At 52.0% G+C, this 138292-nt stretch overlaps 5 protein-coding genes, 1 long non-coding RNA gene, 5 other non-coding genes and 1 pseudogene across 41 annotated transcripts in view; 8 read left to right on the forward strand and 4 right to left on the reverse strand.

Annotated features, from left to right (window-relative positions):
* Positions 1-1580: 1580 nt before the first annotated feature.
* Positions 1581-1671, reverse strand: TRNAR-UCU (transfer RNA arginine (anticodon UCU)). The gene is given in 2 exon segments: positions 1581-1616; positions 1635-1671. It is a non-coding gene; the product is annotated as a tRNA-Arg (tRNA).
* Positions 1672-1731: 60 nt separating this feature from the next.
* On the forward strand, positions 1732-16056 carry SLC27A4 (solute carrier family 27 member 4). Of its 2 annotated transcripts, NM_001075667.1 has the most exon segments (14): positions 1732-1808; positions 2291-2340; positions 3642-3808; positions 5373-5767; positions 7511-7669; positions 9070-9139; positions 9245-9336; positions 10389-10498; positions 10750-10959; positions 11135-11261; positions 11784-11921; positions 12065-12229; positions 12327-12473; positions 15237-16049. In NM_001075667.1, coding segments are annotated over 12 exon segments (1932 nt in total). In that variant the 5' UTR covers positions 1732-1808; positions 2291-2340; positions 3642-3647; the 3' UTR covers positions 15395-16049.
* Positions 14067-23412, reverse strand: LOC132346637 (uncharacterized). The gene is made up of 2 exons (XR_009496556.1): positions 22654-23412; positions 14067-21931 (listed from the first exon to the last, which is right to left on the reverse strand). It is a non-coding gene; the product is annotated as an uncharacterized lncRNA (long non-coding RNA).
* Positions 23413-23512: 100 nt separating this feature from the next.
* On the forward strand, positions 23513-40783 carry URM1 (ubiquitin related modifier 1). 2 transcript variants are annotated; one of them, NM_001075729.3, is given in 5 exon segments: positions 23513-23592; positions 27944-28014; positions 36247-36328; positions 37823-37871; positions 38237-40783. In NM_001075729.3, coding segments are annotated over 5 exon segments (306 nt in total). In that variant the 5' UTR covers positions 23513-23557; the 3' UTR covers positions 38306-40783.
* Positions 40784-41413: 630 nt separating this feature from the next.
* MIR219-1 (microRNA mir-219-1) lies at positions 41414-41509 on the reverse strand. Its single transcript, NR_036328.1, has one exon. It is a non-coding gene; the product is annotated as a microRNA mir-219-1 (primary transcript).
* MIR219B (microRNA mir-219b) lies at positions 41416-41503 on the forward strand. Its single transcript, NR_162207.1, has one exon. It is a non-coding gene; the product is annotated as a microRNA mir-219b (primary transcript).
* Positions 41510-50913: 9404 nt separating the features above from the next.
* LOC112448949 (small nucleolar RNA U3) lies at positions 50914-51123 on the forward strand. Its single transcript, XR_003037400.1, has one exon. It is a non-coding gene; the product is annotated as a small nucleolar RNA U3 (small nucleolar RNA).
* A 1443-nt stretch (positions 51124-52566) lies between these two features.
* TRNAW-CCA (transfer RNA tryptophan (anticodon CCA)) lies at positions 52567-52639 on the reverse strand. Its single transcript has one exon. It is a non-coding gene; the product is annotated as a tRNA-Trp (tRNA).
* Positions 52640-60989: 8350 nt separating this feature from the next.
* CERCAM (cerebral endothelial cell adhesion molecule) lies at positions 60990-73797 on the forward strand. Of its 2 annotated transcripts, none has more exons than XM_024998623.2 (13): positions 60990-61078; positions 63854-63964; positions 64114-64231; positions 64921-65055; positions 65193-65397; positions 68669-68788; positions 69106-69182; positions 69271-69377; positions 70450-70582; positions 71870-71997; positions 72181-72384; positions 72764-73016; positions 73290-73797. In XM_024998623.2, exons 2-12 carry the CDS (start codon positions 63891-63893, stop codon positions 73014-73016), a joined length of 1554 nt encoding a protein of 517 aa, XP_024854391.1. In that variant the 5' UTR covers positions 60990-61078; positions 63854-63890; the 3' UTR covers positions 73290-73797. The 2 variants fall into 2 exon arrangements, with proteins under 2 accessions (XP_024854391.1, NP_001095505.1); NM_001102035.1 differs by lacking the exon at positions 60990-61078 and adding an exon at positions 61696-61904.
* On the forward strand, positions 63052-63146 carry LOC112448915 (uncharacterized; annotated as a pseudogene).
* A 16619-nt stretch (positions 73798-90416) lies between the features above and the next one.
* Positions 90417-120422, forward strand: ODF2 (outer dense fiber of sperm tails 2). 28 transcript variants are annotated; one of them, XM_005213316.5, is made up of 22 exons: positions 91279-91382; positions 92514-92746; positions 94095-94185; positions 95036-95152; positions 95364-95489; positions 99810-99980; positions 100859-101019; positions 101746-101875; positions 102418-102549; positions 106188-106259; positions 107307-107378; positions 107512-107628; positions 108248-108433; positions 108950-109059; positions 110432-110567; positions 112852-112962; positions 113122-113226; positions 114176-114334; positions 115665-115765; positions 117407-117569; positions 117992-118117; positions 118523-120422. In XM_005213316.5, exons 2-22 carry the CDS (start codon positions 92715-92717, stop codon positions 118709-118711), a joined length of 2607 nt encoding a protein of 868 aa, XP_005213373.2. In that variant the 5' UTR covers positions 91279-91382; positions 92514-92714; the 3' UTR covers positions 118712-120422.
* A 1481-nt stretch (positions 120423-121903) lies between these two features.
* Positions 121904-138292, forward strand: part of GLE1 (GLE1 RNA export mediator) — a 25620-nt gene continuing 9231 nt past the window's right edge. The window contains exons 1-9 of the mRNA NM_001034718.2: positions 121904-122061; positions 125266-125487; positions 130654-130764; positions 132985-133133; positions 133366-133426; positions 133610-133864; positions 136647-136878; positions 137508-137620; positions 137785-137854. Of these exons, the coding sequence (NP_001029890.1) occupies positions 121963-122061; positions 125266-125487; positions 130654-130764; positions 132985-133133; positions 133366-133426; positions 133610-133864; positions 136647-136878; positions 137508-137620; positions 137785-137854 (1312 nt within the window). The 5' untranslated portion in view covers positions 121904-121962. The remainder of the gene's footprint in view (positions 122062-125265; positions 125488-130653; positions 130765-132984; positions 133134-133365; positions 133427-133609; positions 133865-136646; positions 136879-137507; positions 137621-137784; positions 137855-138292) is intronic.

Consider the following 138292-nt stretch of genomic DNA (forward strand, 5'->3'; position numbering starts at 1 on the left):
AAGAAATCCCAGGGCTGATCTCCTTCAGAATGGACTGGTTGGATCTCCTTGCAGTCCAAGGGACTCTCAAGAGTCTTCTCCAACACCACAGTTCAAAAGCATCAATTCTTTGGCGCTCAGCTTTCTTCACAGTCCAACTGTCACATCCATACGTGACCACTGGAAAAACCATAGCCTTGACTAGGCGGACCTTTGTTGGCAAAGTAATGTCTCTGCTTTTGAATATGCTGTCTAGGTTGGTCATAACTTTTCTTCCAAAGAGTAAGCGTCTTTTAATTTCATGGCTGCAGTCACCATCTGCAGTGATTTTGGAACCCAAAAAAGTAAAGTCTGACACTGTTTCCCCATCTATTTCCCATGAAATGATGGGACCAGATGCCATGATCTTCATTTTCTGAATGTTGAGCTTTAAGACAACTTTTTCACTTTCCTCTTTCATTTTCATCAAGAGGCTTTTGAGTTCCTCTTCACTTTCTGTCATAAGGGTGGTGTCATCTGCATATGTGAGGTTATTGATATTTCTCCCAGCAATCTTGATTCCAGCTTGTGCTTCTTCCAGCCCAGCATTTCTCATGATATACTCTGCATAGAAGTTAAATAAGCAGGGTGACAATATACAGCCTTGACGTACTCCTTTTCCTATTTGGAACCAGTCTGTTGTTCCATATCCAGTTCTAACTGTTGCTTCCTGACCTGGATACAAGTTTCTCAAGAGGCAGGTCAGGTGGTCTGGTATTCCCATCTCTTTCAGAATGTTCCACAGTTTATTGTGATCCACACAGTCAAAGGCTTTGGCATAGTCAATAAAGCAGAAATAGATGTTTTTCTGGAACTCTCTTCCTTTTTCCATGATCCAGCGGATGTTGGCAATTTGATCTCTGGTTCCTCTGCCTTTTCTAAAACCAGCTTGAACATCTGGAAGTTCACGGTACACATTGCTGAAGTCTGGCTTGGAGAATTTTGAGCATTACTTTACTAGCGTGTGAGATGGGTGCAATTGTGCAGTAGTTGAGCATTCTTTGGCATTACCTTTCTTTGGGATTGGAATGAAAACTCCTTTTCCAGTTCTGTGGGCACTGCTGAGTTTTCCAAATTTGCTGGCATATTGAGTGCTTCAGGTAGCAAGGACAGCAAAGGGTTCCTACACAGCACTCCGGGCTCCAAGTTTATTACCGTCCCAGAAGCACTGGCGCTAGCCTGAGGTCTGCAGAAGCGTGGGAGGTTTTCTGAACCTTATGGCACTCAGTTTAGTCCACTTCAATCGCTCAGTCGTGTCCGACTCTTTGCGACCCCATGGACGGCAGCACGCCAGGCCTCCCTGGCCATCACTACCTCTCGGAGTTTACTGAAACTCATGTCCATCGAGTTGGTGATGCCATCCAACAATCTCATCCTCTGTCATCCCCTTCTCCTCCCGCCTTCAATCTTTCCCAGGATCAGGGTCTTTTCAAATGAGTCATTTCTTCGCATCAGATGGCCAAAGTATTGGAGTTTTTCAGCTTCAGCATCAGTCCTTCCTTCTTATGGCACTGGAGGCCACAAAATATCCCAATGGAAGTGAGGAAAGAGCCGTCAAAATTCGACTCTGGTGGGACTCGAACCCACAACCTTTGAATAACCACACCCAGGCCAGCTAGAAGTCCAATGCGCTATCCATTGCGCCACAGAGCCGGTTGCTCGCCCTCCCCCGCGCCGGCATACCTCTGCCTGAAAACCCGCCCTTTTAGCGCCCTGCGAGGTGTGGCGCCGGGCCTTTGCCGAACTCTTTGTCAGTGTCTGGGTGCGGATTCCCGGAATCCCCGCCAGTGGTGCGTTGCGGGGGTGGGGGGGGGGCGTGTTTCCCCCCGCTCGTCCGGGCGCCCACGAGTTGGGGGGAGTTGGGGTCCAGAAGAGCCCTTCTGTCTCCTCCCGGCCTGGCGGGGGCGCGCGGCGCGCGAACTACAATCCCCAGCGTGCGGCGCGGCACCCTGCCCGAGGCCGTCGCGCGCGTAGGGGGCGGGCTGAATCCGGCGGAGCCGGGCTCTCAGAGGCTGCGCGGCACCGGCCGGTTCTGCAGCTCGCTCGCTCGTGGGCAAGGCGCCGGAGGAGGTGTTGCCGGCCGGCACAGCCGGTTTGGATGGCGGGAGGCGGGCGGGGGAGGAGCGCCGCGGGCGGGCGGGGCCGGGCGGCGGGCGGAGCCGGCCGAATGGCCCGGGCCAGCCGAGGCGCAAAGCCGGCAAAGCGCTGCTGAGAACCTGCTCCGCGCACCCAGGAGCGGCTGATGAGCGCCGCGTTCCCTACTCTGCTACAGCCGGCGGGCCGCATCTGGACAGGGTGCCCCGTGGCGGGGGCTGACGCCAGGTAAGCACGGGCCAGAACAATGGGTCTCCGGGCGAGAGAATGCGCCCGGTCGAGTCCGGGGGAGGGGGGTGGCAGTACCGGCTTGGGCTGGGGACGGGGGGGAAGGGGAAACGGGGCGCGCCCTACTGCTCTGTCTCCTTGCCGGGCGCTCTGTTACCCCGGCTTTTTAGGGGCCGGTGCGATCCGTAGTGACCCGGGATCGCGGCCCCGGGCGATCTGGGCATCCCATTCCTTCCTCGTCCACAACCCTCAGCCTTTCGGGACGGGTTCTTGCCTTCTGCCCTGACGGACTCTGGGAGACCACAGTTCTGGGGACCTTGGAAACCTTTGGCATTGGAGTTGGAGGCGCAGGTGCAGTCCTCCTCCTGGTTTTTGCTTTTCGTGTGGAGGAGAGGGGAGATGGTCTAAGGGTCCAGACCATGTCTTCATCCTGGCTTGGAGAATCTCAGGCTACCTCATTGCCGTGACCTTCAGCCCCTCACCAGGATTAGGAGAGCTTGTAGGCAAACAGCCCAGTCTGCTGTCCCTTGAGCAGGTCTGAAAAGTGCTAGGAATAGAGTCCGAGAGCCCTAATCTCAGCCCTGCCAGCTGTTCCTCTTCCCTTAAGCCCCAGGTCCCGAAGAGTCATCAGAGTGGCTTGCTGAGTGTGTTTGTGGGGGTGCCTTCAAGGCCTCCTTTCTCTCAATACCTTTCTCCTCTGGGCGATCCCCTCTCTGGCACCTCCAGGCTCTTACCTGTTTTCTCCATCGCCCCCTGTGGGCCAGCAGAGGCATAGTGCTCCCAGGCCTAAGGGCAGGGACTGAGGAAGGCCCCTTCCCAAGAAGCTGCCTCTCTGGGTGTTGTGGCTTGGCCTTATCATCCACAGAAACTCTCTAGGTCTTCGAGTGGGAAGTCAAGCCAGAGGTACTTAAGTCAATACCAAGCCATTTTGGTTGGGATCCTAGATGTCAGGCTAGTAGACTGTCCTCTGAGACCAATGGTCATTACACCCATTGCACAGAGGGGAAGACTAAGGACTAAAGTGGGAAAGGGACTTGTCCAAGATCATTTAGAGAGTCCTAGGCAGAGGTGGGACTGGGAGGCTAGAACCAGCCTCTGACCCGCAACCCAGCTCCTCACCTCAAGTCCAGGCCTCTAGCCTGACCCTTCCAGACTGTCCTGGGATGGGACCCAGTCCTCAGCTACCCTACTCCATCTGACCTCACTACACGTGACCATCTGAGACGACAGTGGCCTGGCTGCCCAGGCCAGGAGGTAGGGGACCCAGGCACTTGGGTCCACTGACCGCCTTGTGCCCACAGGCCACGATGCTGCTTGGGGCGTCTCTGTTGGGGGTGCTGCTGTTCTCCTGGCTGGTGCTGAAACTGCCCTGGACCCAAGTGGGGCTCTCCCTGTTCTTCCTCTACCTGGGGTCTGGCGGCTGGCGCTTCATCCGAATCTTTATCAAGACTGTCAGGCGTGATATCTTGTGAGTACTTGGAACAGCCCTTCCTGGGTCTCCTACACTCTTCTGGGTTTAATTTCCCCAAACCAGACCACATGGCCTTTACCAGCACAGAGCACCTGGGCCCCAAAGGAGCAGTCTTCGCTCCGCATCCTTCCCCTCGCAATAGTACGTGGTATCTCCATTGCTACGGTCAAAGACTCTTCCCAGGGAATATCCCTAACCTGGTGCCCCTTGGCCTGGAGCAGACTTGGGGTCCTGGTCCATACACTGAACACCAGGCATGTTGAGGAGACCTTGGTAAGGGGTCCCGAGAAGATGCTGTAGCTTGTGAGAGGGTGAAGAGGAATCCTATGGGGAAGTCCCTGTCCTCCAGCTGGCACGGGTTCTGGAGCAGACCCTGAATCATGCCCACAAAGAACCTGCTCCACAAAGAAGGGCAGGTGTGGTCCACAAGGAGGATATTCTGTACCAGAAACCCTGCCTGCCACCTGCTCTGCGCCAGACCTTGGGCTGACTCTGGGTGTGGGGTTGAGTGGACAGGGCAGTCCTGGACCTGGGACAGGCTCAGACTGGTCAGGGAGACTGGCAGGGAACACAGAAAACCCGCAGGCTAGCAGGGCCCTGTGAGCAGAGCCCCTGGCAGTCTTGTCTTGCTCATGGTAGTGTCCCAGCAGTGTGACCCGCACCCAGAACAGGCAGCTCGGTGTTTGTCAATCTGAGCTGATTGCAAAAGGAGGTGTTGAGTGGCCACCGCAGGAAGGATGGTAGCAGCCCAGGGGTGTGGGGGCGTGAAGCAGAGAGACGGCTTCAGGCCTGGGCCCTGGGAAATCAGAGGAGGCCTCCGAGAGGAGAAGCAGGTATGCTTGAGAGTCACATCCAGGAGGTGGAAGCAGGGGATGCCAGTCGGAGGGCATGGCAGCAGCAAAGGCGGAGAGGCTGGGGAGCCAGGAGAGTTCAGGGGTCCGAGGTGGCAGGGCAAGGTAGGGGGATGTTGCCAAAAGCTTGTTGCACAAACATTTGTTGAACATCAATGCCCTGCCTGGCACCGACCGGGGCCCAGGAGCAAGATGGTGAGGCAGGACAGAGCCCCACCCTTGCTGGGCCCACAGGGAGGGAGACCGGACAAATTGCAAGCTTGTCCTTTTTTACCAGAGTGGTGAGGGGAGAGCGATGATCCGGGGGTGTGCCAGGTCCAAGACGAGGAGTTTGGACTTTGGCTTGGTCCCTGGAGTCGTGGAAGGCCATGACAGAGCCGCAGACTCCGAGCAGAGCTTAGAGGGCAATAGGGGTTGAACTCTGGAGTCAGAGGGGACTAAAGTTCAAATGTCAGCACTGCCACGTCGTCCCACCTTGAAGCCCAGGGCAGGTGCTGGGCACTGGTGTCTTCCTCTGTACCGGGTGGGGAGGAAATCATCACCTGGGTGCCCGGTGTTATCATGCATCATCAGTGAGCCACTTCAGGTAACGCTGCCCCGCACACGGGTGCTGGGAAAGGGGTGTCGAAAGCGATCAAAGCAGGGTCTTGGGACCCCCTACTCCTAAGTCCGGCAGTCACGGCTCCCTTGCTCCTCCTCCCCTCCCCCAGCGGCGGCACCGTGCTCCTGAGGGTGAAGGCCAAGGTCCGACGGTACCTACGGGAGCGACGCACAGTGCCCATCCTGTTCGCCGCCACAGTCCAGCGCCACCCGGACAAGACAGCCCTGATCTTCGAGGGCACAGACACGCACTGGACCTTCCGGCAGCTGGACAACTACTCAAACAGCGTGGCCAACTTCCTGCAGGCGCAGGGCCTGGCCTCGGGCGACGTGGTCGCCCTCTTCATGGAGAACCGCAATGAGTTTGTGGGTCTGTGGCTGGGCATGGCCAAGCTGGGCGTGGAGGCGGCGCTCATCAACACCAACCTCCGGCGGGACGCATTGCTCCACTGCCTGACCTCCTCCCAGGCCCGGGCCCTCGTCTTCGGCAGCGAGATGGCCCCAGGTGAGCCCTAAAGTGGCAAGGGACAGGCAGGGAGTCCCACGGGACTGTCACAACCCACCTCCAGCCCCTGGGGGAGGCTGTGTGGCTCAGAGGTTAAGGGCATGAGCCCTAGAGTCAGACGGTGTGGGCTCTTCCCCCACAACGCCCGGGAGCCGGGAAACCCAGGGAGATGGCAGTCCTCTGCCGCAGTCTCCTCACCACAGCACCGTTTTCAGGGAGATGCTTAATAGAGTGAAGCATTAACAAAGCAGCTGATGCTAGGTGAGCCCTCAGACACGATGGTAACCATTCTTGTGACTCACTTGGCTTCATCTCAATCAGTTCAGTCACTCAGTCAGTCTTGTCTGACTCTTTGCGACCCCATGGACTGCAGCATGCCAGGCCTCCCTGTCCATCACCAAGTCCCAGAGCTTACTCAAACTCATGTCCATCGAGTCAGTGATGCCATCCAACCATCTCATCCTCTGTCATCCCCTTCTCCTCCCGCCTTCCATCTTTCTCAGCATCAGGGTCTTTTCCAGTGAGTCAGTTCTTCGCATCAGGTAGCCAAAGTATTGGAGCTTCAGCTTCAGCTTCAGTCCTTCCAATGAATATTCAGTATTGATTTCCTTTAGGATGGACTGGTTGGATCTCCTTGCAGTCCAAGGGACTCTCAAGAATCTTCTCTAACACCACAGTTCAAAAACATCAGTTCTTTGGTGCTCAGCTTTCTTTATAGTCCAGCTCTCACATCCATACATGGTCTCATCTACCTGCCCTGTAAAATGGGAGCAAGAAGCCTCTCCTTGCTGTGCCTCAGAGCTTATGTTTATTGGCCTCCGCACTGGCACTGACCACGTGCTGAGCTCGGTGCTTCACAGAAGCAGCTCTAATCTTCACAAAGCCTGGTGAAAGCAGAGAGTGTCATCTTGGCTTTACAGAGAACGAGACCGAGGTTCAGAGTGGCGCGAAGCACTCACCCAGAGCCACACAGCTGTTAAGTGGGTGACAGAACCGAGATTTGACCTTGGGCTTGACCCCAGTGTGCCTATTCTCTCTCCCCACGCTGTTGTAACTAATGGGCTAATGTTGTGGGCTGATGGGCAGAAGAGGTTACGGAGATGCTGAAACGAGGAGAGGAAGGAGGCAGCAGAGAGAGAGTGAGAGGGTTGGAAGAAGTTAAGAGAAAGTATGGCTGAGTGGGCCAGGATCGGCCTGTGGTCCGGTCGCTGAGTGTCTGGACATCTGTAGTGCACAGGGGAGCCTGAGAGAAGGCCACCACCCTCTGAAGAGGCTGGAGGGCTGCCAGCCTCTGATCGCCCCCCGACTCCTCCCTCCTAACCAGTCCCCCATAGACTAGCATCATACAGTGGATAGAAGCGTAAACCTTGAGGTGAGGTAGAGCTGGCTTTGAGCCCCAGATCTGGCACATTCTAGCTGTGACTCCCTGCTGTGCTTGGGGCCTCAGTGTTCCCATCTGTAAGATGGGCTGTTACTGGTACCTGTTTCCTGAGTTATGTGAGCAGGAGCCTACATGTAAAGAGCCTGCCACATGATCAGCCAGCAGCTTGCGGGAGCCCTTGCTTCTCTCAGCATCCTCCTTATAACAAGTCCCAAGCGCTTCACCCACCTCTCTGCCACACCCAGCCAGCATCCCCTGACACCATGCTCAGCCCCGACACGAGTAGAGGTCCCCGGAACACAGGGCCGGGGGAGGAAGGAGTGCCCTGGCCTGCCTGTAGATCTGTCTTGTTTCCCCTGCAGCTGTCCTTGAGATCCATGCCAACCTGGACCCCTCGCTCAACTTCTTCTGCTCCGGTCCCTGGGAGCCCAGCACGGTGCCCGCCGGCACGAAGCACCTGGACCCGCTCCTGGAAGATGCCCCCAAGCACCAGCCCAGCCGTCCCAACAAGGGCTTTGTAGGTGAGCCCCTCACCCCCACACAAGGGTTCAAAGATGGCCAAGAGACAGAGCGGGGGCCTCGGGGCCTGGATTCTTCTGTAAACTTGCCACGTGACCTGGAATGAGTCATGTCACATCCCTTTTCCATTCGGGGAAAATGAGCCACAGTCCCCAGCTTTTATTGCGAAGACTGGGTGAGCTGGCGTGTGTGAAAGTGGCAGGCACTTCTTGAACATGCAGTTCTTGAACAGCCTTCACTGATGGCCGATGCATGCAGGAGCACATGAAGCCCAGGAGCCTGCCTTGTCCGAGTGTGGGCTGGGCTCAGGCCCTCGGCGAGCCCCTTTCATAGTCACCCAAGCGCCCGTCCAGGGCAGGCCCCTGTTGTGATCCTCCCCCTGCTCTGGGCTACTTGCCCCCTGCCCCCTCCTCCAGGCAGCCTTCTGGACCCTCTCGCCTCTCTTCTTCTCCGCTCCACAAGCCTGCCTTGTGGACCTCACTGCTTGGCGCATGGCCTGGGGCCAGGAGGTTCAGAGCCTGGGCCAAGTTCATGTCCCAGCTCTACTGCTTCCCTTGTGTGACCCTGAACACCTGAGCTGCTCTCTGAGCCTTGGTTCCCAGAGCCGTGAAATTGGGGATGGCAACTGAACCTACGCTTGAAGGCTGGAAAAGGTCCCATGGAGAGCTGGGGCCATTACCATTTGACCTCTGCCATCTGTGGCTCTTGTGTGCTGGGTGTTTTTGTAAGCTCCTTGAGGTCAGGGCCTCTGGCTGGTTGAGTCTGGTGCCCAGCCTTGGGCTGACATGCCGTGGTCACCCTGTAACACGAGTTATTGCATAACACGTGGTGTCACCCTGTGGCATGCCTGACCTCCTGGAACCTCCAGCCTGGTGGGACTGAGCCTCACACAGAGACCATGACGTGACTGTCCCTGGTCCTCAGATCTCGGGGGATAAAGACAGGGTTGCTGGTGCAGAAGCTGCCTCTGAGCCCCGCTGTCTGCAGCTGATACCTCCCACATAGCAGGCATCAGCTCCTCTGAGAAAGCCCTCCCTGGAACTACCTCCCCTTCCTGGAGCCTGGGTCCAGTGCCACCGCCACCTTTGGCAGGCCCTGTGCTTGCAACACGCAGTGCTCGCATTTCCAATAGCCTCATCTTCCTGTCCCACTGGGCGGGCACCTCCCTTCTAGGCAAGGCCTGTGCTCATATTAGTCACTGATGTCACCCTGGCCCTGGCACAGAATGAGGGCTCAGAAGAGTGTGTTGAAGGAGCCAGCGCAAGTATTAGAGCAGGTAGTGATGTCTGGGGAGTAGGTGTGCCGGGAGTGGGTGTTAAGTGATACACACCTACCAATGTCTGACTCTGTGCCCAGCCTTGCACTGGCCCCTCTCACACCCGCTCCTACCTGTTTTCCTCAGATAAGCTCTTCTACATCTACACGTCAGGCACCACCGGGCTGCCCAAAGCTGCCATCGTGGTGCACAGCAGGTAAGGGGACGGTGCCCTGGTGGGGAGACCTGGGGAGGTGGGGCCTGGGGCTCCTCTCCTGCCTTTCCAAGGGCCCACGGAGCCCTCAGCCCTCTGCCTTCCCAGGTATTACCGGATGGCTGCCCTGGTGTACTACGGCTTCCGCATGCGGCCCGACGACATCGTCTATGACTGCCTCCCCCTCTACCACTCTGCAGGTAGCCTGGGCCCGCCCCCTTGGTACCCAGCCACCCCTGAGCCTTCAGAGCCCTACCCTTCCTGGCAGGCTATATGTTGCAGTAGAAACAGAACAAGCTTTGGAGTCAAATCTGGGTTCAAATCCAGATGTGGGCATTGACCTTGATGAGAGTGGGCACACCAGCATAATTGGTGGGTGTGGTGGTGCCCCACAGGGCACCTGGGCTGGTCTGACCATTCAGTCCATTTCCATGGGTGTGGACAGCCTGGCTGCTTGGTCTGGGGGCTTTCTAGAAAGACAGATGGACTAAATATAGTTCCTGCCCTTAAAGGTGCTTAGAGTTTAAGTGTGTTGGGGGCAGGCTGAATGATGAGAACCCTACCCTGAACTCTCAGGCAAGAAAGGGCATTGAGTGTGGAGAGGGGCAGGGAGCAAGGAGTTCAACTCAAGGAAGAGCCCAACTCCAGGAAGGCTTCCTGGAGGAAGCACCCCCCAATACAGGCAGATGTGAAGCCAGGCAGGCTAGCTCAGTTCCAGCTGGCTGAATGGCAGTGTTACAGCTTTAGGAAAAGGAGCTTGGGGCCAGCTCCAGAGGCTTCAGGGGACTGAGTAATGTGCACTTGAACCCATAGGCACTGGGGAGCCATGGAAGGTGTCTGACTGGGGAGAGATGTGACCAGTTAGAGTTGGAGGGCAGGACAGGGGAAAGGGAGAGTCTTTGAGGGGATTGGACTATATAAGAGGAGGCTCTGGAGTATACGATATCTCTCCTTTGTCTGACGTACTTCACTCAGTACTGTATAGCCCCAGGGAACTCTGCTCAGTGTTACGTGGCAGCCTGGATGGGAGGGGAGTCTGGGGGAGAATGGTTACATATATATGTATGGCTGAGTCCCTTCACTCTTCACCTGAAACCATAACATTGTTGGTTAATCAGCTATACCCCAGTGCAAAATAAATAGTTAAAAAAATAAAATGACATCTTTGGTGGCCAAAATAAACAAAAAGACGAAACTCTAGAAAGAAAGGGCTTCTGTCCCCCTGACCCCCGGGTCCCCCCTCTGCCTTCAGGAAACATCGTGGGGATAGGGCAGTGCCTGATCCACGGCATGACTGTGGTGATCCGGAAGAAGTTCTCGGCTTCCCGCTTCTGGGACGACTGTATCAAGTACAATTGCACGGTGAGTGAAAAGGGAAATAGTGGAGCATCCCGTGCCCCCCACCAGCTCTATTCAGGGATGCCCGTCTTTGAGCTGAAGGCAGCCAGCCGTTTACTTGGGGCAGCACTCCCATTGCTCAGATGGGGAGACTGAGGCCCAGAGAGGGAAGGGATCGCGCAGCTGGCCCCAGGGATAGGAGGGGTGGGGGCTTGGGAGGGCATCGAAGGCAGGGCAGCCTCCAGGGCCCAGACTCACGCCAGGCCCACCCCCAGATCGTGCAGTACATCGGCGAACTGTGCCGCTACCTCCTGAACCAGCCACCCCGGGAGGCGGAGGGCCAGCACCGGGTGCGCATGGCACTCGGCAATGGCCTCCGGCAGTGCATCTGGACCGACTTCTGTAGCCGCTTCCACATCCCCCAGGTGGCCGAGTTCTACGGGGCCACGGAGTGCAACTGCAGCCTGGGCAACTTCGACGGCCAGGTGCGGCCCAGGGTGTGGACCCAGCGGGCCCACGGGAGACACGGAGGTGGAGGGGAGGGCGGGCTTCCGGCATGGAGTGCGGTTGCAGGAGCCAGAGCCCCGCTCGCAGCCCCCCAGGCTGTCCAGTTTGAGGCCCGTAGTGGGAGAGCCCGGGCCCAAGGCTTGGCCTTCGCAGGTGGGGGCCTGTGGCTTCAACAGCCGCATCCTGTCCTTCGTGTACCCCATCCGGCTGGTTCGCGTCAACGAGGACACCATGGAGCTGATCCGGGGCCCTGACGGCCTTTGCATTCCCTGCAAGCCAGGTCTGCCCGAGGGTTGCAACTCGGGGTCAGAGTGGGAGGGGCTGGCTTAGGAAGGTGACAGGGCGGGGATGGCTGGGTGAGTGAGGAGCCCCGTCCTGATCAGCGGCCAGATGTCAGCTCTTCTCTTAGGGCTGCATGGCATTTATTTCTTGATCCATCCATCCACTCAGTCACCATCCCATCCACCCATCAGCCCATTCGTGCATATTGGTGCTGTGGACCCTGGGCCCCGCCCGCCACAGCTCCCCAGCTCTGTGCCTGAGTTCCCTCCTTCAGGTTGTCCTGAGGAGGTGGTGTGGTACAGGATGCAGACCTCTGAACAGAGCGGGACCTGGGGAGTGCTGGCTTTAGTTAGGCCGTCCACGTTGAGCTTGACCACCTTTTCATTTGTTCAGTGACCAAGTGTTACTGAGAAGCTCCCAGCCCTCGGGGCTCCTGGGCTGGGGGAGAAAGGGGGCATTGCTGGGGGTATTTTAGTTTGGAGACCCCAGGGGGACCTGACCACGCCTCCCCTGGCTGCAGGTGAGCCGGGCCAGCTGGTGGGCGTCATCATCCAGGAAGACCCCCTGCGGCGCTTCGATGGCTACCTGAACCAGGGCACCAACGACAAGAAGATTGCCGGGGATGTCTTCAAGAAGGGGGACCAGGCCTACCTCAGCGGTGGGTGGGCACCCCTCCGGAGGCCTTTGCGGCCCCTTGGGGAGGGGGGAAGGGATTGCAGGGCCCCACACTCAGACAACACCTCCCCCCAACCAAGCCCCTGGGCCCCCCCACCCCCCGCCTCACACAACTCCTTTCTCTAGGTGATGTGCTAGTGATGGACGAGCTGGGCTACGTGTATTTCCGCGACCGCACGGGGGACACGTTCCGCTGGAAAGGCGAGAACGTGTCCACCACCGAGGTGGAGGGCACGCTCAGCCGCCTGCTGGACATGGCCGACGTGGCCGTGTACGGCGTCGAGGTGCCAGGTATCCCGAGAGGTGGGAGGGGCCGGGCGTGTGTGCGGAGCAGCCAGCAGGGCCGTGGCCAGCCAGCCACTCACTGTCCACTCTGCCGCTTCCCCAGGGACCGAGGGCCGGGCCGGCATGGCCGCTGTGGCCAGCTCCTCCGGCAGCTGTGACCTGGAGCACTTAGCCCAGCTCCTGCAGAAGGAGCTGCCGCTGTACGCTCGCCCCATCTTCCTGCGCTTCCTGCCTGAGCTGCACAAGACAGGTCTGTCCCCCGACCCCCAGCTCCAAATCATGGGTGGGTGCCGGCCGAGGCCCCTTCCCGGGTCCTTCTAGGGAGATCAGCTGGCTGTTGTTCGCCCTTCCCCGCAGCCTCTCTGGGTGGTCGGCAACATGACCTAGCTGTGAGCTGACACTGCCTCCAGAGATGGTGTGTCCATTGCTAGTGGAACCAATACTGACTGAGTGTGGTAGTCTGCTCCAGGCACTGTGCTTGGGCCCTGGGGATAGAGGCGACAAATTCCAGCAGGACCTGTGTGCTTCCTGGGAGTTTCCAGAGCAGGAGGCAGCCACAGGATAAGCAATTGCTAAGATAAAAGAGTGGAATGCAGGTCAAACTGATAGGAAAGGGAACGTGACTTGGGGATGACTGGAAGGCTCCCTTGAGGATGCTCCAGTTCAGCGGGAGACCTAGTGAGAGAGAGAACTCTGTGGGGACGGGAGGCCCCCTGGGCTGTGGGAACAGCCCGTGCTGAGTCCCTGAGGCAGGGAGGTGCTTGAGTGCTAGGGGACTGAAAGGAGGCCCCCGAAGCTGAGGCCAGTGAGGGGTGGGCAGCAACGTGTGGTGGGATGGGAGGGCACGAGGGAGCCACAGGAGGGTTGGAGCAGGGTAGTGACCCAGTCAGACTCATGTCCTGCAAAGCCCGCCAATGTCCGAGGGGCTGCAGATGGCCCCGGGGGACGGGGAGATGAGAGAAGAGCAGCGTAAGCGGTGGGTCCAGACAGACAGCAAGCACCCCAAGGACCAGATGGCCGCTGTGACTTCTGCATCCCGGAGGGACAGGGAGGCTGTCGGACCTTAGGCCTCAGACAGGCTTTGCTGCAGAACAGCCAGCCCCCCAAGCTTACTTAGGGGTCCAGACAGGTGTCTTAGTTGCTCACAATTTGTGGGTCGGCAATTTGGGGTGATGTTCAGCTGAGCGTTCTTCTGTTGGCCCCACCTAGCATCAAATAGTGCCATCGACAGCTTCCCCAGCTATCCAGTGGTTAAGACTCCATCTTGCAGTGCAGGGGATGTGTGGGTTCACATACACAGGATTAGATCCCTGATCAGGGAACTAAGGCCCCACATGCCTTGGGGTGTGGCCAAAAAACTTTTTAAAAGTTTTTAAAGAAATAGTGCCATTGGGTGTGAGGTGGCCTCCCTCATGTGGGGCTCCCAGCTGGTTGGCCCTGCAGTGGTGTCCACATACCTGTCTGCGGTGATGGTGGCATTCTCTGACCACGCTCTCCAACACGGCAGCCATCAGCCCCCAATACCTATTGAGCACTTGAAGTGCAACTAGTGTGATGGGGAAACTGAATGTTAAATTTTGTTTAAATTTACATAGCCACACGTGGCCAGTGCTTACCCACTTCAGTTCAGTTCAGTCGCTCAGTCGTGTCCAATTCTCTATAGCCCCATGGACTGCAGCATGCCAGGCCTCCCTGTGCATCACCAACTCCCAGAGTTTATTCAAACTCATGTCCTTTGAGTCGGTGATGCCATCCAACCGTCTCATCCTCTGTCATCCCCTTCTCCTCCCACGTTCAATCTTTCCCAGCATCAGGGTCTTTTCTAAGGAGTCAGTTCTTCACATCAGGTGGCCAAACTTTTTATTGGAGTTTCAGCTTCAGCATCAGTCCTTCCAATGAATATTCAGGACTGATTTCCTTTAGGATGGACTAGTTCAATCTCCTTTGCAGTCCAAGGGACTCTCAAGAGTCTTCTCCAACATCACAGTTCAAAAGCATTAGTTCTTCGGTGCTCAGCTTTCTGTATAGTCCAACTCTCACATCCATACATGACTACTGGAAAAACCATAGCTTTGACTAGACAGACCTTGTCTAAGTGGCCTTTGCTGGGATGGTTCCCCTTTGTTCCACATGGCTTTCCATCCTTCAGAGGTCAGTCTGGTCTCAGGCGCCCCCAAGCGCGTAAGGATGGAAGCTTCAACACCCCTTGACTCACCCAGACCGCCCACAGTGTGGCTTCTGCCACATTCTCTGAGTCAGAGTAAGTTGTAAAACTAGTCTAAATTCAAGTAGGCGTTGAGAAAGACTCCAGCCCTTGCTGGGAGAATTGGCTGATGGACACGACAGAGGAGAAGCCAGGGCAGGAAGCTGTAGGCATTTCTGGTATCCATCATACCTGAGTTCAAATTCTTACTAGCTGTGTAACGTTGGCCCAGAGCTGTGCTTCTCTGAGCCTCAATCTTCTCGTCTGTCTAGTGGGGCTAATACCGTTGAGTGAAAGATACAGAATTTATTAAGGGGGAAAATGGTAATTGAACTATTTCAGACATGCTGAAATCTTGTGCATCTCAGAATCCATAGGATATGGTTATGCCTGGCCCCTGGGGTTGAGGTGCAGATTACCTGAGATTACTTCTATACCTTGGGGGTGCTCAGGTTAAAACGAGCCTTCAGGGAAGGCCTGTGTCCTGCCCTCAGTCCACTGTCACTCAAGCACGTGGCCCTGGACAAATAGCTTCCCTTCTTTGGGCCTCAGTTTCCTGTTTGCAAAGAGGGGTGGGTAACTCTGCCCCCTCCCCTTTGCCAGGGCTGCTGAGGAGCGGTGCGTACTGTAAAGGATGAAGCCTTTGCAGACTGTAAAGGGCTGTGTCCCTCCTCCCACGATTCCCCTCACCTGTGTTCCCTCCAGCCCTCCTCCCTGCCCCTCCTCAACCCAGGTGGGCGGGTTCCTGGAGCTCGGACCCCTGCCCCACACCCTCTGACCCCTCTCCCACTTGTCTTCTCCCTCCCTCAGGGACATTCAAGCTACAGAAGACAGAACTGCAGAAGGAGGGCTTTGACCCAACAGTTGTAAAAGACCAGCTGTTCTACCTGGATGCCCGGAAGGGCCGCTACGTCCCACTGGACCAAGAGGCCTACACTCGCATCCAGGCGGGCCAGGAGAAGCTGTGACTGGCCCCAAGTCCCTCTGAGGGCCAGTGGATACTGGATCTAGAGCCCCAGCTCCCACCCCGGAGGGGTCCTGGGCAAAGCCAGACCAAAGCAAGCAGAGTCTGGCACCACCCACCCCGAGGTGCCAACCCCCACCCCTCAAAACTGCCAGGGGACTCACTGCCACCTCCCTGCTCTGCCCTGAGGCTTTCTGTGAAAGCTTCAGATCCACTTTATGTCTTCGAGGCCAAGTAGGGGTCTCTGGGCCTCAGGCTGAGACTGAGACTGGGCCCAAGGGGTGATGTCTCAGGTCAGGACAAGGGGAAATAAGAGGGTCTCCAAGCACTTTGCAGAGAACAGGCAGCTTGTAAATGGGACGAGGGCAGAAGCCCCCAGACTCAGGAAGCCAGCACAGTGGGCAGGGAGGGCCGGTGATCAGGCATCTGAAGAGGATCCAGGCCCTGGGCCCACGCGAGTGTCCCTCAGCCCTGCCAGGCAGAACGGGACCATCCTGCAGCAGGCAGCCTAGACAGGGCACCCCTCTCACCCTCTGGGTGGCTGCCTGGCTGTCCCTCAGGCAGCCTGTCTTTGCCAGTCTGTCCACATCTCCTCCTGGCCTGGCTGTGAGGGGAGAAGGGGTGTGGGGCACTCAGGGGCAAATAAACTCCACCTTGCCTCCCCAAGCCTGTGTGCACACTCACCCCAGCCTGCTGGGACCCCAGCTCGTGCCCCATTCATCCTTCCCCTATTCCTTCGTTCATTTAGACCAAGGGATATGGCAGGTAAGATGCCATGGTCCCCACATCTCAGGTGAGGGGCAGTTCCCCCCTGAGCCCTGCAAGGTGTCACTTAGGAGCTTGTGGCCTTGGGCAAGTAACTGTCTCCTCTGTGAATCAGGAGGGTTCAGAGAGCCAAAGGGAGGCAGGCTGAGGAACGGGCCATTCAGAGCCACAGAAGGAGGAAGCCCTAGGCCAGCACAGGGTCCCAGATCCACACTCCTGCTCATGGTGTTTCTTCTGCCAGGGCTGCACTTTCCCAAGGGGTTGGGGGCTCTCAGGGGACAGAGCAGGGTGGCCTGGCCAGCCGGGTGGAGTCTGGGAAGGCTTCCTGGAGCCATCTTCCCAGAGCTGGTGAGTCTGCAGTGCCGCTGGAGGGTCAGCTGTCCCCTGGAGCCCATCCCTGGAGTCACACCCAGGCTAGAAGTGCTCAGCCCAGTGGGAAGTGGGGGTGGGGGGTGGGGAGGGGGAAACCGTTCACCCCAAGCCAGGGCTGCAGACAGGGCACGCACCCCAGGGCTTCATCTTCACTATTTAACCCTTAGCACCATCCGTCACTTGACTGGGGTCACAGAGTGAGTACTGGGGACTGCAATGCCAGCCCCATGCTCTTACCGCTGTCTCCTTGGTGCAGAAAGCAGCTTCCATGCCATGCATGCTTGTAGAGCCAACAGTGAGCCACACCCCAGGCCAGCAGCTGACTGGGTGATAGGTGGCCAAGATAAGTCTGGGGTACCTCCTGGGGTTGGAGGGTGACCTTTGAAAGACAGTGGAGTTCTGGTGCCACTCTTGGGGGAAGTGAGGGGGCGGCAGAGCTGGAGTTGGCCCTTGGGCGGTGATACCTGGTGGCATTTGGGAGTGGCAGGCAAGGGTGCAGTGCCCAAGTAGACCAGCAGAGGGCACGTGGGTGCTGCAGAATCGGATCCAGCCCTTCGCGCTCAGGCAAGGAAAGCGGGAAGGAGGGACAGAGTCCCCACTTGACCCCCAGGCAAGGGACCCAGCCCAGAGGACTCCGTGTTGGGCCTTTGATTGGGCTTCCAAGGGGCTGGATTTGACTGATGGTGAAGCTCTGTGTCTTTGACCTTCACCAATGGGAGGGCTCTCCAATGGGAAGGAGCCCCCAGGGGTGCCTGTTCCTTCCCTTTGGTTGAGCACAGTCACCAAGACCCAATATAGAGGAATGGTGGTCAAAAGCTCCTGCTCAGGCCTGCTCTCAAGTCCATTTGCCAGGCTGAGCCTCAGTGTCCTCCCCTATAAATGATGGTCTAGGTGGGCTTCCCCGGTGGCTCAGTGGTTTAAGAACCCACCTGCCAATGCAGGAGACATGGGTGAGATCCGTGGGTCAGGAAGAGCCCCTGGAAAAAGAAATGGCAACCCACTCCAGTATTCTTGCCTGGGAAATCCCATGGATGGAGGAGCCTGGTGGGCTACAGTCCATGAAGCTGCAAACAGTTGGACAAGACTGAGCGACTAAACACAACAGGAATCCCTGCCCCAGGACAGCTGTGGACATGTAATGAGATTGTGCTTGCAGATCTAGCCCAGGAACTGGTGCTGTTATCTTTGAGGTACACGGTAGTGATAAGGAAAAGAGGATGTGTTTCCCGTGTTAAGATCCCAGCCTAGGCCTAAGTTTCCCACTTCCACACCAGCCCCCTTTCCCGAGCCCCTCCAAGAAGGGGTGGGGCTGGGGGGCCCCTGGGCCTCGCAGCTCCCCCGTCTGCCTCTGCTCACCCCAAACCAAGGCTGTACCACATGGTAGTAGAGTGGTGAGCCCGGCTGCCTTCCAGACCGTGGCTGAGTCATCGCCCGTGCCGGCAGCAGGTGCCTGGATACATGTTTGTGAGGTTAATTCACAAGAGTTATTGTTTACTGGGCATTTCCTGACCTTTACACGGCGCTTTGACTTCCCAGTTGGTGACAGTTGGTAAAGAATCCACTTGCTCCTGCAGGAGACACCCGAGACACAGGCTCAATCCCTGGGTCGGGAAGATCCCCTGGAGAAGGAAATGGCAACCCACTCCAGTCTTCTTTCCTGGAGACTCCCATGGACAGAGGAGCCTGGCGGTCTACACAGTTTACAAAGTACTGTGTCCACACATCTGCGGAGCAGATTCAAAAGGCCTCTGTGCCAGGGGCGGGGTTGGGGGTACACAGTGAGATCTGTCCTCGGGGAGCCCACTGTCTGGGGGCTGGGGAGAGGGGGCAGCCAGTCAAGAAGCCAAGGGCATGTGCTAAGCTGCACCCTAACCCTATGTCTTGGCCGCGGTAGGAGGTGAGGAAGTTGTGTTTCATGGCCACAGGCTTTTCAAGAAAGAGTCATTCAAGAAGAGGAGGGGGAAGAATGGCCCAGGCAGAAGGGGCAGCGAAAGGTCTGGAGGTGAAGGGCGAGCAGCGCAGGTGAAAGAAGGCCTGTGGGGCCGCAGGGGTGGGGCTGGGGAAGATTCCAGGCAGGGTATGCAAAGTGAATCCACTGCAGGCACTCCTTGCACACCTGGAGGACTGCGAGCTCTGCTAGGAAATCCTTCTGTAAGCCCAAACACACTCCTTTGACCTAACAGCCACCAGGAGTGGAGCGCTTCCTATGTGCTGGATGCGACACCAGGCACTTGATCATCATCATTAAATCCGTAACACAAAGCAGCTATTTTATCCCCATTCCACAGATGAGGAATCTGAGGCTCAGAGAAGCTCCATCTCTCCAGACCACAGGGCCTGTGAATAACAGCGCTGGGAGGCATCGCCCTGCCCAGTCTCAGCATTCCCATCTGCAATCTGAGCCCAGGGAGGCTGCCAGAGGCCTGCCTTGAGCATCCCCGGAGGTCCTACCGCCCTTGGACAGGCAAGTGGCTGCCTAGGCCAGTGCTGGCATATCACTTTCAATTCCTGGGAAGGTTAAATACCGCCGAGGGGCCTATTGAGGCGCTGGCGGTAAGGGAAGGAGCGACCAAGCGACTTTCAAAGGAGCCTGAATGCGTGGCCAACCCCTCTGCTGGAGGAGGGGGGCCCTCGCTTCCTCCCAGCCTAATGATATTCTGGGCTCAGCCCTCGTCTTTGGCGGCAGTTTAACCCGAGCCAGGGCGGATTCCTTTCTCACTGATCTCAGCTTGACACCCAATTAGCACAAGAATGGGAGGAGGAAGCCTGTGAGAGGCGCCTCCCAGCCTCCGGGGCGCACGAGGGGAGCAGGCGGGGAGACAAAGGGCAGCGGGCAGGGGGGCGCCCGCGCCCTTGTCTCCCCCGCAGACCCCGCCTTTGTCTCCCTTCGGAGCTTCGGAAGGGATGCAGCCCAATGCCCGGCTGGCTGGCCTGCTGGAGGGACAGGAGTTGGGTCCACGCCCCTCTTCTGCCTGGGTCCCAGAGGAAGGCATTTGGGTGAGCTGAGCCCAACAGGACGCGGTGAGGGTCAGGGGTCCCGAAGGCACGACAGCCTGGGGTTAAGGGCTGACATGTGGGGGTCCATGAACGAGTCACCGGTTCTAAGCCTCAGTTTTTACATTTGAAAATGGAGGCTAACAGCCCCTGCGAGGAATCAAGCAGGTCATGCGTGTGAAGCACCTGGCAGGTGCAGAGTCGGGGGTCATTACTCATTGAAAGAATACGTTAAAAAATGGTTTTTGCTATTGCTTAGGCGGTTGAGAGGGGCTTCCCTGGTACCTCAGCTGGTGCAGAATCCGCCTGCAGTGCAGGAGACCCCGGTTCGATTCCTGGGTCGGGAAGACCCTCTGCAGACGAATTCTCCAGTATTCTTACCTGGAGAATCCCCAGGGACAGAGGAGGAGCCTGGCGGGCTACAATCCATGGGGTTGCAAAGACACGACTGAGCAACTTTCACTTCACTTCTCTTCAGGAGGTTGAGGCTTCCCCAGGAGCTCAGCAGTAAAGAATCACCTGCAAAAAAAAAAAAGAGAATCACCTGCAAAGTGGGAGATGCAGGTTCGAGCCCTGGGTTGGGAAGATCCCCTGAAGAAGGAAATGGCACCCCACTCCAGTAAAATCCCATGGACAGAGGAGCCTAGCAGGCTACTGTCCACAGGGTCAGAAAACATAGGACAGGACTAAGGTCACAGGAGCACAAGAGGCTGAGGGCTTCCCAGGCGGCACAAGAATTCACCTCCAGGTGGTGAAGAATCCCCCCTGCCAATTTAGGACACCCAAGAGATGGGGATTCGATCTCTGGGTTGGGAAGATCCCCTGAAGGAGGAAATGGCAACCCACTCCAGTATTCTTGCCTAGGAAATCCCATGGATAGAGGAGCCTGGCAGGGGTCTATAGGGTCCCAAAGAGTACACACAACAGGAGGTTGAGTTAAGTAGGCTGGAGTCAGAGGAAGCACTTTCTAAGTATGAGAGCCAGGCATTCAGAGTGGGCTGACTTACCTAGAAGTGATATGGGAAGGGTTTCCACTTCTCTGGGAAAAAGGAACACCTCTGGCCTCCCTCCCTGTCCTGTCCTCTCCTGCCACCTCCACCTCCCATAATTTCCTGGGACTCGGGCTTAGATGTGACTTCCTTTGGGAAACCTTGCCTGACCCTGGGGCTGGACTGGATCTTCTTTCATCTCCCACAGGTCCCATGTTCCCCCTTCATAACAACTGATTGCACTGTGTGGTCCATTTTCACATGTGTCTTTTCCAAAATATCAGCCCCAGGAAAGCAGGGACCCCTTGGTTTTTTTAAAAAAGTCCGCTCTTGTGTTCCCAGCACCAGCCCTGGGCCTGGCACTTAATACGTGCTCAATGAATGTTTGTCAAATGAATGAAGCTTTTCAAAAGCTCCTTAGCTCTCCCATGCCAGCTCAGCAGGCAGCAGTCTGCAGAGTTAGAAAATACTCAACTCTACAAGGCCTAACTAAAGGTGGCATCAAATCAGAGGTCTTTACCTTGTTGGGAAAGAGAAGCCAGTGAAAGACTGAGAAGGGAATTGATATGTGTTCTCTTATTCCTTCATTCATTAATTCAGCAAGCACTTACCAAACCCCTACAATGTATAAAGCTCCTTACTATGAGCTAAGGCTCTAAGGTGAATCAGGCAAGGTTTCTAGACCTCAGCCCTTGGAGGAGCCAATGAAATATCTTAGAATATATATGTGTATGTGTGTGTGTGTATGTGTGTGTGAAGTGGCTCAGTGGTAAAGAATCTGCCTGCAATGCAGGAGACCAGGGTTCAATCCCTGAGTAGGGAAGATTCCCTGGAAAAGGGAATGGCAACCCACTCCAGTATTCTTGCCTGGAGAATTCCATGGACAGAGGAGCTTGGTGGGCTACATTCCAGGGGGTCACAACTGAGACACAGCTGAGCTACTAACACTTACTATACATATATATATTTGTATGACCTTAGTTCCCCAACCAGGAATTGAATCCCAGGCCCTTGGCAGCAAAAGTACTGAGTCCTAACCGCTGGATCATCAGTGAATTTCCTAGAACATTTTTACTTAAAGGGCCTTTAAGAGATCGTTTGGTCCCAAAGCCTTCTTTACAGACAGGAAACTTGAGTTTCACACAGCACAGTGAAGGTGGGTTCTTCCCATTGGCCACAGGGTTTTCTTTTTCTGATGCTTTCCTCATTTTGCCAGTGCTTTGGAACAGTGCCTGATACACTGAAGGCACTCGCAGCTGTCTGTGGAGTTGAACTGTGTAAGGAAGTCAGATCAGAAGCAGGGAGGTGGGAGGCAGGCAGGCCAGAGAAGCAGGTGCAGGTGAGAGGTGATGGTGGTGGTAGAAGAACACGTGGCTGCAAACTCAGCTTAGCATGTAGACGAACCCAAACGTGGTAACTGCCTGGATATGGGAGAGAATTAAAAACAATGCCCAAGGTTTCTTGCTTAGCTGTTTCCGTGGATGGCAGTGGTATCCTTGATATGGGGAACACAGGGGAGCCTATTTTAGGAAACGAGGCACTGTGCCAAGAACTCGTTTAGTTCTGACGACAACCCTATGGGGCTGCTACTACCTTAATTTGCACAGACGAGGAAACTGAGGCACAGATGTTAAAGGATTTAACCAAAGACGCACATGGGAAGTGGTGGGACATGGATGTAAAGCTGGCAGTTGAACTCTGAGCCCTTAGCGGTGACCACATCCTTACATCCACTCTTAACCACCAGGGTACACTACCTTAAGCTACCAACTATGAGTTCAATTTTGGAAGTGTGGTTTAGCTGCCCTGGGCTTTTGTAACAGGTTCCAGTAGTCTCCCTATCTCCTTCCCTATTCCTTCCAGTTCTCACTGCAGCCAAGCAGAATGTTTTACTTATTTATTTATTTAGGCTACCCCACGTAGTATGGGGGATCTTTGTTCTCTGAACAAGGATGAAACCTGCGCCCATTCCTGCGCCCCCCTGCAGTGGTAGCACAGAATCTTAACCACTGGACCGCCAGGGAAGTCCCAGGAAGGATATTTTAAAACACAGTTCTAATAATCACACACACACACACACACACACACCCCAAAATCCTTCCAAGGCCTACCACTGCTTAGGATAAGAGACTGAAATTCTTACCTGGCTCACAGTCATGATTTGGCCCCTGACTACATGTCTAGCCTCATGTCCTATCAGGCCCTCTGCTCCCCAATTTCCACCTTCTCTTGGTGCTCCAGCATGTCCTACTACCCAGAGTCTTTGCACTTTCCGTTCTCGCTGGAATGCTCCTAGCAGATTTTCTCTCCGCATATCCACCTACTTAGCTCGACTCAGGCTTTAGAGCTCAGCCCAAGTCCAGTGCAGCCCATTTTCTTTCTGAAGTTCTTATGATGCCGGATTATTGTTCAGTTTGAGATTTTACGCTTATTAGTATGTTTATTTGATTCGTTTCCCCTACGAGACTGTGAGTGCCCTAAAGACAGGAACCTTGCCGATCCTTTTCACCACCGGCATCTTTTAGCACCGACCAAAATGTCAGGTACACGGAGGACGTGCAATAAACATCTGCTGAATGAATGAAATCTAAATCGACGGCGAAAGGGGGGTTGGATAGCGAGTCGATGGCTCAAGAGAGAGCTTATTTGGATGCCACTGATAATTCAAGTCAAGTGGACGGGTTCGTCCAAGCGGTGTGCTGACAGAAGGTAATTTGGTAACTAATGCAAGATAAACCGGAACGTAGCTCACGGTCACAGCGCAAAGATGCCAGGTCTCTCCTCCGCCGAGTTGTGGCTGATGTCAGTCGCTTCCGGCCCTAGCTGTTTGAGCGCCGTCCCGAAAAGAAACAGGATGACCAACCAAAACGCCCCTTAACAGGGCCTACGGCCCTCCGGCCTCAGCTTCCGGCTCCAAATCTTCCTCCAATAGCTGAGAAGGAGAGTTTCCTCGGCCCCGCCTCTTCCGTCCGCGGCAACCGGAAACGGGGGGGGGGCAGTAGAGCCGGAAGTTCAGGGGAGTTTCCTGTGAGCTCGGCTTCCTCAACATGGCAGCGCCCTTGTCAGTGGAGGTGGAATTCGGGTGAGTCACAGAGCTGGGGCGCCGTGGGGATGGATTGAAGTCGTCGGGCCCGGAACTCCCCTCCCTCTGCCTTGGGGCCTGTCACCACCGAATCGCCGAGGCCCCCGGCAACTTCCCTGAGCTACGCCATCCGCCTGGGAGAGCTTGAGGTTCGGTCTCCCTGGGCGACGAGGCCGTATGTCCGGGAATAGATGCGCATACCCGGGAGTTGTAGGTATGCTTCTGGCACTCCTCCATGCCTGCGCCCTACGGGACTCAAAAGGTGTGACTTGTTAGCAGGCCTTCCGGCCTTGTTTGCCAGCTCCATTTTGGAGCAGGCCCTGTGTCTGGCATTTGAGCTCCTAGGACCGAGACAGACCAACCTTTCCGAAGATTTGAGGGTGTTAAACCTGAACCCTTTCCGGTACATTTAGTAAACTTACTGAGTGCCTTCTGCAGGTCTTAAGTCAGGTGGGGATATGGGGCTAGGTAGCACAGTAGTGGAGACTAACCCTGACAGTACAGGGTTAGTGCGTGTACATGTGCGTGTACTTACTCAATCGTGTCCGACCCTTTGGGACCACATAGACTGCAGCCCGCCAGACTCGTCTGTCCATGGGATTTTCCAGGCAAGAATACTGGACTGGGTTGCCACGTCCTTCTCAAGGCCATCTTCCTGACCCAGGGATCGAACCTGACTCTTGGGTCTCCTGCATTGGCAGGTAGATTCTTTACCTCTCTGCCACTACAGAATGCTCCAGATAAAAAGTGCAGGATGGGGGAACACACGCTTAATTACCAAAGAAACACAGACCAAGGAGGAAATCTCAAGGCATTCTCTTCTGCCTCTTACAGAAGTTTTTTCATGTGATTTCAGAGCTGGGGGGAAAAAAAAAAGTGCAAAGCTTAGACAGAAGGCAGAGAAACAGATCTTAAGAGATGGACGGTATAATTTCTAGACTCAGGTGGAAAAGCTGGGACTAGATTTGTCTGTGTGTGTGAAGATAAACAAGCCAAGGCTTATGTGAAAGGGAAAGTCTGGGATGGAAATCAGAAACCTCTGCCTATAAATGCCTTTCCTTCTATTGGATGCCCCCAGTTTCTTTCATGGATTCCCTTCATTGCATAGTCCATTCACCAGTCATTTATTGAGTGCTTACCATGTGCCAGGCATCGAGCCAGGCACAGAGGGTACAAAGATAAATAGAACTTTGTCCATGCCCTCCAGTGTTCAGCGTTGCTGTTCCTTACGAGGGGGTAGTCTCATGAATGTTAACTGCATTTTAATTGATGATATTGTCTGGCACCATGGATCCAATTAGAACTGTGCTAGTCTGGCCACCTGACTATTTTACTTTATTGACCCTTTGCCCAGCTATATCCGCCATAGCCTGCAGGTTCCAGGAGGTCCCTGCTGTTTTGACAGGCCTCAGCAGAACTGAAGACAGAGAAGCTACAGATTACCAGTGTTGAGGCTTATCTACAGTTGGCCTGGGCTTTCCAGGTGGCTCAGTGGTAAAGAATCCGCCTGTGAAGTTTCGATCCCTGGGTCAGGAAGATCCCTTGGAGAAGGAAATGGCAACCCACTCCAGAATTTCTTGCCTGGGAAATCCCGTGGACATAGGAGCCTGGCGGGCTATGGTCTATGGGGTTGGAAAGTGTCAGACACGACTTAGTGACTAAACCACCACCACCACCCACTGCCGATTTACCTTTCATGTTCACTGAGTCAGATGTGGCATTTGTCTTCAGAAATGCCTTCTGTCTGCCAGGTCCTGTGCTGGCAGCAGTGGGGAAGTCATATGACGAAGACATGGTCCTTGCCCTCCAGGGCTTACAGACTTGCTGGAGTTCCTGTTTTCTGGCTCCACCATCTCGGTCTCCCTTACCCCAGGAGCAGTAGTGAACACCAGCAAGGCAAGACGTGTTCCCACCACCCACTGCCACAGGGTCCCATGAGAACTGCAGCTTCTTGGGAAGCAGTAATGCCCAACATATAGACTAAACCCAGAGTCCTTCTCTGTCTCTGTCAGTGCCTGTTTCTCCCCTTGGCCTTTCTTTAACTTTCTGTCTCTTAGCCCACTTCCTTCACCCTTTACCCTGAACTTAAGTAGATTTGCAGAGAAACTGGTTTGCCCATCAGGCTCTCCCTTTTGTCCCTGAGTGCCACCCTGATCCCTGAAGATTCCAAAGGGTTGGGCCTTTGCCTCTTTCCTGTGAGCAGCCGTGGCCCCGCAGCCCCACTGGTTCTCGTAGACACCCTGGAAGGCCGCTTTCCTTTCTCCCGCCTATCACTGACCGGGTCTGCCATCCTCGTCCTGCCAGAGCCATTTCTCAGGTCACAGAGGATGCAGTGTAGGTGGTACAGATGTGTGTGGTGTCACTGCAGCCCACATAGGAGAGTCCCACTTCCTTTTCCCTTTTTCTCCTCCTTGAGTCCAGGAGGTATTGGCAAAGGAAGGGAATGCCATTAGGGTGAGAGAAGAAGTGGGGAAATGGGCATGTTCACTCATTTCAGCAAGTATTTCTTGAGTGTTCGCTGTGTACCAGGCCCTGTTTTAGGCAGAACTTGCATCCCCATAGGTAGAGGAGAAATGAACAAAAGTAAAATATATCAGATAAAAAGATGAAGGTAAACTTCAAAAAGTGAAGACCATTTGAAGAGTGTCTGTACCACTCACTGGTACCAACAGACACCTCCCACCAAGAGCTGGGAAGTGGAGGAAAGATGAGGTATCTTGGGTTGTGATGCCTTAATTGCGTTTGAGTCGCAAATCCTGTAGGACCTACGAGAGTTTGGCTTTGGTTTTCTTCTGGGACCAAATTGGTCCCCTTCTTGCCTCCCTGAGTCACTTCAGAGGCTGGGAGTGCACCTTCCTACCCTCCAAGTGTTCTGACCACAGAAATGCCAGCCCCTCCCTTGGGCTCTGGCAAACCCAGCAGTGACAGGTCAGTCGCTGAGCCAGACTGGTTCTTTATCCTCTTGTGAAGGGAAAACAGCACTGGCCTCTGCGCCTGGCACCACCAGGTTTGGCCAATCTGGGTTGTTTGCTTGGGTGCCAGCGCTTCCAGTTCCCACTCCTCTGACCCCCCAACTCCTGTCTCCCCTTGCTTGTCGCCCTCCCCCACCCCAGCTGCTGCATGTGCCAGCCCCTACCCAAGAGAGAGCGGGGCTCTTGGAAGGGGATAAATGGAGGCTCTGTATGGGCTTGCAGCTGAAATGGCCCTGCGCGCAGCCACAGATGGGCCTCCTCTCCCCCTCCACATTTCTGCATCAACAAAGCGTGACCTTGTTTGGATGACAGTCGCCCCATGTTTCCCCCATGACAATGCGTGCCTTGCCTTTGCCTCCCAGTGGACCGTCTCAGGACACCTCTGTTCTCCGGCACTGGGGAAGGGTGGTGGGGTGGGAGTCATCGCACCCGTCTCAAGTCTGTTAAGGCTTCCCAGTTAAGGTCCACGTGAGGTCTGAGACCAGACGCTGGGGGAGGAGCAGCGTGGCGCTGGGAGAGCCCGAGTGTCCGCACCAGGAGTCTGGCACCTGCACTTGGCGGAGCCTCTCTGCTGGCCCAGGCTTCCCTTAGCCAGGTGTTGGGACCCAGAAGTGAGCCAGATTCTGCCCTCAAGGGGCTTCCTGACCTTCTGGGGAGTCAGTTGTTCCTGCCAAAAACCAGTTAGAATTCAAATCCTAGTTCAGCCACTGCCTGTCTGGCCTTGGACAAGTCACTTAACTTCTCCTGGCCCCAACTTGCTTCTCTGTTGGTGAGAGTTAATAATATCTGCCTCCCTCCTTCCTTCCCCAGGATTCCGTGAAGGTGAAATGAGACGACGAATGTTTTTGTAAAGGGCAAGCTTATTGCTAAGTCCAGTGGGGGTCTCTCACTCTCTAGCACTTTGGTTTGCCCACCAGGCCAGCAGCAGGGGTGGGGACAAGGCACAGGCAGGGGAATTTCAAAGTGTCACCTGGCTGGCCCTAGGAAAATACCCAGGGTCTCCAGTGTGCTGTGAGGTAGCTCCTCAACATGTTTGCAGATGGAAAGATTGAGGCTTGAGAAGATGCCATCCCGTGCCTAGGGTCTCGCCAGTCAGGCCCGGGTGGGGCCTGGTCTCCACCTCAGGGCCTGTGCTCTGCCCCTGTATACTAAGCTACCTCTTGATTCAGAGAAGTCAAAGCAGAGTCTGAAAATTTGGGTACTTAAATGTTAATAAACATTATTTCTGTCCTGCTTTACCACATCAAGAAGCCACATTTGAGAATTGATGGCTGATACCCAAGGTGTTCTGAACGTTGGTCTCTGAATTTCCTGGGCATCTGGTGCCAGCCTCCTCAGTTTTCGGTCTCTGAGGCTCTTTCTCTGGCCCTCCTTTGCAGAGGCGGTGCGGAGCTCCTGTTCGATGGTGTGAAGAAGCATCAAGTCACCTTGCCTGGACAGGAGGAACCCTGTGAGTACGGGTTCTCTGAGCACCATTGAGCAGCAGCTGCTCCACAGGTCACTCAGCCTGGTCAAGTGAGAGTGGGTAGGATTTCCCGGGCCGTGGGGAGGAAGGGAGAGAGATCACTGGTTGTCCTCCATACTTTCCAGAGTCAGCCAGCTTTGTAGGGAAGAGATGGCATCGCTGCGTCCTTCCAAGCACAGGTTCTGTATTCAGGCTTGAGTTTGAATCCCCTTAGCACCTTCGGCTGGTCACCTCACCTTTCTGAGCTTCCGCGTTCTTATCTGTGAAAGGGGGAGATGGTAATCCAGGTAACCCAGTCAGGGTTGCTAAAAGGTGTCAGCCAGCCGTACCAGGCATCTCTGCCATCACTGGATGGCTGCAGAGGGATGTCCTCACAAAGGAGATAACCTTTGCCAAGAATGGAACAATGCAGATGGACTTAAATGAATTTCAATGAGGAGAAAAGTGTCTAGCCAAGGAGGTTGGAGGGGAGAGGTTAACTAAGGGAGACAGAGGGTTTTTTCCATTTGTTCATTCAGATACCTGTTTGTCTTTTCTTTAGCAAACACACCCTGAGCACCTCCCATGCCGCAGACTATGTACCAGGCACTGGCAGACAGACCCTGCCTTCAGACTGGGGAAAGGGGGGAGGAGGATTTCCAGAGGTCCAGCTGGCTAAATAGCAGCATAGCCCAGAGGCAGGGGCTGGACACTGCCACTGTGGAGGGGCTTTGCAGCCCTAGCAATGGATCTTAGCAAGAGCAGAACATTCAGGAGTGGGAGCCCATCTCACCTTGGGCTGAGATACTTCTGGGAAGAAGAGGAAGTCTGTTGTATGGGGAGCGAGGGGAATGAGGTTCCTGGAGGTGGGCAGTAGAGAAAGTCAAGTGAGGTTTGACAGGATTCTTCTGGAACTGGACATGCATCTGCCAGGTATCAGTTATTGCCCAGATTCACCCACTACCAAGGCTGTCTCTGACCCTCCCTTGGGGTTGAAGGGCAGTGGCATAGGGCGGGTCTCTCTGCCACCTTCAGAGGCTAGGGTACAGGGCGCTACCCCCTGGAGCTGGGTGTGGGCATGAGGCTGAGGTTAAACGTCAGGACTGTGGAATTGTGTCCCTGATAGGGGAAGATCCAAGATGATGTAGGTGATGGTTTCTTAGTTTGACAGATGGCTCTGCAACCTTGGGAGGAAACAAGGGGCTGTCAGAAGCCTCTCAAAGATGCAGCCTTAAAGACTTATCCAGGACCTTATTAAAACATCACAAGTTAGGGTTTGTTTCCCCCTGCTTTTGCTCCGCCTGAAGGTGCCCACGTTTAATAATTCCAGTCCTTTTCATTCATTCATTGACTGAACGCTCACCAAGTGTCGGTCGTGGAAGAAAGTACTTTATTCTTTCCTGAGGTTGGCACCCGTGTTTTTGAACATGCACACACGTTTTCCTTTGTGCCAGGCTTCCCAGCTGGCGTGGTGGTAAAGAATCTGCCTGCCAGTGCAGGAGATGCAAGGTATGTGGGTTCAATCCCTGGGTCAGGGATGCCCTGGAGTAGGAAATGACAACCCACTCCAGTATTCTTGCCCGGAAAATTTTGTAGACAGAGGAGCCTGGACAGTCCAGGGGTTCACAAAGAGTTGGACACAACTAAGTGCACGCATACACTCTCTCACACGCGCGTGCGCGCACACACACACACACATACACGTGTTTTCCTTTGTGCCAACTTGATATTAAGCAGAACTGATATGGTTCTTACGCTAATGGAGCTAACAGAGGAACGGAAATGGAGCCAGGCAGTGAAGAAGTAAAGGCACAGATGTGTAACAGCACGAGTGGTCATCACTGCGTCAGAACAAAAGGGTGCTTTGAGTGAGACGCCAGGGTGGCCAGGGAGGCCTCTTTAGAGCAGTGTCTTTGAGGGGATTCCCTGGTGCCCTAGTGGTTAGGAATCGGAACATTCAGTGCCACGGCCCAGGTTCAGTCCCTGGTCCAGGAACTGAGATCCCGCATGCTGCATGGCACTAAAAGAGAGAGAGGGAGAGAAGACTTTGAGGCAAAAGCCCTGAGGAACGGGAGGAAGCCAACCTAACAAATTGGAGGGAGAGCAGAGGTGCGTGGGGCCCATTCCAAGTAGAGAGGACGGCACTTGTGAAGCCCCCAGGCAGAAGGCCTTGTGGTGGTCAAGGACCTGAGGGAAGGCCAGTGTCCTCGGCACAGGCTGAGTTTGACAGGGTAGGCAGAACCCCAATGTGTGGTACAAGTGGTTGTCACAGATTCTTAGGTGGTAACTATCATTACTTCCACTTTAAAAAGTGGAACCTCCCCCCCAAAAAAAGTGGAAACCCAAACTCAGAGATGTCCAAGGTCTTACCCTCGACCATGTGCTTACGTCATTGGCAGAGCTGGGGTTGAAGCCGATGCTAGGGTCACCCCATCCTGCAGGGTGCCACTATCCCATCACCATTTATCCCAAGAGCTTCCCTGAATCACATCACATCTCAGACCTGCAGGATATTCTCCAGTTTTCACACTTTGATGCCTCCAACAGCTACTGATCTCAGTTTTCATAATGACCCCGGTAGATATTATCTATCGACAAGGAAACCAAACTTCATAGAGAGAGAGTGACCTGTCCAGAGTTACTCAAGCAGGGAAGCTGGCTGAGGCCCAGGTTTGTTTTTATTTTTATGTTTTGGCCATACTGCATGGCATGTGGAATCCTAGTTCCTCAACCGAGGATCAAACCCAAGGCCCCTCCATTGGAAACATGGAGTCTTAAACCAACGGACCACCAGGGAAGTCCCTAAGACCCAGGTTTTGGATCCCTCATCCACTGCCTCGGGGGCAGGTAGGGGGCTCTCCTCCCCTCTCTGGGATGAAATAAAGGAAGCAGGGGAGGCTAGCGGAAGTGGCCCATGTGCTTAGTTCTGGGCCCTTGGCCATGGGTCTCTACCTCTGGCTCCCACTTGGGCCCTGCTGTGCGCAGAGGCGTGGGTCACATCACAGCGGCAGAGCTGGTTGGCAGCTGCCAGGCCTCACCCTGGCACACAGAGCCCAACAGGAGGGCAGGGGCCTGGTGCCACGGGGAGAGCCTCACTCCTCCCCGAGCCCATGCCCAGATCTGCCGTCTGGCAGCCTTCCCAGCCCAGGGGCTGCCACTTGGCCAAGCAGGTCTTGGAGACTCCAGCAGAGAAAACAGCGGCCATAAGATTATGGATTGTGACAAGTCTCACAAACAAGGGGACTCCAGGGCCCTGGGTCCTGGGCCAGTGGAGAGCTTCCAACCCGGCCAACTTGGAATGAGAGGCTGGGAAAGGCCAAAGAGGGTGAGATGGCGAGACAGGCACCCTGGCAGCATGCGCTGGCAAATTAGTTATTTCTGCAGGCCTCTTATCCCACCTGTAAAGCGGGAGGTTGGACTCGATTTAGTCTGTCTTGAGCTCATTATTGGGCTTCCCAGGTGGCTCATTGATAAAAAATCTGCCCGCCAGTGCAGGAGACGTGGGTTCAGTCCCTGGCTTGGGAAGATCCCCTGGAGAAGGAAATGGCACCCTACTCCAGTATTCTTACCGGGAAATCCCGTGGACAGAGGAGGCTGGCAGGCTGCCGTCCACAGGGTCACAGAGTCGGACACAACTGAGTGCGAGCGCGCACGAGTCGGTTATCAGTTTGACACCTGCAGTTTGGAAAAGTTGCTTCCAGATCTAAGCACATGGTTCTGGGAAGCAGGGTGCATTGATCCAGTGAGCGGCTGCCTGTGCAGGGAGGTGAGGATTCTTAACAGCCAGCTCCACGGAACAGGCCTTGAGTGGCTGAGTTTATTAGGAGGCACCCACTGGCTTTGGGGCCTGGCAACTGGGACCTGGTTTTTAATGCATCAAGGATTCTTTCAACTCAAGGCTCGAAGACCAGGCTTGGTCAGGGGCCTGGAGCAAATCCCGAACCTTGATGGTCCCAGCATGGGCCTTACCTGCCCTGGTCCCAGGAGGAGACTCCGCCTCACCTTTCCCTGCTTCTCAGCCCTGCCTTTGTATTAAAGGGAGGCTGGCGCGGGAGGCAGGGGTGGCTTGGGCGCTCCCAGGCGCTTTAAACTGCTTAGCATGCATTTCACAGCCTCTCTGGGGCCAGCTGTTCCTTTCTCCGCTCTGGGGCCTGTTTGCTGATCCCCTCCCCACCACCCTCCTCTCCCCCTCACCCCTCCCAGTCCCTGTGCAAAATTGCTTTTGAAAAGATCCACTTTCTGCTTAATTAAACAATGAGGAGCGTCCCCTCGCACATCTGTAAACCTCCTTCTGAGGCCAGTTTAGCCCACAAACTGCTCCATTCTTACCTCCATTCACTTGTAAATAGACCCTCTGATGTTCCCTCTACCCTCTCTTCTCTTCTCCCCCCATCCCAGCTCTTTCTTCTCCCCTTTCAGCTGAGGCCTGGGGTAGACTCCCAGAGTCCTGTCCTGGAGCCTGGTGGACTTGGTGGGGACCAGAGCAGCTTAACCTGGGGGAGAGAAGACATAGGGGACCGGCTCTCCCGAGTCTGCACCGTTGGCGTGGTGGTCCCCGGGCCCAGCTAGGCTCTGTGGGTGGGAGGGACCGGAAGCCAGATTTCAGGCTGGGAGAAAATCTCCCCTTGGATGCCTGCAAGAAGAGGTTGGATGAGGGTCGGCTGTGAGACATCAGATGAGACCGGAAGTTCTATTGACACCACTGGGAGTGGGGGGCGCCACAGTGGGTGGTCGTTGTCCCCAGACAAGGACAAATCCACTGGGGCATGGGATTCTGGTGGGAGCCTCTGTAGGTCTAAGAGGGGTGTGCATGGTGCCCTTTCCCAGCGGCCTTTAGGGGAAGGTTCTGGCAGCCCCCGGGATAAGGAATCCTGAATCACTGACATTCGTCTTGTCTGTTTGACACCATGCTAGGCCTGCCGCTGGCATCAAGACCTGGGTTATTATCCCTCCCTTGTCCAAGGATGGCGCTGAGACTTAGGCGAAGTGACTTCTACCCAGGGCCGCCTAGCACACACCCCAGGGCCTTCCAGCTCCAGAACCCAGACTCATAAGCACTCCGCCATGAGAGCAGCAGCCCCGTCCCATCGCTTGCTCTTCCTGCAGTGAGCAGGCCAGGTCCTGAGGCCTCCTGCACGGGAAACCCGACATGGGGTTGTGCTCATCTCCCTGCCCTGGTGCCGCGTGCCCTCAGCGTATGAGTCCTTCCACTGGGACTGTCCAGGGAGCCTCTGAGGAGTCTAAACATCTAAAGGGGGCAGCAAGGGAAACTGAAGGGTTCTTCCTCTGGCTGACGGAAGAATTACAGCATGGCCATGCCAGGCATAGTGCCAAGAGCTTTCCATGGATCATCTTATTTGAGCCTCAAAACACCCCTCAGAGGCATTTTTACCATTGCCATTTTACAAAGAAGGAAGCTGAAGAGAGCTCCTTACCCAAGGTCGTTTAACTAGGAAATGACACAGTCAAACTCAGACCCACGTGCTCAGTAAACGTGTCCAGGGCGTTTTGTGTGTGAGGTTCTGTGCTGTGTGCTAGGGCTCAGGCTCCCAAGGAGGGGGCCCTCTTCCCCAGCAGCCCCTCTTCAAGGCCCCTGCATGCCCTGCGCAGTCCAGCCAAGGCTGCCTCCCTGGCTGCATCTCGTGCTGACCTTCCGGCCTTCTCACTTCTATCACCTTGAACCTGCCAATTCCAGCCTGCCTCAGGTCTTCCCATATGTTCTTCCTTCTGCCTAGCTTGCTCCCCCCATCCCACCCAACTCATCCTTGGGGCCGCAGCTTCAATGTGAACACCCTCAGAAAAACTCGTTCTGCTCCCACACAAAGGAGAGCGCATTTGTCACGACTAATGAAGTACCGTCCACCTCCCCTGCCAGACTGTGGCTCCACACGGGCAGGCTCTGTGTCCGCTTGTTCTCCGCCATCTCCGTGGCACCTGGCACATAGTAGCTGCTCAGTAAATATTTGTCTCCCGAGCGATTTCCTGAGATCGCCGGAGGGCAGCCAACATGGGAAGCCACGGAAGGCAGGAGGACACAGAGAGGGAAGGTGACAGTGAGGTTCCCAGAGCCATCCCCAAGCCACCACCAGCCCCTGACTCTGCTTAACCCTTCCTCCTCCCCTGGGCGCCTTTGGAAGCCGACCATCTGGCTTGGAGGCTATTTGCATATTGTCTGGGCCTCAGCAAGCCTAGCAAGATGTCCCTGGGGGTGTGTTTCAGGCCAGGCCAAGTGGCCCTTGCTGCCTGCGAAGGGAGTCAGGAGTTCCACCTCTCCCCACCCCCAAATCCAGGCATGGGGGAACAATACGGATGGTGATGCCGTGGCCTCACCATGGTAACAGGCTATCAAGAATGTGAGCCGGCCTGGGGGGTGCAGAGGAGGGAGGGGATGACCTCAGCAAAGAGGAGCGTCATGATAAATGAGCCAGCACCCGCAGCAGACGCCCCCCGGCCCAGCCCTCGGGGACACCATGACGCTGCCGTCACTGGGATGACCCCGACATGACCATTAGTCCTCCCCGCCGCCCGCAGCCTACGAGAGCAGAGCACAGGTCCTTCCTTAGAGGGAGCCAGGGCGGTGACCCAGGGAGTCCTGGTTCAGAACAGGCCAGCGGGGGCTGTGGAGGTGCAGCTGGTGGCCCTCAGGCCAGGCCCTGCCCAGGCCCTCTGAGCACCACGCACACAGTAGAGCCCCACCCACGGGGGCTGGCTGACGGATGTGTCAGACCCCGGCAGCTCTATCGAGCGGCCACAAGATGTATGGGCTGGCGGCCTACCAGACAGTGCCAAGATGGAGGCCACGGGGAAACCTCTGAAACCCAGGCCTCGGGGAGGAACCCAGCCAGGAGTCGAAATGGACTACAGCTACTTGGAGGCAACACACCCCATCCCTGCCCGCTCCAGGGACCCTGAGGATTCCAGTCGGCTTTGTTTAAAAGCAGGAATTAAAATGGAAAGGCACAGTCTTAGCCCGTGGCCACTGCCCATGGCCCTGTGCTCTGCTGGCAGACGATCCAGGGGAGCTGGCACAGAGCAGAGTGAGCCAGGCCATCCAGGGTGTAGCCTGCCTGCCTCCTGAGGGGGTGGCAGGCAGGCCCGTAAGAGTGCCTTAAAACCCTGCCCAAGGCTGGTGCTGTGGGTGACACGCGCTGGGCCTAGCCTGGGGAGAGCCGGGCCCCTTCCTGACCCCGAAGCCTTTTCCTGGCCTGCATGCTAGGAGTCTGCCTCCAGTCAGGGAAACCAAGGCAGTTTGTGGGCCCTTCTCCAGCTTAGCCCCTGAGCTTTGTCTTGGCACGGGCCCAGGACAGCAGTCCCCTCTGAGACTTTGACTCAGGAGGGGCATGGCTAACCTCCAGCCCCCTGCTGGCTTCCCAGAGACTAGTTGTCCTCTCAGGGAGAGAAGAGTCCTGCAGCCTCGGGGATGCTCTGCTTGAGGAGTGGATCATTGAGAGCCATAGCCTTCGAAGGGGTGATAGTGTGCGTGACCTGGGACCTGACCCCCGGAAAAGGAGAGGTGGCCCTGGGGACATGTGGCCTCTAGCCTCCAGATGAGGTGCAGAGCTTGGTGGCTGCCCCAGAATCACACAGAGGCAGGTCTCAGTGTCCAGCCGAGCAGGAGAGGCTGTGGTGACCCTTAGCCTCTCGCTTCCTCCTGGTAGCCACCCCTGGCCTAGAGGGCTCTGCAAAGTGGGGAGCAGAGGGACTGTGATTTGTCAGCATCTCTGGCTGGTGAAGGATCCTTCTCCTTCTGCCAGAGGAAATTAACTGATGTTATCAGCTCAGCAATTGTTTTTCTTCCCTCACAAAGGGAAATATATGCAGACCTTCCCAGAGCAAAGCTGAATGCTCCCCATCTGGGACTGGCTGGGGAGATGGAGGTGGAGGGGCTCTCTGAGAAGCCTGCCCCTGGCAGTGTCAGACAATCTCCTAGGCCTCGTGAGTGGACGTCTGTGTCTGCCCTTTCAGACGTGACTCTTCCGCTCACTATCCACCTTGAGTCCCCGTTACCTCTTCTTACAGCTTTCAGCAAGGCCAGGTGCCACTGCCTCTGAGAAGACCTCTCTGGTCTCTCCAAGTCCATTTCCTCACCTTGGAAACCACAAGTCCGGGCGCCATGGCAGCCAGGTCTAAAAGAGGCCCTCTGAGCCCCAAGTGCATGTCCTCCTGCTCCGGGCAGGGCCCTCAGGGCCAGAAGCACTTGAATTTGACGTTAGTTTTGTTCTGTGCCTTCCTCTGCAGGGGATATCCGCAGCCTCCTTGTCTGGATCAAGAAGAATTTGCTAAAAGAGCGGCCAGAGCTGTTCATCCAAGGAGACAGCGTGTGAGTCCCTTTCTCCCCTTCCCCGAGGAGGGCGGGCTGAGGGAAGGAGGTCTGAAACCCTGGTTCAGACTCCGCCTCCTCCAGGCCTTCTCCCCTTGATCCTCTTCTTAGCCCTCCAAGGAAGGGCTGCTGCTGCCCAACTCTGTGGAAGTTTATTTCAGTTTTCTTGTTACTACATTGGACTGTTGGGGTTTTTTTTTCCCCCAAAAGTCCAGGTCAGGAGATTGGTAAATTTACCAAAAAAAAACACACAAAAACTTAGATCCTGCCTTCTGGATACCACAAACTTGCCAAAGAACCTTGCTCAAGTGACTTCCCTTCTCTGGGCTCCACTGTTCTCTCTGTACAGGCAGCACTGAGAAAAGATGATCCCCAAGGTCTCTCTCATCCTCTGACAGCCTGGGACAGACAGTGCCCTCCCAGTGATGGAAATGTTCTCTCTCTGTGCTATCCAGTGTGGTGGCTGCTAGGCGTTGAGGATATTGAAACCTCGAAACGTTGGTAGTGTGACTGAGGAACCAAGTGTTCTGTTTACTTGAATGTAATTTAAACTGAAGTGTGCCTCATAGATTCCGGGCCGTACAATGCAGGTCTCGGGTTACAGGGGTCACTGCACGCATGTGCACGCGCGTGCACGTTTGTGCTCACTTGAGGACACCCCTCGCCTGGCCCAAAGCTTCTGTGTCTGTCTCAGGCCCAGCTCAGCCTCCTGGGAAAGGATCCAGGTTCCGTGTGCCAAGAAGTCACTTTACCCCTACAACAGGGCCATCCTCATACGTCACAGAAGTGGGCAGGGCACCTGTGGCACTTGTTCCTCTGCGGAAGCATAGGTTCACCAGCAGGCCCTGGGGGCTCAGGCTGCCATCCGGCCTGGAGCCCAGGTCGTGGTCCAGCAGCTGTGGCGGCCACCCCCAAGGACAGCAGTGCTCTTTGGGTCCTTGCCAGCAGGAACCAGGTTAAGTAAGGTGCCTGTCCAGATGTCGGCCTACCCTGCCTTACTCCAGGGAGGGCGGCTCTCAGGCTGTCAGGGGCTCGGGGGCCACTGGCAGACTTCCCTGATTCAGAGCAGCCAAGACGGCCTCCTCCCCAGGATGCACATGCGGGAGACCTGGGACAGTGAACTTAGACCCCTGGAAGGATAGGCTGCTGCCAGTGGTTCCCTGGCAGCTCCCATGTGACATCCCACTCCATCTTCCCCGGGGAGCTTGTGAGGAAGACACTTAGGATTTACCCTATTTTCAGATGAAGAAACTGATGCTCAGCGAAGCAATGCCCCAGATCTGGGAGGTGGCAGTGGAGTTCTCACGTGTGTTCCATCTGGCCCTCAGACTGGCCTGTCACCTCCTCTCCCTGGGCGTTCTCTGACGGAACCCCCCAGAGCAAAGGCGCCCCTCCACCCCTTAGACTCTGCAGCCCAAACATCTAAGCTTCTGCCCCTGCTCTCGCCAGCTCCTGCCATTCACACCCCGCTACTCACCACCATCTTTCCCACAGGCGGCCAGGGATTCTGGTGCTGGTTAACGATGCCGACTGGGAACTGCTGGTCAGTACCTCGGGGAGCAGCCCTCCCTCGACCCCTCCCCAACCCCCCGCTGTGGTAGGAAAGCCTTGGACCTCGCATCAGGCCCAGAGTGGCGGGGTCACCCTCTGTCCAAACCTGGTGTCCAGACGGCGGCTCCTCAAGCTTCCCACCCTGAGTGAGGAAGGCGTGGGTTGCTGGGGAAGTGGCAAGCTGCCCTCCATCCTGGAGGTTTGCTAGTTAGCGGATAGGGTACCCACTTCTTTCTGGTAGATTCTGTCTTCCCCTCTCAAAGCAGCTAGCCCCCATGCCCCACTTCCCCTCTCAGCACCCTGGGGAGAAACTGGAAAAGTGCCCTTGACGGTCTTCTTATTTCTCTTCTGGACCAGGGTGAGCTGGACTACCAGCTTCAGGACCAAGACAGCGTTCTCTTCATCTCCACGCTGCACGGCGGCTAAGGGCCCCTCTCCGTGCCTGGACCCCCTTGGGGTCGGGAGAACAGAAGAATCAGACAATCCCCTGGGGCCCTACTTCCAGATCTTCCTGTCCCCCTTGGCTGCTTTCTTCCCTCCTCTGTCCCTTGAGCTCCCTCCAGGCAGGGAAAAGAGGCCAGGTGCTAAAAATGAGCCTTTCTCGGGCACGTGAGCAGGGGAAGGCAGCCGCCCGAGCCGGGCACTCCTCCTCCCAGCAGCTGAGGTGGGGGAGGGTACCCCTCCGTGTGGCCGGAGTGAAGGGGGTCTGTGCGGCCAGGTGACCCAGCTGCTGTCCCTCCTGTGTCTCCCTGAGTGACTGCTGACAAGGCACTGCCGCTCCTGGGCTGCGGTGCCTTCCTGGGGAAGAGGAATGAACCTCACTAGCTGATGGCAGACCCCTCCCCTCTCAAAGACAGGAGGAGCCTTCGCCTCAGTTTCCCCATGTGGACAGCAGAGGGCTCTGCCTGTCCCCCATTGATATCATTATGGAAACCCCAGCTGGGGTCCCCTATTCAGCGCCGACTGCCCCCACGCACACACACAGCAGCTGCTCCTCCAACCACACCCCTCCTCCTGCTCCCCCACCCACAGCCCTTGACCCTGGCCAGCCTCCCCCAACATAGGCCACCAGATGGGCTCCTGAGACCCTGCCCCCCACACACGGCAAAAGGCTGCCTGTGTGCAGCTCATTCCACTGGGGATGGAGAGCGGGAGGGTGTATGCTAGACCTTGGACTGGCAAATAGAGGCCTGGGGTGGAGGGTCAATGTGTCTCAGTTTCCTCCCTAACGACAATGGAATTTTTATAATATCTGAAAACTGAGGGGACTTTCCTGGTGGCTCAGACAGTAAAGAATCCACCTGCAATGCAGGAAATGTGGGTTCGATCCCTGGGTCTGGAAGATCCCCTGGAGAAGGAAATGGCAACCCTCTCCAGTACTCTTGCCTGGAGAATCCCTTGGACAGAGGAGCCTGGTGAGCTACAGTCCATGGGGTCGCAATAGTCGGATACGACTGAGCGACTGACACACACACACAATTGAGATACTTGATGGTGCAAGGGCACACTTTCTCTACTCTCCCATCTCCTGCAGGAAGCAGGATGGGGCAGGCAGCACCTGGGAGGCAGGGTGACTCCCCCACCCCCATCCCTTCTGGAAGTCTAGGGGCCTCAATGCCTGCAACAGCTGGCCTTGGGCAAATAAAAAACTAAGTTGTTTACTGGCCTTGCCTGGAACTTCATCCTTAGAAACCGAAACCGGTGGGACCCCACATTCCCCCAGCTGGCAGTCACTTCGCTGGTCCCACCCTCCCTGTCCTCACCCCAGGGCTTTCAGAACTGCCCTTCACCCAAAAAAGAGCAGGAGTTGAAACCCAGACTATCCAGACACTGAGAAGGGATGATATGGTTGGGCCATCTGGAGAAGGGGTGGCAGGGCCAGTCTGTGCTGACCAGTCTGGGTCCCAGGACACTTCCCTACCCGTATGTCCGAGGCCAGGCTTTGTCCCACAAGCCGCAGCCAGCAGCCTCGGAATGGAGGAAGCATAGTTAAGACTGCTGAGCCCCACTTCCCAAGACCTGGAGAAAAAGCTTTGTTTGCTGGAGGGAGACCTCAAAAAAAAAAAAAAAAATAGGGCATTAACATCATCCCGCCCCAAACATTGTTTTTCATTAAATGTTAATAATTTAAGGTGGAACTGCTCTCACTCTGCAGTGAGACGGAAGTGCCGAACAGTTGTCCTAGCAGTGCTGGGGGCTGTGCTCATTCTCAAGGCCTTGGGGACAGATGCCCCCCTGGCTGGTGAGCTTCTCTCCGGCGCTGCTGCAGGTGGAGGAAGGCCCTCTGGGTGGGTGTGTGGGTGGGTAGGGGTAGCCATGTTGAGGTTATGGGTGCAAGGGAAGGCCAGCGTGGGTGCAGGTGCCTGTCAAGAGAGAGGCTGCGTGACCAGCCGTTCTAGGTGCTGAGGTCAGGGTCTCCATGTTAGGCAGCAGGGCAAGGGACAGCCTCGCTTTAAGGATCAGCCTGTCCGGCTTCTTGTAACCTGGAAGGGAGGACTTCAGCCCCGCTGGGCTTTACGGCGCCCCCATTATCCACTCCCTACCCCACCCCCCACAGCATTCCAAGTCCTGGAAACTGGGTAAGAGGATTCCTTTCCTGCTTGCACTGGGGAGAGGAGGGGTAGAAACGGGCTAGCCCTTCCTCCCCAGTACCCCAATTAATGCATTACTGCTGAGGAGTAGGGCAGGAAGACACGCTGCTGGGGAAAGCAGGTTCTCCACGCTAGGAGAGGTGCCCTGAAACTCGCCAGGGCCACACTCCACAGCATTTGGGGTCATTTTCCAGCTTGAGCACATTAAGGGTCAGGGATAGATGACCCGGGCTCAGACCCAACACCACCCAGCTGCCCCCCTGCCAAGGCAACTCCTGAACCCACTTTTGAGGAAATAAACAAATAAACCCCACTATCTCAGAAGATTTGTCTTTAATGAAAAGGATTCGTTTTCCAAGTTGTTTCCCAAGCCGAGGCAATTGCCCGGCTGGAGCGCATCGTTCTGGACGCTTCTCCGACTCCAGCAGCAGCCGGAGGAAGCTCAGCCCATCGGTCGGTCTGGAGGAGCTGGCGGGAGGGGTCGGTTTATTGGAGATTTAGGGGTCGATTTAGGTTTGTTTTGGAGGTATTGGCAGGGGAGGTTAGGTTATAATCAATTCAAAACGAGTTAGCAAGCGCAGTCCGCCGGCATCTCCTTTCGCCCCCGACTTCCTGCGGCTCCGGCCGAGGACGAGCTCTCCGGACCACAATTGGGCCCCGCCGTGGCATGCCAGCTTCGTTCCCGGCCGAAATTTGAAAAAGGGGGGAAACGACGCTATCGGCTGGAGGACCCCGCCAGCCAGGACTGGTCACCCGCAGAGGAGGAGGAGGACGACGACGACGACGAAGAGAGGAGGATGGCGGCGCTGGTGACAGGGACCGGCGTCCCTCCTTTGCGCTCCCGGCCGGGGCCGCGATGCTCGCGCTGGGGCCAGCCAGCCGCCACCCGAAGGGTCTTGCCTGCGCAGAGCTCGGTTCCCTGCGGCTCCCGCCCCTGTCGCTTCCAGAGCTCAGCCACAGATGTCCAGCCACAATTCTCGGTTGGCCGCAGACTCGTACAAGAATTGCGTTTGGACAATCAGTGGCGAAGCTCCTGAGTTCAGGGCCCCGGTCTCCTGCGGGGTTCCGCTTCGCTCCTGTAAAGCACCGGACCAGATCTCCGGAGCTGCGCGGACCTCGCAGACGCTCGGCGGTCGCGGCCCATCCCGCGGTAAGGTGGACGAGCAAGCACGCGGATCCCGACCCTGCGTGGGGATACCCGTCGCCCCCGGCGTGCGTCTCCTTCGATCGCGGCCCGGGGTCCCTAGAGTAGCCCGCGCTGGGTCTCTGCGCCGCCCCAGGTCGGGGGAGCCTCCTGTGTCAGGCCTGGGGAACCCCGACTCCCCTCTCCCCGCCCCCAGCCTGGGCTCCCCAGGTTCGCTAGGAATCCGGAAAACGGGGGCCCGAGGCGGGGTCGCGTTTCCGAACCCGGGGTCCGGGCTGCTGCACCGGTGGGTCTCCCGCCCCCGCCCAGCCCCGCGCACGCACCGGCTCGGGCGCTCTCCCTCCCTGTGGCTGAGTCGCGGCCGGGGCGCCGGCGGTGGCAGCGGCGGCAGTGGCTGGGACGGCGGGGAGCGCTGGAATGCGCCGCCGGGTCACCTGCAGCGCCCGGGGAGCCGGGCTGGGAGCCGGCGGGCTGGCGAGGCGCAGGGCTGAGCCCGAGCGGGCGCCTCTGGCGGCTCGGGGCCGGGGCGGGCTTTTAGTGGGCCGCTCCAACAATACGGGCCTGGCGCGGAGAAAGGGGCTCGGCTGCAATTGGTACTGGATTTGAATAACGCCACGGGGCCATCAATGGTCATTGTGTCGGCGGGTAATGAATCTCCGCTGTCTCTCGGGCTGGCCAGGCAGCTGCAACCTGCGCTCAGGCAGCTCTTAAAGACATAGCGTGCCCCTCCCCGGGGGCCGCCCCCCTCCCCGCACCGGCAGGACCCCTCGCCCTCCCACCCCCATCCTGCATCCTGGACTCCCAGTGCCCCGCCTGCTCCCTCGACTGAACCCTTTGCCCATCGCCCCCTCCCTCCTCCTGGGCCGGGCACCCGCATTTCGGCCCTGCACTCCCATGGACCTAACTTAGGCCCCTGACCTTGACTGAGATCCCCAAGAGTGCCCAGGGGACCCCAGAATCTTTGAAGGCTCAATCCTGCGCCACACCCCCACCACACACACACAAACACATCTGCATTAAACCTGAGGCCTCAGGACCCCTCCTGCCTTAAGCTCCTGCCCCAGGGGCTTGGAGCTGGAGGGTGAGGGGAAACAGTATAGAGGTCAGAGGGTCACCCCCTTAAAAGGCTGTGCTGTCGGATAAGGGAGGGGAGATGCAGTCCCAAGCCCCCCGGCTGAAGATACCATCTCCAGAGACCACACCCCCACTAGGGGTCTGGAGACTGCCCTCTCCCCAGCCAAGGACAAGGGCTTACTCCCAGGACACCTCCTGGCGGGCTCCTGGATATCTCAGCTCTGCCAGGGACGTGGGGGTGGGGTGGGGGAGCAGAAGGGCGTGAGAGGGGCGTGGAATCTATTCATTCTTGTCTGGTCATTGTCTTTTCCACTGGACAGCCACTCTGGTCCAGGAGGGCAGGGGCTCCGTCTAGGTCTGATATGCGCCCACCCCAGCCCAGACCAGCCAGGTCTGATGCAGAGAAGGCTCTCAGTCTACAGGGGGACATAGACCCAGTTCCTGACCCGCAGAGCTCACGCCTGGCCATTCTTCCCTTTCCGCTCTCCATGTACTCCAGGGTTCCCCAGGCACCAAAGCAGCCTCGCCCCCGCTGCTGAAGTCCTCCCCTCTGCCCACACTCCGTGGGCCACCACTCAACTGCAAGTCTCCGTCCGTCTGTGTTCTTCACTGGATCAGGAAGTAGGTCTTCCTGTCTTTTTGCGTTGAGAGCCTAGTACAGTGCCCTGTCCCCAGACAATCACTGAATAGCCATCGCTGACTTCAACACGAACCCCATGAACTTCGTGGAATTTCTTACGGAAGTTGAGAAAAAAGGCTTCTGATGAGTAATACTCGAAGTTGAGGTTTTATAGAGAGGGAGTCCTGCTCACCATGTCCTCACTCACTCCCTGGGAATGCTCCATCTGATAATAACAACTGTGACAATTGCCTTAAGTACCGAGCACTAAGCGCCTTAAAGGTAGGAGCCTGTTAACTCCTCACAGCGACCCTGGGAAGTAGGCACTGTTGTCAGCCCCATATTACAGATGAAGAAACTGAGGTTGGTGGCTAGCTAAGTCCCTAGTCCCCAGTGGCAGGTGACAGAGCCAGAGCTGGAAGCCAACTCCCACCCTAGATTCCCATCCTCGATGTGAAATATGGATACCCAGAAGATACGGAGAGGACTTGCGTAAGTGCACACTCAGAAGTGAAACCCAGGAGGCACCTTGTGTCTGTTTATAAATTATAATCCAGGCCCAGCCCCAGACCAGCCTGGCAGAAACACAACCTTGACAGAGCGCGAGGAGTCTCTACACGGGTGTCTGTCAAAGCTACTTAAAGCTGTCAGTCCCGGACAGAGGAGGGTCAGCTCCCGTCACGCTCAGGGAAACGAAGGCGCCTTGAAGGGTCCTCCCGCCAGTCACTGAAGAGAGATTTATAGCCTGCCTACTGTGTGCTAGGCGGGGACTCAGCCGTGGGCAGACGTCCCCGGAGGAGATGCCCAGCAGAGGAGAGCACCAGGAAAGGAGAGCCGTCCGGAGGAGAGGAGGGGCTGGCGAGGTGAAGGCGGGTGGGCGCTGAGGAGGAGGGAAGGGCACCTCCAAAGCCAACGGGCAAAAAAAGAACTTGGGGAGTTCTGGGAGGGAAAGAGCTCTGGCATGGCTGGAGCACGAAGGGAAAGTGGTGTTAGAGCCAGGATTGACCCCACAGGGCCCCGAAGGATGCTGGGAGGATCTGTGATTTTACCCTAAACGCAGTGGGGATCCTGGAAGGTCTGAGAAGTTCAGATTTACATATTTAAAGGTTTGCTGGTGCTGGAGTGTAGCAAGTAAGGGGGAGGGGGTGCGGAATATAGAGGCAAGCTGGCCTACAACGGAGACCAGTTAGGCTACTGATGGTTTGCAGGTGAGAGCCGGTGAGGGGGCTGGGCTTAGGTGATGGCAAAGCAGAGCACCTGCGCCCCCCACCCCCAGTTCTTAACAGCAGTCTGGGTGACCTCAGGTTACTTGGCAATGAGTCACATTTAGGGAGCACCTGTACCATGTGTATGCCGGTACCTGGGAGGAGGGGGAAGGGGAAGATGAACAGAGTTTGACATTACCTGTCCAGAAGTATCTCCATCCAGTGGACAGACAGACAAGCACACAGAAAGGAACCAGCCCCAGTGAAAGGATGAGGGCCACAGGAAAACCCTTTAACTGAAGTTTTAGCAAAATCCTTTGCGACCGTACAGGACTAACATTCTCCCAGTAGGAAGGAGGTGAGCCCGTGTTTGGGAGAGGCAGCATCACCTTGTGCCTCCAGGCAAGTGAGTTCCTACAGCCTGAACCTTAGTTGCTGCCTCTGTGAAATGGGGCCATCATGCCTGTTCTGCTTCCCTAGAGATGGTTAGATGGTCATGGTGTTGAGAAAGTCCGTATACACCTTACATTTGCTTGCAGTCAGGTTTTATTGTTATCTTCCAACACACACACACACACGTGCACATTCACATTCAGGCTCAAGTGTGCACGCAAATCTTCCGTCTGTGCTCTCTCTCTTCTCCCTTATTAAGAAAGACCAACTCTCAGGAAGAAGGTGGCAGAGTCACCCACACTGCCAGCTAGGCATGCCCTTCCTACCAGGACTGGCATCTGACCAAAGACTAGACCCAGACACTGTGCCTGGCACAAAGGATATGCTCAAGTAATCGAATTGTTGAATGAATGGGTGCATGCTTTATAGGAGTCGTACTTCAGTGAATGGGTGGATGGACGGACAGATAGATGGATGAGAAAACAGACATTGGGACAGTTAATGGAAGATAAAGTGAATAAGGAATTCACTGTGGGTGCATAATATAGCCACTCAGCTGAGGTTCTAAGTGTGGGGCTGGAGGCACTGCCACGGGGGGCTCATTCAAGGGGGCTTCCTTCACGCTGCAGCTGTGATTCTGTGCTTCAGAGGCAGGCTCAGGACCAGAGCTTGGCGACAGGTGCATAGGAAGCAGCTGTGGCCACAGGTCAGTCAGGCTGCATCCCTGTTCCAGATATGTCCACCCCCGGAGTCCTGTCCCCGAATGCTCCTGTCAGTCCAGGTTTCACTGTGGCCTGGGAGAGAGGAAAGAGCCCAGCGATGACTCAGTGAGTCTCCCCAGCCCAGGCCCTTGCCAGCTCGGGGCTCCTACTGCCCCATCCGTGCAGAGTTCTCTAAGAGCAGCCAGTGTTCTTACATGGCGACAGGCTGAGTGGCCTGCACTGGAAATGAATGGACAACCTGACACATCCCCAGTCTCAGAAGATGACACAGCCCGGCCACTGGCCCCACTCAGAGGGCACCCTCAGGGCCCCTCCACCCTGTGCAATAGATTGCAGTTTATGAAAGACATTCTTCTCCATGAAACGAGCAGAGGCAGGAGAGAGAAACCTTCCACACTGAAGTAGCGACCTCCCCAACCTGCTTCATCCCCTCATGCTGTGCTGTTGTCTTTATTACACGTTGTCGTTGTCCTCAGTCACGCAGTCCATGCGACCCCATGGACTGCAGCCCGCCAGGCTCCTCTGCCCATGGGATTTCCCAGGCAAGAATACTCGAGTGGGTTGCCAGTTCCTTCTCCAAGGGACCTTCCCAGATCAGGGATCGAACCCACGTCTCCTGCATTGGCAGGTGGATTCTTTACCACTGAGCCACCAGGGAAGCCCTTTATTACATGTAGCCTTCCCTGAAAGCCTGCTATTTACCCACTGTCGAGTTTGTCTCTCCCCTAGAAAGTAAAGCCTATGTGGACAGGGATCATGTCCTGTTCATTGCTCTGTCTCCAACTCCTAGAAGAATGCCTGACTCTTAGAAGGTGCTTATATTAATTGCCAGGGTAAAGAGATAAATATTAATAGAGGGGCGGGGTGGATGTATAGGTTATTGTAATCTAGTTCAAAACAACCATATATTAAGTTCCAGGTGCTGGGCTAAACACTTCTTAATAATATTTATTTTTATTTATTTATTTGGGTGCACCAGGTCTTAGTCGCCACCTGCGGGATCTAGTTCCCTGACCAAGGATAGAACCTAGGCGCCCTGCAGTGGGAGTGCACTCTTAGCCACTGGCCCACCAGGGAAGTCCCCTGGGCCAAGCACTTCTCAAGGCTCCCGGCTTTGTGAGGAACACTGTTAGTGTTCCCGTTGTACACACCAGGAACCCAAGGACCGGACAAAGGAAGTGGCTGTGCCCAGGTGCAGAGCCCAGCTTTAGAACCAAATCTGCCTGTCAGCATAGGCCATGTTCTTAGCCAGGCCACCATCTGACACCCCTGTTTCCCCAGCACCTGGTGATGTTGGAGCCACTGGAAGTTAAAAGTTGGGACTCAGACGTATTGTCTGATTCCATTTAAGGAAATATTCAGAATAGGCAGATCCATAGAGACAGAAAGCAAAAAGTGGTCACCTAGGGATGGAGAGAAGAGAAGTTGGGGGGAATAGGGAGTGAAAAGTAATGGGTACGGGGTTTCTTTCTTGGGGTGATGTAAAGGTTTGAAAGTTGATTGTGGTGATGGTCACACAACTCTGAATACACTAAAAGCCATTAAACTGTACATTTCGTGTTTTAAAACTATTTATTTATTTGGCTGTATCAGGTCTTAGTTGTGGCATGCGGCATCTTTCACCAGAGCACGCCCAGCCTTCTTTAGTTGGGGTGTGTGGGCTTCTGTCTAGTTGGGGTGCAGGCTCAGTTGCCCCATGACATGCGGGATCTTAGTTCCCCGACCAGGGATTGAACCTACATCCCCTGCATTGGAAGATGGATTCTTAATCCCTGGACCACCAGGGAAGTCCCCAAGTTGTACATTTTTAAATGGGCAAATTGTATGGTATGTGGGTTACATCACAATAAAGCTGGTGTTAAGAAAACGGTTGGGGCTCAGGAATCTTCACTTTCTGCCACTTCCCTGGGAAACACATCACATTCTGTCTGAGCCTCAGGTTCCTAAGCCGTTAAAAGGTGGAGGGGAATGAATGTCTCATGGGGTTAATGTGAGCATTAAATGAGATAATACACGTTATTATTCTCATTTTATCAAGGGGTAGAATTAGGCCAGAGAAGGGAAGTGACCTGGCCCAGGACGCAGAGCCGGTGGGTTACAGGTGAGGGCTCAGGCCTGGGCCACCGGGCTCCACCGCTTCTCCAGCGTTCTGTGGACTGGGTCCCCGTTTGTGTCCCCGTCCACCTAGTCACCGCAACTCGCTTCCGCCTTCCCCTTTCTCTGGGCTCTGAGGCTCTGTCTCCCCACTGCCCACACCCAGGAGCAGACCGAGGTAGCGAGGTCCCCCCAGAGCACAGCCCCCAGCCTACTCCCCTCCTGGGGCCATGATGCTGTCTTGCCTTTGCTTGTAATAAAGAAAATATCTCAGCTACCCTTCCACGGTTGCTTGGCAACCCCAAAGGGGGTGGGGGGGAGCAAAGGGGAGGAGGGAAGGGGGAGGACTCTGGAGCCAATCTGGAGACAAAGAGTAGGATTTGGGTGACATGGAGCCTGTTCTTAATGCTAACCTGGCCTGGCCGGGGTGGCGGGTGGGGGCGGGGGGCTTCCTCCCACCCCAGTGTCTCACACCAATAAATATGGATTAGGGAAATGGGCAGAGTTTTTCCCACGGGCCTGAAAGGCCGCATCTGACCTTTCTACCCCCTTTATGTACCAACGTGACAGTCAGAGGGAGCAAAGAGCGGGACCCCCCTGAGAAGCCTCCCCCGTGGCCTTCTGACTTGGGGAAACTTTTCACCCTTCTCCCTCCCCTGGGGCCCCAGACCAGGTCACAGCCCCCCCGCCTGGGGCCCTGGGCCCAGGGATGAGGGAGAGGCTACTCTTCAGGTGGGAGTCAGGAGCTCCCAAGCCTTGAGGGCCCAGGGCCAGGCGTGCGGCCCTGCGTCAGCCTGTGAAGGTGCTCCCTGCCTCCAGTGCCCATCCCATGCTCCATCGCTCTGGCTCTGTGCGCCCTCCCCGCCCCACCCACCTCTGCCCAGGCCTCCTGTGTGAGGAGCCCTGCTCCCTGCCAGGCCCTCATACAGCCCTGTCCCTCTTCTCTTCTTTCCTGACCTCACGTCACAGCCCTCTTCCCCACCGCCTCAGCTCCATTTGGTTCCCCTCTTTTACTCTTCTCTGGGGTGGGCCCCCCTGCCCCAGTCCCCCCCAGATTCTGCAGTACCCCCCAAACCAGGAAGCCCTTGAGGAGGCTGGCATTCCCGAGGGGAAGATGGCAGGAGGGGGTTGCAAACAGAGGAGGGTGGGGGCAGTGATCTCTCTCCCTGGTGCCCTGGTGCCCTGGCTCCCTGGCCACTGGCCGGGGGTGGAGAAAGGCCGCTCTGAATGGAGTCAGTGTGAAGACAGGAAAAACAAACACCTCAGCCTGAGCCCGTGCTGGCCCGCTGGGGCGGGGGCATGGAGGGGTGCGGGGGGCAGATGGGGCAGGGCCTGGGGCTCCTCTCAGCCTTGCTCCATCCACCCTCTCTGGGTTCCCAAGGGCCCATGGCTTCCTGGACCCCCGGCCCACAGTGTCCAGAGAAGGAGTGGGTTCAGGGACCGCAGACAAGCCCCCTAGGAGACACCTTTGCCCCAATCCTGCCCAGCCCCATGGCCCAGCCCCTCAGCCAGTGCCCTCCCTGCCCGGCAGATGCCAGGAAAATCTGTGCCCAGGAAGGGCGGGCTGGCACCTGAAGGCCTGCCTGACCGGCCCTCCTCAGCAGCAGGAACTGGGTAGGGAAATTACCTTGTGCCAGAGACGGCGGCTCCAGCAGTGCCGCCCGCCTCCAGGGCCGAGGGGACCCCAAGACAGACGCTCTGCCCCACAGGTGAGTGTTCCTCCCGCCCCCAAGCAGGCAGGGAGGGAGTGGGAGGCTGTCCTCGTTGGGGCTCCCAGGAGCCCCACTCATCCCCAGAAATCGCGCCAGTTTCTGTCGGGCTGTCTCACCCTCTGTCTGCTGTGCGCGTGGCACTGGTGGTTTGGTGAGAGGAGCCACAGGGTGATTAGAGGAGCTGGAGCTGAAGTTTGCAGATGAAGGGAGGCAGAAGGGGCTGGACTCTGGCAAGCAGGACTCTTGGATTCCAAGCCAACTTTTTGATTAGACCTGTGGAATCACAGAGGCTCCTGGGATGGTCTCCTCTGAACACTCTGGATCCTAAATGACCTTTGGGATGAGCTCAGAGAGGGGTAGCAACTCATCCTGGTGGTGGAGTTGGAACTCAAGCCCACCAGGCCCCCTGAGGACGCCAGGGGCCGTACCGTTTGTGCTGCGGATGCCGGCCATGCACAGGTCCCTGGCCGTCCCCCTCCACATACGGTTTGGTCCCTCTGGATTTTTCAGGGACAGCAGTGGGAGGGCAGACTGCAGACAGCACCTCCCAGGGCACCCTTAGCTTTCTGTCCTCTCTCCAGGCACCGTGCCCAGGGCCCAAGAGCCCCTGCCCAGGCATCAGAGAAGTCAGTCTCTTCTGATGGCCCCTCGGAAGCCATGATTGGCCTCGGCTTTTCAGAGCCCAGAATACAGAGCCTCCGTAGAGCTCAGGGTGTAACCATAGTGCCTCATGCTGTAATCAAAGCCTAACCACTCCCTGGAAAGCGAGGCCAAGAGCTGCCTGCCTGCCACAGGGTCCCCAAAGTGCCCACCTTGAGGTGTCCTGCCCTGTGTAGCAGACAGCCCTCACTGAGTCAGGTGCCATTCCAAGGCCTTGCGTGTACTTCGCTGAATGGTCTCCTAGAAGGTGGATGCAGTTTTGCAGACTGGAAAACCAAGGCGCAGAAAGTGGAAGTCACTTGTCTGTGCACACACTGCTAGGAGCTGGGATTCGAACTCACAGGCTGGCTCCAGCATCCTAAGCCTTTAAATGTCCCCCTATCCTGCCTCTAATTACTAGGAGGTCTCCACTAGAGGTCATTGTGTCCAATCCCCTGCATCTGGGTGTTTGGCCAAGCCAACCTATGCTCACAGACAAGAATCAATCTAGTTTTTAAAGGCACCTGCTCCAAGGGTGGAATCCCCCTGGGGGTCATCAGACATTTATTTATTCATAGCCTTCTGGCTGGGAGGAGAGGCCCTCCCACCCAGGACTCAGCAGGGTCCAGCTGCCTCTCGTTGTCCTTCTCTCCTTCCCTCCACAGTAGAATCTATAATCAGAGGGGAACCAGCCTTGCCTTGTATCTCGGCTCCGTAACCTCCAAGCTGTGTGGCCTGGGACAAACAACTCAGCTTCTCTGAGCCTCAGTTATCAACTGCAAGCTACGGTTAACGGTACTCCCGCTTTGTGAGGTTGGTGAGGATTAAATGATCAAAGGGGATGAAAAACTCTTTCAGGAATCCTGACTATAGTTCATTACTAGAGAAGTTTCTCTGACCCTGTCGAACACCAGAAACCCCAAGGAAGAAGCTCTCCATTCTCTCTGAGTGTGCAACCTGCTCTGAGGGTTGTTTCTGCAACTGCCACTGGCTGTTGATAATTCTCCTCTTCCTCTGGGAGAGTAAGAGGCAGAGGATGCTGCTGCGTGGTCTCCATCATTTAAAAAAGAAAAAGAAGTGGTGGCTTAAGGTAGCAAGGGGTCAGTCAGTGATCTCAGTGCCTGACTTCTGTGAAGTGCCCAGAATGAAGTGAGAAATCCTTTTCATGATCATCATCAAAGAGACCTCCCCTGTCTGCAGGATTAGAGCCTCTTACTTTGAGCCTTATAGTTTAGCCACCTGGTTACAGAGAGAGAAACTGAGGCCCAGAGAGGAGAGGTACTCTCAGGAAAGCTCTCAGGCTCCCTCATTCCCAGTTGGATCCTCCATCCCTTTTCCTTCACTCCTGAGTCCTGCTCTGGCTTTCTATGCCCAGGGTCAGGCCCTGGTACCCAGTCCTGCCCAGGCAGAGCCTTGGAGAGGAGTGAACAGAGGTTGGAGGAGTAGGCGCAGAGGCCCGGCGCGTTCTCAGACCAGGCTCTTTGTCTGCCGCTTTGTGATGGTAAGCGCTGCTCCTAAATCAGGTCTGTGACACTGTTATTGTTGCCCAGGGCGCAGAGAGTCTAAACTTTTCCCCTGAGGTCAAGAATGTGGCCGGTCCCCAAGCCGCCCGGAGCAGGGGCCTGGGTGGCTGGGGGTGGGGCTGGGGCCTCACCCTGAGCTGGGGCGAGATGTTGGGGGGAGGGGGTCACCGGGAACAAAACGCTTTGAAATGCCTCCTCTCCATCACTGCCAACATTGTCCGCTGCCCGCGGGGGGCCTGGCACCGCCTTGCCGGGGCTCCGGCCCCCAGCCCTGGCCAGGCCCGGCCCGGCATCTGAAAATGGACAGAAGGTTATTGTCCCTCCTCGCGGCCCTTTGTCTGTCCCAGTTCCAGATGTCTAGGCTGGGACCAGGGAGCTGACCCATGGTGGGCAGGGGGGAGGGGACAAAGGGGAAGAGCACGGGTCACTGCATCCTGAGGGGTCGTTCCCAGACCCTGGGATCCCACCCAGCCACGGCCCAGTCACCTTCTGGGCTGTCTCGGCCCTGGGATTGTTCCTGTTCCCTGGTCTCTCCTGCCCTTCCCGAGAGGCCAGGTTCCGGCCTCAGGATGAGTTCAGAGCCGGGCACCTGGGGATTCCCACTGCTCTACCCCCGTATCTATGCGATGGGGACAACGGTGCACCCTCTCAAAGCCTGCTGTGCCCGGGTGGGTATGAGTATCACTGGACCAGGGTGCACGCATTCACAAGAAACGACAGAGCCCTCAAACATGGCAGCTCCGTGCTGGGCATGGGGGTGCACTATGGTGGGTGGACCATTCAGATCCTTCCAGATTGTGTTTATTTATTTATTTTAATATTTATTTTTATTTATTTATTTGACTGTGTTGGGTTTTGGTTGCAGTATGTGAGAATCCCATAGTGGGCTGCTGTCTATGGGGTCGCACAGAGTCGGACACGACTGAAGCGACTTAGCAGCAGCAGCAGCAGCAGCAGCATGTGGGATCTAGTTCCCTGACCAGGGATCGAACCTGGGTCCCCTGCATTGGGAGCATGGAGTCTTAGCCACTGGACCATCAGGGAAGTTCCCTATCTTATTTTTTTTTAATATTTATTTATTGACTTTTAAAAAATTAATCTACTTTTGGCTGTGCTGGGTCTTCGTTGCTGTGCAGACTTTTGACTAGTTGCAGAAAGCAGGGGCTACTGTCTAGCTGTGGTGCGCGGACTTCCCATCGCAGTGGCTTTTCTTATTGTGGCGCTCGGGCTCCAGGGTGCACAGGCTCAGTAGTTGTGGTGCACGGGCTTTGTTGCTTGCTCCAAGGCATGTGGGGTCTTCCCGGATCAGAGATTGAACCCATGTCTCCTGTATTGGCAGGGCAGATCCTTTACCACTGAGCCACCAGGAAAGCCCTTATTTACTTGTTTATTTGGCTGCTCTGGGTCTTAGCTGCGGCATGTGGGATCTAGCCCTCTGCCCAGGGATCAAACCTGTGCCCCCTGCATTGAGACAGTGGAACCTTAGCCACTGAACCGCCAGGCAAGTCCCCGGGTTGTGGTTTATAGTCATAATAGGAAGGAGTAACATTTCCCACCCACTCTGTGTCTGTAAACCACTTTACCTGCTTTATCTCATCCTTTTCACAAAAAATCAACAGTAGATACTGTTCTTATTTTCCAGCTTTGGATACAGAGATTCTGAGAGGTAAACTCCCTTGCCCAAACCCAGGCTGCCGGGAAGCAGGAAAGCTGGGATCTCAGCCCAGGCTGACCGCTGCCACCGAGAGGAATGATCCGCTAATAATACTTGGAAGGTGCTGAGCACAGAGCCTGGCATGGCTCCCGACTCAGCCCACGGAGCCGGTGGTGGTGTGATTCCACCCGTCAGCTTCCCATTTCACAGATGGCACTACTGAGGTTTAGACCAGAGAAAGAAAGCCTGGGTGAGACGCTCAGGGAAGCTTACACAGCAACCCACCAGGGCCAGCCAGAGAGGCAGTCAGCCTGGTTGGAGTTTCAAAGCCCGGTTCTGTGTGGGCTTGAGCTAGTAACTTGGCTTCGCCGTGCCCTGGTGTTCTCATCTATAAAATGAAGGTATTCCCTACTTTACAGGGTTGTTGTGAAAATTCAGTTTGATGATGCATTTCGAGCACTTAGCACAATGCCTGGCACACACAGCACACAGTTAATGAGAGCTATTCCCCTTATTATTCTGAATGGGGTAACGTTTATCCTTTTGAACCCTCCTCTCACCTGGGGTCACCTGAGGACAAGGCCCTGTTGATGGGAGGGGCTGCGGGATGGGTTCCCAGTTGTTGAGTGGGGGTGGGGACAGTAATGCTTGGCCTGCTTAGGGGTCTCTAGAAGTGTGGCAGCAGGCTACTGCTGCAGGTTGCAGGTCGGAAGAAGGCCAGAGGGATCAGGCTGGGAGGGGCAGGGGCTGCCTGGGCCCAGAGGAGTTAACAGCTCCCAGGCCCTGGCCCAGCGGGGCTGCCACGCTGCAGTCCAGCCACAGCAACGCAGCAGGCAACGATCTTAGCAGAGGAGCCAGGGCGGCTTCATGATGGGCAAAACAGCTGGCTGCCCGGGGAAAACAGCTGGCTGGGCCCCAGCCTCCTGAAGACCGGGGCAGAGCCTCAGAGGACAGCTCCACATCTGGGCTCCTGGGAGACGAGGGCCTGGCCAAGAGCAAGAGGGTGGTCCTTTGGGGTGGGGTGGGCGTTGGGTGGGACCCTTGGAGATGAAGGGCAGATTCCCGGAGCGAAGGCTGGAGCTATTCTAGGTCTAAGCAGAGTGGTGACTCCAGCTGGGATTTGAGGGGGGTCTCAGTCTCCCCTCAAATAGGAAGGATGAGGGGCAGCAGAGCAGATGGGGGCAAGACTGCGCTTGGCCTTGGGTCATCTTGGAACCCAGCTTGGAACCGGAGGTGGGAGGGAGCCCGGTGGGGGCTCCTGGACCCCCACCTGCCGAGCGGCATCCCAGGACGAGGAGCCATGTGTGGGCCCCTCCTCCGGCTTGGAACCTGGGCTCCCTTGGCCACAAAGCAGGACAGGGGCCCAGAGAGCCCCCAACCCAGGAGACGTGAAGCTAGCAGCTGGTAAGAGCTCCGTCCGTGCACCCCCTCTGCCGTGGGCTTCCCCTCCCCATCTACTTGGCTGCCAGGCTGTGAAGACCCCCAGCCCTGGGGCTCTGTCAAGGTCTTGGGGTACCTCTAGACTGTCCCCACCCATTGGAAGGGAAACGGCACCTGAGACCTCACGGTAGGTTGGGCAAGGAAGGCAGAGGGTTAATGGGGGTGTGGCCAGGGTCCACCAGACCACAGCCACCTGCCAGGGTTCCTGACCCCCAAGTCCCATAGGCCAGAGACCCCTAATTTCTCTCTGACCTAAGGGTCTCCTCTTGCCCACCCTCTTAACCTCCAGGAAGAGGGGGTTGGCCCTCACCTTGGGTGTGCCAACCTCAGAGCCCCCTCTCTGATGAAGGCCACTCTGCAGAGCCTTTGCCAGTGGGCAGACCTTGGAGCTGAGGCTCCCAGAGGGAAGAAGAGGGTGCTGGGGAGGGGGATAATCCTTCCAGGGTCTCTATTTCTGGAAGCCAGAGCGGAGCCTGAGGCACTGGCGCCACCGCCTGGCTTTGGCCAGAACTACCATGACTGAGGGATGGGGGTGAAGGTGCTGGTGGGGGGAGGAATCTAGAGCCCAGCTAGATGTTGATCCAGGGTGGTCTGGATCCTATTCAGCCAGATGGACCCAAACATTTTTTTCTAGGCATTACTCCAAGAGTGAGACCTTAGGCCCCATAGAATAGCAGCTTCAGTCTTGAGTGGGTACCAAAATCACCTGAAAGGCTTGTTGGTTTGTTTAACTTGAACTCCCAGAGGTTCTGATTCAGCGGGTATGGAGAGGTGCGGCTGCTGCTCAGTTGCTCAGTCGTGTCCAACTCTGAGACCCCTTGGACTGTAGTAGCCTGCCAGGCTCCTCTGTCCATGGGATTTTCCCTGCAAGAATACTGGATTGGGTTGCCATTTCCTCCTCCAGGGGTTCTTCCCGACCCAGGGATGGAACTGGCATCTCCCGAGTCTCCTGCATTCTTTACTGCTGAGCTACCAGGGAAGCCCAGGTATGGGGCGTGCATGCATGTTCAGTCACTTCAGTCGTGTCTGACTCTCTGTGACCCCATGGACCATGGCCCGCCAGGCTCCTCTGTCCATGGGATTCTCCAGGCAAGAATACTGGAGTGGGTTGCCATTTCCTTCTCCAGTGATAAAGTATGAAGTAAGTGAAGTGAAGTCGCTCAGTCATGTCCAACTCTTTGCGACCCCATGGACTGTAGCCTACCAGGCTCCTCTGCCCATGGGATTTTCCAGGCAAGAGTACTGGAGTGGGTTGCCATTTCCTTCTCCACAGGTATGGGGAGGGAACTAGAAATTTGCATTTCTAAGTTTCCAGGCGAGGCTGATGCTGGCTGGTCCAAGGACCATGCTTGAAGAATCACTGCTTTAGAGTTTCTGAGTTTGATGTCATATTACCTTTGCAGAGTATGTCCTATTTTTATAAGGCAAAAAAAAAAAAAAAAAATATATATATATATATATATATGAGTGTCAGTAGGCAGTAGGGGTACAGGCGCTTGATCAGCCCACCCTAGTCAGTAACATCATATTTCTATCGAGAGCCTACCCAATGCTGGGCTAGCCCTGCTGTAGGGCTGGGATAAGTAGTGAGGAAGGCAGACGGGTCCTTGCCTCAGCACTCACAGCCAGGCAGGTCTGGCGTGTGATCTTTCCACCTGCAGGTCTGATAAAAGGCAGCTCACAACAAGGTCCAGAGCAGAACCTGGTTTCACATTCTACTGCCCCTGCGTAGATCTTCCTCATTCAGTCCCAGCCCACATCACACCCTGTGAGTCACCTGACTCCTCCCTCCATTTCTCACATCTAATCACTTATACATCTCAGCCCTGCCCATCATCAGCTCTCCTGGTAACATGCTTTCCCGGGCTTCCATCTTTGCCCCCAGAGTCCACCCTCTGAGCTGCAGCCAAAGCGATCTTTTTAAGACAAACCATGTTACTCCTCTGCTTACACTCTCCAGTGTCTTCCTATTGCACTTAAAAAAAAAAAATCCAAAATCCCACCATAGCTTTAAGACCCTAAGTGGTCCTCACCTCTTACCACACTCCCCTTGCTCACCTTGCACCGACTGCCCTGGCCTCCTGGCTTGTTCCCACCACAGGGCCTTGGCCCCATGTCCATATGCAACAACTTCTCCCAGATCTCCTCGTGGCTGGCTCCCCTTATGCTCCAGAACGTCTTCACTGACCTGTCTATTCAGTGTTGCCTCCACCCTCGGATACTGTCTGTTCTCGTTAACTTGTTTTACTTCGTTCGTAGCATTTACTGTTCTCTGAAGTTATTTATTCATTTGTCAGTTTGCTTGTTTCCTGTCTGTCTTCCCTCATCGGAATGTGAGCACCCTAGGAACAGAGACCGAACCTCTGTATCCCCAGTACCTAGAATTCTACCTGCATATGACTTGTGCTCGGTAAATATTTGCTGAGCAAACGGGACTAATAAGATGTAATGCAGCGGTAGGTCCCCAACATGACATCCGGAAAGGCTTTCCAGAGGGCTTGGAAGAGTTGACCAGAAAGAGAAAGACCAGTTCAAGCAGAGGAATTAAAAAAGAGACAGAGAGAATATGGGAAGGTCTTAAAGCACGGAGTGTTCTGGAACCTGTACATAGTCCAGTTTGGCTGGGGCAGGAGATAGGGGAGAGGAAGTCAGGGAAGATGGAGAAGCATCAGGCAGTCCACGAAGGGTCTCCTTGTTCCTGGAGGAATCTGAGCTCTATGCTGAGGGCATTGGCCGCCCCCAGTGGGTGGAACATCATGCCGTTTAGAAAGGACCACTGAGGGAATTCCCTGGTGGTCCAGTGGTTAGGACTTGGCTCTTTCACTGCAGAGCGAGGGGCCCAGGTTCCATCCTTGGTTGGGGAACAAAGATCCCTCATGTGAAGCCACTCAGTCGTGTCTGACTCTTTTTGACCCCATGGACTGTGCCCACTAGGCTCCTCTGTCTATGGGATTATACTGGACAATTATACTGGAGTGGGTTGCCATTCCCTTCTCCAGGGGATCTTCCCGACCCAGGGATTGAACCTGGCTCTCCTGCATTGCAGGCAGATTCTTTACTGTCTAAGCCACCAGGGAAGCCTCTCATGCTGTGCGGTGTGGCCAAATTAAAAAAAAAGAAAAAGAAAGGACCACTCAGTGCAGAACGGTTTCCAGGGAGAAGGCCTAGGGTAGGGGTGTGAGTACTGGGAGGTGCAGTGGCCTGGGGGAGTGGTGCTGATGCTCTGAGCCACAGGAGTGACCGCGTGCAGGAGACACTGAGGTGGTCTGGCCATGATGAGTGTGGAGTGGGCGGAGAGAGAGGCACTTATCATCATGTCCCCAAGCTGGAGGGAGGCCACTGGAGTGGGAGCTGGTTTGGAGGAAAGACTGGAGTTCTATTTTAGACAGATGGGTCCTGGTAGGAAGTGGAGAAGGCAATGGCAACCGACTCCAGTACTCTTGCCTGGAGAATCCCATGGACTTGGGAGCCTGGTAGGCTGCAGTCCGTGGGGTCGCTAAGAGTTGGATACGACTGAGTGACTTCACTTTCACTTTTCACTTTCATGCATTGGAGAAGGAAATGTCAACCCACTCCAGTGTTCTTGCCTGGAGAATCCCAGGGATTGGGGAGCCTGGTGGGCTGCCGTCTATGGGGTCACACAGAGTCGGACATGACTGAAGCGACTTAGCAGCAGCAGCAGCAGCAGCAGGAAGGGGAGATACATGTCAGTTTTGCAGAAAGAAGGAGTGGTGTATGAGGTCAGGCATCAGAGGGAGCCTTCTTGGATGAGGAGGAATTCCACTGGGGGAGGGGCCAGGAGGATGCAGGTCTTGGCAGCAGCAGTTTGGCTGGAGAAGACTTGGTGTGTGTCAAGCAGGGAATGAAGGTGGAGAAGTGAGACCAGAAGCAAAGCATGGGTCACACCCCCTTTTCCAGAGGTTTGGAGGAAAGGAGAGAGATAGGGCTGCCACTGGGGGCCAGCAGGCAGCTGACTGTATTCATATTTTAAGTTGGGGGAGCTTTAAGTCCTTTGGAACGTTGAAGGAAGGATCCAGAAGAGAGGAGTGTTGGTAATCTAGGAAGGGCAAAGGGATGGCTTTTTTTTGGAGTCCAAGGATGGTTCTGAGACAGGGGTGCTCTTCCGTGATAACAGGTGGTGAGAGAAGAGACTGGTTTGGCGGCAGGGGGTGGAAGGTTTGGAAACTGGAAATGAGAGTTCACAGGTGATGGTTTCTCTCTCTCTCTTTTATTTAAAAAGAATTATTATTATTTTTTTGGATCATTGTTGCCGCATGGGCTTTTTCTCTCGTTGCAGTGAGCAGGGGCTCCTCTCTAGTTGCGGTGTACGGGCTTCTCATTGCAGTGGCTTCTCTAGTTGCGGAGCACGGGCTCTAGGGCGTGCGGGCTTTGGTAGTTGCAGCTTGTGGGCTCCGCAGTTGTTGCTCCCAGGCTCTGGAGCAGACTCCACAGTTGTGGCGCAAGGGCTTAGTTGGTCTGTGGCACGTGGGATCTTCCCAGATCAGGGATCGAACCTATGTCTCCTGCATAGGCAGGAGGGTTCTTTACCACTGAGCCACCAGGGAGGCCCCCCTTACTCTCTGAAAGATATTTATTTGGCTGCCTGGGGCCTTAGCTGCGACAGACACGCAGGCTCTTTGTTGTGGCTAGTTTTCTTTGTAGACCTAGTTTTGCCTGGAGGCACGTGGGATCCTAGACTCCCACTAGGAATCAAGCCCAGGTCCCCTGCATTGGAAGGCAGACTGGTAACTCTGGACCACCAGGAAGTCCAAGGTGATGGCTTCTCTTTTCTCCAAGAAGGGCAGGGAGATTTTCACTGGGGTAGGGAGAGGAGAGTGAGGGCGTCAGAAGATCAAGCTGGTGAAATACCACTGGGGCGGCAGGGGGAGGGTGGGCAGGAGCCCAGGGAAACTGAATTGTTGGGCTCAGTGCAAGGCCAGTGGGGAGTGGAGATCGGGAGTGTGCCCCCAAAGGAAGATGGCTATAGGGTTTTTCCAGGGAGGAGTGATGGGGGGTACCTGGGGCAAGGGAGTTAGTGACTGGCTGCACCACTGTGGAAACTGGGAAGAGAGGTGAAGTTTGGAGGGGTCAGTGCACCGGGAGAAGAAGGACGACTTGAGGTGAGGGAAGAATCAGGAAGCCCCTGTGACTAGTAGCATAGGCAGAAGCTCTGGGATAACCCTGGGGTGGGTGAAGCAGGGGACGCTGCTTTGCTTTAGAAGAGAGTATCTTAGGGACTTCCCCTGGCAGTCCAGTGGTTGGCTCCTTGCTTCCAGTGCAGGGGGTGGTATGGTTTCCGTCCCTGGCTGAGGAACTAAGATTGCACACGCTTTGCAGTGCGGTTTGGCAGTGGGCTTCCCTTGTGGCTCAGCTGGTAAAGAATCCACTGGTCATGCGGGAGACCTGGGTTCGACCCCTGGGTTGGGAAGCTCCCCTGGAGAAGGGAAAGCCTGCTGCTGCTGCTGCTAAGTCGCTTCAGTCGTGTCTGACTCTGTGCGACCCCATAGACGGCAGCCCACCAGGCTCCCCCGTCTCTGGGATTCTCCAGGCAAGAACACTGGAGTGGGTTGCCATTTCCTTTTCCAATGCATGAAAGTGAAAAGTGAAAGTGAAGTCACTCAGTCGTATCCAACTCTTAGCAACCCCACGGACTGCAGCCTACCAAGCTCCTCCATCAGTATTCTGGCCTGCAGAATTCCATGGACTGTATAGTCCATGGGGTCGCAGAGTCGGACACGACTGAGCAACTTCCACTTCACTTCACTTCTAAGCCACCTCGAAGTCACTCAAGTTGCGGGTGGGGATAGAAAGAAGCAACCATGCAAGGGGAGGGACTCATTTACCCATGATGTTTTGGGGAAGGGACCACAGGCCTTCCATCGTGGGGCCACCTGGGTGAGGGGCTGAATGGAAGGAGAGCCTGTCTTCCAGCCCCAGGAATTCTTCTCCCCTGCCAGGCTCCATGCATAGAATTAAAGTGCATTCACACACTCAAGGAATCCTTGCTAGATGGGCGCTATTACAGCCCAATTCTACGCAGGAGGCCCTGAGGCTCAGGAGAAAAGTGACCTACCTGCCTGAGGTCGGTGGCAAAGGAGCTAGACCCCACCACTGGTGCCTCCAGGGCCCTCCTTTTCCCTAAGAGAGGCTGGAGACTCAGCAGAGGCCTCAGGACCCCGACTCTGACCAGACACCGGAGTCACCCTGCTTTGGAGGGGGGGTCTGGGACACCATGAGGGGGCCGTGTGGTGCCCCTTGTTCTACACTCAGTCTAAGAGCAGGCTTTGCTCTCCTAAAGGCCCGGAGCGGTGCTGGTGCTGGCGACGGAGGCGAGGACGATGACGAGCGGGAGACGCCAGGCTCGGACCGCGGCAGGATGGCACGCCCAGGTCAGGGGGACCACCCCACCTCCCCTCACCCCTTCGCGGGTCTGGCTCTGCGAAGTTCTGTCTGGACCCGCTAGAGGGCGCCCGGGGGCGGGGCGGCCGAGGGGCCGGGAGCCCGGGAACCCGGGAAAGGGCCGTGGCGGTGTCGCCGGGTCCGCACGCAGCTCAGGTCCGAGGGTCGGACGGATGGCCAGGCAGTACGGATTCAGGGGCGTTGAAGGAATCTGTGAAGCCGGATTCCGGGGATTGCACGCCTCAGAGGGGAGTCGTAGTCGAGTATTCTGAGACGCCACGGAGGGCTCGGAAGCCGTCGCCCCACGACTCTCCAGCTGGGAAGAGGCTGCTCCCGGATCGCGTCTGGGGCGGGTGTCCGGGCCCTGGTCCTGCGATGCCCCGGGCCGAGAAGAGGACATCTGAGAATCTATGGATAGGGATGGGGAGGGGAGTGGGAGCCCATTCTTGGGAGGGGGTAGTACATCCCCCCACCCCACTCCTAGCCCGCCTCGGCCCCGCCCTGGGCCCAGGCCCCGCCCCGGGCCCCGCCCCGGGCCCAGCGGCACCGCCCACTCCCCTCGGCGCGGCCGGGAGCCCCGGGGGCCGCCGCCGCCGCCGCCGCCGCCCGAGCGCCCGCCATGCGCGCTGCCCCCGCCGCCCCGCTGCTCCAGCTGCTGCTCCTGCTGGGGCCGCGGCCCGAGGCTGCGGGAGTCGCGGAGCCGCCGCTGCCCACTGTGGTCCTTGCCATCTTGGCCCGCAATGCCGAGCACTCACTGCCTCACTACCTGGGTGCGCTGGAGCGGCTGGACTACCCCAGGGCCAGGCTGGCCCTCTGGTGAGATAGACCCTGGCGTTGGCACCCACTGGGCATCTACCCCCCCAACCCCACCACCGACAGCCTGGGCTCCAGCTGGCCCCATCTGCTCCCTGCCCAGACACCACCCAGACAGGCCCCTCCCCTCGCAGACAGGCCCTCCAGCAACCCGAGCCCCCTGGCGGGTCCCCTTGTCCCCTTGGCCCTGCAGACTGACCTTGGAGGCCTTGGGTTGGCACAGGGACCCCCATCCCTCATTCTGGCCTCTGCTCCTCCTTCAGGACCTCCTCTAGGTGTAAGTTGGGCCCAGCCCCTCTTGCTCCAGCCCACCAGAGCTGAAACTTAAGCCTTGGGACCTGGGGTTGGCCTGACAGAGTGGAGCCAACAGGAGCAGCTGGCGTCCCCTGGGGCCCTATGTAGCAGAGTTCAGCAGGCCTGGGAGTTCCTGGGGAGCCCGTAGGGGTGCTCTCAGCCCTGGGCTCCATGCTGCTCTTTGGGGGGATAGTGTCACACCCGCTTCCCCTTCCCCAGGCTGGTTCCAGCCTCTCTCAGAAGAGGGGCTGAGTCCTGCTGGCCAAGGGCAAAGCCCCTTCCTGCCATCTCTCCCCCTAGGTGTCCCCACAGGGCCCTGGAATTAGAGGCCACAGTCTGTGGAAGCCAGAACAGGGAGGAGTCCCAAGCTGAGGCTGGGGATAAACTGAGAGAAGTGACCAAACTACCCTCCTCAACTCACCAGAATTGGGCTGGGGGTGGAGTTGTGGCCTGGGGAGGCCGCCCACAATTGCCAGTCCAGGAGTTTAGTCAGTTCCCACCCCCAAAAGACTTGACACGTAGTTAGTCTTCAGTTCTGGAGACTTGGCTTAAAGGGGCAGCATCACCGAAAACCTGGGCTCTTGGCTAAGGCCCCCTCGCCCAGCTCTGTCATGAGAGCTCCTTCGGAGAGGCTGTGCTAGGTGACCTTGGAGCTCAGGCCCATCAGATCTTCTCAGGGATGCTCAGAGTGTGGTTTGGTCCTTATTACAACTTCCTGGTGGAGGGAAGCAGCAGCTCCTCTGTCCAGTCCTGACTCAGAGAGGGGAGAGGACTAACCTGAGGTCACACAGCAGGGAAGGAAGAAAACCAGGGAATATGGCAGGTGTGTTCCTCAAAGTTGAGGTTCTTCTCATCTTTCAAAATGTATTTGAGTGGCTGCAGACAGCCTCCTGGGGAGCATGTGCAGCCTGTTGCCTATCCAGGTTGCCTTAAGGAACCCTGGAGACAGCCCTTTCCAGTGGACATTCATGACTGGCAAGCTGTCCCCAAATCTAGGCTTCAGACTGGTAAGTGTGGCAAAAAGCCCCAGGACACAGTGGCCAGGGTCCACACTGGCCAAGTCGTAATGCCTGTCCATACCAAGCTTCTGAACAAGGAACATGTGACTGAGGCCCTCCGTAGGGCCAAGTTCAAGTTTCCTGGCCGCCAGTCGATCCACATCTCCAAGAAGTGGGGATTTACTAAGTTTAAGGCTGGTGAACTTGGAAACATGGTGGCAGAAAAACAGCTCATCCCGATGGCTCTGGGGTCAAAGACATCCTTCCTTCTGGACAAATGGCAGGTCTTGCACTCATGAGAGCCTTGGCACTGTCCCCTCCTTACTCATGCCCACCAATAAATCCTAGTTGTCTGTACAAAAAAAAAAATGCATTTGAGTTCTGTCACCTCAGCCCCTGAGCTTGCCAGGATGGCTTTTAGTTACAGAGGGCGAACGTGAGCCCAGAGAGGGTCTGGACCTGCCTGGGGTCACACAGTGGAACACAGACCTATGATTGGGACCTGGCTGCCCACCTTCCTCTGTAGCACACCTACCTCCTCCACTTCCAGGAGAGGCCAGTCCTGCAGGGGTTGGTGCTCCGGGGTCAAGGCTGCCTCAGGGTTTGGTCCTTTGGTGGCTGTGCTATCCCTCCCCCACGCTTCTTCCTCTGTGTCCCCAGGTGTGCCACGGACCACAATGTGGACAACACTACAGCGATGCTGCGGGAGTGGCTGGCTGCTGTGGGCGATAACTATGCAGCTGTGGTCTGGAGGCCCGAGGGGGAGCCCAGGTGTGGCCTGAGGGCAAAGGTTCTGGGGAAGATGGGCAACAGGTGCAGCCCAGAGAGGGAAAGGGACAGTTCCGAGTCACAGCCTCCAGGCCAGGGCTCTGACTACACGCGCCTCCCCCATGGAACATCTAATCTCTTTACCACCTCAGGTCCTACCCAGATGAAGAGGGCCCTAAGCACTGGACCAAAGAAAGGCATCAGTTCCTGATGGAGCTGAAACAGGAGGCGCTGACCTTTGCCAGGGACTGGGGGGCAGACTATATCCTGGTAAGAAAGCCTGGCCTACAATCGGGCTCCCCACAGGTGGTGGCACCTGTCTTTGACAGAAATCTGGGTGGAATTTAACCATCTGTAGCCTGGACCCTTCAGCTAGCAACCTGGATCAAAATCCAGATCAAGTATTGAACTGGGATCCCTTTGCTTGAGCTCAGACTCTGTACTAAGCCTGGATCCCTGAGACAGACAGAGCTCAAGGTGTACACTGAGACTCAATCCCAGAGTATAGCGTATAACTCAGTCTCAGAGTGTAGAGCCCAGAGTATTATCTGAGCCTAGTTCCCTGGACCAAAGATCAGGGTTGTTGTTGTTCAGTCTGCTAAGGCTAAGTCATGTCTGACTCTTTGCGACCCCATGGACTGCAGCACGCCAGGCTTCCCCTATTCAGAGGAGATCTGAGTAGGTCTTTGAATTTCCTTCCTAAGGCTTCAGATAAAGTTCTTAGATCAGCAACTCAGGCATAAAATCTCTGGAGCCAGTCCCTGAGCCAGTGCTCCAGACTAGATCCTTGGTCCAGAAACAGATCTTCTGGTTTATAGGTTAGATCTCTCTGAGGGAACCCCATTGGATTGTGGGAGTTATCCTGGGTCCCTGGATATCTGGAGGGATCCCACTCGGTGAATCCTTGGGATGCTGCTGCCCAGACAAGAATGAGGCCTGTGACATCCGCCTCCCCACAGTTTGCAGACACAGACAACATTCTGACCAACAACCAGACGCTGCGGCTTCTGATCGAGCCGGGGCTGCCCGTGGTGGCCCCGATGCTGGACTCTCAGACCTACTACTCCAATTTCTGGTGTGGAATCACCCCCCAGGTATGGCCGGGGACCCAGGCCTCGGGAGGCTTGAGGTCTGGGAGGAGGGACGTGGAGGGTAGCAAGCCCCAGCTGGGGAGCGGTGTGCTGGGGATGGAGAGGTGCCCTCTCACCGCCCGGGGCCACGCCTTCCCCAGGGCTACTACCGCCGCACTGCCGACTACTTTCCCACCAAGAACCGCCAGCGCCGGGGCTGCTTCCGTGTCCCCATGGTCCACTCCACCTTCCTGGTATCCCTGCGGGCTGAGGGGACGGGCCAGCTGGCCTTCTACCCACCTCACCCCAACTATACCTGGCCCTTCGACGACATCATCGTCTTTGCCTACGCCTGTCAGGCTGCTGGTAAGGTCAGCTTTTGTTGAGCCTTTTTTCGAGGTCTCTGGGCCTTTGCACATGCTGTTCCCTCTGCTCTGCACGCCCTTCCCCACTCCACAGTTTATCTTGCTAATTCCTAATTGTCCTTCGGGTTGTAGGCTTTCTCGGGCCCACTGCCCCAGTAGGTTAGATGTCCTTCTGGCTGTGCCCACCATGGCACTTGCATGTATTCCTTCATTAGGCAAATATTCATGGGACACCTACCAGTGCCAGGAGAAGGCAATGGCACCCCACTCCAGTACTCTTGCCTGGAAAATCCCATGGACAGAGGAGCCTAGAAGGCTGCAGTCCATGGAATCGCGGAGGGTCAGACACGACTGAATGACTTCACTTTCACTTTTCACTTACATGCATTGGAGAAGGAAATGGCAACCCACTCCAGTGTTCTTGCCTGGAGAATCCCAGGGACGGGGGAGCCTGGTGGGCTGCCATCTGTTGGTTCGCACAGAGTCGGACACGACTGAAGCGACTTAGCAACAGCAGCAACCAGTGCCAAGGGCTTCCCAGGTGGCACTAGTGGTAAAGAACCCGCCTGCCAATGCAGGAGATGTAAGAGACACAGATTCGATCCCTGAGTCGGGAAGATCCCCTGGAGGAGGGCATGGCCACCCATTCCAATATTCTTGCCTGGAGAATCCCAAGGACAGAAGAGCCTGGTGGGCTAAAGTCCATAGGGGTGTAAAGAGTCGGACACGACTGACCAACTTAACACGCATGCACCAGGTGCCAGGCACCAGGGAGACAGTGGTGATAAAATCAGGTGGTCCTGGACTTCCTGGATCCTCCAGTCCAGTCAACCAAAGGATCACACAAATCAGTGTCAATCACAATGACAGGAAGAAGAGCTTCTTGATCATAGGCATTCTGGGAGCTTAGACTGGAGTTGACTTGGTCTCCAAGGAAGGCTTCCTGGAGGATGTAATCACTGGGACTGAGATCTGAAGTATGGGCGGGCGTTAACAAGGCAAACAGAGCAAGATGGAGCATTTCAAGCAACGGGACCAGCAGATGCAAAGGCCCTGTGGTGGCCCGGGACATAAAAAGGCAGGCAGCTAGAGCACAAAGAGGGGGCATAGTGCAGGCTGAGGCAGGAAAGGTGGGCAGGGGCCAGCTTGTGGGGACTTGATGGGCAAGCATCTGGCCATCAGCCTGTGAGTGTCAGGCAGCCATCAGAGAATCATCCAATTGGACTTGAACACTGAAAAAAGAATCCTTCTGCTGCGGGTGTTATTTTTAAGATGAAAGTTACAAGGAAGTGTTTGGGTTTGGGGAATTCCCTGGTGGTCCAGTGGTTAGGACTCTATGCTTTCACTGTCGAGGGCACAGGTTCAGGCTCTGGTCAGGGAATTAAGATCCCGCAAGCCACGCAGCATGGCCAAAAAAAAAAAAAAGAAAAGAAATGTTTGGATGTTTGGGTTTGGATCGGATAAACCACAGTCCTGGGAAGAACTGAAGTTGAGAGCAAGACGGAGATGCTGCTGTTGGCATAAGAACCTGGAGAAGGCGGCAGAGAATGTGGCTCACGGTGTGAGCTCATGGGTGGCGAGAACATGAAGGCTGTCCAGTGGGTGGGGAACTTTGCTCAGGGTCAAGGTGAATCAGAAGTGACGATTCAGTCAGGAAATGCTGCACCTGGGCAAGCAGTGTGTGAGGACTGGCCAGGGAGAAGCGTGTCGTCATCATCATTTTGTGCACCAAGAGGTGACGTCTACAGTGCAAACGTGCAGGAAGAAAAAAGATCTTACCAAGTGCAAAACGTGAGTGAAGGTGAAACAAATACATGGACGAAAAATGAGAAGCAGCACGGATATTTTCTTTTTTTCCTTTTTCTTGCCACACTGGACGGCTCTTGTGAGATCTTACTTCCTCAACCAGGGACTGAACCCAGGCCACGACAGTGAAAGCACAGAACCCTCACCACTAGGCCGCCAGGGAACTCCCTGTTTCCTTATTTTTTCATTCCTGCCTCTACTTGGGGCTCAGCTGGTAAAGAATCTGCCTGCAGTGTGGGAGACCTGGGTTCGAGCCCTGGGTTGGGAAGATCCCCTGGAGAAGGGAAAGGCTGCTCACTCCAGAATTCCATGGACTCTTGGAGTGGCAAAGAGTTGGACACGACTGAGCAACTTTGTTTGTTCACCTCTACTTGAGTGTCAGCCGCTGTGTACTGGTCAGTGGTTCAAAGGAATTTAGTGAATGATTTTGTAAAGTTTTTTATTTATATGCAGATATGCAATTTTTTTTTTTTTTTTTTAGCATCATATGTTTATTTATTTTTTGGCTGCATTGGGTCTTAGTTTTGGCTTGCGGGATCTTTTGTTGCAGCGTATGGGCTTAGTTGCCTCACGGCATTTGGGATCTAGTTCCCCAACCAGGGATCAAACCTGCATCCCCTGCACCGGAGGGTGGATTCCCAACCACTGGACAACCGAGGAAGTCCTGCGAACGGGGATTTTGTCTCCATCATTCGTGCTTCCAGCCCCTACACTCTGCCGGGCTGTGTACTCAGTGCTGGGCCTGGAGTTGACTTTTCAACAGACACCGTGTTATGAGCAAGCTCCGGGATGGACAGGGAGGCCTGGCGTGCTGCAGTCCATGGGGTTGCAAAGAGCTGGACACGACTGAGCGACTGAACTGAACAGACTGACTGACCGACTGACCTGCCCCGGAGGATTCACAGTCTGTAGAACACAAAGGCTAAATAAATGATTATAATAAAGATTACAAACACTGAAGGAATTAAAAAAAAGACCACTCTGGTTGCCAGGTGCAGGACAGCGTGGCAGGGGCCGGAGAGGGGGAGGGGTTAAGTGTAGGGATCTGGGCCAGAGGTGATGGTGCTGGATTGGGTGAGTGGGATGGGTAGAGGCGGGCGAGATTTAGAGGGTGGAGCAAGGCCCCATGGCATCGGGTGCCCATAGCCAGATGGGAGTTTGACCTGCTTCTTCCTCACTTTAATCCTCTGAGGGCAGGGATGGTCTGTCTTGCTCACCACCATCACCCCTGCCCCCAGCTGGTGCCCTGGAGACATCTGTTGGATGAACATATACCATCCCGGCAGAAAGGTCCCTAAGATGTTGTTTGAGCCAAGCCCTATCTCCCTCCAACCCCACAGATGGGGACACAGGGTCCCAGAGAGGACTCCCGTGGTGGGTACCGGTAGGACTGGGGCCCACACCTGCCGTCTGGGTTCCGAGAGCCCCGCCCTGCAGCCCAGCACTCGCTCGGCCTCTCTCCGCAGGGGTCGCAGTCCACGTGTGCAACGAGCAGCGTTACGGGTACCTGAATGTGCCCGTGAAATCCCACCAGGGGCTGGAGGACGAGAGAGTCAACTTCATCCACCTGATCCTGGAAGCGCTGGGTGAGGCTGCCAGCCAGTGTTGTCCCTCCTCCCCATCACTCCCCGCCCCTCCCACGGGCCCCTTCTCCTTGGCCCCGGACCTGGCTGGGCAGCGGGCAGGGCTGGTGTCACAACTTCCCCTTCAAATCATTCCCTGACTCCGGGCAAGTCACCTTCCCCGCTGAGCTTCAGTCTGCCCCTCCGAACAGCAGAGGCAGGTGGAGTCTGTAATCTGCTGGGCATCCTGCCAAGGGGGCGGGAATGAGGGGGGCCTGGGACGCCAGGGTGCCACTGACTCTAGCCAGTGGGGACTCGTGACAGTGGGCTTTCCTCTGCAGTGGATGGGCCCCCGATGTGGGCCTCGGCTCATGTGTCCCGGCCCCCAAAGAGGCCCAGCAAGATGGGGTTTGATGAGGTGAGTCCTCCCGGCCTGCAGGACTGGGGTCAGGAGGCGGGCTCTCCCCTCCACCCTCAGCCTCCTCCTGCCCCCTTGCCTCCTCCAGGTGTTTGTCATCAGCCTGGCCCGCCGGCCCGACCGCCGAGAGCGCATGCTGACTTCACTCTGGGAGATGGAGATCTCTGGGCGGGTGGTGGACGCTGTGGATGGCCGGTGAGGCTTCCGGGACGGGGACAGGGCCCTGTGCAGTGCAGGGGGCCCAGGGTGGCCCGTCGGGGCTCCCTGGGGGTGGGAAAAGCAGATGATGGGTTTAGTTTCCTGTTCCAAGGAGTATTCAAAGAGAGCCTGAGTCATTGTGTCTCGGGGAGCCCAGGGCAGACAGAACAGGACAGGGGCCTTTCCTCAGCCCACCTGAGGGAGGAGGGTGCAGTGGTTAAGGCCCGGGGTCTGGAGCTCCTGGGCCTGGTCACCAGCTGTGTGGCCTCCGGCAAGTCCTCCCATCTGTCAGCCCTGCTGCGGAAATGGCGAGGAGCTGCCTTCCTCTTAGGGGCTTATAAGGGTTTAGTGAAGATTTCTCCAGGCCCTGACACACTGTAAGTATCCCAGAGGTTAATGGGGTCTTCATTCTGATTATCAGGGCTCTTCCTTTCCCTCCTGAACCTAGATCTCTGATGGGTGGGGTGTGGGAGCAGGCCGCTCACGGCCCTCCATGTCCACCGCTGCTGGCTGCATGTGCTCGTCTGCTGGACCACGGGATGTCCAGCCTTTGCTTGGGCCCCTGCCTGAGAAGTGTCTGCCCTTCATCCTGGGTGTCTCCTCCTCAGACTGCCCGGCTCCCCTTAAGATGACCCACCCCACCCAAGGCAGCTCCAGCCCCCTGGTCCAGTCATGATGACTTCAGACCGCATGAGGCAGTAATCAGGCCTCCTCCCTCCCAACTGGGAATCTCTGGTAGTTCAGCAATAAAGAATCCGCCTGCAATACAGGAGACCGCTTGCAGTACATGAGTCTTGGGTTTGATCCCTGGGTCAGGAAGATCCCCTGGAGAAGGAAGTGGCAACCCACTCCATATTCTTGCCTGGGAAATCCCATGGACAGAGGAGCCTGGGCAAGCTACAGTCCAGGGGGTCGCCAAGAGTGGGACATAACTTAGCAACTAAGCCACCACCACCGCCACCTCCTTCAAACCAGACTCCAGTGTGACGGTCCCCAACTTGCCCAGTGCAGGCGGCCCTGGGTGGGTCTCTGGCGGGCACCCCTGACCCTGTGACACCGTCTCCCTCAGGATGCTCAATAGCAGTGTCATGAGGACCCTCGGCGTGGACCTGCTTCCCGGCTACCAGGACCCCTACTCGGGCCGCACGCTGACCAAGGGCGAGGTGGGCTGCTTCCTCAGCCACTACTCCATCTGGGAGGAGGTGAGGACCCTGCCCCCTCGGCCCACACCCTTGGGGAAAGCAGGGCACCCCCTCCCACTCATGGCTCCATGCCAGCACTCATGTAACTGGTGGGTGGCGGAGCATACTCATGAAGACCTGGGCGGCAGCTGTCAGCCTCCTGTGGGCGCGAGCCTTACTGTGCTGAGCCCGCGGTATGCACTGAGCGCCGGCTGTGTGCTGGGACGGCCTCTGCTCCAGGAACACAGAGGCGAACGCGAAGAATGCAGCCGCGCCCTCCTGGGGCAGAGGGACCAGAGCAGGGCGCACAAATGGAGAAAGAACTGTTTACCCTGGTCCAGGGAGGTACCGGCTGTGTGAGGGTGTGGACAGGCCTGGCCTCCTGGCCTCCGGTGGGGTCGGCGTGGGCCTCACTGTTGACGGGCAGGGAGAGGAGCCTTCTCAGCAGAGGAAGGCAGTGCAGGCCCAAACCCCTTGGCCAGGCAGCCTCGGCCTGAGGCTGGGGTGGGAGTGCCCAGGAGAGGTCACTGCTTGGACTTGGCCCGAGAGGACCAGGGACAGGACCTCCGAGGGGCGCCCTCTCCAGAAAGTGAAGCATAGACACCTTCCTTGTTTTCATTTTCTACTGTTGCTGAAATACGTTGCGTGTGAGTTGCTATTTCTATTTTTCTGAACTGAATGCTGCCTCTGAATGGATCGAAGGGTCACCATTTATTGAGCTGATTTCATGCTCTTCTCATACCTCCAAAAATTACAGAAAGCATTTTTTTCTCAGGGTGCTGGAGGGCTAGGGTCTCTCCCCAACCCCAGCCCAGCCTCACTTCTTTGAGGAGGTGGAAGTGAGGCTCAGGAGGCGGAAATGAAGAGCCCGGCTCTGTAACGCATCAGATGCAGGCTCAGATCCCAGCTCGGCCACGTCCGGGCTGGGTGTCCTTGGACTATCATGGGGTCACTTCCCGGTGTTTCTGTCTCTCTCCTGCCTCCTGAGGGTCCCTGGAGACAAGCCCTGTGGCCCCTGAGATGAGGCTGTGCTCAGGACTGCAGCAAGGGTTCTGATTTCTCTCCTGATCTGCTTGGAGGGCAAGACTGGGAGCCTGAAGGCCCTTGAATACTAGAGCCAGGTGTTGGGGTTTCAATCCCCAGGCCATGGGAAGCCCCAGCAGGCTTTGGAGCAGCTGAGCGACATAGCCAGGGCTGAGCACTTGGCCTGTAACTGAAGCCAGGAGTGTCTGTCAGTGTCAGCCAGGTGGGAGGGGACGACAGCCCAGGTCTAAAGAGCCACCCTCCCACCCCCACCTTGTGCCTCAGGTCGTCACCCGGGGCCTGGCCCAGGTCGTGGTATTTGAGGACGATGTACGCTTTGAGAGCAATTTCAAGGGGCGGCTGGAGCAGCTGATGGAGGAGGTGGAGGCGGAGAAACTTCCTTGGGACTTGATGTAGGCAGCCCGGGGCCCCAGGGGCCAGGGAGAAGGGTGGGCCTCCCGGGGTCTGCCTTCTCCTGCAGGAAGCCCTGGCCAGCCCTCGCCCCGCCCTGGGCTTGGCTCTGTAGATGGAGTTGGGGACAGGGAGGACCCTGGGACATCAACAGTGATCCCTGGGACCCCTGGTGTCACCTGCAGCTACCTCGGCCGGAAGCAGGTGAACCCCGAGGAGGAGGCAGTTGTGGAGGGGCTGCCGCACCTGGTGGCGGCCGGCTACTCCTACTGGACACTGGCATACGTCCTGAGCCTGGCGGGTGCCCGCAAGCTGCTGGCCTCCCAGCCGCTGCGCCGAATGCTGCCTGTGGATGAGTTCCTGCCCATCATGTTTGACCAGCACCCCAAGTGAGCTGCAGGGCAGGGTCAGCCCATCCTCAGAGCCCACCTCAGCAGGTAGTAAGTCCCCTCACTGGGCAGCTGGGGAGACTGAGGCTGGCAGGGCTGAGCCACTTCCGGTCACCAAGGAAGAGCCCAGCTTAGCCTTGGCATCGGCCCCACCTCTATGTGAATCCTGTGATGCCCTGTGGTTTCCAGGCAAGCGATTTTTCTATTCGGCACCTCAGTTTCCCCATCCGGAAAATGGGGATAAGAGAAATGCCACCTCAGGATTAGATGGGAAGGGCGGTCAGGTGCTTTGGGGGTGAGGTGCCTGGCTCCAGGCTGGCATGGGTCTGGGGTGGGACAGTTCACCCCAGCCCCCCTGAGCCCCCCTCCCCACTCCCAGTGAGCAGTACAAGGCACACTTCTGGCCACGGGACCTGCAGGCCTTCTCAGCCCGGCCCCTGCTCGCAGCCCCCACCCACTATGCGGGGGACTCCGAGTGGCTCAGCGACACCGAGACATCCTCGCCCTGGGACGATGACAGTGGCCGCCTCATCAGCTGGACTGGCTCCTACAAGACCCTGCGTGGCCCCCGCCTGGACCTGGCAGGCGGCAGCGGGCACAGCCTCCGTCCGCACCCCCGGGATGAGCTCTAGGTGAGGGCAGGGCCTCGGTCTTCTCTCCGCATCGATGGCTGATTCTTTTTGGGTCTCAATTCCGCTTCTCAGCGTTCTCCTCTCCTCTCTTTCTTTCCGTGGCTTTGCCTCTGTTTGTGTCTTTGTGTCTGCCTTTCTCTGTCTACCTGCTCTCTCTCTCTAAGCCCGTGTCCATCTCTCTGTCTCTACTATCTCTGTGTCTGCGTCTCTCTCCGTCTCTCTCTATCCAACTCTAATTTTTTTCTACTCCTCTTTCCTCTCCTGTCCCACCAGGGCTAGACGGTGACTCCAGAGGTGCGCCCGGGAGCAGACCACAGCTGTCCAGGGGGCACAGCAAGAGCCGCCCCCAGGAACCACAGACCCAGTAGAGACCTGGCTGTCCCCTTGGGCATGGCCTCTCTGCCCTCTGGACCTGTCTTCCATCAGGAGAAACCACTGAGATGGGTCCCCTTCCCCCAATGCCACATACCACAAGGACAGGGCTCATAGGCCCTCTTCCTTGCCAATCTGATTCAGGGCCTCGGGTGGAGTGAGGAAGGGAGGCCCCACCCCCCCAGCCTTCAGCGTCAAGCTGGGCAGACCCAGGAGGTGTGCCCCCGATGAGGACCCAGCTGCGGTGACCCCTCTGCCCCCTTCTACCTCGCCATCAGCTCCCTACCCAGCTTATCAGCTGGGTCTCACCTGCCACCCTCTTGCCTGGCCAGTGGGAAGTGCAGGGAGATGGGAGGAGGACCTAGCACACAGTAGGCCCTCAATAAAAGCTGGCTGGTGTTGCACTTTATACTTTTTAACTCCTGGCTGAGCCTCTTTGCATGTCCTAAAAGGGCTGGGAGGGGGGAGGCGTTCCCTATCTGTGGACAAGCAGGTGGAGAGACAGAGAGGAGAGGGCGGCCTCGGAGAGGAATCAGGTGATTTGGCATTGCCTCCTTAGCCTGCTCATTGGTAATGGGGCAGTGGGAGCAGAAGTACCTCTTGGGCTGGGTGGATAAGAAGGAGCTGGAGCTGGAGCCCAGCCCACAGCGAGTATGTACCCAGTGCGGCTGGTGTGGTCATCGCTGGGCTTGCCTTGCTGGCCAGGGTGGGCCCAGGCCAGACCCAGGGCCGCCGGGGCCCCGCTCCCTGCCTTTGGACATTCCCCTGTTTAGTTGGAACCCCTCTCCTGGGAGTGGCAGGGGAGGTCCAGGGCTCCCTTCCCGCCCTGACCAGTGTGGCCACCAGAGGGTGGCAGTTGGAGGAACCCGGACCTTGTGGTGCCAGGGCGCCCTCTGCTGGTTTGGTGCCAACAATGGGAAGGGCGCATACCATGCTTGCGTGCTAAGTAGCTTCAGTCGTGTCAGACGCTTTGCGACCCTGTGGATTTGTATAGCTCGCCAAGCTCCTCTGTCCATGGGATTCTCCAGGCAAGAATACTGGAGTGGGGTGCCGTGCCCTTCTCCAGGGGATCTTCCCTACCCTGGAATCGAACCTGGGTCTCCTGGGTCTCCTGCGTTGGCAGGTGGCTTCGTGACCACTAGCGCCACCTGGGAAACCCGTGGAAGGGAGCCTGGGGCATCTGGAATCAGCCCATTGTCCTCTGGGTTACCCACAGCAGCTTCAACTTGCGCTCTCCTGCTTGGAAACTGCCGGCCTTCCTCCCTGCCCACCCCTGTAGGGCCCAGCAGTGGAGACTCTGTAGGGTCTCTGGTGCCTGCACGCAGGCAGCCGGAAGGGGTGGGGAGTGGTTCCTTGCCTTGGCCGCGGCCTTCATGAGTGCAGACCTCCCTCCGGCGTTGCAGTCTTCAGGTGTCCTTCTTTGGAGGAGCCCCTGCCCCCATACCCTGCCTTGGCTTGGTTTGTGTAAGCCCTCCTGGCAGAGTCAGTCAGGCGTCCCCTGGGGGCTGGGCTTTCCCTGTCAGTCCCAGGGATGAGAGACCGCTGGCCTGGTTTTAGCCCCAGAGCCTGGCATGGCTCTGTGAAGGACTTAGGGCCAGAGCCGTGGAATTGATGCTTTGTTCATTCCAAGACCAGAAGCTGTTGATTCTGGATGGCTATGACCTTGACTAAGTTGCTTCTCCTTTGCAGGCTTCAGGCATCCCTTTGATTCATTAACATGAACTTTTTTTTTTTTTTTTTGGCTGCCCAGCTTGTGGGATCTTAGTTTCCCAGCCAGGAATTGAACCCGAGCCCTCAGCAGTGAAAGCTCGGCATCCTAATCACTGGACCACCGGGGAATTCCCTAAAGTGAACATTTATAGAGGACCCTCTGTGGGTCATGTTTAGGTTCTAGGGATACAGTGGTGAATACAAAGTTCCCCCAAAAATCACTGACCTTGTAGACTTGACATTCTAGTGAGGGGGACAGATACAAACAGAGAAGTAAATATTGCAGGGTGGTGAGTTCTACAGAACAAAATTAGGAAATATCAAGTATGATCGAGACATGAAGAACAAAGACTTGAAGAAAGGGGACAAGCTATGGGGATATAGGGAGGAAGACCATTCTAGGCCAAGGGGGAGCATCTGCAAAGGTCCTGAGGCAGGAGTGGGCTTCCCAGGTGGCTCAGTGGTAAAGAATCTGCCTGCAGTGCAGGAGACCTGGGTTCGATCCCTGGGTTGGGAAGATCCCCTGGAGAAAGGAATGGCTACCCACTCCAGTATTCTGGCCTAGAGAACTCCATGGACAGAGGAGCCTGGTGGGCTACAGTCCATGGGGTTGCAAACAGTCGGACATGACTGAGCGAATAACACTTCACTTTCACTGAGGCCAGGAGTGGGACTGGCAGGTTTAAAAGAAACCAAAGGGGTCAGTGTAGCTGGAGCAGAATGAGCAAGGAGGAGCCAAGGCCTGGACGTGCGGAACCAAGGTTGGGGGCCAGAGCAGGAATGTCCTTGGTGGTCATTTTGGCTTTTATTCTGAGGTAACTTATATGCAGAGGACATCATAAGAAACGCTGGGCTGGATGAAGCATGAAGCTGTAATCGAGATTGCTGGAAGAAATAGCCATAACCTCAGATATGCAGATGATACCACCCTTATGGCAGAAAGTGAAGAGGAACTAAAAAGCCTCTTGATGAAAATGAAAGAGGAGAGTGAAAAAGTTGGCTTAAAGCTCAACATTCAGAAAACAAAGATCATGGCATCTGGTCCCATCACTTCATGGCAAATAGATGGGAGAACAGTGGAAACAATGGCTGACTTTATTTTTGGGGGCTCCAAAATCACTGCAGATGGTGATTGCAGCCATGAAATTAAATGACGCTTACTCCTTAGAAGGAAAGTTATGATCAACCTAGACAGCATATTAAAAAGCAGAGATATTACTTTGTCAACAAAGGTTCATTTAGTCAAGGCTTTTCCAGTAGTCATGTATGGATGTGAGAGTTGGACCATAAAGAAAGCTGAGCACCGAAGAATTGATGCTTTTGAACTGTGGTGTTGGAGAAGACTCTTGAGAGTCCGTTGGACTGTAAGGAGATCCAACCAGTCCATCCTAAAGGAAATCAGTCCTGGGTGTTCATTGGAAGGACTGATGTTGAACCTTAAACTCCAGTACTTTGGCTACCTCATGCGAAGAGCTGACTCACTTGAAAAGACCCTGATGCTGGGAAAGATTGAGGGCAGGAGGAGAAGGGGACGACAGAGGATGAGATGGTTGGATGGCATCACCAACTCAATGGACATGGGTTTGGGTGGACTCCAGGAGTTGGTGATGGACAGGGAGGCCTGGCATGCTGCGGTTCATGGCGTCGCAGAGTTGGACACGATTGAGCGACTGAACTGAACTGAAGGGGTTGAAAACCCCATGAACAGAGATGCCTGGCGGGCTACAGTCCATGGGGTTGCAAAGAGTCGGACACGGCTGAGTGACTAACACTAAAGCAGCGAGCAGTCGGGGGGTTTGAGGCAGTGCACGTGTGTTCAGTCACTGAGTTGTGTCCAAGTCTGCGACCCCACGGCCTGTAGCCTGCCAGGCTCCTCTGTCCATGGGATTTCCCAGACAGGGATACTGGAGCCGGTTGCCACCTCCTCCAGGCTGAGGCAGAGAATGATGCAATCTAATTTTTATTTTAATGTGAATACCCTGGCTCCTCTAATGAATTGTAGTTGGGTCCAGGGTAGAAATAGGGAGATGGGTTGGGAGGCCATCGTAACAATCCCGGGGAGACATGATGGTGCCTCAGACCAGGGTGTTTACCAGGGGTGGTGAGAGGCACCTCCAGCAGACACCTGTGGACCACAGCGGGGAGCCCCCCACTGCCGAGTCTAGTCAGGGTCAACCCCACTGTGGTTCTTCCACGTTGTCAGTGAACCCTTGGACTGCATCGCTTTCAAGCTGTTTGCAGGCAGAGTTTCAAAGACAGCCAAAAAAAAAAAAAATCCTGCGTGCTCAGAGCACTGGGGAGATACGGTTTGGTTGCAAAGGTCCTGCTTTCACAGAATTCCAGGATTTATGTGTCATGGTGGTGACTTTCCAGACTATCGTGGCACTGGTGGGATCCAGCTACAGGAGAAATTCGATGAGACTTTCACCCTGTAGCACATGGGTCCTGGCATCGTGTCTGGGGCAAATGCTGGACCTGACGCAGCTGGTTCCCGGTTTCTCATCGGCACTGCCAAGGCTGCGTGGCTGGATGGTGAGTGTTGTGGTCTTTGGCAGGTGCAACAGGGAGCGTGAAATGGTGTGGCAGGCGTGGAGGCTTCTGGTTCCAGGAATGGCAAGACCAGCACAAAGCTCACCGTTGCTGTCTGTGGACAACTTGAATACACCTGGCTCGTGTTTTATCCTGAGCATCAGCCCTTTCCTTCCATGACTCAGGAGAGCATTGCTCACCGGTATCTTCTGGTGACAGCCTATGATCTTTGGGCTTTTGCTGCAGTTCCTTGAGTTTCATTATTTGTCTTTCCCTCCTCCAAGTCTAGCTGGATTTCAGAGTTAAGTTTATGATTAGGAAATAAAATCTAAACAACCACAAAAGAAAGAGACAGATTGAGCATGATGTCATGGTTTTGGAACCAGATTATTGGAAGACTGGTACTGCCATCAGCTGAAATGGAGAAAACTACAGAGTGACGGGGGAAGAGCTGGACTGAAGCTGGTCTGGGGATCATTTATATCAATTTTTAAAAAAATTTAAAAGAAATAGGAATTTAGAAAGATGGTAACAATGACCCTATATGCGAGACAGCAAAAGAGACACAGATATAAAGAACAGACTTTTGGACTCTGTGGGAGAAGGTGACAGTGGGATGATTTGAGAGAATAGCACTGAAACGTGTATATTTCCATATGTGAAATAGATCAGCAGTCCAAGTTCGATGCATCAAACAGGGCACCCAAAGCCGGTGCACTGGGACAACCCTGAGGGATGGGGAGGGAGGCGGGAGCGGGGGTCAGGATGGGGGACACGTGTACACCCATGGCTGATTCATGTCAATGTATGGCCAAAACTACCACAATATTGTAATTAGCCTCCAATTAAAATAAATAATTTTTTAAAAACTTCAGAACATTGTTGTTGGCTGTGAGGGGGTCTTCATTGCTGTGAGGGTTTTTTTCCGTCGCGTTGAGTGGGGGACTACTCTGTAGTTGAGGTGCACAGGTTTCTCACTGTGGTGGCTCCTCTTGCTGTGAGCACGGGCTCTAGGGTGCTCGGGCTTCTGTGGTTGTGGCTCCCGGGCTCCAGAGCACAGGCTCCGTAGTTGTGGCGCACGGGCTTAGTTGCTCTGATGCACGTGGGATCCTCTCGTATCAGGGATGGAACCCATGTCTCCTGCATTGGCAGGTGGGTTTTTTACCACTGAGCCACAAGGGAAGCTGTTATTTTATTATTTTTTTAATTTGATTTATTTTTGGCTGTGCTGGGTCTAATATCCCTCATGTTGCACAACGTGGCCAAAACAAGGAAAGTTTCACACACACGATTTCATATGATTCCATAACCCTTTTCTGTGGACAGAGGAGCCTGGCGAGCTACAGTCCATGGGGTCACAAAAAGTTGGACACAACTGAGCGACTAACAGTTTGGGGGCTTCCCTGGTGGCTCAGATGGTAAAGAATATGCCTGCAATTCAGCACACCCAGGTTTGATTCCTGGGTCAAGAAGATCCCCTGGAGAAGGAAATGGCTACCCACTCCAGTATTCTTGCCTGGAGAATCCCATGCACAGAGGAGCCTGGTGGGCTACATTCCATGGCATTGCAAAGAGTCAGACATGACTGAGTGATTAACACTTTCACTTGTCCCCTCCCTCATCCCTGTACTGCCCCTTCCCCTTCCTTCTCCCTGCTAGTAACCTCTAGTTTGTTCTCTATGTCTGTGAGTCTGTTTCTTGTTTTATTCACTAGAAACCACAATCAGAGAAAACTAGCCAATCTAATCACATGGGCTACAGCCTTGTCTAACTATGAGGCATGCCATGTAGGGCCACCCAAGACGGACGGGTCACAGTGGAGAGTTCTGACAAAATGTGGCCCACTGGAGAAGAGAATGGCAAACCACTTCAGTATTCTTGCCTTGAGAACCCCATGAACAGGATGAAAAGGCAAAAAGATAGTACACTGAAAGAGGAACTCCCCAGGTCGATAGGTGCCCAATTTGCTACTGGAGATCCGTGGAGAATTAACTCCAGAAAGAATGAAGAGACTGAGCCAAAGCAAAAGCAACACCCAGTTGTGGATGTGACTGGTGACGGAAGCAGGGTCCAATGCTGTAAACAGCAATATTGCCTAGGAACCTGGAATGTTAGGTCCATGAATCAAGGCAAATTGGAAGTGGTCAAATAGATGGCAAGAGTGAACGTTGACATTCTAGGAATCAACAAACTAAAATGGACTGGAATGGGTGAATTTAACTCAGATGACCATTATATCTACTACTGCGGGCAGGAATCCCTCAGAAGAAATGGAGTAGCCATCATGGTCAACAAAAGAGTCCAAAATGCAGTACTTGGATGCAATCTCAAAAACGACAGAATGATCTCTATTCATTTCCAAGGCAAAGCATTCAATATCACAATAATCCAAGTCTATGCCCCGACCAGTAATGCTGAAGAAGCTGAAGTTGAATGGTTCTATGAAGACCTACAAGACCTTTTAGAGCTAACATGCAAAAAAAAGATGTCCTTTTCATTATAAGGGACTGGAATGCAAAAGTAGAAAGTCAAGAAACACCTGGAGTAACAGGCAAATTTGGCCTTGGAGTACAGGATGAAGCAGGGCAAAGGCTAATAGAGTTTTGCGAAGAGAATGCACTGGTCATAGCAAACACCCTCTTCCAACAACACAAGAGAAGACTCTACACATGGACATCACCAGATGGTCAACACCGAAATCAGATTGATTATATTCTTTGCAGCCAAAGATGGAGAAGCTCTATACAGTCAGCAAAAACAAGACTAGAAGCTGACTGTGGCTCAGATCATGAACTCCTTATTGCCAAATTCAGACTTAAATTGAAGAAAGTAGGGAAAACCACTAAATCAAATCCCTTATGATTATACAGTAGAAGTAAGAAATAGATTTAAGGGACTAGGTCTGATAGAGTGCCTGATGAACTATGGATGGAGGTTTGTGTACAGGAGACAGGGATCAAGACCATCCTCAAGAAAAAGAAATGCCAAAAAGCAAAATGGCTGTCTGGGGAGGCCTGACAAATAGCTGTGAAAAGAAGAGAAGCGAAAAGCAAAGGAGAAAAGGAAAGATATACCCATTTGAATGCAGAGTTCCAAAGAATAGCAAGAAGAGATAAGAAAGGCTTCCTCAGTGATCAGGGCAAAGAAATAGAGGAAAACAATAGAATGGGAAAGACTATATATCTCTCCAAGAAAATTAGAGATACCAAGGGAACACTTCATGCAAAGATGGGCACAATAAAGGACAAAAATGGTATGGACCTAACAGAAGCAGAAGATATTAAGAGGTGGCAAGAATACACAGGAGAACTGTACAAAAAAGATCCTCATGATCCAGATAATCACGATGGTGTGATCACTCACCTAGAGCCAGACATCCTGGAATGTGAAGTCAAGTGGGCCTTAGGAAGCATCACTACCAACAAAGCTAGTGGGAGTGATGGAATTCCAGTTGAGCTATTTCAAATCCTGAAGGATGATGCTGTGAAAGTGCTGCACTCAATATGCCAGCAAATTTGGAAAACTCAGCAGTGGCCACAGGACTGGAAAAGATCAGTTTTCATTCCAATCCCAAAGAAAGGCAATGCCAAAGAATGCTCAAACTACCGCACAATTGCACTCATCTCACACGCTAGTAAAGTAATGCTCAAAATTCTCCAAGCCAGGCTTCAGCAACACATGAACCGTGAACTTTCAGATGTTTAAGCTGGTTTTAGAAAAGGCAGAGGAACCAGAGATCAAATTGCCAACATCCACTGGATCATGGAAAAAGGAAGAGAGTTCCAGAAAAACATCTATTTCTGCTTTATTGACTATACCAAAGCCTTTGACTGTGTGGATCCCAATAAACTGTGGAAAATTCTGAAAGAGATGGGAATACCAGACCACCTGACCTGCCTCTTGAGAAACCTGTATGCAGGTCAGGAAGCAACAGTTAGAACTGGACATGGAACAACAGACTGGTTCCAAATAGGAAAAGGGGTACGTCAAGGCTGTATATTGTCACCCTGCTTATTTAACTTATATGCAGAGTACATCATGAGAAACGCTGGGCTGGAAGAAACACAAGCTGGAATCAAGATTGCCGGTCCAGTACCCTTGCCTGGAAAATCCCATGGGTAGAGGAGCCTGGTAGGCTACAGTCCACGGGGTCGCAAAGAGTCTGACAGGACTGAGCGACGTCACTTTCACTTTCCTCACCTCCTACTCTTCTCTGTCTATAAAAGAAACTGGAATTCAGACCCAGATAAGATGATACACTGGGGCACTAGCCTGCCATCTTCTAGGACGCCTAGCTTTCCAAATAAAGTTGTATTCCTTGCTTCAGCAAAGAAAAAAAAAAGATTGCCAGGAGAAATATCAATAATCTCAGATATGCAGATGACACCACCCTTATGGCAGAAAGTGGAGAATTAAAGAGTCTCTTGATAAAAGTGAAAGAGGAGAGTGAAAAATTTGGCTTAAAGCTCAACATTCAGAAAACTAAGATCATGGCATCCGGTCCCATCACTTCATGGCAAATAGATGGGGAAACAATGGAAACAGTGGCTGACTTTATTTTGGGGGGCTCCAAAATCACTGCAGATGGTGACTGCAGCCATGAAATTAAAAGACACTTGCTCCTTGGAAGGAAAGTCATGACCAACCTACACAGCATATTAAAAAGCAGAGACATTACTTTGCCAAGAAAGGTCCGTCTAATCAAGGCTATGGTTTTTCCAGTAGTCATGTATGGATGTGAGAGTTAGACTATAAAGAAAGCTGAGGGCAGAATTGATGCTTTTGAACTGTGGTGTTAGAGAAGACTCTTGAGAGTCTCTTGGACTGCAGGGAGATTCAACCAGTCCATCCTAAAGGAAATCAGTTCTGATTTTCATTGGAAGGACTGATGCTGAAGCTGAAACTCCAATACTTTGGCCACCTGATGTGAAGAGCTGACTCATTTGAAAACACCTTGATGCTGGGAAAGATTGAAGGCAGGAGGAGAATGGGATGACAGAGGAGGAGATGGTTGGATGGCAGCACTGACTCAAGGGACATGAGTTTGAATAAATTCCAGGAGTTGGATATGGACAGGGAGGCCTAGCGTGCTGTAGTCCATGGGGGTCACAGAGACTCGGACCCAACTAAGCAACTGAACTGAACTTGTATTTTTTTTAGATTCTACATATGTGATATCATACAGTATTTGTCTCTGTCCTTGGATAATATTTCACAAATGTAAACAGTCATGTCACCACTACTACACAGAAGATATGGAATATATACATGTGTCCCCCAAACCTGCCCTGTGTCTCTCTGCCATCAGTTCCCTTCTTCTACCCCAGTCCCTGAAAACCACTGATCTGTTAGCTGTCCCTGTGATTTTTGCCTTTTCCAAACTGTCACCCGGATGGAATCATGCAGTGTCTGGCCTTTTGTGTCTGTCTTCTTTTACCCAGTTTTATTTGGAAGTTTTATACAAAACTGAGCTTTAAAATCTTCCCTAATACTTTATACTAGTTTCTAATCCTAATACATATTATGAAGAATGAATTTTGAAACTTTCACTAAGACTTTCAAACATCCCTCAATACCCACTAGACTACTCAGATGCTGTGTAGATATTTTGGTTTTCTATGTGTGCCCAGCCATGAAAAAAGGCTGGGACACCTTGCCCCAAGGCACACTCACTGCTTGGTGGGTGCAGGGAAAGTGTGAGAAAGTGAGAGAGGGGATGGGGGCAGGGGGCAGGAACCGGGTCTCCTCCTCCTTCCTGGTGGACAATTTCTAATCCGCTCTGCCTACCCCACCCATTACCCCCGACCCCTACCCCAGGTCAGTACAATTGTGTGTAAACCGAGAGACAAGGGGCTTTTTTTAGGCATAAAGGGCAGGAGCTTTGGGGCATTGGCTGTTTGCCAACTGTTTTGCCTGCTTAGGGAGCATTTTGTCTCCCTTCCGGTTTCTTAGCCAAATTGTAGATGCTGGAGAAGAGGGACTTCCCTGGTGGTGCAGTGATTAGGACTCTGTGCTTTCAGTGCTGAGGGCCCTGGTTCAATCCCTGGTGGGGGAACTGGGATCCTGTAAACCGTGGGGTGGCCAAAATAAAAAAATTAAAGGATGCTGGAGAAGAGCCCTTCCTGCCAACCTGCTAGCTACAGCATAGGCGCTGGGGGCAGAGAAATCTGGTTTGAGTTGTCTCAGCCAGCCCTTTCTAACTGTGACCAAGGGCAAGTGTCCTGACTTCTCTCTAGGTTCGGTTTTCTGCTCTGTAAAATGGGGTTACACTCAAGCCAGCCTCACCAGATATCTGGAGGATTCATTGAGCTAATGCAGGTGAGTGTGGCACCTGGCACACGGTGACACTCCAGACAACGTCAGAGAATCAGGATGGATGTGGGTGGTCTGCCTGAGTCAGAGGAAAAAGTCAGATGGGGCGGGGGGTGGGGGGGGTGTCTCTAAGTAAGTAAGTGTTAGTCGCTTAGTTGTGCCCGACTCTTTGCGACCCCATAGACTGCAGCCCACCAGGCTCCTCTGTCCATGAGATTTTCCAGGCAAGGATACTGGAGTGGGTTGCCTTTTCCTTCTCCAGGGGATCTTCCCAACCCAGGGATTGAACCTAGGTCTCCTGCACTGCAGGCAGATTCTTTACTAACTGAGCTACAAGAGAAACTCCAATCTCTGGAAACAGGTAAATTCCAGTTTCACCTCTGCCACTTATGATTGGTCTCACCGACTCAATGGACATGAATTTGGGCAAATTCAAACTCAGGTCCGGGAGAAGATGAGGGACAGGGAAGCCTGGCGTGCTGCAGTCCATGGGGTCACAAAGTGTCGGACACGACTTAGCAACTGAAAAACAATTATCTGTGGCCTTCAAGCCCGCTCCTTCTCCTCTCTTTGAAATGCCTGTTTCTCTATATTAAAATGAAGAGGATGACTGGATTTGCCTTCCAACATCCCTCCCCGATGGTCAAGCAAGTGGACCTTAAACTCTACAGTGCATCCGAATTACCTGGAGAACTTGTTAACACAAGATTGCTGCCTGGGAGAAATTTCTCTGTCTGCTCTGATCTATTCAGGACTTGAAATCTCTCAAATTAACCTGAAAGAAAAAGCCAGACCCCATTTTGAGCACAGATTCCTTCTCTCCTAAGCAGTGTTTTGGTGGTTGCATCAGGGCCCTGGAGGAGGTGTTCCAGGATGGAGAGAGCTGGTAATTAGGCCCTTGGGCAAATGGAGAGCCCGCTGCAGAGCCTGAGGACCCTTCAGGGAGCCTCATGCAGGGCTGGGGCCAGTGCTGGGGCTGACAGCTCCTCCTTCATCTGTGATTATTCCTAATGAGCCGGAAAAGCTCATGTTCATTGTTGAAATTTAGAGGAACAGAATGAGGAAACTAAAATTGTCGGTATTAACATTTTGAGACAGTACCTTCTGGGTTAAAAAAAAAAAACACTTTTTTTAACCTTTTATTACTTAAGCGGAGTTGTGGCTCCATTAGTGTTTGTTTCATTATGCATCTTTTTTTTTTTTTTTTTTTTTTGCCATATTGCACAGAATGTGGGAATTCTAATTCCCTGACCAGGGGTCAAACCTGGGCCCCTGTGGTGGAAGCTGGGAGTCCTAACTGCTGGACCACCAGGGAAGTCTTGATTTTTATTGTATATCTTTATATGGAACATACGTATTACGCTTGGGTTGGACTGTGTCCGTGAAAAGTTAATATGTTGAAGTCCTAGCCCCCAGTACCTCAGAATGCTACTTTATTTGGAAATTGAGTCATTGTAGATGGAGCTAGTGAGGATGAAGTCATACTGGAGAAGGATGGGCCTCTAATCCACTACAGCTACTATCCTTATAAAATGGGGAAATTGAGACGCAGACAGGCACGCACGTGCAGAGGGCCATTGGTAGGCTGGATTCTGCTGCCTAGGAACTACCAAAGCCTAGGGTGAGCCCTGGACTAGATCCTTCCCAAGCGCCTTCAGAGGGAGTGTGGCCTTGCCAACACTTTTTTTGTGTGTTAATTTTCTCATCTCTTTTCTTATTTATTTTTGGCTGTGCTGGGTCTTCATCGCTGCTGGACAGCTTTCTCCAGGTTCGGTGAGCAGCGGCTAGTCTTCCAGCCGGTTCGCTGGCTTCTCCTTGCGGTGTCTTCGCTTACTGCTGAGCATAGGCTCTAGTTGCACGGGCTTTAGCAGTTGCAGCATGTGGGCTCAGTTGCTCTGCAGCACAGGAAATCTTCCCAGACTAGGGATCGAACCCACGTCCCCTGCTTTGGCAGGCGGGTTCTTATCCACTGCACCACCAAGACAGTCCCTTGTCAATACCTTGATCTCAGACTTCTGGCCTTTGGAACTATTTGGCTCTGTTTAGTTTCTGTTGTTTTATTCACCTAGAGCGTGGTATTTTGTCACAGCAGCCCTAGCAAGCTAATACACTTTACATACCCTCTTTCATTCATAAATTTTTAAAGAATATATAAGAATAATACAAGAAACATCCATGTATCCTCTACCCCAAACTTGCATTTTTTTTCCCTCTGTGAATATATATCTACATCTCTCTTCAGCCTCCCAAATATATACATGGTCTTATATTGAACTTACTGTTCCTACAATATATTTTTTCAACCAATAGATCATGATTATTTTTCTCCAACAAGTTTTTGACCTGTTGATTTTTTTCTGACTAGAAACATATCCCTTTGCAAAAATACTTAAACATGATAGAAATTTACATCTTACAAGTGAAAATCTCTAACTCTACCTTCCAGAAATAATCAGTCCTGAGAGTTCAGTGTGTAGTCCTCTAGACTTTTTTTACATGTATGTATCCACATGCTGCTGCTGCTGCTAAGTCACTTCAGTCGTGTCCGACTCTGTGCGACCCCATAGATGGCAGCCCACCAGGCTCCCCCGTCCCTGGGAATTCTCCAGGCAAGAACACTGGAGTGGGTTGCCATTTCCTTCTCCAATGCATGAAAGTGAAAAGTAAATGTAAAGTTGCTCAGTCATGTCCGACTCTTAGCAACCCCAGGGACTGCAGCCTACCAGGCTCCTCCGTCCATGGGATATTCCAGGCAAGAGTACTGGAGTGGGTTGCCATTTCCTTCTCCAGGGGATCTTCCCGACCCAGGGTTGGAACCCAGGTCTCCTGCATTCCAGGCAGACGCTTTAGAACAATTGATCTATCTTACTTTTAATGGCTCAGTCATCTTTCCTTGAATATATGTAATGTAATTTATCAAGTGGGCTTCCCAGGTGGCTCAGTGGTAAAGAATCCACCTGTCAATGCAGGAGATCTGAGACGCTGGTTTGATCTCTGGGTTAGGAAGATCCCTAGGAGGAGGGCATGGCAACCCACTCCAGTATTCTTGCCTGGAGAATCCCATGGACAGAGGAGCCTGGTGGGCTACAATCCATAGGGTCACAGAGAATTGGATACAACTGAAGTGACTTAGCACTCATGCACAATTTATCAAGTAGCTAAAATTCTTCATCCTTTCATTTCAAATATTAGTCATTTCAGTGAGACCTCAGGTTAGACAGATCTGTGAGCTGGGATCCAGAATCTACAAGTGCCCCATCCCACCCTACCCTAACTAGTCTGTATTCTCAACTGCACTGTACCAATCATTCTTTTTTCTTTTTTAATCTTTATTTACTTGGCTGTACAGGTCTTAGTTGTGGCACATGGGATCTTCAGTCTTTATTGTGGTATGCAGAATCTTTAGTTGCAGCATGTGGGATCTAGTTCCTTGATCAGGGATCAAACCTGGGCCCCTTGCATTGGGAGAGTGAAATCTCAGCTACTGGACCACCAGGGAAGTCCCTGAATCAGTCATTCTTGCACCAGATTTTAGATAGAATATGCACAGGTGTACACTAGTCTTCCCAGGCGGCTCAGTGGTAAAAATTTCGCCTGCAATGCAGGAGAGCTGGGTTTGATCCCTGGGTTGGGAAGATCCCCTGGAGAAGGAAATGCAACTCACTCTAATATTCTTGCCTGGGAAATCCCATGGACAGAGGAGCCTGGTGGGCTTCAGTCCATGGGGTTGCAAAAGAGTTGGACATGACTGAGCATGCACTGGGTAAATACATACTATCAATTACATTTTTTTTTTAAATTCGGCTTTTGCTCTGAATCATACAAAGTTTCCTTTTCCAAAAGTCTGGACCACATGGAGCCCTTTTTTTGCCTAGTCTATAGGTGAGCTTGAGGGGACTCCTTTCCCCCTTTTCCCTGAGTCTCTCACCTCTTGGGAAGGTAAAGAAGGGGGAGTTCAAGGAAAGTCATGTTAAAGACAACAAGGGCTGAAGGAGAATTTCTGTGAAATCTTCATATACCTCCATGGTTATTCCATTAAAATATATTCTCAAGTGTGTAATTTCTGGCTCAAAGAGGATGTTGGGTTTTAGGTTTTTGGTGTACAATGCTCAATCATCCTATCAAAAGGTTACATCAATTTTTAAACCTACCAGCGATGTATGGGACTGCTTGTTTCCCAACATCCTCATCAGTGTTGGGTGGTTCCCTTAAAAAAAAATAACAAAGTGGCTGGTGCTGACCAGGCTCTAAGTGGCTTGAATTCAGAAAATTCGATCCATCACTTCTTGTCCTTTTGGCTAAGATAAAGTGCAGATGACACTACTCTTATGGCAGAAAGTGAAGAGGAACTAAAAAGCCTCTTGATGAAAATCAAAGAGGAAAGTGAAAAAGTTGGCTTAAAGCTCAACATTCAGAAAACGAAGATCATGGCATCTGGTCCCATCACTTCATGGGAAATAGATGGGGAAACAGTGGAAACAGTGTCAGACTTTGTTTTGGGGGGCTCCAAAATCACTGCAGATGGTGACTGCAGCCATGAAATTAAAAGACGCTTACTGCTTGGAAGGAAAGTTATGATCAACCTAGATAGCATATTGAAAAGCAGAGATATTACTTTGCCAACAAAGGTCTGTCTAGTCAAGGCTATGGTTTTTCCTGTGGTCATGTATGGATGTGAGAGTTGGACTGTGAAGAAAGCTGAGTGCCGAAGAATTGATGCTTTTGAACTATGGTGTTGGAGAAGACTCTTGTGAGTCCCTTGGACTGCAAGGAGATCCAACCAGGCCATCCTAAAGGAGACCAGTCCTGGGTGTTCATTGGAAGGACTGATGCTTAGGCCGAAACTCCAGTACTTTGGCCACCTCATGCGAAGAGTTGACTCATTGGAAAAGACTCTGATGCTGGGAGGGATTGGGGGCAGGAGGAGAAGGGGATGACAGAGGACAAGATGGCTGGATGGCATCACCGACTCGATGCCCATGAGTTTGGGTGAACTCTGAGAGTTGGTGATGGACAGGGAGGCCTGGCATGCTGCAATTCATGAGGTCACAAAGAGTTGGACACGACTGAGCGACTGAACTGAACTGAAAGTGCATAAAACACGATCCAGATCCAAAATGACATCGGGGAATTTCCTGGCAGTACAGTGGTTAGGACTCCTTGCTTCCACTGCAGGGGGCAGTGGGTTTGATGCCTGGTTGGGGAACTAAGAGTCTGCAAGCTGCATGGTACAGCTAAAAAATATCAGAATCATTTGAATTCTGTACCTGCATTTTTCAAATACCACAAAAGGGACAGATAGCCAGACCACAGTTATACTTTAAAAGTCACTCTTTTCTTCCCAACCACACATCCTTCACATACTACAGGTGTCCTTGTTCCCCTGTCTTCAGCACCCCACCAATGCTTCTCTGTTCCTCTTCTTGTGAGATCTTCCTCATCTTTCCTGTCATTCACCTCTAGCGCGTGTGTGTGCATGTGTTGTATTAAGGGGGTGAGCTCTCCACCCTTCTCTATCACAAAGGCCCCAAAGAACTGCACCAACTGAGATAGACCCTCCTAAGATGGTAGGTAGGGGACAAACCCACAGGCAAATCCTCCAGTGGTTGGGGAGGAAGCATCCCATCTGGTCATGCTAAAGTGGTTGGCTGTGCGCTCCTTAAAGGCCAAGCGGGACATGTTAGTTTGGTGTCCCTTATACTGGGCTTAGCACGCAGTTAGGGACTTAATGTTCGTTCATTGAATGTGGGAGCACTGAGAATCGATCAACAGCTCTTGTGCTGGGGGTTGCAAGAGACATTCCACAGAGATGTTTGACATAGGCCTGTAAACAAGGAGATTATCTTGGGCTGCTTAGAATGACATCACCTCCTTTCAAGTGGGGGGATAAGGTGGTGGAAGTTAAAGGTGAGGGAAGGTGAAGAGAAGATGGAGGAAATTCCACTGGATGGCTTTTTTTTTTTTCCCTCTATGAAAAAGGAGAGTTGGTGTATGGGATGTGGAAGAGGCAAAGATTTAGAAAAGCCAGTGTGGTAAACACTTGCTGGACAGTGATAAAGGCTCAGCTGAGGGTGAAGGAAATGATTTGTGTGTTTGATTTTTGGGGAGACTCACTCATGTGGTTGGATTAAGTAGTGATTGGGGCTCCATCACTTAACAGGGAGAAAATGAATGGATCAAGGGAGTGGATGGCTCCCTAACATCGAGGAATGACTACGCACTAGACAGTGGGGATTGGGGGGGGATGGCAGAAGTAGTAGTTTTGTTTGGAGGGGGAGGGGACCTGGAACTTGAGATTTAGCGTGGACCAGTGTGTAGATCTTGGGCCTGCACGGCTGAGGTGCTGGCAAGGTCACGTAGATGAGGATGTTAAGGAACTGAGACCAGGCTGGCCCTGAGGATGTCCAAATCTTCCAGAATCCAGGGTGGTTCCATGAGCCACGTGACAGCAACCCCCCCACCCCGATTGGCTAACAGTGAAGCATAGTTGAGAAGATGGCGACTCAGCGAGAACTTCAGCGGAATAGGTCCGTACACACAGCGGGAGTATAGTGTGCAGGAGGGTGGTGAGGATTTAGGGGAACGCGCGGCCCCCTCCTTCAGCCTGGACGAAGACAGATAGTGCAGGACGGCGAGAGAGTCTGGGTGGTGTGCAGAAGTGGGGGTCCATTTCTGCACTAACGGAGGGGGAGAAGAGACAGGGCTGTATTTCCAGAAGCAGTGGGCAGCAGCTGCGGACTCACAAACATATTTGGTGACCCCTCTCTGAGCCCAGACGGCAAAGCGTCTGCCTGTAATGCAGAAAGACCTGAGTTCGATCCCTGGGTAGGGAAGATCCCCTGGAGAAGGAAATGGCAACCCACTCCAGTCCTCTTGCCTGGAAAATTGTATGGATGGAGGAGCCTGGTAGGCTACAGTCCATGGGGGTCGCAAAGAGTCGGACACGACTGAGCGACTTCACAGGTTCACTCTGAGCCCAGTGGCCCAATACGAACCAGAGAGAGCGGGCTGGAATTTGGTTGCTACCCTGAGTGAGGGAAACCGAGGACGATAGGGTGAAAATGGCGGAGGCGGGGGGTTAAGCTCGGCCTTGAACGGCTAGACAAGCCGGGGCCTGGCCCGTCGGTGGCGTCGCGCATCTCCATGGCGACGCGGCGCGGCGCCCGGAAGAGGGCGGGGCTTCTGCTGCGGTTGAGGCTGGCAAGGCATCTCTGTGACGCCGGGGGCTGGGCCTAAATGGCTAAACCCGAGAGGCTCCCGGGGGGGTTTGAACTGGCCAATGGGCGAGCTGCCGACCGGGTGTCGGAAAAGGAGGCGGAAGCGGGGAGGAGTCGCCGCCGGGGCCGGACTGCATCCGCCGCGGCGTCTCCATGGCACGGCCCTGGCCTCCGACTTCAACGACTTCATAAGGCGGCGTTTCTGGGCGCAGCCGTGTCGCTCCTGGTGAGAGGCCGCTGGGAGGCGGGACCCAGGCCGCTCCGGTGGGGGGGGGGGGGCGCTGTCCGTCGGGATCGCTTGGTCCTGCTGCCCAGACCCCCCGACCCACGCACCCAGGCCGCCCCCCGCCTGCACGCTTGTCCCACTCCGGTCAGAATCTGGACGAGCACCCCCCGCCCCCGCCCCGCCCACCGGCGCGGGCCTTCTCCCGCTAACGGGCGGGCCTCTCCTCACCTGGCCACACCAGCAGGGCGCTCTGCCACCTCCTCCTCTGCTGCCCTCCGGCAGGGCTTCGCCCTCCTCTCTATGGGCAGAAACGGGGCCCTTCCAGCCCGCTGGTGGGTGGTCGTCCTTCCTCTCTCCGCCGACGGAGACTGGGCTCGCACCCTCTTTTGCCCCGGCCGGTGGGCCCCGCCCCGTCCGCCTCGCCCTCCCTGGAGCGCCTTGGCCCGGCGGTTATTTGGGCCGGGCTCCTCCTAGGCAAACGCTGTCCTCGGAGACCGCCTCCCGAGGCTTGCCTCCCTGGCTTGGAAGGGCCTCCCTGGTCCAGCGGGCCTCCCTACTGGGGAATCCTGCCCTCGGCTCCCTGCCACAACCCGGCGTCGAACCCGCTCTTAACTCGGATACTAAAATCCCAGCGGCCGCCGCTGCTGCGCCTCTGGAGTATTTTTTCCCTCGGCCGTCGAGGAGTTGCCCACTCGCTGCCCCCTTTGCCCCGCCCCGTCAGCCTCCGCTCCTCCCTCCTCCAAATGCTATTGGCCTCCTCGGGTGTCTATTCTGCCGGGAACGCCCCTTCTCCTAGGAGACTGTTGCCCTGGCCCCGCCCCGAATATCCCTCCAGCTCCCAGCGCCGGTTCCGGCCCTCTGGGGCCCACCTGGGGCCTAGCGGTTTTCTCCCAACTTCCTCGCAACGCTAGCCAGCATTTCAGGTTTCCACCACCCCCGCCTCTGGTGACCATCCCACCTTCCGTCTCGCTGGGGGGCCTGGGTGTGGTGGTCCTTTTCCCTGGAAGTTCCGCCCCCTGTTGTCCCTCCCTGGGGAGCGGAGCTCTCACCGCCGGGTCGCTCAGCCTGTCTCCTATCTTCCTCCCCACCCGCACCCCCACCCCACCCCACCCCACCCCCCAACTTTGGCAGGACAGTTGCTGTGCGACTTGGACAGTAGAGGAGCGTCTCCCAAGTTTTCATCCAACAGCCACCCCTAAAGCTTCCACCCTCCTCCCCTGAGAGGACGTTTGATGCCGGGCCCCTGAGATTCTCGTTGACAAGCCCCTCTGGGTCCCCCTGAGCCAGAATCTGCTGACCCATTTGCCCACCTTTGGGCTTCGATGCCTAACCATGTCTGCCTCATCCTCAGGCGGCTCCCCCAGGTACTGCCGTTGTGGGGGGCACCTCTGCCAACAGGGCAGGGAAACGTGGGCAGGGGCTCCCAGGTCGGGCTGGCTGAAGGATTCTTTTCTCAGCTTCCCTGTTTCTGTGTACTGAAGGCCTGGACCAAAACATTCAAAACTAATTTTTCGGAGGAAGGAGGAAAATGCACTCACATGATACCCTCTCTGCCTCCCTCTGGCCCTCTCAGGTGCCCCAGTTTCTGGTAGCAAATAGGATCACCATTGTTGTCACTGGAATACTAGGCTCAGATCTGTTTTGAAAGGAGGCTAGGTGTAAGTAAATAACCATGTAAGAAGTGGATGTTGCAGTTAGCCATATGTTGATGGAATCCAGGTAGTCTGATGGAAAGCCTACTGAGAAAGAGAGCTTTCCCACATCTATTGACTTTTAAGTGTTCACAAATAATCTGAGGAGGAGAAACACCTGTCTACCCAGGTTTGGTAATTCCTTGGCTAGATGATTAGTAGGACTCTATTTTTTTTTCTTTTTTACCAAGGTGTGACATACATACAACAAAGTGTGTGTTAAAGTGCTTCAGAATTTTTCATTGCGTTTTTATGTTGCGTGTTTTTTTCCCCAAAATAATGGAGGGTGAGGACAAGGTCGTATTTTGGGGGTCTGTCTTTTAGGCAGTGGGATGGATCGCAAGTCCCTTCCTGTCTTGGAGTTCTTGGATGTACTTCTGCCAAAATTTGGAGATTAAATATTTGCTTTATTTGCGTATTTGGTGAGGGGGCCATTTATGTATAAGTAAGATGTGGTATTACAAAAATTTTTTTAAATGATAATAACCCTACCTCTTAGGTACTTAAAGGGTAGCAAGTGAAATATTTTAGGTAATAATCATTTTTCATCCTCTTAGTTGAATATATGATGGTTAATTTTATGAGACTGAGTCACAGAGACTATTCCAGAGCCTATGGCTCTGTCTTTTCTGGTCAGTCGTTCACTGAGCATTGTTCCAGGCAGTATTCTGGGCACTTTGACCCTCATCCAGGCTACTATGTTGACTGTTAGCCACATGCTGTTTGCTTTTCATCTCCTGAAAGGATGACAGCTGGGCCTTTCAGTAAAAGGTCACAATACGTGTGACGCAATGGCAGGCTAAAAAGCCAGCGCTGCGCATGCTCACTGCCCCATGTCTCCATCCTCCTGCCAGGCACACCATGAGTGTTTGGTGCTCGTGTCAAAGGAGCCAAGTAATTCCAGACTGGCTCTCCTAGCCGTGAACTCGTTAGCCATATGTAGTATATAGCTTCTGGAGAGCTAAGAAATAAAAGAGCCCTAGGTTTCTGCTTATAATCTGGTTCTTGTGCCTGGGTACAGGTTTCCATCGTGTGGAAAGAACGGAGTAACGAGTCTCACGCAGAAAAAGGTCTTGAGGACACCTTGCGGCGCACCCAGTGTTACCGTGACGGTAGGTGACATGCGCTCGGAGCAGCCCCTCCACCTGCGGCCCTGCCAGAAAAAAACGCACGCTTCTGCTGGCACCCCGGTGGCCAGGCGCTCTGTTACATGCCTTCATACATAGACTGCTCATGGATCGATTTGGCTTTGCCTGTGGTAAGGCTGCCGGGTGTGAGGAGGTTGTCTTACTCTAATCTTTCTGGACAGATTTCAAAAATCATAAAACAAATTTTCCAAAAAGAAAGAAGGGAAAAAATGTAAAAGAACTGGGACTGATAGGAGCTGCTGGTGGGCGAGGGGGTCTGTGTTTGGCCCTGCTTATGTTGTCTTTAGAATCTGTACAACCTTCTCATCTCGGCATTTCTTCCAGCTTTCTGTCTTGATCGTCTTTTACCTGCCTGCTGCTTGTTGTGCCTTGCACCCTAACCCTTCTGTGTGTTTCCCATGCTAATCCGCATGCCCCGTTCAGATTTAGCATGGCGGCCTCACCCGCTTTCCAGCTGTGCTGTGCTGCGTCTCAGGAGGAGCCGTGCGTTCCAGCAGGCTTGCAAAGAGATGGAGCTCTGAGGACCCCGGGGCCTTGGGTTTAGGGCTCTTGTGTAGAACTCGTGGGTCGCTCAGCCCCTGTTCTTGGGTGGCCTTGGGTCTCCCCAGTGGTCTTCAGTTGGCATCTCTGCATGAGCCTGCTGAACGGCACACCCGTCTCGCTTCCCGCCTGCATGCCAGTAGTGCTGGTCGCTGTCCTGCTCGCTTGATGGCTAGGCTTTCAGTGGCCCCCAGAGGCTGTGAGCTCGGTTTTTATGCCCAGTTTACTCATCCGCAGATCAACCTTTTTTGTGTTGTCCTCCCCCGCCTGCCAGAAGCGAACCATGAAGGACCGCTCTTCAACTCCCCCCTTACATGTTCACGTGGATGAGAACACCCCTGTCCACGTCCACATAAAAAAACTCTCCAAAACGTCAGCGACCAACAGCCAGGTAGGAGCATGCCAGGGGGGTGAGGCCAACGCACTCACTTTCAGAGGTCAGTCGCCTGGTTGGAAGGTAGGCAGGACAGTCACCCAGAAAAGGCAGCAGTAGCCTTGGTCAGAAGAGGCTCCCCTGCAGAGTTGGAAGCGGACGCCACTTGCAGAGTGACGCCACGGCCAGCTGTGTAGGGAAGTGACCCTGGGTTTGTCCCTTTCCACAGAAATCTCATAAGCGCGGAATGAAAGGGGACACCGTGAATGTGCGGCGGAGTGTCCGGGTGAAAACCAAGGTACCTTGGATGCCCCCTGGAAAATCATCCGCCCGGCATGTGGGATGCAATTGGGAGGTAGGCTCATTCTTGTTCAGGCTTTTCTTCTCGGACTGGTCAGGTTCTAGCAGGCCTCATGCTCGGTACGGTTCAGGGTTGGCTGTAGCTCTCAGAGACGTCCCAGTGGGTCCCGCTTACTGAGTGCCTTGCTAAACCCTGAAAGTACGAGAATCTTCTCGAGTCCTTCCAACACCGTAACGTGGTAGCTGCACCCACTCTCCCAAGGTGCAGATGAGAACCCAAGGCTCAGAGAGGTGAAGTGTCACAGAGGGAGTGGCAGAGCTGGAGGTAGGGCTCAGGGTGTCTTGTTCTAGAGGTGGTACCTGGAGCCTCTCTGATTTGTATGTGAGGAGCTAATACTGTGCTAGTGTCTGAAGCAGACTTGACAAATGTATACCCGAATGTACACATCCAGGAAGGCATCTTCTCTTTTGTGGTCACCCACATAAGAGACCATGCACTTACTCCGTAGATAGTATCAGAACCACTGGAATAGGGACTTGCCTGGTGGTGCAGTGGTTAAGACTCAGCCCTCCCAATGCACAGGTTCTATCCCTGGTCAGGGAACTAAGATCCCACATGCCGCGTGGAGTGGCCAGAAACTTAAAAACAACATACATTGAAACAATCTCCTGAGGAATAATTGCCTTCAGTATTAGTTGCCAAGGTACCAGGAGAACTGTTGTCTCTTTTTGGCCATGCCTCAACATGTTTTGCTTGTCCGTCCATCCTTCTGTGCAGTAATTCATGCATTTCTTGAGACATTGCTGTGCACTGGGGTTTCAGCTGCAAACTGGCAGCTCTGCCCTCTACGCTTACATTCTGGTCAATTGCAGTGAAGAAACCCAACCATAAGACAAGGCCTATGGCTGTGTTTTAGACCGAAGTCTCATGATTGAGACAAGTAAAGGCCTTGAGACGGCAGTCGGCCAACCATATCTGCCGGTTCTGTGTCTGTGGAGTCAACCTTCCAGAGATAAAAAACAAAAATCCAGAAAGTTCCAAAAAAGCAAAACTTGAATTTGCTGTGTGCCGGCAACTATTTACATAGCATTTCCATTGTATCAAGTATTATAAATAATTTAGAGAAAATTTAAAGTGTACAGGAGGATGTGCCTAGGTTACATGGCAAATACTACACCATTTTACATAAGGGACTTGAGCACCCTCAGATTTCAGTATCCATGAGGGTCTTGAAACCAATCCCTGTGGATACCGAGGGATGACTATATCTTAAGAGGATGAGGCCTGCTCTATTTTGAAAGATTTATTCTTTTTATGAGAGCTTATTTTAAAATTAGAAATAATCGTAATTACTTTGAAGTTTAGAGTCATACTTCATGCTCTTGACTCCCTGATTCTTTAATCCCTAAGAGACAAAGGGAGTTTGGTATTCTCGGGAGTACATGAAAAGTGTTCTGACATCTCTGTCCAAGGAAGATTGGAATTAAAATGATTTCTAAGATTTTCTACCATGTGTACCTCACTAGCAATCAGTGAAATGGAAATTAGAACCAACTACATTTTCGAAAAAATAACAAGCTGTCATTTTTGTTGAGTGGAAAGAAGTTGAAAAGATTCAGAATATCTGTTGACAAGCATATGGGGGTATCACCAAATCTTTTTAGATAGTTTTTGAGTGGATGGTTTGGCAGCATTTATCTAAACATGGATTCTGTAGTTCTGCACTTGGGAATTGATGCTCAAAAAGTCACAGAAGAGCACAGGAATCTGTGTGTAACAGGATGTTTGCTGAAGCGTTGTTTGTATTAGGGAAAAATTAGACGCCATCTAACTGTTAGGAGGGTATTGGTTAAAATTAAGATGCATCCATACAATGAAAGGCCACACAAGCACTGCTAGATCCAGGCGGATGTCTCTACAAGCACCAAGCAGCACAGCATGCGGAGTGTGGCCCTGTTTGTGCAGAAAAGGACATCTGTGTGTCCACATGTGTATGAATATGTTTGTATGTACAAACATTTTCTGGGAGGCAATACTAGACGTAGTAAGCAGTGATTACCTCTGGGTGTGGGAGGCTTTACTGCTTTATCTTTTTGTGGTCTGCCTAAATGTCTTTTTCACATAATATATTTTATAGTTTAAAGCACTTTTTAAATTTTTAGTGAAGAGACTTAGGTAGTTTTTTGAAATACAAATATCAAAAGTCATGCCGCTGTGGAAATGGACTTTCTGTTGACACGGGTTACTAGGAGCTATGGTCCCCTCTGGAAAGCTCAGTGCCTCTTCCAGGCCTGGGGCCACAGAATCCTGGAAATGGAGGGGCCCAGAGACATGCCCGACCGTCTCTTGAGCAGTAGCTGTCTCTCATGCTGTCCTCTCGGACTAGCTCGTCTCCACTCTTCAGTGGCCTTCATGTTCCCAGCAGGCCTCAGCCCACCCTTTCCATTATCGACAAGAGAGAAAAGACCTTAGGAAGAGGAAGTTTGTGGTGGAGCTGGACATGGACTCCAGTAGCTGCTGTGTGATGTGGGGGTTCTTCTTTGATTTTTTTTTTTTTATTCTTGTTTGATTTTTAAAACCGCTTCTGCTACCTAAGATATCTTTGGGAGAAAGCACGTTTGGGTTTTTTCCCCCTCTATTATTAAGCAAGTCATCTGTTTTTATGATGGAAAGTTGAAAATACCATAAAAGAGACAATCACTTGTAGTTCGAGCACACCCATCAGAAGCATGCTGCTTGTTGACTTTTTACAAACTGGTAACTGTCGCCTCCAGAAACAGCATCACCAGCTTCCCCAGAAGGTCCTCTCTGGTCCTGTTCTTCTTGCTCTCACCCCTGAACGAAACCAGTGAAACTGTTACTGTTTTGGTGCATTTATTATCACTTTTTCTGATGTAGAGTTTTTTCTTTTTTTCAATTATAATCATACTATCTATATATTTTCCTATTGTCCTCCTTTTATAGATTAAGAATAACATTTTTTCTTATAAAAGCAATGCACAGTCATTGTTGAAAAATCAGAAAATCAAAATCAGCCCAGGGAAGAAAGTAAAAAAGACCTGTAATTCCACCACCCTGAAAAGACCCCTGTAACTTTAGGTGCCAGCTTTCTGGATCTTTTTTTGTGACTATACTCGTTCTTCTGATTTTTGTAGCAGTGGGATTATATTTTACTTATTGAACAACCTTTTTTCCCTCATATTTTGACTGTGTTTACATTGTTCATTATTTTGTTAAGGCTTATTCCATTGTGTGTGCATTTGTGTACTGTGAAGTTTTTGACCTGTACTATCTTCTTGTACATTTATCTATATCCTATCTTGAATTTAAATATTGATTCACATTCTTAGTTATTCTTGATAAATCCCTCAAAATACAGTGTATTGGGATACAGAGCACATACATTTTAAAATTGCACCCTATGTGTCTTACTTATTTGACATGACCAGCTACACGCTTGTAAAACACATCCTTTTATTCCTGATAGCCATCATCTTGCCCTAGAAATTGGCACAGAAGTTTAACCACCTTAGCTTAAGAGAAGCAAAAAACTGCAAATAGTGACAAGTAGCAATAACTTAATGCACTGGAATAAATGTATAGAATGAGAGAGTCAAAAAAGTTCAATGTATCAAAACCCCATGGAAATGCTGGCCCCTAGATTAGAATTTCTTTTTGAAGTCTCAAAGGTCTTACTCGGCTTTACATAAACTTCTCCGAGGGGCACACGCATTTTTTAAAAATATTTTTTTCTGTGATATATTTAAGTAAATATTTTCCAGACACACTATTTTAACCCTAAATTAGTCTGTATGCTTTTCTAATACCATTTTCTCTATGCCAAAATAACAATGATTAATCCTGAAAACTTCATTTCTATCTTTTTTTCCCAACTTCATATATTAATCATATAGTGTTGGGTCAAAATTCAGATCTCCACTTGTCCTTAAAATACCTGTTAGAGAAGCTTTGTGTGCCTTTGCAGTTATCCACTATCATGTAGTCATATTCATTTAAAACACTTGGCGTATTTCATGTCTACCCGGGTGTTTGAGAGTATCTCCTGCCCTAGACTCTTGCCAGCTTTGGGAATCACCGTTTTTGCCAATATGTTATGTCCTTCATTTTAAACTTGACACTGTAACACAGGCTTTTTATTTCTATATTAGAAGAGCTTCAGAAACATCATTTAAACGAGGGTAGGTAATGAGATAACGTTCCGCCAAGAAGGTTGGTGTGTCCTTTCCTCTGGGTCCCCGTGGTTGCCCTTTAGGGGTTTTCGCTCTTCCTGCCCAGCGGACAGTCGGGGCTGGTGGGACCAGGGGCTGCAGTTCTGCCTTGTGAGTGCGTGTATTTCTCCCTCCTCTACATCAGAATCCACCTCACTGCCTGGAGATCACGCCACCATCTTCAGAAAAGCTGGTCTCCGTGATGCGGTTAAGTGACCTCTCTACAGAAGATGACGACTCCGGCCACTGTAAAATGAACCGTTACGATAAGAAGATTGACAGTTTAATGAACGCGGTTGGTTGTCTCAAGTCTGAGGTGAGGGAGGTAGGGGCTGGACTGACTAGTGTCCCGAGGCCGCTGGAGACCTGTCAGGTGGGGTCCTGGTGGACACCCCCTTCCAGCTGCCTCTGCAGCCTCCCAGGGTTTCAGAGGCCCTTGTGGGGGGCAGTCAGGGCAACCTGGGATTCCTCTCCATCAAGCATTTAGCCCGGGCCTGGGCCTGGCCCTGACCTTGCCGGGGGCTCTGTATGGATGGCCTGGTTTGATTTTTTTTTTTGGAACAGTAAATGAAGTCGATGGTATTATTGTCCCTGTTTTGGAGATGAAATGACTGGAACTCTAGGGCCTCTGTTTTCCATTTTTATGCAGAAGTTTAAAAAAAATGAAGCAATGCCCCAGAGAGGCGGAGGAAGTTTGTCCTCAGTTTCTGGGCTGTGTCTCTGGGGGGAAGTGGCCGTGGACTCCAGGCTGTGGCTGCCTGTGGGGCCTGTGTCCTTGGTCGCCCCCTACGCCCAGGACCCCCGGGCCCTCCCCAGAGAACCTGGGGCTGGTGGCTGCCTGGCAACAGGCCCGCCTTCCTCCACAGCCTGCGGGGCAGGGGCCTTTTGGTGACACCTCCTCTGGTGGTGTGCCAGCCAAACCACCGTTGGTATCCTGGCTCCGTGCCCAAGCAGAAAGTCACCCAGGCACCGCCCCCTCCATTTCCTCAGTTTCGAGATGAGAGGAACAGTGACCGCCCAGGGTCTTTGTGACGCCTGACTGAGCTGCGCCCAGAGGACCCCCACCCCCACCCCCCACCATGACACTTGAGCACTCAGTCCAAGGTGCCCTGCCTTGGTCCTGAGCGACGGGCCTCGAGATGCGGGGAAGGGCTGCCTCCCCTCAGTGGGCCCTGGCTGCGTGCCCCCACACAGGTCAAGATGCAGAAGGGAGAGCGCCAGATGGCCAAAAGGTTCCTGGAGGAGCGGAAGGAGGAGCTGGAGGAGGTGGCCCAAGAGCTGGCCGAGACCGAGCACGAGAACACGGTGCTGCGGCACAACATAGAGCGCATCAAGGAGGAGAAGGACTACACCATGTGAGCGGCCCTGCCCTGGGCGCCTGCCCGCACGCCGGCCCGGTCCCCGGGTCACTAAAGCACTCCTGGTTCCCCGCAGAGTGCAGTGGGGGAGGGTATCGGGGAGACCTTTCTGGAAAAAAAAACAGGAGTCCCGCAGGACAGCTAGGAGCCAGGCAGGTGGGTGCAGGGGCAGAAGACACGGCTGGTCGCAGGATCGTGTCTCAGGAAGGCCCCAAGGTGGGAAGAGTCTGTGACTGAGAAGTGAAAAAAGCAGGCCAGAGCGAGGGGAACAGGGTGCACCAAGGGCAGGGCTGCCACAGAGGTTGGCAGGGGCTCTTGGTGCCCACTTGGAGGCATTTGCATTGAGGGCGCTTGGGAGCCACTGAAGGGTGTTGGAAGCAAGGGAGCGGTGTGACCAGACGCGGGGAGAGTGGAGGGGAGAGCTCAGAAGTGGATCTGAAGATGGTGGCTAGGTGGCCTTGGCAGTGGCCGGGGGCTGCGGTGACACTGGTTTCTGAGAGACCAGCAGGTGGCAGCACGTCACCGGTGTGGAGGCCCTGCTCTGGTGACCGCATTTCCTTGCAGAAGGCCACGCAGGCCTGGAGGGCCATCCCGCCCCCTCCCCCACTCCTGTGCCCTGACCAGGAGATGAGGCTCGCAGGGCATTGTGAGGCGAGCCTCGGAGTGTCAGGTGGGCAGGGCCCTGGGGGGCGGCTCACAGGGTCCTGTTCTTTCTGGCCCCAGGCTGCAGAAAAAACACCTCCAGCAGGAGAAGGAGTGCCTCATGTCCAAGCTGGTGGAGGCTGAAATGGATGGGGCTGCTGCTGCCAAACAAGTCATGGCCCTGAAGGATACCATCGGGAAACTGAAATCGGTAAGCGGCCGCCAGAGCCGCCCAGCCCGGTGCTGGGCCCAGAGAGGGGCCACTTGAAGGGGCCACGCAGTCATCATGCTGACTTTATGACATCTTCAGGCCAGGGAAGGGCACTCTTAACTCCTCAGCACCCCCTCCCCTCTTCTCACTTTTGGGGCCTGACCCTCAAAGATGACCTTTGGTAGCTGGGGCCTCCGAGGAGATGTCATCATGGGTCTCCTGGGATCACAGTAAATCCAGGCATCTGATTCCTGCAAGTATCAGGCACCAAGTGTATCGTCCAGGAAGTGCACCTCTTCCAGGAAGCCTGCCGTAACTGCGCTCACCCACACTGAACTCTCCGGCCCCTTTTTCCACCTGGCACTGTCGGCAGGCTCAGCTCCAGCCCATCCCTCCTGGTCTTCCTCCAGCAGCTGCCTTTGCCCAGCTCTTCTTGCCCAGGCTTCCTGGCACCAGGGACTCCTAAGTTCCCCATGGAAACTCCTTGTGCCAGCTCTTCCATTCTCCCCTTGTGCCTGGCAAGACTGCCTCCTGTCTTCCAGGAGAAACAGATGACCTGCTCGGACATCAACACCCTAACGAGGCAGAAAGAACTTCTCCTGCAGAAGCTGAGCACATTTGAAGAGACCAACCGCACTCTCCGAGACCTGCTGAGGGAACAACACTGCAAAGAGGTGAGCGGCAGCCCCCGCCCCACCCAGGCTCCCATGCAGAACCTGGGCCCTTCCAGCCCTGCAGGCTCCTGTCTTTAAAAAGAAAATATTCTCGGTGCCTGCCTGACCTGAGGGGTCATAGGACAATTGGCTGAAATCAATCATATGAAATGCTGGGCGTCTGGTAGACAGGCTGGCTTCCTTTTTGAAGTGGGCCTGGCAGTACAAGAAGGACCTTGGAAGTCAGAAGGGCAGCGGGGAGTCAGGGAGGGGTTTTAGCCCATCCCAGGGTTCGTGTGGCAAAGCAGGCATGGGAGGAGACCTGAGTTTTAGGAAAGTAGGAGGCTTAATGGCTGGCAGATACATTGTATGATATTACTTTGTTTTCTTAAAAAAAAAAATGGTCTCTGAAATATATTTTATGTTAGCAAATGATTCTGAAAAGATTGACAGTATAAACAGCTCTCTTCCCATTTGGTTCAACCCAAAGGGGTACCTGGAGTCTCAAAATGCCAGTCCTGACGAGATGGTATTTTTCTTAGATTTTGTTTGTTTGCTTCTTTAGGGTTTGTTTGTTTTTTTTCCGCTGCCTCGTGCAGTTTGTGGGATCCTAGACCCCTGACCAGGGATCAAACCCATACCCCCTGCCGAGGAAGCTCAGAGTCCCAACCACTGAACTGCCAGGGAAGTCCCTGTTTTTCTTAGTTTACCGTCTTTTTTTAAGAAGCAGTGTCAACTTCCTTTGTTTTTATTTAGAAAATTAACGTTTAAAATGATAGTGTACCTGCTATCCAACTTTCCAAACAAAACCTTGTCCACATGGCTGAATCCCTCTAGGTCTCCTTTGTCAATAACCTCGTCTCCCTCCCATCAGCGGGGAACTTTATCTGCGATCCGGTAGTTTTTCTCTTGGGTATGCATCCTCAGGCAACCTACGGTATAGTTTAGCATGTTCTCAAACTTGACATAAATGATATTGTTCCATATGTATTCTTCTGAGTTTGCTTTTTTCAGTCAATGCTTTTATGAGATCTATCCATTTTTAAACTTGAAACCTAAGGTGGTTCATTTTCCCTGCTCTATTCTGTTTTATGACAGCACCACAACTTACTTACTCACCCTTCCGTTGATGGAGACAATTTTTAGTTGTTTGGGTTCACAAGCAGTGAGTGTTATTTTGCACACTCGTCTGGACTATTCCTGGTGTACAGGAAACATGAGAGTTTCCAGAATATATTTCTACGACTTTTACTAGCTACAGCTAAATTATCCTCTTAAAATATTTCTGTCTCATTTCTGGTTCAGTGTTCATGGGGTGTGATTTTTAACCTCTCTGGGCCTCAGTTTTCCCACCTATAAAATGGGAATAGCATCTTTCACATGGGGTGGTAAGAGATTTAGAGATGTTACCTGGACAAGGATTGTGCATACTCCCGGCACACGGTGGGTGCTTGATAAATGGTGGCTGATGCTACTGCTTGTCCTGGGACTGGAGGGGCTTTCAGAAAACCTCTTCCTACCAATTTTTTCCCCTTTTTGCCTTCTTACCTTCTATTATACCAGCCTGGAAGCCCAGATTCTCCAGTTGGAGGTGAAGGGTCAGCTAATTTAAACTCCCACCATAGCAGGTGTCCCCAGTTCTATCTCGGCGCTCACCTCCTCCTGCCTGTGTGGCCCTCGGGACTGCACCCCCATCTCAGTGCTTCCTGGGGAGTGCTCAGAGCGGTGGGGGCAGTGTTCCGGCTCTGGAGTCCTTTGGCTTCGGGCCCAGCTCTGCCGTTTCTGACTGTGTGATCTCAGGCAGCTGACTTCACTTCTCCCAGCCTCAGTCTTTTGGTCCGTGAAATGGGCGTGGTGACAGTGCCTGGCTCCATAGGGTGGGGGATTTGCTGTGGTCATGTGTTAGTCTATGTAGCGTCCCCCAGAGGCTCAGAGGGCGTCATGGCCTATCCTACAGTGATCAGCTGCAGGCTTTGGATCCCCGGTCCAGGCTTTTGTCCTGTGTTCTTTGCCTCTTGTTGCTGGAGAAACCACAGTGCTGTCTTCTTTCAGTTCCTGGGTCCTCAGGAAATTTGGGGACTGGGGAGCCCTTTTCTCTTGGTCCATGAGGGTGAACTGAGGGACTGAAACAGAAAGAGGAGTGAGCCTTCTGCTTGGGGTACTTTGTTCGGGTGCCTGGGAGGAAGAATAGAGATGGTTCACAAAGACACAGCCCAGTGAGAAAGTGGGCAAGGGTGTGAGCAGGCAGTCTGGGGAAGGGGAAGCCTAAGTGGCTAAATAAGCATGAGAGTTATTTAGTAATTAGGGAAGTGCGAATTAACAGAAGGGTTCATGCTGGCAAGACTGGCAAGAGGTAGAGGCTGGCTACTGCCCGGTGTGCTCACGTCCTGCTTGAAGCCGTGTGAGTCAGTGCAGGCATTTTGCAGGGCATGTCAGCTGTCACAAATCACAAACCTTCTGGCCCAGCCATTCTTACTCTTTGTGTCAGTCCTGAGGAGACACCGTGGTATATGCTCAACGTGTCTATTGCTGCAGTATTTACAGTTGCAAAACCCAGGAGCCACCTTATTGCCCAAAAGTTATGGGGAGAGGTTAGAAATACCACTGCAAAAAAAAAAAAAAAAGAAACAACAAAAACAAAAAAGAAATACCACTGCATTTTAGAGACAGAAAGCAGATTATAGAGGTTGGGGAATTCCGTGGCGGTCTAGTGGTTAGGACTTGGCACTTTCACTGCCAGGGCCCAGGTTCAGTCCCTGGCCGAGGAACTAAGATCCTGCAAGTCGTGTGGCATGCCACCCCACCCCACCCCTACACACAAAAGAACAGATCGGGGGTTGCTGGGGGCAGGGAGGGAGAGAAAATGGAGACTGCTTGACAGGTGCGGGTTTCCTTTTAGGTGATGAAAAAATTGTGAAACTAGAGAGTAGTGGGTCTACCCTGGTGGCTCAGACAGTAAAGAATCCTCCTGCAATTTAGGAGATCTGGGTTCGAGATCTGGGTTGGGAAGATCCCCTGGAGGAGGGCATGGCCACTCCAGTATTCTTGCCTGTAGAATTCCATGGACAGAGGAGCCTGGCACGCTGCAGTCCATAGGGTCGCGAAGAGTCGGACATGACTGAGCGACTAATACTTTTACTTTTCTCTTTCAGATGGTAGTGATGGTTATTCAACATTGTAAATGTACCATACACCACTGAGTTTTACACTTGAAAATGGTGGCAAAGTTTGTTACATTTTACCAAATATACCAAAAACTATTGAATTGTACATTTTAAATGGATGACCTATATCTGAATTTCTATCTCAATAAAGATTTTTTTAAAAATCCAGTTGTAGACAGAATTACAGTATGGTATCATTTTGGTAAAATTACACATTAATCCCTCCCCACCCCTCACCTCCCAAAAGCTGGTTCTCTAGGTGTAGCTCTGTGTAAGGGCAGAGAGGAAGGATGGGCAGGACAGTCACCAAACTTGCCACTGTAGGGCTGGGTTTGGAGGTGGGGATAAGGGGTTCATTAAGTATTTTATTATGAGTATATAATTCATTACTTCCCTCATGAGAAACATAATTTTCAGGACAGGAATAGGATCTAGAGGAAGTAGACCTCTCAGTTTATTGGTTAACGAGTTGGCTTTTCCCGCCTTCCCTTAAAGGATTCTGAAAGATTGATGGAGCAACAAGGGACACTGCTGAAACGGCTGGCAGAGGCGGACTCTGAGAAAGCGGTAACACACAGCGCCCCCTGCCGGCCAGAGCGGGTATAGGCGACAGCATAGAGGTGCTGAGCGGCTGCAGAAGGGCTGGAGCCCTACTCTGATTTTTTGGGGGGGTCTTAGTTTCAAATCTGTAAAAAATATGAAGCAGATATTCCCATCCCTCCTTTTCCACCGGGCTTGTCTAGCTGCTCACTTGAGAGCTTGAATCACCAAGTTGGACGCTAGCCTGAGGGATGGTGATGGATTTGTAAGCCATCAGTTTGTTCTCTGCATTTCCTCATTTGTATTACGGTGTAGACCTGTTGACCCCCAAATTCCAGTTCTCCCAAGGAATCTCTGCCAAGGCATCACCTTCCAAAGTCTGTTCCATGGAACCTTGAGTTCCTCAAGTGTTAATGGGTATAAGAAACAAAAGGGGGGGAAGTGATACATGGCCAAATAAATATGGGAAAATACTGACCAGCCCGAATGGCTCATTCAACAAGCTGCTTAACTTCAAGACTTTCTGGAGCGTTAGATGTATTAATGTCTGTTGTGAGGTTCTGAGAGAGAGAAATAGAGACCATGATTGCCAAGGTTTAGCCGTGGTGCCTGGCTGAACATCACTAGGATTCGGCAGTCATGGTGATGATGCCTGAACGTGCATTCCCAGTTCAAGAGCCTTGTCAAATTATGATACATCAGAAAATGGAAATACTAAGGTGCTTTATCAAAAGATACATATTTAATCACACTATGGTAAACGTGGTTATACAGCAAAATATGTATTTGGCTTTTTAATCTGTGTTAACAGTGGTTATCTCTGGGTGGGAGATTGTGGGCATTCCTTAGTGTTTTTTTGGTGTGTCAGTATTTCCCACAGTTAACATTATTTTAAATTGTTATAAAAAAAAATTGTGATACAGATGTTAGGTGCTTCCTGCTCAGATCTCTGTGACATGGGCCAGTATCTCTGGGACTTGAGCCCAGTGGCCAGGCACTCACAGGAGTTTTGTCCTCCCTGGGCCGAGCCTCCTCTCCCTTCCCAGGGAGCTCATGACAGTCTGTTCTCCCCAGCGCCTGCTATTACTGCTGCAAGACAAAGACAAGGAGGTGGAAGATCTCCTCCAGGAAATACAATGTGAGAAGGTACCATCCCCGACAGTCGCTCCTCCGTATGGGCTGGGAGAGTGCCCTCTCCCAGGTCGTGGGTAGAGTGCGCTCTGGAATCGCAGAGCTGGGTTCAAATCCTGGCTCTGTCACTTTCTCCGTCTCTCCAAAGGCTCAAGCAAAGACAGCATCTGAGCTTTCCAAGTCCATGGAGACCATGCGGGGGCATTTGCAAGCACAGCTTCGGTGCAAAGAGGCAGAGAACAGTCGCCTGTGTATGCAGATCAAGGTACCTGCTTGGCCCCACTGATGGGAAAGGGAGAGGGCAGTGCCTGGCGGTCCAGGAGCCATGGCCTGGCCAAGGTGCTCATGTTCAGGATTTGCCCCCAAAGGTTTAGGGGGCACTGCTGCCAAAGCACTCTGAGCCAGTGGCAAGGGATACTCTGGGCCAGGGGCAAGAGCAGGGGTTTGGGTGTTCTTCCCAGCAGTGACCAGTTGGGTGCCATGCTTCTGAGACAGTCACTTAATCCCTTAGGCCTCCAGTTCTCCTAACTACCCATGGGGTGGGTAGAGGGTTGGCGGGGGGCTGACCCTCTAAGGTCACAGCTCTGCTGAGTAACTGAGGAATATCTCTGACTACTGTACTGGGAGTTCAGGGAAGGATGCCAGGATGTTAAGATAGAGTTCTGTCTTAACACTAAGAACCAGTGGGTTCCGTAATGGGAGAGGTGCTGTGGGAAACTGGGCAGGGCCCTCACATCTCTGGTCTGCATCGCCTCCCACACAGTTGACCTGATTTCTCTCTTCCTCATTCCTCCCTTTTGCTGCCTCCCCGCCCCGCCTCACCCTGCCCTGGACTTCTCATCTCTCTCCTCTGTCTCTCCTCCACCGTTGTCCCTGTCTCCCAGAACCTGGAGCGCAGCGGGAACCAGCACAAGGCGGAAGTGGAGGCCATCATGGAGCAGCTGAAGGAACTGAAGCAGAAGGGAGAACGAGACAAAGAGTCCTTGAAGAAAGCCATCCGAGCCCAAAAAGAGAGAGCCGAGAAGAGCGAGGAGTATGCTGAGCAGCTGCACGTGCAACTTGCCGACAAGGTAGCCGCCTCCCCGAGGAGGGCAGGCCGACGAGGAAGGGAAGGAGGGGTGGGGCGGTGGATAGGCGAGGAGTGGATGGGCAGGTGGAGGTGAAAAGCTCAAGAGAGGTGGCTGGGCAGGCAAATGGAGAAATAGATGGCAGTGGAGAGGGTGAATGAGCTGGGAGGACAGGTGGCTGGCTGGAGGAAGAGGCAGTCAGGGAGTTAACAGCTAAAAAGGTGGTGATGGGGGAGGGTGGCTGGCTGGAGACAAGTGGAGGGTTTGTGGGACATTCTAATCGCATCAGTATCACAGGTGGGAGTGATGGTTATGGATTTGCAGTCAGGGTGCATGTGATGCTGGAAACGGAAAAGTAGCATCTGGCTCCTGCTTTAGTCTCAGTGCTTCTAGAAAGGAATTGCAGGAAGGGGTTTATGTTATCAGGGTGAGGGGTGTGGCCTGGGATGACCCTCAGCTCCCTTGGCCTCAGTGCTGACACCTGACCAATGGACCCTGTCTACTGTCCCCTATTCCCAGGATCTTTATGTTGCTGAAGCTTTATCCACTCTGGAGTCATGGAGGAGCCGCTATAACCAAGTTGTAAAAGACAAAGGAGACCTTGAGCTGGAAATTATTGTCCTGAACGAGTATGTCTGTGTGAGGAGAGGGCATGGGGCCAAGTGGAGGAGGGGGTGAGCCGGTGCATGGTGCCAGGCATCTGAGGCAGCTTGCGTGGGCCACACGGGTGCCATCTGGTCTCCTCTGGTCCAGGGCTGCACTGGACTGGCCGAGGTAGGCCCTGGTTCCAGCCCTGTCCCAGGGTCCTGCCCCCTGGTGGGCACTATGGAGGGGCCTTCTCTGCTCAAACCTGGGCCAGAGCGGGGCCCTAACCTGCACAGCAAGGAAACAAGCCCAGCCTCAGTGGTGTCCTCCTTCCAGTTCTTGGGGGACAGGGCAGCTGGTTTCTGCCTTCACCCTGTCTTCTCTCAGCTTCTCTTTGTCTGCCAGTCAGTAGGTCAGAGGTATGGCCTGGGAGTAGGGGGCACAAGTGGCCTTAAGTTGAAGGTGACTGAACACACCTTCCTCGTCACTGGTGGACTATCAACAGTGACCATTCTCCGGCTCAGCCGAATTCATGTGTTCATTCATTTGTTTATTGAGCAGCTACTATGTACCAGGCTGTGTATTGACCTTTAAGGTTACAGCAGTTAAAAAACAAATGCATTGCCTTCCCCATGGTGTTAACCCTGTACTGCACTTATGCCGGGCACTACCCTTGGGATTCTCCATCTAGTGGGAAAAAATGGATAGTTAAGGCAGAAGGATCTGAGGTATAGATGAAAGGGATCACGGAAGACATGTCCTGAGGTGGGATGTTTGAACTGGGCTTTTCAAGTTGAGCTGGCGTTTGCTGGTGAAGCAATAGAATGCATTTGCTTGGGCCTAGTTAGTACTTGTAAAACATTTGCTGAATGACGAACTCTAATTTCTCAATACTCAAAAAAAAAGGAGCCGTGTGCCTTTTTACTGCTTTGTGGCACCTGCCCTCACCCAGGGGAGATGGAACCCCAGTGCGATGTGTGTGTGAGGGAGATGGATGCCTGGGGGCACCCCTGACCTCTGAGCCTGGGAGTTCTGTCCTGACTTCAGTTCCTGATGGGCTAAGAGATCAGGAACTACTTTGGGGAGCTGGGAAGGGACTGCACCCGTGGCCCTTGTCTTCAGACAGTGTCTCAGCCTTGTGGGACGATTAGAACAGAGAAGGCTTCTGGGAGGTGGGTGGTAAGGGAGGTAGACCTTAAAGGCTATTATATGAAAGTGGGCTACCTGGGAACGCCATGGGCGCCAATGCGGGGGCAGCTGCTCTTCGCAGTGGAGACTGGGAGCAGGCCGGGTGCCAAGGAGAGGAGGGACATGGGTGACCTGGGAAGGAAGCCCAGGCCCCACTCCACACAAAGACGCAGGCTGCTCATAGCCCGCGGGCTTGATTGTGTCTGCTTTCGCTTTGTGACCTTCCAGCCGGGTGACAGATCTCGTAAACCAACAACAGACCTTGGAGGAGAAGATGCGGGAAGACCGGGACAGCCTGGTGGAGAGACTACATCGGCAGACCGCCGAGTATTCCGCGTTCAAACTAGAGAACGAGAGGCTGAAGGTGGGTCGTGAGAGCCAGGCCCGGGACATTCGGGTAGAGAGCAGATGGCTGGGCACTCCTGGTTGGGCCCAGAGATGACCGCCGGGGCCTCCCGAGGGCCTGGAGGCAGCAGTGGGCTAAGAGGGCTTCCTCTGGAGTCGGGGAGACCCAGATTCAAGTCCTGACCAAACCTTGTGGAGTTGCAGGACCCGAACAGGATGTCTGCCTCGCTGTCGCTGCAGTTTCCTTAGGGGGAGGAAGTGAGGTCCTGCGTGGAGGGTGAGGCGGGTGAAGTGCCCCACGTGACATTCAGCCCATGCATGTGAGGTTGATCTGACCTTGAAGTTAACACTGATGCTCCTGGCGCACTGCTGGGACCATCCACTTGCATTCACTCTCACTGTAACCTCCCAATAATGTGATAATTACTCCATTTTCTAGAATAAGGAGACTGCTTAGAGCAAGTTTAAGTTTCTTGCCAAGAGTCTGCCCTTGGAAGTATTGGGAGTTTGGATTTGAACTTCAGTCTGACTCTGGGGCTGTAACCACTAGCTTTTAACCACTCACTTTACACCCTCCAGCAACCCGGTGGTGAGAGGCAGCGAACAGAGGTTGACATTGCAGAGCCAGGTTTGATCTTGCTTTTTAACTGATCTGGGCAATAGTGTCTTTTTTTTTTTTTTTTTTTTTTTACTGATTTTTGTTAAGATAGATTTAAGGAAGTATAATATAGAAAGGTACACAAAACAGACGTACTTTGTCCACCAGTCACCCTGATGGAACCTTAAAGCCAGCCACCCCGGTGACCTCACCTAGTTACAAACATCCGCTGCTAACGGAATGGTTGTCCTGACTCTGTCACTCCAGATGAGTTGGCCTGGTTTTGAACTCTGAGCCTGGCCCTTGTGGCTTTTCCTCGGCGTTCTGTTTGTGGAAGTTATCCACGGCGTGTGTGGTGGTGCATCCGTCTCTGTGCCCTGCATTGTGCCATTGTAGGAATTATACCACGACACGCTTGTCCATTCTGCTGTCGACGGATGTCCGGCGGTACAGCTTCCTATACCTTGAAGTAGAAATGCTTGGTCAGTAGGTGGTACGGTGACCTTCGGTAGGTGCCCTCGAACGTAAAGCTGGGTGTGCAGGTCTCCAGGCTCATCAGGGGCGTGTGAGCAACGTGCTCCGTGTCTCCGCAGCAGTGCTTGGTGGTGTCCGTCTTTTTCATTTTAAAAAGGTGGGAGAGCGTTCGTGTCACTGGTTGCCGTGCAGGTGTTGGACAAGTGACAGACAAGCCCACGCCTGACAGTTAACTAGGGTATTATTTGAAGGCCGCTATGTCTGTGTGGTGAGATACAGTGTGGCCCTTCAGAATGTCTGTAGAAGTATATTTTCCCAGACATTAATTACAAAGGCAATCATAATTACAGAGGTAAAATATGCTTATATGAAAGTTGAAAACATCACAGAAATGTGATGGCAGAACTGAAGGTCTCTGTTACCTGTATATGTACATTTATTCCAGTTTTTTTACTCTGATAGTAACCTGCATATTCAAACATATGCACATTCATCCTTCCATCTGTTATTCTGCAGCTTGATTTTCCCACTCAACCACATTTCATGGATATCTTTTTTTTCTTTTGCTTTCTTTCTTTTAAATGAGTGCTTATTATTTTATTGAGATACCATGACTTTATTTTGTCCCATCTGCTAAGGTGAGCATTTATTGATGAGAGAAGTAGTTCTCAACATACTTGTTAATTGAAGAGTTAGTTGCAAAGCACTGGATATAATATAATCCCATGCTTACTGGAAAAAATAAAATATCTACACAGCTATCAATATATAGCCATATACTAAGGAATCATGATTTGTTTTTCTGGGTTTTATCTCCATTTTCTTTAATGATAATATGTTGCCTTTTTCTCATTTTTTTCTTTATTTTGGTCATGCCCTGAGGCATTCGGATCTTAGTTTCCTAAAGATCAAATCCTGGCTCCCAGGAGTGAAAGTGCTGAATCCTAACCATGGGACTGCCAAGGAATTCCCAATAATGCATTGCTTTTGTGATAAGAACAGAAAAACACGGGAATCTCTTATTTTCATCTGTCTTCACTTGAGTTGGTCATATTGGGAAGCCCTGCCTTGGTGCCTGTCTGAGGAAACCTGCTGGCAGGGGTCGAGTAGGTGGGGCTTCCCTTTGCCAGCCCCTCAGAGTAGGAGTCAGGGCTTGGTTTGGCCACCTGCTCCAGGACCTTTCCTGCTGGTTACCCACTAGCCGGTTAACCTTGATCTGGTTCCCTTCTAGGCTAGCTTCGCCCCAATGGAGGACAAGCTCAACCAGGCGCACATCGAGGTCCAGCAGCTGAAGGCATCAGTTAAGAACTATGAGGGAATGATTGACAACTATAAGAGTCAGGTAGGCTGTCCGGTGTCAGCGGCCCTGCCAGGGCAGCAGCGCATCCTGCTATGGAGGGAGGTTCACCCCAAGGCCTCCCCCCAAAAAGGTGTCTGTTTGTTTTTTTTTCACCAAAACTTGGCTCTGCCCAAGATGGCCCAATGCTTTGTTGGTTCCCAGGTGATGAAGACCAGACTGGAGGCTGATGAAGTGGCTGCCCAGCTGGAACGCTGTGACAAAGAGAACAAGATCCTTAAAGATGAGATGAACAAAGAGATTGAAGCGGTATTGCTCCCTGTGCTCGCCTTCTTCCCCTCCCCAGTCCCGGGCCTGCAGTCTGTCCCTCCTGTCTGTCCTTGACGCTCTCCGATGTGCTTCTCATCTCTTCTCTCTCCTGCTTCCTCGTTATTCCTCTTTCTCATCCTGGTTTTCCTTAAAAAAAAAAAAAATTTCCCCTGCTTGGAACATTCAGGTGGATTCAGATCCACAGATCTGTCAGGCCTTAGGTGTGCCTGTTGCATGCCTTCTTTGTGATGTTTTAATTTTGTGCCAACCAAAAAATTGCCTCCTGTCCCCTTCCCCGCCAAAAAGCATTATTATTCTAGAGACAGCTTGGCTGTCTGGAAGCAAAGAGATCATCTTAATAGTGACCTTGGAGACAGATTGAGTCCAGGCTCAGCCACTACCTGGCTGCATATCCTTGGACACGTTACTGCCCCTCTGCAGTCCTTAGGCTCCTCCTTAATACAAGGATGGGTGAAGACCAGATAGGTGATAGCTTTCCCTCTGACCCAGAGTGTTGTGACTGCCTTCCTAGGAGCTTTTGGGTTACACTAGACTTGAATCCTGGCTCTGCCAGTTCCTAACTGAGTGACCTTGGGCAAGTGATCCTTTGATCCTCAGAGTCTTTAGGTGGGGCCAGCAGCACCTACTGTGTTAAGTCGTATGAATTCAGGGAGTAACGCCTGGGTCCTGGAGTTTGTTACATGGTCACCATTATTCTTCAGTGAGTAAAGGAGCAGCAGGCTGCAGTCACCAAGTAGCCAAATGTGTCCCCCCAGAGAACACCTAAGATGTTTTCAGTGGCCTGCCGGGAGGCTGCACTTCTGCCCATGGGCCTTGCAGGACCCCTTCCAGGGGCCTGAGGGCGGCCTTGGCACACTCCCAAGGATTCTGTTTGGCTGCTGCAGCCACCAGGCCCTTCCCAACTGTGGGCTCCTCTCTCCCACTCCAGGCACGGAGGCAGTTCCAGTCCCAGCTGGCTGACCTGCAGCAGCTGCCCGATATCCTTAAGATCACAGAGGCTAAACTGGCTGAGTGCCAGGATCAGCTGCAGGGCTATGAGCGGAAGAACATTGACCTCACAGCCATCATATCAGACCTGCGCAGCCGGGTAAGGGACTGGCAGAAAGGGTCCCACGAACTGGCCCGAGCAGGGGCCCGCTTACCAAGATGAGCTGCACGTGCGCGCCGCCCCCCCCCCAAGGGAGGACCACTTCCTTTTTCTTGGCTGCCGCTTTCTGAAAGGAGTGAGCTATCATCAGTGCTGTGAAATAAAAGTCTGGTGTGCCAAATGCCTTGTGTTTGCACAAAGTGATTGTAGTTATAGGAGCTGCCGGGCCCTCCTGCTCTCGCCGCTCCCCGAGTGCTCCAAGTCTCCGCCGGCCTTGCCCTTCAACGCTCTGCTGCTGTCCTCAAGCCTCATGCCACCAGTGGACACCAAGCCATAGGTTTTCTTTGTCTCCGTCTTTCTCTTGCTTTAGCTGCCTTTCCCTAGTCTGAATAGACCCCTTGCCTGAGCTTCTGTCCCAACAGAGGACTGCTTTTCTCCCAGAGGCAATCTGCCTTTGGGTGCCTGGAACCAAGCCGGCAAGGTCTAAGAAACGGTGCGCTTCTCATCTGCACTGTGACCTTGGGCGAGACCCTTCCCCTGTCTACACCTGCGTCCTTGCAGTAACGGTGGAAGTAGCTGCCATTTTTTGAGCATGTGCTCTGTGCTCCGGCATTCTCTCATTTAATTCTCCCAGTAACTTTGCAAAGGGTCTTATTTTCCCCATTTCACAAAAAGCAGCCAAGGGCAGAGAGGGGGAGAAGTCATTTCCTGAGGTCACAGGTCACACTCTCCTGAACTAATGCTTCTCAACAGGGACTGGAAGCCAGCCAGCTCTGTCTGGTTCCCAAGCCCATGTTCTTAGTACTTGAAATCACCTGCCTACTCTTGAACCTGAGTGTACTCAGGACCTTTCAGGCCTGGATGTCTGAGTCTTCTGGATAACTTCTCAAACCTGCCAGTCTGAAGGACTTGATAGATTTCCCATGGCCTTGCTTGCAGTGGTCCCCAGTTAAGGAGAATGACATCAGCAGTCCCACCAACATCCTTGGTAAAGCTCGGTAGTGGGTTGCGTGGACCAGTTAGGCCTGCTCTCTGCTTCTGCCTTATGTCTGCCCAGATCCTACTGACTGGCCTCTCCTGAACCAGACTGTGTCATCATGGCTATTCAGGATCGAAGCTGGCTTCTCTCAGCGTGGGAGAGCCTTCGATCTCGGGGGTTGGGCCTAACCTGTCCCCACTCTACTCTCTCCTCCAGGTTGTGCGTTGAGACTTGGATGCCTGCTGAGGGCAGCGTGCCTCTCTCCTGGGTGTGGATGACAGGTCACAGGGATAAGGGAGGGCTGTACCTGGAGGTTCTTTTGTAAACCAGTCTGTGTTCCTGTCATTTTAGATCGAACACCAGGGGGACAAGCTGGAGATGGCGAGAGAGAAACATCAGGCTTCCCAGAAAGAAAATAAACAGCTGAGTCTGAAGGTGGATGAACTGGAGAGGTTAGAGGCACTTGGTCCAATCTCTGTCCTCTTCCTAGGACCTGAGACTTTTCAGCCACTTAGCTGCTTTGGGCTCAGTGTGCAGAAATGTTTGAGGGACTCGAGGCCCTGGAAGGTACTAGGCAGACCTCAGAGGAAAAGCTGTTTCCACTGCAGTGGTAAGCATTGTGGGAGAGAGGAAGGTGGTCTCTGGCCAGGGGGGATGCTCCATGACAGTGTGATCAAGATCAGACCACCCAGTGGTGGTCCAGTGGTTAAGACTCTGCGCTTCACTGCAGGGAACCTGGGTTCGATACCTGCTCGGGGAACTAAGGTCCTGCATGCTTCATAGTGTGGCCAAGAAATAAAAAGAAAAATTAAGAAAAGGATCAGGCCACCCATAGGCACCACCTATCAGAAAGGCATACTTCATCCAAGCAAACCAGCAGGGCCAGGTGCTGCAGTGGGAGACACTCCCCCACATTCTGCTCTTTATTCCTGGTCACCCTTCCCAAGACCTTTCTGATCTATTCCCTGTTACTTACGGTCTACTGGAGGCAGTCAGGAAAAGAGTTCACGTTTTGGAATCAGAATCTTTGGCCTTTGATCACAACTTGGCCACTTTACCTGCATTGTGATCTTGAGCAAATCATTTCATCCTTTTGAACCTCATCACCCTGTTTACTCATCTTGAGAAAGGGAGCAAGGTAGGGAGAAGTCCAGTTCTTGGGGTTGTTGTGTATCTTCCTCGAGATAATCCTCAAAGGGCTTAGCACGTTACCTGGTGTGCAAAATCACGCTGTATAGAATAGTATATATGAGTTGGTATTATCCCCATTTTAGATACAAGGAAACTGAGCTTGGGGAGAGGTTAGGTGACTTGCCCAAGAACACACAGCTGGTGACTTGCAAAGTTCTTCCTCCCAAGCATTTAGTGTCCATAACATGAGGGTTGGAGCCCTCGTTTCAGTGATGAAAGACTTGGGGAATCCCAGGAGGCTGCAGTTGGCCCAGGTGGCTCACACAGCCTGCCAGCAGGGACTTTAAGCAAGTGGTCTCCCCTGGGCTCCACCTTTACTCTGCTGGCCTCAAAGATGCAGCTGCAAAGTTGCAGGACTTAAAGAACTCCTGAGATTGGAAGGTGTTCTGGAAGTGCAGCGGGGACCATGTGTGCACACAAGATGGTCACTGCTGCCCCATGGCTGGTCACAAATGATGTTGAGTGCTCCAGCTGAAGTCCCTTTGCTGAGGGTGGCAGCAGTGAAGAAGTCGGGGGGGGTGGGGGTGGGCGTGGGTTTTGGTGACAGACCTACCAGCTGTGGTGACCTTGAGCCAATGACTTCACCTCTCTGTGGCACAGTTGCTTCATTTGTAAAGTGGGGATCAGAATGGAACCCACATTCCTGAGCTGCAAGCTGCCATATCACATGTGATGATACATGTACGCAGCACAGCCCACAGTCAGTCTGTGCTTGCTTCTCCCACTCTCCATACAGCTCCTTGCCGTCATGATGATCAGCAGATTTCTTTGATTTATTCCTGTTATTCCCTGGAGATTCTTGGTGTGGTGTGAACCCGGTCCAGCGTGGCTGGCAGCCCCCAGCTGTGTGGAACAGGACACATAGTGGGACGAGCAGACTCTGACTGAGTGCTTTCACCTAGGAAACTGGAGGCGACCAGTGCCCAGAATATCGAGTTCCTACAGGTGATTGCCAAGAGGGAGGAGGCAATCCACCAGTCCCAGCTGCGACTGGAGGAGAAAACACGGGAATGCGGAACCTTGGCGAGGCAGTTGGAGAGCGCCATTGAAGACGCCAGGAGGCAGGTCAGTCTCACATCTGTTGTTAAGCAGCTCTGCGTCTTTGGGCACATCGCTTAACTTCTCTGAACCTATCTCCTCATCTGAAAAATGGGCATATCGTAGTAGTACCTGCCCCCACAGATTCATCATGAAGATCAAATGAGCAATGATTGTAAAGGACTTGGCACTGGATTCACAACTGCTCCTGTCATTGCTGCCAGAGTGGGCCTCAGACAGGTGTTCCACATCTGAGGTGGTAACTCATGGAGCGTTGGCAAAGGGCAGGTGAAGCAGGCTTGCAGAAGTGGTCTCCGTAGCTAGCTCCCGCCCTGAGGCTGCAGAGAATTCTCCACAGTGAGACCGGTCAGTGGGAGTGGTCCAGCCTCTTCTTTACCAGGTGTCCCCGTGTCAGGTAAGCCAGCCCCACCTCTGTGCTTTCTGGGCAGGTGGAACAAACCAAGGAGCACGCAGCCTCCAAGGAGCGAGCAGCCCAGAACAAGATCCTGGACCTTGAGACCCAGCTGAGCAGGACCAAGACTGAGCTCAGCCAGCTGCGGCGGAGCCGGGACGATGTGAGTCTGTCTGGGGGTAGCGGGGGTGGTAGCAGACAAGAAGGGTATGGGTTGAAGGTTGAGCTTCCTGGCGCCTGCAGGGCACTGTGTTCTGTTCTTTTTATGAATATGACATGGTTTTATTTTCCTCCCATCACTTTCCCGTCCCTTCAGGATATTCCAGGCCCCTCCCCTTGTTTATTACCAGCTTTGTTAAGAGGGCATTTACCATAAAACTCTCTCATTCAGATTGTGCAATTCAGTAGTTTTGAGTACATTCTGAGTTGTGTAGTTATCACCACAATCCAGGTTGAGAATATTTTCAGAAAGAAAGCGACCCATTAGCAGCCCTCATCCCCTGGCCTCTAGGGGTGGTCTGTTCTGGGCGTCCCACACACTTGGGCCCCGGCCCGTTCCTCCCCTCAGGCTGATCGCCGCTACCAGAGCCGCCTGCAGGACCTGAAAGACCGCCTGGAGCAGTCGGAGAGCACCAGCCGCAGCATGCAGAACTACGTCCAGTTCCTCAAGTCGTCCTACGCCAACGTGTTTGGGGACGGTCCCTACGCTTCCTACCTGACCAGCTCTCCCATCCGCTCCCGGTCTCCTCCCACCTAAGCCGCTGCTCTTGGGTTAGGGGCTCAGATGGATGCCTTGGCAACGGAGGTGTCGCTAAGCCATATCTGGAAAGCCTGTTGGTTTTCCTCTCTCTCCCTGAGATGAAGTATGTTCAGGATCTTGTCTTAGCTACTAACTCCAGAAAAGTGCCTCGAGCAGCAGGGGATGGAGCCGAACCCACTTAGTTCTCTCCTCTCCGATAGCATCACCTGATGGAAAGTTCTAATTACCCTAACAGGCCTTAAAGCTACTACTATTAGGGTCAGGTTTTAACTCACTGTGATTGGCTCATTCGTTTCTCAGGAGAATATTTGGCCTGGACTTTCCCTCCAGACCGTTTTCCAGCTCTCTTCTATTTGAGGACTCTCTCGGGTTTTCCCTGACCCTAACCAGCAGGAGCTGCTAGGCAGAGGTCCGCACTGCGCCTCACCTTCTCGTGCTGCTTTCCTCATTGCATGGGTACGGTGTCCTCTCCAAGGTGCTCCCCTCCCACTTGTGGCCAAGTTTCCTCAAGGCCACTTGCCCTCACGCACTTCCCTACAGACCCTCGAGGGTTTATGTTTTACAAGTTCGCCTTGTAAAAGTACAATCCCAGTCTCATTGATTTTTTTCTTAGCTAGGTTTGTGTCTGTGGAATGCATTTATTCTTGAAATGTATATGTTTTACAAAAGCTTTTATAATCAATATTTAAGTTTCCACGGGATAGTCTCCTTTACCCACACGATCCCTCTTCTAAAAATGATTCAGTAAGACGCTGCAGAAGAGCCAGTAAACGTTTTTTCAGGACGTGGCACATGGAACATTAGGCTCTTTGATTCTGACTGGGTCGGTGCTTTCTCCTCTGCATGCTTTTGCTTTATGATCCTGTGAAAGGTCCGGAGGAGATACATGGCAAGGTGCTGCTCAGTGTGTGAGGGCAGATGGCTTTAGCTCTTAGGAGGAAGATGGGCTGTGTCTGTCTTGCTATTTTTTAAATGTTAATTGCTTTCTGAAAGATGATGGGCTATTTTTGTCCTCCTCACATGTTCCTGTATTTAAAAGAACAACATATTCAGAGAGAAGAGAACACACTTGGTGTTCTGTGCTGAATCCTAACCTTTCCATTCTAGATGGTATTGTCCTCTGGGTGATCAAGTCTTGTTCCCTCTCAGCCACTGTAACCCAGGTCCGAACCTCTGGAGAATCCCCGTGTCCCCAAAAGCAATGGTCCCACACAGGCATCTGGATTGCACTCCCAGAACCGCACCCCCCCACCCTGCCCCAGTTTTGGAGACATTTGTAGTTTACAGCTTTCAATGATTTGTTTTTGTTAGTTTTGTTCTTAAATTTTATCTTCAGCTTTTAATTTTGCCAAGGAAGGTCCCTGAAATTACTACTACCAGCTACCATTGCCATAAAACCAAGCCTATTTTCACATCATTAACATAGACTTGAATTTTCATACAATGTATGAAAGATCTTCCTAAGAAAAGACAGTTGACAAACTTACACCAATGTGCATACACTTCTGTATAACTCATCATTATTATCATCAAGCTGATGATAGCCCTTCAGTGTAGGATTCTGCTATCTGCGATGATGCTGTGGGGAATTCTCTTTGGTTTCGTGGCTGGGATTCTCCTAACAATGTTTGGTTTTTCTTTGTAAAATATTGTATTACAAAAAGTCCAGAGATTTTGTGAAAATGAAAAATGTTTATATTGCTTCAAACTCGAGAGTTTTCCTTTCTGCCTCAAACTGAGACCCCATGAAATGGGCAAAAGGGTCAAAAGTTGGTGTCCTAGTTAAAGCTGGCCTCAGCAATGATGAGCTTTTCATTTATCGAGATAGATATAATTCACTCTTTTAAAGTGCATAATTCAGTAGTTTTTAATATATTCAAAGTTGTGTGACCCCCACCTTTGTCTTAATTCGCCAACATTTTCATCACACCCAAATGGAACTTCTCCTGAGAAGCCTGTATGCACAGCAAGATGTAACAGAACTGGACATGGAACAATAGACTCGTTCAAAATTGGGAAAGAAGTACATCTAGGCTGTATATTGTCACTCTGCGTATTTAACTTCTATACAGAGTATAACATGCTAAATGCTGGGCTGGATGGTTCACAAGCTGGAATCAAGATAGCCAGGAGAAATATCAACAATCTCAGATATGTAGATGACACCATCCTTATGGCAGAAATTGAAGAGGAACTAAAGAGTCTCTTGATGAAGGTGTAAGAGGAGAGTAAAAAAGCTGTCTTAAAATTCAACATTGAAAAAACTAAGATCACGGCATCCAGTCCTATCAGTTGATGGCAAATAGATGGGGAAAAAGTTCAAACAGTGACAGGTTTTATTTTCTTGGGCTCCAAAATCACTGAGGACTGTGACTGTAGCCATGAAATTAAAAAATGCTTGCTCATTGGAAGAAAAGCTATGACAAACCTAGACAGCATATTAAAAGCAGAGACATCACTTTGCTGACAAAGGTCCATCTAGTCAAAACTATGGTTTTTCCAGTAGTCATGTATGGATGTGAGAGTTGGACTATAAAGAAAGCTGAGCGCCTGACGAGTTGATGCTTTTTAACTGTGGTGTTGGAGAAGACTCTTGAGAGTCCCTTGGACTGCAAGGAGATCAAACCAGTTAGTCCTAAAGGAAATCAACCCTGAATATTCCTTGGAAAGACTGATGCTGAAACTGAAGCTCCAATACTTTGGCCACCTGATGCGAAGAGCCAACTCATTGGAAAGGACCCTGTTGCTGGGAAACATTGAGGGCAGGAAGAGAACGGGGCAAGAGGATGAGACGGTTGGATGGCATGTGGAAGCTTAATGCCCTGACTTGGGATGGAACCCAAGCCTCCCCGCCAGTGGAAGGGCACAGTCAACCCCTGGACCTGCCAGACTGTCTTCCACAGGAGCTGCCTCATCTTAGAGTCCCACTGGTAGTGTATGAGGATTCCAACTTGACAACCTCATCAAACCTATTCACTTTTCTGTAACCTATAAGGCCCACCCAAACGAAGCTCCTAGGTCTAAAGCCGTGGCAGGAAGCAGGAACCACGGGCCAAGTCCTGTGCGCAGGCGCATGGGTGGGCGGGCTTGGTGCGAGAGGCGGGACCACGCAGCCATGGGGGCGGAGTTGAACTATGCTCCTGCCTGTCCGCCCCGGAAGCGGAAGTTAGGACCTGTTTCCGGGCGGCTGATTCGAGGATTTGTTTTGTCACAAGCGGGGCGTCTAAAGATCTGTAGCTGGGCAGGCCATGCCTTCTGAGGGTCGCTGCTGGGAAACTCTGCAGGCTCTGCGCAGTTGCGACAAAGGTCGCCTCTGCTACGACCGCGACTGGCTGCTGCGGGGTGAGGTAAGCAGTGGCCCCTAAGCGGGCGGCGATCCCACCCGCCCTTCGTCCGGGGCCTCTGCCCTTCCTTAGCCTTTGGCAAGCCCACCTCCGAGGAGCCCCTGCGTTCTTTGTCACAACACGCGTCCGCTTCTTGATTCCTGTGTGTGCGTCGCCGTGTCCTACAGTTTGCTCTCTATTTCTCTCCACTATTCTAGCTTCTCAGGAGCTCCCCTTCAGAAATGCTCTTCTCTGAAGGCTTCATTGCTCCCCGCTGCCGAAGTTAGGCGCCTCCGCTCTGGTTGTCAAAGCAGCCCTGGCCTCTCAGGGTCAGTTTATTACTGCGCGTCTCTTGTGTTGGGAGATCGGATTGAGCGGTGAGCGGTTGTTGGTGGTGGTTGTTCAGTCGCTCACTCGTGCCTGACTCTTGGCGACTGCAGCACGCCAGGCTTCCCTGTCCTTCACTATCTCCCGGAGCTTGCTCAGACTCATGTCCATTGAGTCAGTGATGCCATCCAACCGTCTCTTCCTCTGTGGCGCGCGCCCTTCAGCTCTTACCCTGACCAAATTTTTAGATGGCATCGGGCACACCTGGAAACAGTGGGGGCGTGGTCGCTGCATCTAAGATGTGCTGAACTGTGTAATAGACCGCGCAGGTGGGGAATGTCGCGATATTTAAGGCATAGCCTTTTCCCGCGTTGCTCGTAATCTAGCTACAGGTATGAAGTCTCTTCAAACGGAAATATATAGCACTTCTAAAGCATTTCTCTGTCTTTGACAGTTTTAAAGAGTATATATACCTTACATTCTATAGGATGAATTCCATCATGAGTCTGTTCGATGAATTCCATCAGTCTGTTCGATGTCGACTCGGGTTATGCATTCTTGGCACGAATAACGCAGAAATGATGAGGTGTTCTCAGTAACTTAAATCCGTAGCACATAATTGCTTCAGCCCATCCCAGCACTGGTGATGCTAACACTTATCAGTTGATCACAATGGCATCTGCTAGATATTTCCACTTAAAATTCATCATTTTTCCTAATACTAATGTACGTAATTAGTATTTTGTCAAACCTCCACTCTTAGCGTTTATTGGTGACTTCTCCCTTAATCAACCTTTTCTGTGATGTGCCCAAATGGTGTTAAGAGCCAATTTTATATCTATTTTTGAATTGCCAGTTTATATCTCTTAGGCTCATTTTGCTCATTTTCTTGTTGGGGTTTTGCCAGTATTTTGTAAGTTCTTTATGTATTAGGGATAATAATATTACTTTATCTGAGTCATACATTGCGTATTTTTTTTCTAGTTTGTCAGTTAAAATTTATTCCTGTTTTATGGTGTTTTTTGTGTGTGTGGTTTTATTTTTACATTTGAAGCATTGCTTCTGGAATTTATTTTGGTGTAAAGAATGAGGAGGAAGTTGTTGACTCAAATTCAACATCCATTCATGACAAAAATCCATTCTTATCAAAGTGTGTATAGAAGGAACCTATCTTAACATAATAAAAGCTACTTATGACATACCCACATGCCAGCACAATACTCCATAGTTGTAAAAAGCTGAAAAACTTCCTACTAAAATCTGGAATGAGACAGCGATGCCTGTTCTCACCACTTCTGTCCAATATAGTATTGTAAGTCTTAGCCACAGCAGTCAGACAAGAAAAAATAAAAAGGTATCCAAATTGGAAGGGAAGAGGTAAAATTGTCATTATATACAGCTGCCATGATACTGTATGTAAAAAACCCTAAAGACTCCACACAAGAACTGTTTGAACTGATAAATAAATTTAGCAAGGGAGCAAGATGCAAGATTAACACTCAGAAATCTGTTGCATTTCTTTACACTAACAATGAAATATCAGAAACGTAAAGTAAACAAAAAAACACCTTTTGAAATGGGATCCAAAAATAAAGGTACGAGGGATGTAAGATACAATTTGATGCCTGTAGCTAACACAGCTATACCATATGTAAGAAAGTTAAGAGAGTACATGTTGAGAGTCCTTTTTTCTTTCTTTTGATTTTACCTATATGAGAAGATGGGCTTTCCAGATGGCACTAGTGGTAAAGAACCCGCCTGCCAGTGCAGATGTAAGAGATGGGGGTTCAATCTCTGGGTCGGGAAGATCTCCTGGAGGAGGACACAGCAACCCACTCCAGTATTCTTGAGAATCCCATGGACAGAGGAGCCTGCCAGGCTACAGTCCATAGAGTCACAAAGAGTTGCACACAACTGAACCAACTTGGCATGTGTGCACACATGGGATAAGATGCATGTTAGCTGAACCTATTTAATCATTTTATAATCTATGTAAATCAAACCATCATGTTTACACCTTACACTTTTATAGTGACGTATGTCTGTTTTTCAATAAAACTGGAAAAAATTGAATCTTACATAGAATTCACAGCACTTTTAAATGACTAATATTCACTGAGTGTTTATGCCATCTGTTCAGTTCAGTCGCTCAGTCGTGTCCGACTCTTTGCGACCCCATGAATCGCAGCACGCCAGGCCTCCCTGTCCATCACCAACTCCTGGAGTTCATTCAGACTCATGTCGTGTGTATGCCATAGTTTACTTCAAAATTCCTCATATGTTCTTCTCCATTCCAACGTTTTAGGTTGCTTTCAGGTCTACTTTAATGACCATCTTTGTGAATTGTTCCTTTTTCTGCAGTTAGGATTGTTTAGTCTGATACTCTAAAAAGGTAGTAGTCAAGATCATTATCAAGAAACTACTGTACTTTCTTTTCATCTCTGATTGTTAATACAGTTACTTTGGGTCTTGGTATGTATGTATATCGGAGAAGGCAATGGCACCTCACTCCAGTACTCTTGCCTGGAAAATCCATGGATGGAGGAGCCTGGTAGGCTGCAATCCATGGGGTCGCTAAGAGTCGGACACAACTGAGCGACTTCACTTTCACTTTTGACTTTCATGCATTGGAGAAGGAAATGACAACCCACTCCAGTATTCTTGCCTGGAGAATCCCAGGGACAGAGGAGCCTAATGGGCTGCTGTCTATGGGATCGCACAGAGTCGAACACGACTGAAGTGACTTAGCAGCAGCGGCAGCATGTATGTATATATTTATGCTTATTAGGACTTCTTAGGTTTTCAGTAAAGCATATAGTGGATTATAAGGACAAAATTATTTTTTGGTTTCTTAGATCAGTTAACATGCAAGTTGGACTTAACTTTTATCTTGTCTCCTAGGATGTTTTACAAGAATGTATGTCTCTTCCCAAGCTGTCTTCATACTCTGGATGGGTAGTAGATCATGTCCTGCCCCACATACAAAAGAACGCACCTCCCTCTGAGACGTCAGCATCCTCTGTGTCTACTTCAGCCCTCGACCAACCTTCATCTGTTCCCAGATCTCCTCTCAGAAACCCTGCCTACTCACCAGTCTCCTCAGCAACATCAAATGGAACCAAGGTAAGGTTTTTACTCAGCTTAGGACAGACAATGGTGGCTGCAAAGTTGAAGTGTCTAACTTATAATATCATTGTCATACTACAAGGACTTTACTCTGAGAAAGTAATGATTGCTTATTCTTCATGTAGCTATTTGTAGGAACAGTGTTTACCACATCTTTTTATGAAGACCAGAGAGAGAAATTCCTCTCTTAATACCAAGAATAGTGGTTAATTTCTTGAGCAGTTGGATTGTTTTTTCTCATAAGCATTACATTTAACTCTTAAGGTCTCCCTTTTTGTTGTTGCCTGCTGGAAGACTGAGAATGAATTTTATACTTGCTCTTAGACTTACATACCTTATCACTGGTTCTAAATGAATTTGTAACTTTTTGGTTCGATTTTGTTCCTGCCTTTGTTTCTCTTATTGTTGTTATTGTTGTCCAGTCACTGAGTTGTGTCCGACTCGGCAGTCCCATGAACTGTAGCACACCAGGCTTCCCTGTCCTTCACTATCTCCTGGAGTTTGGTCAAACTCACGTCCATTGAGTTGATGCTGCCATCTAACCATCTCATCCTCTGTCACCTCCATTGAGGGCAAGAGGAGAAGGGGGCGACAGAGGATGAGATAGTTCTCCCACTTAAAAACAAATTGTTATTGATGCTCTGCTGTGCTTTGCTCTTCTCTTTCTTCCTGTTTCCAGAGTTAGTTTGTATAAGTACAGATATGTAAGAACATATGTATTTTCTTTTTGGTGATTATATTTTTTTAAATTAATCTGTTGACCACACTGTGTGGCATGTGGGATCTTAGTTTTCTGACCACGGATCAAACACTTGCCCCCTACATTGGGAGCACAGAGTCTTAACCACTGGGTGGTCAGAGAGGTTCCATGTGTACTTCTTTTTCTTCATTTCTGTTTTTTTTCTTTCTCTTTAAACAAAGTTGCTAGAATATACTATTGTGGATCTTGTTTGTTTTCATTGGTTTCTGTGTTTCCACTTGACAATATATCTTAGAGATGATTCGTTTCTGTCTCTATCTCTATATATCTGCCTCATTCTGTTTAATATGTTTTCTGACTATTAGTTTGTGCTTGTTATTATATTTTATGTTCTTTATAAGCTGCATTAAATCCTTTCTGGATCAAAGTAAGATATAGGAAGTAGTATTTGGCCTAAGAATGTAAAGAAGAAAAGCCTTCTAAACTAAAATAATGCATTATAGCATTATTTTGCTTTTTCTAGGTTTTTGTGTCAGCAGAATAAGACTAGGCAACTCTTTAGAAAGGTAGAGATTACTTTTTTCATGTTTGGGTTCCAAAAGACAAAGTCCTTTTTGTTCATACTCACTGAAAATTTTTGGTTACTGAAAACATTACATCAAAAGGAAGAAGTTAAATCTCCCTATGATCTCATCATTTCAGTCAACAGTTACTCCTTTCCAGTCTCATAAGCCTGCATCCTTATACCTTTGCATAATTAAATTGTATGTGTACTTCCGTGTTCTAATTTTCCTTTCTGACTTTACTTTGTTTGCTAACTATTTGAATTATTTGTTCATGTTATTTCCACCTTTGTAAATATCTACTTACAGGATATGTAATATCCTGTAATTTATTGAACTGTTCCTTTATTATTTAGCATTTATGTTTTTCCATTTCATTGCTTTTAAAGATACTCCTCTGAAAAACTTTCTGCAGAGAGAGCTTTCTCTTTTTAATCTTAAAGTATATCTTCTAGCTGTCTTAAAGTAAATGCCCAAATAATAGGCATCAAAGATAAAAGGGTGCAAACATATTTTTTTAATTAGCAAAATATTCATGACATAAAATTTACCATTTAACCATTTTTAATGTCACAATTCAGTGGCATTAAGCACATTCATAGTGTTGTATAACCATCACCACTATCCATCTCCAGAACTTTTTCATCATCCCAAACTAAGAATACTCATTAATCAGTAACTCCTGATTTCCTCCCATCCCCAGTCTCTAAAAACCATCATGAATTTGACAATTCTACATACTTGATAAAAGTGGAATCATGTATGTCATTTTGTGACTGGTTTATTTCCCTTAGCATACTGTCTTCAGGGGTTCATCCATGTTGTAGCATGTGCTAGAATTTCCTTCCTTTTAAGGCTGAATAGTATTACACTGTATTCATCTGTCTCTGAACATTTGGATTGCTTCCACTTTTTGGCTGTTGGTGATTAGTACTGCTATGAACATGCATGTACATCTATTAGTTTGAGTAGCTGTTTTCAGTTCTCTGGGGTATGTACCCAGAAGTGGAATTGATGGATCATGTGGTAATTCTGTGTTTAAATTTTTGAGGACCCATCGTATTGTTTTCCACAGCAAGTGTACCATTTTATATTCCTACTAGCAGTGCACAAGGGTTTCGATTTTGCCATACCTTTGCTAATATTTGTTATTTACTGTTGGTTTTTTTTCCTCCCCCACAGTGGCCATCCTAGTGGGTAAGAAGTATATCTCCTATGGTGTTGATTTGCATTTCCTTAATGATTAGTGATGTGGTGCATATTTTCATGTTCTTATTAGCCATTTGTATAACTTCTTTGGGGAAATGTCTTTGTGAGAGTTATTTGCAATAAGTAACAATTTATAGTACAGTAAATAATAATCCTAAAAAGTAATATAGGACAGAGATGGTTATTCATATTATGAAAGACTGCATGATTCCATGCATAAGAAGTTTACTTTTAAGTTTATATTTTGCACCTCATCTTAGGTGCAAAAATGAACTTCAACCTAAACCTCATAACTTACATTAAAATTAACTCAAAATGTAAAACTATGAGACTTTAGGAGAAAAAAACATTATCAGAAGGCAGTGGCACCCCACTCCAGTACTCTTGCCGGAAAATCCCATGGATGGAGGAGCCTGGTAGGCTGCAGTCCTTGGTGTCGCTAAGAGTCAGGCACGACTGAGCGACTTCACTTTCACTTTTCACTTTCATGCATTGGAGAAGGAAATGGCAACCCACTCCAGTATTCTTGCCTGGAGAATCCCAGGGACGGGGGAGCCTTGTGGGCTGCCGTCTATGGGGTCGCACAGAGTCAGACACGACTGAAGTGACTTAGCAGCAGCAGGGTCAGTTGAAGGGTTTTTAGATTTGACACTAAAAACTAAATCCATAAAAGGAAAAATTAATACATTGGACCTCATCAAATAAAAAACCTGAGGACTTTCCTGATGGTCCAGTGACTAAAACTCACAGTACAGAGGGGCTGGGTTTGATCCCTGGTCAGGGAACTAGATCCTGCATGCTGCAAGACTCTGAGCAGCCAAATAAATAAGTAAATGTTTTTTAAGAAATTCTCAGTAGAAAAATAATAAACTCGTGACTGGAAGAAAATAGTTGCAAATCAGATGTCTGACAAAGGTTTATATATCTAGAATATATTTTTAAAACTCTCAAAGGTTAAACAGAAACTTTCTAACCTTCAATTAGAAAATGACCAAAAGATATGAACAGACATTTTCACCTGAGACGATACACAGATGACAAAATAAGTGCACAAAAATACGTTCAATCACTAGGCATTAATGGAATGCAAATTAAAACTGGGATGAAGGCTTCTAGTGCGGGGGCGCAGGTTTGATCCCTGGTTGGGGAATTAAGATCCTATGTGGAGCAGCCAAAAGAAAAAAGATTATGTGCCATGTGGTTCCATTTATTTAAGGTTGTTGAAATACAGTCATTATAGAGTTGGAGAACGGGTAGGAGATGTAAAGGTGTGGCACCAGGGATCTCTGTGGTGAACAGTTCTGACCTTTATAATCGTTGTTATACGTGAGATAAAATGGCATAAAACTACACACACCCAAGTGAATTCCTGTCAGAACTGGTGAAATCTGAACAAGTTATGTGACTTGTACCATCAGTTTACTGTTTTTGATATTTTACTGTATTTGTGAAAGATGTTACTATTTGAGGAAACTGGGTAAATATAGAGTGCATGAGCCTCCTTGTACATTTTTTGCAATTTCCAATGAGTTGTAATTATTTCAAGATTAAAAAAAAGTTTCTGTGAGCAGCTTCTCAGAGGCAGCAGTTTCCAGTTCTGATCCTGCCAGTATTGTGGCATACCCTCAGACAGGCATCTGAGGGAAAGATGCCTCTCTCCCTACAGTTTTTTCCCTTTTCCCTCAGTTTCTTCATCTGTAAATCTGGTACTGGACTAAATTGTTGAGGGCCTCTCCAGGTATAAAATTCCATAATTCTTAAGGTTTAAGTAAAGTTTTGAATGGCTTTAAATAACAAATTGTATCATTAGGAATTTCTGGTATGTAAGTAACAGAAAACCTAGTTTAAACTAGCTTAAACAAAACAAAGGGGTCAGGGGAGAAATTTAATAGTTCATATAACCAGGAAGTCTAGGAATGTGGAATCAGTTTGATCTGGAGGATCTATTTTCTGCTTGTCTCTCCTTGATATTATTTCTGACTTGATCCAGTGACTCAAACACGGGGCTTTGCTTCTCTTCTCTCAGTTCTGTGTAACTTCTTGATTTCATCTTTCAGATAGACTGTGTGGCAAGATGTCTGTTGATAGCCCTAGACAGATACCTGCTTAGGTTAGCGTCCCCAGAAGAAGAGAAATCCCTCCAAAATACCTCCATTGGAAAAGTTCAGAAATTGTAAAGCAGTCATCAATCAATTAAAAATAAATAAATAGATATATAAAAAAGAAAAGTTCAGAGGTAGACTCTGGCTTAAGTCATAAGCCTCGTTCCTGAAGTAGACACTGGGTACAGAGGAATAGAGTACTTTGATTGCTGGGCTGATCTCATGGCTACTGACCCCTGAGGCTAGGGGGCATGGATGAACTAGGAATGTGGGCTGGGGTTTCTCCGTCCAACCCACCCCAGCAAAAATGGACACTTATTAGAAAAGAAAAAAAGGGGAATACATTAGGCATATCAAAATAAAGAAGCAAGCAAAAAAAATAACACAAAAAAACTGTCCAAAGCAAAAACACCCACTTAATTTGCTAAGGAGAACAATTAGAATAAGGTCAATATCATGAAAAGCACCTAAATTGTTTTGTTGTTATTGGTTGCTGATTGTAAGCGGGGATGTGGCTTTTTTGTTCAGACAGAATAATACCAACTTGACCATCTTAAAAGCTTAATTTTTCTGTCTTCTGTCTATATAGGACAAATATGAGTCTCCACATACAGAGCCTGTGGTACTTCAGTCCCCCCGGGGGATGAAAGTGGAAGGCTGCATCCGCATGTATGAGCTGGTGCACAGAATGAAAGGAGCAGTAAGTAACCCGTGAAGTAAGGCAGGCTTGACATTGACCCTAGGGAGCCATATTCAAATGCAGTTCCTCAGGGACTAAGAATGTCCACCACATGCTGATCACCCTACCCACCTACTAGTGGCTTCATCTCAGTTAGGGAGATGGTTACAGTGTAACAGTCACGAGTAAGCTCTCTCAAGTCAAAGCTGGTTTCAGGTCCTAGCTTTTCTAATTTACCTGTGACCCTAGGAAGATTACTGAGACTTTCTTGGCTTCCATTTACTTTTCCAAAATTTGAAGATGATCTGCATTGTCAGATAAGATTATACTGAGAAGATGGACTTTAACAGCTTCTTGAAAAAAAGGATAACACTATTTTAATGTTTATTTAACTTTATTTTTTTTAATTTCTATTTTGTACTAGGGTATAGCTGATTAAAAATGGTGTGATACTTTCAGGTGACTACTTTTTTTATTAGAAAAACAATGCATGCTTTTGTAAAAATTTTTACAGATAGGTGAGTTTATAAAGTGAAATTCTAGCATCTACCCTCATCCGTTTATTCATGGAATCACCAAATATTTATTGAGCACTTTTGTTCTCAGTTCAGTTCAGTTTGGTTGCTCAGTCGTGTCCGACTCTTTGTGACCCCATGGATCGCAGCACCCCAGGCCTCCCTGTCCATCACCAACTCCCGGAGTTCACCCAAACTCATGTGCATCGAGTCGGTGATGCCATCCAGCCATCTCATCCTCTGTCGTCCCCTTCTCCTCCTTCCCTCAATCCCTCCCAGCATCAGAGTCTTTTCCAGTGAGTCAGCTCTTCGCATCAGGTGGCCAAAGTATTGGAGTTTCAGCTTCAGCATCAGTCCTTCCAATGAACACCCAGGACTGATCTCCTTTAGAATGTATGTCTAGATAAAACAATGAACAAAGGAGACACAGTCCATATCCTCATAGAGTTTATTTGCTGGAGGGAGAGGCAGAAGTAAGCAAGAGAAATGAGTGAACTATAGTTAGAAGACTATTATAGTCTGAGTAAGAGAGAGCAACACTCACTAAGCCGTCACTTTGACACTGGATGAAAAAGGGTGATGAGTGCTTAGATTCAAGGATGTAGCCGTGGAGACGGTGGGGGATGGTTAGAGGGAGACAGAGAGTGTGTGTGTTCAGGTTTTCTCAGCTCTGCTCTGTCAGTCATTACTTGTCCATGGTCTTTCTGTCTTCCAGACCTAAGTAGAGAGTTTTTCACTGCTGATAATCCCCCTCGTGTTGCAAAATAAGTTTCAGAATAGAGTACCTTGATATCTTTTAAAAGTATGTTTTGATATATCTCCATGCCTATATATATATAGTATGTTATTCTCTTTAAAGACTATAGCGTATTCTCTAGGATGACCTACTATACTTATTTCCCTGTTGATTTAAATTGTTTCAAATTCGTTATCAACAGGGCTGTAATGAACATTTTTATGCATATATCATTGCACACATAGGCAAGTATTTCCTCAGGACAAGTTTGTAAAATGGAACAAGTGTCAGAGGATAGGTACACTTTAAATTTTGATAGTTAAAATGTCTAAATGCCCTTAAAAGTCAAATGTGAGTACTCTTGTGAATAATAAATGAAATACCTGGTACCTTTAGGTATATAAGAAAGGGATGTTCCTAAGTGAAGATGGAGGAAAAGAATCTAGGCAGAGATAATAACTTATGGAAAGAAGTGAGATAGGAATAGCATAGTTACAGAATTAGAATAAGAATTTCTGTAGATGACCCTGAAGCCCTCATCAGAATACACAGGATGGAAATTCTCTGGCAGTCCGGTTGTTAGGACACCCTGCCTTCACTGCCGAGAACCCAGGTTTGATCCCCGGTGGGAGAGCTAAGATCCCACAAGCCACAGGGCGTGGCCAAAAAAAAAAAAAAAGAATGCACAGGTTGGAAAGTTAAAAGTGCAGGGCTATTTGATAATATATTGGTAAAATCCCATCCATTCTTGCTTATGCTGGAGTGACAGGAACAGTATGGAGCAAATTGGGAAAGCTTTCCACAACAGTTGAATTTAAAGATTGACCCAAAGGGGACAGGTGATTCAAGCAAAGATTTTGAGAAATAGGAAGATGATTCCATGCCCCGGAATATCTTTGATGGGGTTAAGGCCTGATGGGAGGGCGTCTCACAGGGGTAGATGAGCAGGGTATAATGGAGCTCCAGAGAGCAGGTGCTGACCCTTTGCAGGAGGGCTTGAGGCAGTGGCAGGAGGAGCAGGAGAAGAAGGTCCGGGCCCTTTCTGAGATGGCATCTGAACAGCTGAAGCGGTTTGATGAACGAAAGGAACTGAAGCATCATAAAGAATTCCAGGACTTACGGGAAGTAATGGAGAAGAGGTGAGTCTCCCTGAATTACAAGGGGAATGTCAGCATGGTCAACCAGAGCTCTTTCCCAACATAAAACCCAGAGGGAAGAATCTGAGTCCTTACATGCCAAAATAAAATAGCCAGAGAAGCTTATAACCTAGAAAAAGGATCAACCTTGCAAAGATGACCAATGCAAATCAAAGAGAGGCAGAACAATTTTAGGAAGCATCCCTGACTCTTCCTCCCTCCATATTTCCTTCAGCTCCAGAGAAGCCCTGGGGCAGCAAGAGAAGCTGAAAGCCGAGCATCGTCACAGAGCGAAGGTCAGCGCCCGGGAGAATCCGTGTGGGTGTTCACTGTCTGGCAGTCACAGAGGACCCGCCTCTGTCTTGCCACTCTGTGGCTGACTTGGGGCCCATCTGTGAGAACAGGCAGTCCGCGTGGGACTGGAGGAATGTAGAAGGAGAAGTCCCAGGAGCCCCTTAACTTGACAGCCCTTTCTGTAGATCCTCAACCTGAAGCTGCGGGAAGCGGAGCAGCAGCGCCTGAAGCAAGAGGAGCAGGAGCGGCTCCGGAAGGAAGAAGGCCAGGCCCGCCTGCGTGGCCTCTACGCCCTGCAGGAGGAGGTGCTGCACCTCAGCCAGCAGCTGGACGCCTCGGACCAGCACAGGGACCTGCTCCAGGTCGACCTGTCTGCCTTCCGGACCCGAGGCAACCAGCTGTGCAGTCTTGTCTCAGGGATCATCCGGGCCACTTCTGAGGTGAGGGGGCTTCAAGAACATTCTCTCTCCTGTCTTTGAAATGAAGAACTTTAAAAGCAAAATGGTTTTGTGATTTAAAAATATCACCTGCTTATTATCACTTATCATCCTCTTACCTGGAGACAACCACGGTTAGCATTTATTTCTTCTCTGACAGAGAGAGAGAGAGAGTGTGTGTGTGAGAGAGAGATTCCCCACCCTAATTTGGCTTCTGTAGATAGAGAGTTTCTTACCTTAGGTTAAAAAATATTTGTTTTGTCTAATTGAAGAACACTTTAGTTCATTAATATATACTGGACACCTGCCATGTTTATGATAAAAGTTAAAACCTTACCGAAATGGGTATTGCTTTTTCCAGTTAACATGACATTTTGAAAGCATAATTACTATAATTGTGACAAATACTTTGGTGTTTTTAAGGCAGTGTTAAAAACTGCAGCTATTGACACGTAATAGGTATTCAGTAAATATAAGTAACCTATCCCTTCTCTAGTGGATCTTCCCCACCCAGGAATTGAACCAGGGTCTCCTGCATTGCAGGCAGATTCTTTACCAACTGAACTATCAGGGAAGCCCAAATATTTGAACAGATGAAATCGCATAACTTCCGACGTAACCATACCAAATTTATTGAAAACACTTATTGTTGAACTGTTAACATCTCTAAGTTGTACCAGTTCATACTTTTATGAATTGTATGCTCTTTGTCCTTAGTTCATATCTCTATGAGAGTTTGTGTTTTAAAGAAATCAACTTGTATGAATTCTAAATTTAAGAACTTTCAGCGCTGGGAATTCCCTAGTGGTCCAGTGGTTGGGACTCTGCTTTCACTGCGAAGGGCCCAGGTTCAGTCCCTCGTTGGGGAGCTAAGATCCCACAGGGTGCATGGCGTGGCTAAAAAAAAGAAAGAGCTTTAAGCATTCATCACATTTAAGGCAGAAGTTTATTGTTACCTTTCATATCTCTCTTTGGGGTTTTTGTTTGTCCTCCTTTTTGAAAAATATCAGACCTACATAGAAGTGGAGAGAACAGCATAATGTACATTGGGCACCCATTCCCCAGCTTCCACAAGAATCCATACATGACATACATGACATATGACATACATGACAGCTTCCATACATGACAGTCTCCTTTTGTCTATGGTGCCACCTGCACCCCTTCCCTCAGATGGTTTTACAGTAAATCTCAGGCATACTGCTTCATCTGGAAAGTTCTTTAGTGTGTATCTCTGAAAGCTAAAACTCTATATTAACATAACCAAAACGCTAATATCATACCTAAAAAACTAATAATTTCTTCAGTATGATCAAATGTCTAGTCAGTGTTCAAATCTCTCCAGTTATCTCAATAATTTTTTTTATAACTGATTGGAAAATCAGCATCCATACTCGGTGCAACTTTTTGGTGTGCTGTGTCTGTTACTTAAGTAAGTCTTTTAATCTCAAGACTCCCCCTCCCTTCTCTCTCTCTTTTTTCTTTTGCCATTGTTGAAGAATCTGATTGTTGTGAATAGAATTTTCTGCATTCTGAAGATTTCAGTGCAATTGCTAACCCTAACCCTTTGGTGTATTTTTATATGTTCTTTTATTCCCTGTATTTCTGTGAATTTGTAACTTTCTCTAGGGCAGAGCTAACAAATCTTCGGTGATGATGGAAACGTTCATATCTGTGCCATGCAGTAACTACACATGGCCATTGAGCACTTGAAATGTGACTGGTGTGACTGAAGAACTGTATTTTAATTTTTAGAAAGTTTTCAATTTAAATGTAAAGAGCCGTGTGTGGCTGTGTGTGCTACCCTCCCGGACAGCACAGTCTAGAGGCTTGATCGGATCACATTTGATTTTTTCCTCACAGCAGTACTTCATAGTTGGGGGTGTGTATTTGTTAATGAATCACAGCAGGAGGCATAGACTACTGACGGTCTTTCTACCTGTGATGTTAAGGTCAACTGGTGGTTTCAGATACTGTCAGTGTTATTTTCCAGTTTAAAGATTTCAATGAGTCTCTAGCTAATGATTTAGTAGCCATTGCTGATCCTTACTCATACTTGTTATTTCATTAGAGGTGCTAAATTTTAAGTTTTTCTATCATTTTTCCGTATTTTTTAGCTGGAATTCTACTACAAAGAAAATTTCCCCATATACTATCTTAAGTACAGTCTATACAGAGAAGGAAGGATAAATATTTGAGTCTTTGCTTTGATCAGTCTTCAGAATATAGAGTTGCTTTCCTAGCATTTTCCCACAGTGACTTGAGGTTTTGGTTTGTTTTTTTTTTACTATCATTAAGAACACGTGAACTTTATATACTTGATGTATAATGTCATCTGTCGTAGTTTGTCGTTCAGATTGTGTATGGGAACACCTTCACGTTGGCTTCTCCATCCCTTGGACATGGCCCCAGTAGTAGCTGTTGCAGCAGAAAGCAAGCAAGCTGTTTTCTACCTCATCTTGAACATTTTCTTCTCCAGATCTAAAATTGCGTGTTTCTTCACGAAGCCGTATCACTTATTAGTGGGAAAAGGTATTAGAAAACACAGGCTGGTTCCCAGTGTTGGTGAGAGCATTGAAAGCTCTCCCCTTCGGTACTGTGGATGTGATGGGAAATCAGTATTACCTTTAAGAGGACAGGAAAGCAGTAGGTATCAACATGTTGACTGTGGGTACTCCCTTGACACAATTCCAGTTTAGAAATACATGGATTTGTGTGATGCATGATTCAGCACCTCAGGTGCTCAGGAAATAACCACTGAGCTCTGCTTCTGTCACCGTGACAGAACGGCTTTCCCACAGTAGAGGACCAAGCTGCGGCTGAGGGAGCGCTACAGGAAATGCGCGACCTCCTCTCGAACTTGCATCAGGAGATCCGCAGGGCCTGTGAGGAGAAGAGGAGGCGGGATGAAGAGGAGGCCCGGATAAAGCAGCAAGAGTCACAGATGCAGCAGAGGCCAGAGGCCCACAAAGAGTTGCCCGTTCCCAACCAGGGCCCTGGGGCGAAGCCGAACGAAGGTGGGTCTTGGCGTGGAAATGGTCCTTTAACGTGTTGTGTAATTCAGAATGTGAAAAGAAGTGAGAACATGTTTTGAATACTGTATTAAGCTACAGGATAATTTATCAGAACTTTCACATAATGTAAGATTCGGTACTTTTAATGATTTCCATTCAGTTTTGATTGATGTGGAGCCTGGCTTCAGATTCCAACACTTGCCATGAGGACTTGAAATTCTCTATAATCCTAGTAGATATTATTATTTCACATTGCTGCTACTGAGTATTTTAAATAAGTGTGTACAGAATATATGTTTAAACATGAGGGAATTGATACAGCATAATGGTTGAGAATGCTGCTTTTGGAGTCAGATCTGTGGGAATCTAGTTTTTCTACTTCCTGGCATTGTATCTTTGCTGAATTACCTAACCTTTCCATGGCTATTTCTTTATCTATAAAATGAAGATGATAGAATGTACCTTGTAGGATTATTATGACAGTGAAAGCAGTTAATACATATATAATTAGAACAGTACCTGACTCATATTAAATGTTCAACAAATCCTACTTAAGTTGATTAGAACAGTACCTGGCTCATATTAAGTGTTCAGTCAATTCTCCTTTTATGGAAGTGTCTTTCATTCCTCAGACCTCCAGATGAAGGTGCAAGACAGTACAATGCAGTGGTATCAGCAGCTGCAGGAGGCCTCCAGTCGGTGTGTGCTGGCCTTCGAGGGCCTGAGCAACAGCAAAGATAGTCAGGTAGGCGGGAAGGAGTTGGGCATTCTCTGGGCCTGATGGTGCCCCCCCACAGCCTCATGTCCCCAGGAAATGTAGCTCGCCTGTCACATCACATCCCCAATCCTAATGGCACGTACTCAGCTCTTCAAAACACTGTTGGCCTTCTTGCTACTTTCCTCTGGCAGGCCAAAAAGATCAAGATGGACCTCCAGAAGGCTGCCACCATTCCAGTGAGCCAGATCTCTACCATTGCAGGTTGGTCAGAGAGCTAAGAACATGGCCCTTCACCTCATTGTACCAGTGTTTATTGAGATTCCAAATCCACTTGTCTGTAAGGTTCCTATAAATAGATTATGTCTGAGCAAATGTTGACTGTTGGATCAGGTGTATAAGCTATGTGCCTTGGCTGGTTTACTCTCTGCGTGTAGAAGGTAATCATTATGTGTTTGTTGACTCTTTTTTCTTTTTAAATAAGTTGTGTACTAGTAGTAAATATTTAGGAAGACTCTTAGCTACAATTGGAAGTTACTGTGGAAAGCACCCCTTAGGGAGCCTAGGATGTGACTTGCATTCTTTGCTTTTGTCCTACAACATTAGCTTTTCCAGACTCGAAACCTGCTTGTTAATACATGAGAATATTCAGAATGCCTACTCAGTCTCTCCAGAGACTGAGATTTAGAGAAGAAGAACCAC

Source organism: Bos taurus, chromosome 11 (genome assembly GCF_002263795.3).
Source record: "Bos taurus isolate L1 Dominette 01449 registration number 42190680 breed Hereford chromosome 11, ARS-UCD2.0, whole genome shotgun sequence".
In the NCBI taxonomy this organism is placed as follows: Eukaryota; Metazoa; Chordata; class Mammalia; order Artiodactyla; family Bovidae; genus Bos; species Bos taurus.

Coding starts and splice junctions, on each gene's coding strand:
- SLC27A4 (XM_024998569.2), top strand. CDS start 3,648: ATGCTGCTTGGGGCGTCTCTGTTGGGGGTGCTGCTGTTCTCCTGGCTG. Junction 9,140..9,244: donor GCCATCGTGGTGCACAGCAG/GTAAGGGGACGG, acceptor CTGCCTTCCCAG/GTATTACCGGATGGCTGCCC. Junction 11,922..12,064: donor GGACCAGGCCTACCTCAGCG/GTGGGTGGGCAC, acceptor TCCTTTCTCTAG/GTGATGTGCTAGTGATGGAC.
- URM1 (XM_005213259.4), top strand. CDS start 23,784: ATGCGCATACCCGGGAGTTGTAG. Junction 28,015..36,246: donor GCCTGGACAGGAGGAACCCT/GTGAGTACGGGT, acceptor CTTCCTCTGCAG/GGGATATCCGCAGCCTCCTT. Junction 37,872..38,236: donor ATGCCGACTGGGAACTGCTG/GTCAGTACCTCG, acceptor CTTCTGGACCAG/GGTGAGCTGGACTACCAGCT.
- ODF2 (XM_005213309.4), top strand. CDS start 91,219: ATGGGCGAGCTGCCGACCGGGTGTCGGAAAAGGAGGCGGAAGCGGGGA. Junction 99,981..100,858: donor TTGGTTGTCTCAAGTCTGAG/GTGAGGGAGGTA, acceptor GCCCCCACACAG/GTCAAGATGCAGAAGGGAGA. Junction 108,434..108,949: donor ACGTGCAACTTGCCGACAAG/GTAGCCGCCTCC, acceptor CCCTATTCCCAG/GATCTTTATGTTGCTGAAGC.
- CERCAM (NM_001102035.1), top strand. CDS start 61,708: ATGCGCGCTGCCCCCGCCGCCCCGCTGCTCCAGCTGCTGCTCCTGCTG. Junction 69,183..69,270: donor GCAAGATGGGGTTTGATGAG/GTGAGTCCTCCC, acceptor TGCCTCCTCCAG/GTGTTTGTCATCAGCCTGGC. Junction 70,583..71,869: donor ACTACTCCATCTGGGAGGAG/GTGAGGACCCTG, acceptor CTTGTGCCTCAG/GTCGTCACCCGGGGCCTGGC.